The 128,807-nt window shown below is 30.4% G+C and overlaps 17 protein-coding genes and 5 non-coding genes across 26 annotated transcripts; 8 read left to right on the top strand and 14 right to left on the bottom strand.

Moving 5' to 3' along the window:
• Positions 1-14,985: 14,985 nt before the first annotated feature.
• On the top strand, positions 14,986-15,583 carry LOC124915656 (probable calcium-binding protein CML41). Its single transcript, XM_047456416.1, has one exon. It carries the CDS (start codon positions 14,993-14,995, stop codon positions 15,575-15,577), a length of 585 nt encoding a protein of 194 aa, XP_047312372.1. The 5' UTR covers positions 14,986-14,992; the 3' UTR covers positions 15,578-15,583.
• A 2,129-nt stretch (positions 15,584-17,712) lies between these two features.
• LOC124916568 (lysM domain receptor-like kinase 4) lies at positions 17,713-19,793 on the top strand. The gene has a single exon (XM_047457299.1). The coding sequence runs from the start codon at positions 17,755-17,757 to the stop codon at positions 19,633-19,635; it is 1,881 nt and encodes a 626-aa protein (XP_047313255.1). The 5' UTR covers positions 17,713-17,754; the 3' UTR covers positions 19,636-19,793.
• Positions 19,794-20,809: 1,016 nt separating this feature from the next.
• Positions 20,810-23,244, bottom strand: LOC124915044 (serine/threonine receptor-like kinase NFP). Its single transcript, XM_047455692.1, has one exon. It carries the CDS (start codon positions 22,705-22,707, stop codon positions 20,938-20,940), a length of 1,770 nt encoding a protein of 589 aa, XP_047311648.1. The 5' UTR covers positions 22,708-23,244; the 3' UTR covers positions 20,810-20,937.
• On the bottom strand, positions 21,844-26,223 carry LOC124915043 (pentatricopeptide repeat-containing protein At5g66631). 2 transcript variants are annotated; one of them, XM_047455691.1, is made up of 3 exons: positions 26,095-26,223; positions 23,639-25,683; positions 21,844-21,974 (listed from the first exon to the last, which is right to left on the bottom strand). In XM_047455691.1, exon 2 carries the CDS (start codon positions 25,581-25,583, stop codon positions 23,652-23,654), a length of 1,932 nt encoding a protein of 643 aa, XP_047311647.1. In that variant the 5' UTR covers positions 25,584-25,683; positions 26,095-26,223; the 3' UTR covers positions 21,844-21,974; positions 23,639-23,651. The 2 variants fall into 2 exon arrangements, with proteins under 2 accessions (XP_047311647.1, XP_047311646.1); XM_047455690.1 differs by lacking the exon at positions 21,844-21,974 and adding an exon at positions 23,383-23,521.
• Positions 26,224-27,236: 1,013 nt separating this feature from the next.
• Positions 27,237-31,605, bottom strand: LOC124914615 (protein DA1-related 1-like). 3 transcript variants are annotated; one of them, XM_047455203.1, is made up of 12 exons: positions 31,358-31,605; positions 30,468-30,613; positions 30,294-30,387; positions 29,921-30,206; positions 29,708-29,828; positions 29,527-29,610; positions 29,180-29,299; positions 28,877-29,089; positions 28,421-28,483; positions 28,221-28,336; positions 28,084-28,142; positions 27,237-27,932 (listed from the first exon to the last, which is right to left on the bottom strand). In XM_047455203.1, exons 2-12 carry the CDS (start codon positions 30,594-30,596, stop codon positions 27,550-27,552), a joined length of 1,668 nt encoding a protein of 555 aa, XP_047311159.1. In that variant the 5' UTR covers positions 30,597-30,613; positions 31,358-31,605; the 3' UTR covers positions 27,237-27,549. The 3 variants fall into 3 exon arrangements, with proteins under 3 accessions (XP_047311159.1, XP_047311160.1, XP_047311163.1); XM_047455204.1 differs by having other exon boundaries at positions 31,362-31,605; XM_047455207.1 differs by lacking the exon at positions 31,358-31,605 and adding an exon at positions 31,011-31,326.
• Positions 31,606-50,166: 18,561 nt separating this feature from the next.
• LOC124913695 (BEL1-like homeodomain protein 2) lies at positions 50,167-56,079 on the top strand. The gene is made up of 4 exons (XM_047454109.1): positions 50,167-51,309; positions 51,831-52,213; positions 52,641-52,701; positions 55,389-56,079. Exons 1-4 carry the CDS (start codon positions 50,329-50,331, stop codon positions 55,875-55,877), a joined length of 1,914 nt encoding a protein of 637 aa, XP_047310065.1. The 5' UTR covers positions 50,167-50,328; the 3' UTR covers positions 55,878-56,079.
• A 7,200-nt stretch (positions 56,080-63,279) lies between these two features.
• Positions 63,280-65,583, bottom strand: LOC124913696 (BTB/POZ domain-containing protein At3g50780). Its single transcript, XM_047454110.1, has 2 exons — positions 64,524-65,583; positions 63,280-64,359 (listed from the first exon to the last, which is right to left on the bottom strand). The coding sequence occupies exons 1-2, from the start codon at positions 65,154-65,156 to the stop codon at positions 63,475-63,477; spliced, it is 1,518 nt and encodes a 505-aa protein (XP_047310066.1). The 5' UTR covers positions 65,157-65,583; the 3' UTR covers positions 63,280-63,474.
• Positions 65,584-67,493: 1,910 nt separating this feature from the next.
• LOC124914222 (histone-lysine N-methyltransferase SUVR5) lies at positions 67,494-73,377 on the bottom strand. The gene is made up of 13 exons (XM_047454728.1): positions 73,230-73,377; positions 72,581-72,722; positions 72,376-72,452; positions 72,001-72,303; positions 71,811-71,921; positions 71,621-71,731; positions 68,984-71,515; positions 68,724-68,885; positions 68,491-68,607; positions 68,313-68,416; positions 68,103-68,237; positions 67,940-68,027; positions 67,494-67,849 (listed from the first exon to the last, which is right to left on the bottom strand). The coding sequence occupies exons 2-13, from the start codon at positions 72,717-72,719 to the stop codon at positions 67,742-67,744; spliced, it is 3,987 nt and encodes a 1,328-aa protein (XP_047310684.1). The 5' UTR covers positions 72,720-72,722; positions 73,230-73,377; the 3' UTR covers positions 67,494-67,741.
• Positions 73,378-75,710: 2,333 nt separating this feature from the next.
• TRNAK-CUU lies at positions 75,711-75,783 on the bottom strand. Its single transcript has one exon. It is a non-coding gene; the product is annotated as a tRNA-Lys (tRNA).
• A 118-nt stretch (positions 75,784-75,901) lies between these two features.
• TRNAK-CUU lies at positions 75,902-75,974 on the bottom strand. The gene has a single exon. It is a non-coding gene; the product is annotated as a tRNA-Lys (tRNA).
• A 2,693-nt stretch (positions 75,975-78,667) lies between these two features.
• On the top strand, positions 78,668-80,843 carry LOC124915413 (general transcription and DNA repair factor IIH subunit TFB5). 2 transcript variants are annotated; one of them, XM_047456125.1, is made up of 4 exons: positions 78,668-78,856; positions 80,174-80,240; positions 80,338-80,564; positions 80,685-80,843. In XM_047456125.1, exons 2-3 carry the CDS (start codon positions 80,206-80,208, stop codon positions 80,513-80,515), a joined length of 213 nt encoding a protein of 70 aa, XP_047312081.1. In that variant the 5' UTR covers positions 78,668-78,856; positions 80,174-80,205; the 3' UTR covers positions 80,516-80,564; positions 80,685-80,843. The 2 variants fall into 2 exon arrangements, with proteins under 2 accessions (XP_047312081.1, XP_047312080.1); XM_047456124.1 differs by having other exon boundaries at positions 78,669-78,856; positions 80,338-80,698.
• A 2,014-nt stretch (positions 80,844-82,857) lies between these two features.
• On the bottom strand, positions 82,858-82,930 carry TRNAK-CUU. The gene has a single exon. It is a non-coding gene; the product is annotated as a tRNA-Lys (tRNA).
• Positions 82,931-88,148: 5,218 nt separating this feature from the next.
• On the bottom strand, positions 88,149-88,221 carry TRNAK-CUU. Its single transcript has one exon. It is a non-coding gene; the product is annotated as a tRNA-Lys (tRNA).
• Positions 88,222-91,665: 3,444 nt separating this feature from the next.
• On the top strand, positions 91,666-91,738 carry TRNAK-CUU. The gene has a single exon. It is a non-coding gene; the product is annotated as a tRNA-Lys (tRNA).
• Positions 91,739-92,169: 431 nt separating this feature from the next.
• Positions 92,170-94,506, top strand: LOC124915434. The gene is made up of 3 exons (XM_047456146.1): positions 92,170-92,329; positions 92,468-93,536; positions 94,034-94,506. The coding sequence occupies exons 1-2, from the start codon at positions 92,311-92,313 to the stop codon at positions 93,403-93,405; spliced, it is 957 nt and encodes a 318-aa protein (XP_047312102.1). The 5' UTR covers positions 92,170-92,310; the 3' UTR covers positions 93,406-93,536; positions 94,034-94,506.
• A 5,891-nt stretch (positions 94,507-100,397) lies between these two features.
• On the bottom strand, positions 100,398-101,153 carry LOC124916635. Its single transcript, XM_047457377.1, has one exon. It carries the CDS (start codon positions 101,115-101,117, stop codon positions 100,659-100,661), a length of 459 nt encoding a protein of 152 aa, XP_047313333.1. The 5' UTR covers positions 101,118-101,153; the 3' UTR covers positions 100,398-100,658.
• Positions 101,154-105,571: 4,418 nt separating this feature from the next.
• On the bottom strand, positions 105,572-106,360 carry LOC124916696 (CASP-like protein 5C1). The gene is made up of 2 exons (XM_047457448.1): positions 106,120-106,360; positions 105,572-106,002 (listed from the first exon to the last, which is right to left on the bottom strand). The coding sequence occupies exons 1-2, from the start codon at positions 106,248-106,250 to the stop codon at positions 105,666-105,668; spliced, it is 468 nt and encodes a 155-aa protein (XP_047313404.1). The 5' UTR covers positions 106,251-106,360; the 3' UTR covers positions 105,572-105,665.
• A 1,016-nt stretch (positions 106,361-107,376) lies between these two features.
• LOC124914014 (pentatricopeptide repeat-containing protein At1g20230-like) lies at positions 107,377-109,688 on the top strand. Its single transcript, XM_047454471.1, has one exon. It carries the CDS (start codon positions 107,466-107,468, stop codon positions 109,533-109,535), a length of 2,070 nt encoding a protein of 689 aa, XP_047310427.1. The 5' UTR covers positions 107,377-107,465; the 3' UTR covers positions 109,536-109,688.
• Positions 109,689-110,175: 487 nt separating this feature from the next.
• LOC124914016 (cold-regulated 413 plasma membrane protein 2-like) lies at positions 110,176-111,519 on the bottom strand. Its single transcript, XM_047454473.1, has 4 exons — positions 111,219-111,519; positions 110,914-111,021; positions 110,749-110,819; positions 110,176-110,664 (listed from the first exon to the last, which is right to left on the bottom strand). Exons 1-4 carry the CDS (start codon positions 111,392-111,394, stop codon positions 110,411-110,413), a joined length of 609 nt encoding a protein of 202 aa, XP_047310429.1. The 5' UTR covers positions 111,395-111,519; the 3' UTR covers positions 110,176-110,410.
• A 2,124-nt stretch (positions 111,520-113,643) lies between these two features.
• LOC124914015 (BTB/POZ domain-containing protein At5g66560-like) lies at positions 113,644-116,032 on the bottom strand. The gene is made up of 4 exons (XM_047454472.1): positions 115,857-116,032; positions 115,715-115,784; positions 114,416-115,624; positions 113,644-114,324 (listed from the first exon to the last, which is right to left on the bottom strand). The coding sequence occupies exons 1-4, from the start codon at positions 115,892-115,894 to the stop codon at positions 113,836-113,838; spliced, it is 1,806 nt and encodes a 601-aa protein (XP_047310428.1). The 5' UTR covers positions 115,895-116,032; the 3' UTR covers positions 113,644-113,835.
• A 5,022-nt stretch (positions 116,033-121,054) lies between these two features.
• On the bottom strand, positions 121,055-123,926 carry LOC124915544 (protein HGV2). The gene is made up of 6 exons (XM_047456283.1): positions 123,561-123,926; positions 122,711-122,967; positions 122,163-122,360; positions 121,960-122,050; positions 121,583-121,802; positions 121,055-121,512 (listed from the first exon to the last, which is right to left on the bottom strand). The coding sequence occupies exons 1-6, from the start codon at positions 123,833-123,835 to the stop codon at positions 121,180-121,182; spliced, it is 1,374 nt and encodes a 457-aa protein (XP_047312239.1). The 5' UTR covers positions 123,836-123,926; the 3' UTR covers positions 121,055-121,179.
• Positions 123,927-127,480: 3,554 nt separating this feature from the next.
• Positions 127,481-128,205, top strand: LOC124914878. Its single transcript, XM_047455498.1, has one exon. It carries the CDS (start codon positions 127,551-127,553, stop codon positions 128,019-128,021), a length of 471 nt encoding a protein of 156 aa, XP_047311454.1. The 5' UTR covers positions 127,481-127,550; the 3' UTR covers positions 128,022-128,205.
• Positions 128,206-128,807: the final 602 nt, after the last annotated feature.

Raw genomic sequence — 128,807 nt, 5'->3', positions numbered from 1 at the left:
ATATTTCTTATGCTGTTCAGAACTTACTGTATTTATAAGAAATTGTTCAGACAGTAAGAACTTACTACTGTATTTATAAGAAATTGTTCAGACAGTAAATTCTTACTGTATTTATGAATTTACTGAATTTGTATTTCTTATTTTGTTTTTATAAAAACTTACTATATTTATAAAAACAAAATATTTATTACATTAAGCAAAGAAGGTTAAGTATTAATAAAAATAAAACATTCATTACATGCGATAAAATATTTTCTTATCATTAAACAAAAATAAAACAGAATTGAGTATTTATTATATTTATAACAATATTCACTATTCTCATTCTACTAAATAATATATATTATGATGAGATCGGGATCGACGAAGGAGACGGGGTCTCGCAACATTTAATGCTTACACACACACCATTCGATAATAACCCTGTTAGAGGTTGATTATCTCGTCTCCACTCTACACAAGCCATCATAAACTCTTGACAAAGTCAAGTGCGGAACTGTTTGTTTGGGCTTGAAGAAACAGATGATCAATATGAATGATGAGATAATAAAGAACACACAACACAAGACAAGAATTTTATGGATGTTCGGAGATAAAGCTCCTACGTCACTCATTCTTTTCAAACCTTTGAGAATGATATTCAGTACAATATTCAGTTTGTTTACAACACGTACACAAACTCAGTCGAACAACCAGGGCTTAATTACTGTCTATTTTAGACATTCCAATACACTCACTCTGTTGAACAGAAACGAATTATGTCAACGTACAATGCTCACCGCTCACACATAATATGTAGTATTATAATACACTTTTAGAATTTTAACACACTTGAAAGACTTATAGAACTTTGAAAGCTTGAAATATTTGATAGCAAAGGGATTGTTCTAAAAGTTAACACCAGGTCGAAAGGTGAAAAGGTTAAGGTGCTGAAGCAGATTGACTTCTGTCTTCTTAAGTATGCAGATGTTAAATGGATATATTTGCTGCTCAATGGTTATATCTGCTTCATAAGACCATTGTCTTGATTTTGATTGGTTGAAGTCCAGAATTGTACATCGTATGAGATATTCTTTGATCTTGTCTGTAATTTGAATAATAGTAAGCCAAATTCTCATTAATGCGATTTCAATCTCCAAGGAATGTATGATTCAGACTGTTTCACATTGATTCAATTTATTAATAAGTATTTATTAATTAAAATTATGAGTGTACCATGAGAATGTTGAGTTGATAAAAGATCTTCAACTTTTGAATTATCATCTGTTTACATGATATACTGATCAATAGCAACAAGATATACTATCGTTATTAGCTAAATCACCATCGTTAAATGTCAATAGCCACGGTTAACATGTCCGTCGCCAACCGACGCTATTGTTTCTATAGCTAAAATATGGCTACAGGACCAAGTACCGTCGCTATTAAGTGGCTACGATGATATATTACAGTGACTAAATTGCCTTCTGGATTTAATTATCATCGCTAAAGGGTAGTTATATTAATTTATAATCATTACTAATTATTTTTTATATGTTTCATAATTTAATATGAATAAAAAGTTTTCAGATATCAAAAATATAAGATTTTTATTATTGATCAAACTTAAATAATATTTCTATTAAATTCAAACATTATTTCTTAATCTTATAATTAACTAAAATAAAATATATGTTCTCCATTTGTTTATGAAAATCCAATAGTCCATAGTCATCAAATTAGTTGGTTTGTCAAAGATCTGTCAAAAATCAAACAATGAATGTGAAGATTTCATCATCACCCTATCATCTAGTAATATTATAATTTACTCATATAATCATAATCATGTTCAATCATATCAATCACAATTAAGTCAAATTTATTTAAAACACAAATAAAATGAAAGTTAAAAGAGCTTAAGTCTAATGCATATTAAAATCTAATTTTGTGTTCACAAATACTTTTGATCTCTCAATGAGGTCATTTTATAATTAAATCTATCACTAATTGAGAACAATAGTAATGTGGGTGGTCAAGTAAGTAAGAGGAAGTAAGGAGTCATTAAAGTTCAAGAAACATAAAGGTATAATCTCCTTAATCCCATAAAAAGATAGACAACTTTATTAAGTACCAAAAATCACATGTTTTTCCCATCTCTTGTATTAAACTAAATAATTGAATCTATAATTAGTAAATATACATATTATATATATAAAAGATTCATAAATTAATTACATCCATATACTCGAAATCTGATGACAGAAGAACATAGATAACATCGGTTTTATTGATGAAATGCTTCAATCCTGAAATATTCATGAGAAAATTAATGAATATTTAACTAAAAAATAAATATATAATCATTATCATTTACATCAATTGAAAAAAATTAAAAAAATGAGATGCATGCCTTTATAAGATACAAGTATGCATAATTTATTCGTTTGCTTTTTTAGAGGAAATATTCGAGACATTTTTGATAAAAATAACAATGTAAATAAGATAAGAAAGTATTGAAAAATATGATTTATGAAAAAGATCAATAAATAAATATTAATTAATCTCTTATGTAAAATTCTTTTCATTTGAACTATAGTAAGTTAGTCTTTGAATGCCTTGTGAATATTTTGTACAGAATCCTAAATGAGAAGAATGTCAATTTTGTTTATAAAGTCGCAAAATTCTATTTTTGTATATAAAGTTGTCAAAATGTGTCAAAAATAAATAAAATAACGGCAGTCATCTAACGTGGTTAAATTTGTATCCACGTGGCATCCACATATTTATTATATATATATATATTTGTTTAAAACGAATTTCAGGTCAGTAAATAAATCAATAAATTTCCTTCATTTTTTTACAGACATAATTTACTCAATTCCTCTCCATTCTTCTTCATTCCTCACAGCCTCCTCGCCCATTCCTCATTAGTCGCCGTCATCGACCTCTGCACCAGCAACCGCCGTCCGTCGACCTCTTCACCAACAACCGCCGTGGCCCCTCTTCACCAACAGTCCCTGTTGCCGCCCTCTTCACCAGCAGTCCTCGTTGTCGCCCTCTTCACCAGCAATCCCCTTTGCCTCCCTCTTCACAACAACAATCGTAAACATTCTCTGCCGCAACCCTAATATGGGCAAATTGAAGACTAAAGTGAAGGAACTTAAGATGGAGATTCAAATAGAAAACTGTGAATCACTTCTTAAAGATGAATTATCATTTTATTTTGTATTGTAAGAATTGATTATCTATTATGAAAACCTATATTGAAGTATTATGTTAGTATTGTCTGTTTATCCTCATTTCAGAAAAATTAATTGAAATGTCAAGTCCTAAAAATGAGAGCTTTTGAATTCTAAGAGAACGTTTCCTTCTTCATTTAATGAATCAGTAAACATGAACAGTGAAAAGAAAATTAGCAAAAGAAGAAATCTTTGTTTGGCCATTCCTGAGAGAATGTAGCTAGAATGGCAGAATAATGTTCGATAAACTAAACCCAATTCAAGAGAAGCTCACAACGAATTGTCTGTTTATCTGTTGAAAATGTCTTTAAGCATTTCAAAAAACACCCCTTTCATGTCTTAAAAACTTTACAGAATCAAATCGAGTCTAATCATTTTATCATTTTCATGTGCTGCTTTATTTTTAACATAAATATCTTTATTTTATCATGTGTTGCTTTTTAATCAAGTTGGTTGTTGAATATCTTTAGTGTTGTGATTCTAATATTATAAAAGCTATTAGGTGCAACTTTATTTTATCATGTCCTGCTTTTTGTAACCTATAATTTCCTTGACTTAAAGTTCATTTATGCATCTTAGTTTCTAACCTAATATCTAAACCTGAAATGAAATATGTTATTCCACAATTGAGAAATCTGAACCTAAAATTAAAACACCAAAATAGTATAACCAAGAAATATCAAATTCAAACAAAACTATCAATATAACCAAGAAATACTAAATTCAAACAAAACTATCAAAATAGTATAACCAAGAAATACCAAATTCAAACAAAACTACCAAAATAAGCTTCTCGGAAGCTGAGTTCTTAATAAGATTTTTTTTAACCAAGATAAGACCAACAATACTAAAAGATAGAGCAGAACTTTAGTATCACCAAAAATACATAATGCTTACAAAAGAACCTATTATAACAGTAATTTATGGTAATTTGTTTTCAACTTCAATCGGTTCTTCTTCTTCAACTTGTTCTTTTTTTGTTTCAGTTTCAACTCGTTCCTTTACTTGTTCTCCTTCTAAATATAAGATTGGACCCTTCTCAATAGACAATGGCTGCTCAAGTTCATTCACTAGGTAAACATAAACATGTTTATGCTTGACTAAATAGAAAGATATTTTCAAAATTTCTTTGTCTCCACTGATAGAGATAAGACCAATAGGTAATCCAAGACCAGGAATACAGTAATATAATTTATTACTATCGACATTTGTATACCCTAAATTCCTAATCATCTCTAGAATATCCCAGTATGAAAAAAAGTCCAAATCATCTATAATTATTGGGTGTTCCGATCCATTGACATATTGGGTCGCTTCATCAGGACACATGTAAAATATTCCTCCATGATTTATAGACAATATATTCTTGCAAACTGAAAAAGAAAATAAGAGAAAAGTTAGTGTACATATAAAAATGAAACAAATTTAATTGACTACAAATTAAAATTTTCAAAAGACATAAACATGTTGAATAACTACAAATGCAGCTATTGAAAAATAAAACAATGGAAAACTGTTTTTTATAACTAGTTTCTAAGCATGGATTATTTCTGTAACTAATTCCATCTATTTTTGTATACATATGTAACTAATCCTAAACATGTTATTCTAAAATAGAAGAAGAAAACATACATTCACTTTTTGTTTTCTTTTACATGTTACATTTTTCAGTACTCGTATGAACTGCTTAAATTTAATGGTCAAAGATTCATAAAAAGAAAGAAATTCGTCAATATAAAAACAACAACAACAAACATCAAAAGGACAACTACAAGTGTCGTGGCCAGACTTAATAACAAACAAATTCAGGTTTAAGAACAACAACAAAAAATAAACACCAAAAAGAACATTACAAGAGGAACAAATGCAAAAGTTTAAGAAAAAATTTGAATCTTGGCAGAGAACAGAAAGATTAAAAAGAACAATTCCTGAACAAAAATTACTTGCCCAAGAGACCCTCAAATGTAAGATTCAGGTTTAAGAACAACAACAAACACAAAAAGAACATTTCAAGAGGAACAAATGCAAAATCTTATGAAAAAATTCGAATCTTGGCAGCCAATAGAAAGATTAAAAAGAACGATTCCTGAACAAAAATTGGTTGTCCAAGAAACCTATAATGTGAAGATTCAGGTTTATGTAACTAATTTTTTCTAAACATAATAGGTTTATGTAACTAATTTGTACATTCATCAAGAGAAATTAGGGAGGATAAAAGTAATATTTCTTCTCGTTCGTCTATATTAGGGTTGCCGCGAAGAGGGTTACGATGACGGTTGCTTGTAAGGAGGGTGAAGAGGGTTGCTGAAGAGATTGACGATGGCGGCTACTGGTGAACTGATTTTTGACTACTTACTCTATAACCTTCGAGGTCACGACTGGAATTCTTAGTAGAATACCAATCACCTCTTTTGTCTCCTATCAAAGACCACATTATTCCCCAAGATAGGATACCTCCAAGAAGCAAGGATACATAAGCAAGGATACATTGACTAGGTGTGGGCAAATCATTCCAACACACATATTTGAGAAGTCGAATTAAAACTTGTCAAAATAAGAAATTAATTAAAAGGAACTGGAATTAGTTAAGCTCAAGTATTTAATCACTTTTTTGATAGACTTTGAGACAAAATATATGAATAGATTCAAAGTCACAATCAATTTCCTACAATAGAGAACCAGAACCACTAAAAGAAGCTCCACAAGAAACTTAAGGAGAAGAACTTGCCAAGAGTTTTCACTTGTTTTCAGCATATAAAATAAATATTAGGATCATCAGATTAGATTAAAACAAAAATGACTAATAATTTCTAACTAGCCATGGGGATTGAGGAGGATGGGTCAGTTGTTACAATTCTCACTTTGCTTGATGATAAAATATAATGATGAACCCTCAAAATTTGGGAAGTAAAACACAACAAAATTCATCCTGCTAGTGAGAGTTTGCAAAGGAGTTCTCACAGGAAAGAGACGATGATTGAGCATCATAAGGAAGTAGTAGCATTGTAGAGAGAATAACAAGTAGTGTTGATCCAGAGGAAGAAGTAGAACCTGAGCTTTCTTCTCCTAGAGGTAGTTGGGTTAACCTCGTTTGTCCTTGAGGCTCAACACCAATCAATGATGTTGATGGTTCAAGAGAACTATCAGGAGCCAAGGTTGTGCAAATACAAATGCAATTCAACAAAGATCATCAATTAATTCATTAAAATTTACAACACGATAACATCTAACAGCATACCTGGAGAAAGAACGCCAATACTCAACGCAAACAATTTGAAGAGAAATGTAATTTTAAAATTACAAACCATACAATGCAATACAATCGATAGAAATTAAACGTTACTAGTGGTAATGTCGAAGTATGATACTGGAATCTACTCTAGTTATAGAAAGAATAGTGGAAACAATTGTAATATCATCTTCCTGACGCTGTTGAATATCTGCCTTCTTCAACACACTAAAATTCTTCTAAAATTTGAAAAATGCATACATAATCGTTGATTTCCAGAAGGCATAAAGCGCATAAACATTCGTTGATTAAATTTTAAGGCCAAAGTTAAGATCAATTTTCAAAACAGTCGGATAGATCAAATTGAAACAACAAAGAAGTCGTGTTTGTTAGCTTGATCATTTCATATAATTTTACCAGTTGACGACTAGTTATGATGTCATCCGCGTCATCTGGGTCTTGGTCTATGAACTGGTAATCGTCGTCATCGCAGTCACTGCAGTCCGCCATTTCATCGTGGTTGTAATCATTGGAAGACTCAACATCGTGCATATCATCCTCTTATTTCATTGCCAACAATTAGAACCTTGCAATGTTTCCTGGAACTTGGAAGGTCCGAATAGCCCCCCAAGTGATACGATTAGGGCTACGATCTAGGGGAGAAAGCTTGGCGTGAAGTAGATTGTAATATGAAATCTTGATTGAAATTGAGAATGATAATTTAGGTTTGGGTTTGGTTTATAGGAAGATATATATTCGCTTCTGAAATAGTCCGGAAGTAAAAATCAACAATCGAGGAATCTGATCACAAAGTGAGGGAGACACGAGAAGTGATTTAGGTTTTCAATATTTAGTATTCATTCGTAATGTTATCCGTAATATTGCCAGGTTAAAAGAAATATAAGTGAACCATTATTTAAGGGTTGATTGGACTTATCTAATGATGGGTTAAAAAAAATTTAAAAAATATTAGGCCTACAGGAATATATTATTCAATTGATTCCTAATATTATTCAAAAGAATATGCCCATAGCCACAATGTTTTTATACGGTTGTCAATGATGAATAAATAATGTGTTTTGAATTTTGTATTGATCATTAGCGACAAAAATATTTTACCGTCGCTAATTTCATCGTTGTTGACCCAATTTTTACTAGTGAATTTTATATGATTTTTAAATTTAAAAAGATAAATAAATTCAAATATACAACATATTGAAAAAAATGATGATACCTTGTCAATTGTTGAAGTTTGATTGGTTTGTCTCGATGCCTTCTTTTTCTGTGAAATCTTTATTATGCCACGTTTTAACCTTCTACCTGCAAATGTTATCTTCCTTGTTTTAATTTCTTTCACTCCAAGAGGTTTACCTTCACCAACTTGTAAAATTTTTCATTTAAAACATTGGTGTCGTCTATCTCAAGAGCTTAGAGCTTCCAATCTATCAATTTTAACATATCCAAAATACCATCTTTAACAACTTTATAAGTGTCTTCCCTCTCAGCTGATTTGGTAACCAATTGAACATACAACCCACATAGTTCTTTATATTGAATATTTTGATGTACTTTTGGATCCAAACTAGCTTTGTTAGCATTTGATTCATTAACTTCAAAATATCCAACCTTAGCTTCTCGCGTCTACCTTTTTAGTATGTACTCTTTTGGGATACTCATGATATTGGTCACCGTAAATATTCTCAAAATATGAGAACACAAAATCCCACCAAATTCAAATTTTCTATAATTACATTCAAATTTTTCACATGATGAATCAACTGTAACTATATGATAATATCTTTTCAGGTGAGAAGTAACTTTATATTTTTGAAGTGATTCAACATCCTCACAAATTTCAACAATAAAATTATGAGATTTGACCATTCCATTTCAAAACACTTGTATGCTTCAGGAGTATAGATACTACTTGCTTGCTTTAAAATCATAATTGGATACAATAGAATTGGAACACTTGTATTTGCCCGAAAATCTTCTTTTAACTCCTAACATCGACGATCATCGAGTAGTCTTTCAAAATGATTGAAGAAGTCTAATAATTTGTGTTTATAATTGACGTACATTTTTACAAGATTGTTCATATTCTCACCTCTTTGAGTTGTAGTCATATATGCGCAAAACATGTGTCGTCCATATACTAAAGCCCATTTTTCCTTTATTTGAAACAGACGCATCAACCAATCATTGTCTTCTAATGCATACTTGGTCAGCATCAGATTCTATGCTGAAATAAAATCGTCCTCTTCATCAAAATCATATACACAAGACGCAAAATCTTTGGAAAACTCTTTGAATTGAGAAAAAAACTCCACTCAAATGTATGACGACATTCTGATAAATATGCCAAATGCACAACCGATGATGCGTTTCAGGCCATCTTGAAGTTAAAGCCTTTGTCATTGCTTCATCTTGATCTGTCAGAATAGTTGTTGCTTTTTTCCCACCCATATCTTTGGTAAATATATCAATCAGCCATTCAAACGTCAATAAAGTTTCATCATATAATAAAGCTTATGATGATTAACACTGAAAAACAACGCAATTGGACGTCCTTTATTGTTCTTCCTATAGGTTGTGTCAAAAGAAATAACGTCTCCGAAATTGGCATAATCAACTCTCATCTTAGCATCAGACCAAAAAATATTAGTTATCAAGTCATCTTCATCAACTTGAATAGAATAAAAAAACTATAATCATTAAACTGCATTTTTTGCAAGTATTCCAATACACCTCTAGTATCTCCCACCATCATATTTCGTGTTCTTTTGAAACGTAAATAATTTTTGTAATCTTCAGGAATAAACCCTAAAAACTTTCTCCCACCCATTTGTATCGCCAAAAGATCATGAGATACCTTTGGTCGAATTCCAACAGCATTTGCCATCTCAATCTGTATCGAATCAGGAGAAGATATCTTTCTATGACATCTATGGAGGTGTGTTTTGTTTGGACAAGAAAGGTAATGATTATGATTCTTTACAATTTGAATCACACTAAACTTGCCATTTCTTTGACTACAAACCTTCATTTTAGCCTCACAATCAAGTCTTGTTTCAGGACGACTATTTTTCACATTAAGCTCCCGTCGTTTATCTTTTTCCCTTTTACCTTGAACAGAACAACAAAAAATTCTATCCAATATTTTACCACATTTATCGATGTGACTTTTATATCATCTTATGTCAAACTCAATCCTTTTAGCATACGACAAATAAAATTGGTAAGCAGCTTCTTCAGTCTCAAATTCCAAGCCAATATGTGGTTCATCTTCTATAATAAATGAATCAGTATTCCCCAAATCTTCTCGATAATCTTCATTTGTTTCAAAAATTAACTAATGACAAGTTATAGATTCACCTTCCATTGTTTTATATCGATCCTAAAAATAAACCAACAACAACAAAATGGTTTGAAATGTGTGTATATATAGATAAATAAATAATTAATTAAAGAGACAGTTAAACAAAACAACAATAATAACAACAACAATAACAACATGGTATGAAATGGAAAGTCAAATTAAACATTTAAGAGACAGTCCAATTAAGCATTTAATTCCAAATTTCACTTTAATATCAAATTACAGTAACAAAACTTTATATCAAATTAAACATTTAATTCAAAATCTCACTTTCATATCAAATTACAGTAACAAAATATTCATATTAAGCTTCATATCAAATTATAGTAACAAAAGCTTCATATCAAATTACAATAGCCAAAGATTCATATCAAACTTATAATGTTCACTCTCAACTTTCCCTAATATCACTAACAGTATAAACCCTAATTTAATGTCAAGTCAAACTAAGAAAAATGTTTTCAAACCTAGATTACTAATATATCAACTATCGTCGAATGAATGTAACAAGGAGGGAAGAAAATTTAAGATGAACCTTAATTTGAAAAGGTCATTCGAATAAAATAAGTAGCAACTCGGGGAAGGAAGGTAACCATGGATAAGCAGTCAACTGTCGCCAGATGATTAAGTGTTCGGTGAACGATGGACGATGGTCGGTGGATGGCGACAACGGTCGGTGGACAGTGACAGCAGCGACGGAACCGTTGTAGACAGTTTTGGAACTGAAGTCGGGCTATAATTTGAAAAGGTCATTCGAATGAAATAAGTAGTAACTCGTGGAAGGAAGGTAACCATGGAAAAGTAGTCGACAGTCGCCAGATGATTGAGCGTTCGGTAAACGGTGGACGGTGGTCGGTGGATGGCGACGACGGTCGGTGGACGGTGACGGCGTCGACGGAACAGTAGTGGACAACTTTGGAACTGAAGTCGGGCACTCTGAAATTGGACTGTAATTTGAAAAGGTCATTCGAATGAAATGAGTAGCAACTTGTGGAGGGAAGGTAACCATGGATGAGTAGTCGTTAGATGATTGAGTGTTCGGTGAACGGTGGACGACGACGTTGGTTAGTGGACGGTGACGGCGTCGACGGAATAGCAATGGACAACTTTGGAACTGAAGTTGGTAACTCTTAAGTCGGGTTGTAATTTGAAAAGGTAATTTGAATGAAATAAGTAGCAAATAATAGAAGGAAGGTAGCCATGGATGAGTAGTCGACAGTCGCCAGATGATTGAGCATTTAGTGAACGGTGGTCGGTGGACGGTGACGACGGCGACAGAACAGTAGTGGGCAACTTTGGAACTGAAGTCGGGAACTCTGAAGTCGGGCTGTAATTTGAAAAAGTCATTCGAATAAAATAAGTAGCAACTCGTTGAAGGAATATAACCATGGATTAACACTTGATAATCGCCAGATGATTGAGCGTTTGGTGAACGATGGATGGTGGTCGATAGACGGAGACGGCGGCGACAGAACAACAGTGGGCAACTTTGGAACTAAAGTCAGGAACTTTGATGGCGGGCTGTAATTTAAAAGGGTCATTCGAATGAAATAAGTAGCAACTCGTGGAAGGAGGATAACCATGGATGAGCAGTCGAAAGTCACCAGATGATTGAGCATTCGGTAAACGATGGACAGTGGTCGGTGGACGGAGACGGCGGTCAATGGACGGAGACGGCGGTTAGTGGACGGTGACGGTGGCGACGGAACAGTAGTGGGCAGCTTTGGAACTGAAGTCAGGAACTCTAAAGTCGGGCTGTAATTTAAAAAGGTCATTCGAATGAAATAAGTAGCAACTCGTGGAAGGAAGGTAACCATGGATGAGCAGTCGACAGTCGTCAGATGATTGAGCGTTCGGTGAACGGTGGATGGTGGTCGGTGGACAATGACGGCGGCGACAAAACAGTAGTGGGCAGCTTTGGAGTAGAACTCGGCCATTCTAAAGTCGAGCTGTAATTTCAAAAGGTCATTCGAATGAAATAAGTAGCAACTCGCTGAAAAAGGTAACCATGGATGAGCAGTCGACAGTCGCTAGATGATTGAGCGTTTGGTGAACAGTGGACGGTGGTCGGCGACGGCAGTCGGTGGATGGTGACGGCGGCGACGGAACAGTAGTGGGCAGCTTTGGAACTGAAGTCGGGCTGTAATTTGAAAAGGTTATTCGAATGAAATAAGTAGCAACTCGTGGAAGAAAAGTAACCATGGATGAGCAGTCGACAATTGTCAGATGATTGAGCGTTCGGTGAATGGTGGACGGTGGACGGCGACAGTGGTCGGTGGACAGGGACGGCAGCGATAGAACAACATTGGGCAACTTTAGAACTGAAGTCAGACTGTAAAGAAGTCGAGCTGTAAAAAAGTAAAGAAAAGAACTGATGTAGAGAAGTCGAGCTGTAAAAAAGTAAAGAAAAGAACTGATTTTAAAAAATTTAATAAAAATAAAATATAATAATATAATTTATTTATTTCTCTTATTTATAAAAAAACGAGCATTCGATAAATGAGACAATAAAAGGATAGTTGATCCCAACTCCTATTTTTTCATGAACTTCCTTACCTATCTATATATATATAATGATGTTTAATTTTTAAAGTGTCCGGATTGCCGGGTCGAGAGTTGTGGTTAATTTGAATACTTGGGTCGGATATTGGGTTGACCCGTTTTTAAATTTAAAACGGTTAAAAATAAAATTAAAAATGCTAGAGGTATGTTTCGAACTTGCAACCTAACAAAACAAGTACAACCCTTTAACCAACTAGGCTACAAAGACTTTATATTTTAAATTCAGCATCAAATTTGATAAACGCGAGACATTTTAATATTAATATAAGTTCAACTTTTTAACTAACTAATCTATATATATATAATGATGATTAATTTTTAAAGTGTCCGGATTGCCGGGTCGAGAGCTGTGGTTAATTTGGATACTTGGGTCGGATTGTGGGTTGACCCGTTTTTAAATTTAAAACGGTTAAAAATAAAATTAAAAATGCTAGAGGTATGTTTCGAACTTGTAACCTAATAAAACAAGTACAACTTTTTAACCAACTAGGCTACAAAGACTTTATTTTAAATTCAACACAAAATTTGATAAACGCGGGACGTTTTAATATTAATATAAGTTCAACTTTTTAACTAACTAATCTATATATATATATAATGATGCTTAATTTTTAAAGTGTCTAGATTGCCGGGTCGAGAGCTGTGGTTAATTTGGATACTTGGGTCGGATTGTGGGTTGACCCGTTTTTAAATTTAAAACGGTTAAAAATAAAATTAAAAATGCTAGAGGTATATTTCAAACTTGTAACCTAACAAAAACAAGTACAACTCTTTAACCAATTAGACTACAAAGACTTTATATTTTAAATTCAACACCAAATTTGATAAACGTGGGACTTTTTAATATCAATATAAGTTCAACTTTTTAACTAACTAATCTATATATATAATGATGTTGAGTAAATGGATATTTGGGTCGGATTGTGGGTTGACCCCCATAAAAACTTAAAACGGTTAAAAATAAAATTAAAAATGTTATTCGTAATTTTTTTCACGGTTTTTTATATTATTACTCGTGCAAATGCATGGGCTAAATGCTAGTTATATAAAATATGCCTGCAAATAATTATTGTGATAGTACATCCAACATTTTACCATATGTATAAAAATAAAATGATAACATCGATCATTTTACTCATTGTATTTTTAAGTACATATATCACTTTACCTTATGAAGAAACAACAAATAAATACATACATAATTTAATTCTATGACAAACAAAAATAAGTACATATATCATTTTATCTTATAAACAAATATCAAATAATAATTAAGATAATAAATACATTTAAAATTTTATCCAATAGACAAACAACAATAAATTTATACATCATTTTATCTTATGAAATAAAACAATAATTGAGATTTTACCTTATAAAAACACACAAAAATTCATATATCTTTTATAAATATATTCTTATAATTTTGACACACAAATCATAAACATATATCTTCTTTGTTGGTTTATTTATTTAATTAGGTCTCATTCTTAATTATTATTATGTATGTTGTTTTACAAAATTAGATTAGATGATCATTTTAGATGAAATTAATACGAGTACTATCTAATAATAATTTTATAAATTATTTATTCGCAATATTTATTGAACGAGCAAGTTCAATGTTTATCTAAAAAAAATTTCACTCGTAAGTGCGAAAATTATACAAATCTTAATAAATAATGATAATTCATGCGACTAAGACTTTTGTACACTAGGTTTTCCTACTTCGTTATAAAATGATACATATTTTGGATGGGCAGGTGTATTCTCTGATAATAATTATAATAAATACTAAATTAAATATTAAAAGAATAATTTAATTATTTTAAATGATTTAATTTATGATAAGATAATTATTAAAATTTGACTTTAGATTAATTAAATAAATAAATATAAAACTACGGAACACGGAAAGCAAAATACTAGGTCTGTGTGTCCATAGAATTAGGTACGTGTCTTGTCAGGAAGGTTAAGTTAATGAGATAATTTGTAATTATTTCTAGGCAATTTAACAATCACAAGTACACAATACATAAATTTGTCACTCTAAATTTAATAATCAAATATTGATTTGATCTAAGAAAATATTTATATATATACTAATTTAAATAAGAACAAACAAAGTGGCCCCCTAGGAAATTACCATGCAGCTTCCATAATGTCAGGGTCTCTCTTTTAGAAACTTCACAGAAACCCTCCTCTCCCTTGCCTTTATTCACACTCCATTTATTATTATTATTATTATTATTATTATTATTATTATTATTATTATTATTATTATTATTATTATTATTATTATGTTCTGGTATACTTTAAATTCTTTCCATTATTAAAATTTTAGTGTAATAGTAAAAATACCCACTCATATATTATAAAGTTGTCTGGACCCCATGAATAAATATGAGTAAAAAAAAGTTATACCATGATCATAATAAGTTTGATGTTTTGTGAGGTGTACCTAACATGTGATAACTTAATTATGTTAAAAACTATTAATTCATAATAAATTAGTGACATTATGAATTAATGACGTCATATATACTACTATAAATAAGCCCTATATAGAGAAGGCGATAAGGTCCTCATCAGTCCTAAGTAAATATGAAAGCATCTGTAGTTCCAAAATCATCATTTGGATGTTTTCCAATAAGTCTAAAATTCCTTATCAAACCTAATAATAATTCCAAGTCTCAAACATCGACAAAACTTCCACCGGCCGTGGCCACATGGCGGCGCGAGGAGCTGAGGGAGGTGTTCGGTCTGTTCGACATAGACAAGGATGGAAAGATCTCTGCTTCAGAGCTGAGGAAATATTTTGAGTCGGTCGGAGAGATAATGACCGATAAAGAGGCGGAAGAGGTGGTGGAAGAGGCGGATACGGATGGGGATAACTTGATCGATTTTACAGATTTTGTAGGGTTCATGAAAAATGGATCATCATCATCTGGGATTAATAGTAACAATATTAATAATGAGGATGATGATGATGAATTGAAGACGGCTTTTGAGGCATTTGAGTTTGAAAGAGGGTCGGGTCGGATAACACCCAAGGGATTGCAAAGGGTACTGAGTCGACTCGGTGATGATAAGTCCTATGATGAGTGTGTTGCCATGATAAGGGTGTTTGATATGGATGGAGATGGGGAACTCGATTTTTATGAATTTCATCAAATGATGGCACCTTAATTAATTCATTGTATGCATGATGGGTTGTGTTAGTTTGTAAAGTATGAATATGTAATTATTTGTGTGCATAAATGTTTGTATTACATTAAATAAGGAGAAGAGCATTCAATCCTAGATTAATTAGCACAATACTTTAACTTGTAGTCCTACAATTATAATCTCGAATCACCAGTGAAAATGTGATCTTTATCGATATCAATCGATATAAGAATTTTTCTCTAACAGGTTTTTAAATCTTTCGATATTGAGTTATATAGACAGATATATTCTATATCGATACCGGTAATGACAATTTTTTCACTAGTGAATATTAAGCCTTAATATCTTATATACAATTCTTAAAAAAAAAAATTAAAAATTAAAGACTCACAAGGGCATTTGGGCTGGCTAAATAGATCCCATAACATCTCTTGTGGCCATTTACAAAGACTATGAGCTGACCCATAGAGTAAACAAGGAACTTTGAGGCCTGATATTTCATTTTTTTTATTCTCTACAATAAATTTATAATAAAAAAATTTAGATATTTTAATATTTTAATTGATTAGTTGAGTTATTAATAGTAAAAGGAAATAAAATCTGTAATTATTGTTTTTGTTGATAAAAATCACAAAAATATGTCTTTTAAACAGTACTCCAATTCACATATTTATTTAGTGTGAGTATCATTCATTCATCCATTAATAGATGATAATATTGTAAGTTTATTTGTTTTAATTGATTAGTTATTCACTTTGTTAGTATAAAGAAAAGAAAAAAAATGTTTATTGTTCACGCTACATACATGACTTTTCATAGAGTATATATGCAATTTGCTGAAGACAATGGAAATATATATAATTTAGTTGTGGGACATATAAAAGAAAATTCAATATAACTATTTTCATCTTAGACTATTATTACTTCTAATAAAATTCCTCTCTCTCCATTTTATTTGAAAATAAAGTATAACCATTGTTTGGAAAATTCAATATATATCTATATATAGCTTACTATTAATTTCATCTTAGACTATTATTATTTCTATTACATCTCGATTTTATTTGAAAATAAAAAGTATACCATTGTTTGGATTCAATCATTCAACGAGATATATTCATTATTAATACCTTGGAAATTCACATTAATATACATTAGAAGAAAAAATAAATTAATTAAAAATAAATGAATATAGACCATATTTTGGGGTGCTATTTTTATATTTTAAAATTCTAGGTCAAAGCTAATATTATGTTCCGTCTCAATCATTCTCTCATTTTTTCCGGCGACAGCCGCAACCGCCATCGCCTATTCTGACCTGGTCAAATTTCTCCATGTTCAACAGTCCACCTAACTAATATTTTTTTTTTTATTTGATAAAACATAAATTATTTGAATTAAAATATTTTTTTTGGTTTAATAAAGTGATTCAATGACGATATAAGCATAATATATATATATATAAAATGATGTAATTTTTAAAGTGTCCGAAATATCGGGTCGAGATTTATGATTAATTTGAATATATACGTGAGAATAAATTGATATTTGGGTCAGATTGTGGGTTGACCCGCCTATAAATTTAAAACGATTAAAAATAAAAATAAAATTTTATATTTTAAATTCAAAACAAAATTTAAAGAACGCTAATCATTTTAACGATATAAGTTCAATTTTTTAACTAATTAATCTATATATATAATAATGTTTAATTTTCAAAGTGTCCGGATTGTCGAATCGAGAGTTGTGGTTAATTTGGACATATATGTGAGAGTAAATTGATACTTGAGTCGGATTATGAGTTGACCCGGTCATAAACTTAAAACGGGTAAAATGAAAAGTGTCTGAAGTGTCGGGTCGAGAGTTATGGTTAATTTGGATATATATATATATATATATATATGAGTAAATTAATACTTGGGTCAGATTGTAAATTGACCCGCCGTAAACTTAAAACATGTAAAAACAAAATTAAAAATATATCACATTTTAATTAATTTTTTTTATAATGATACTTCTCCACATTTGGGTATTATAAAAAGAAGAAAATTTGTATATAAGATAAAACAAATATTCAAGTCATTAACGTGTTTCGGTTGTTGGGAGAATTGACATGAGTTATCCATCTTTATTTAAGTTCTACATCTCTCTGTTTTAGTGCTCATTTTTTTTTCAATCTCTCCACTCAAACGCCATTAATGGAGGATCCAGTCTTCTTCCCAATACTCCTTTCCATCTTCACCATCTTCTTCATCGTCGGAGTTCATGCCCAGCAGCCATACATTGGAGTGAAGACAACCCTCTGCAATTTCACAGATCCCACTTCCCCTGCTTTTGGTTATTCCTGCAATGGCGTAAACACAACCTGTCAATCCTATCTCACCTTTAGATCTCAACCTCCATTCAACTCTGTTTCTTCAATATCCACCCTTCTTTCTTCAAACCCATCTGATCTAGCCAATCTCAACTCCGTCACAATCAATTCAACCTTCGAAACAAACACCCTAGTCCTGATTCCCGTCACATGTTCTTGTTCAGGTCAGTATTATCAATTCAACACAACATACATTATTCAACAAGAAAACATGGGTTTTTTTACCATAGCAAATAACACTTTCCAAGGTCTCTCTGTCTGCGACGCAATCTCAGCTCAAAATCCAGTTTTATCAGCTGGGAGTTTAGCAGTTGGTAATCGAGTTAGGGTTCCCCTTAGATGTGCTTGTCCAACCAAGAATCAAACTGATTCGGGTTTCAATTATTTGTTGAGTTATTTGGTCACATCTGGAGATTTCATCTTTAAAATTAGTTCCATGTTTGGAGTGACTTCTGAATCTATTTTCCAAGCAAATGGACTTTCTCTTAGTAATTCAGACATTTTCCCCTTCACTACTCTTCTTGTCCCTCTTCAAGACCCACCAATAATTTCTTCAATAATATCTCCTCCACCGCCGCCGGCGACTCCTCCACCCCCTTTTACCGGCATCTCCACAACAAACAGTCCAAATAACAACAACAACCATACATGGGTATACGCTGTTGTTGGATCTGTCGGAGGAATTTTGCTTATATTGGGTTCAATCTGGTTATTCATCTTCATCAATAAGAAGAAAACAAAGAAGAAAATGAATGATCCTTTCAGCACCATCACCACGTCGGAGAGTTTTGAAGCGGTTGAGAAATCCGACAGTGTTCTCTTAGAGGGTATATCGACAATAGCCCAATCATTAAACGTGTATTCTTTTGATGAACTGAAAACCGCAACTTCCAATTTCAGTCCTACCTGTTTAATCAAAGGGTCTGTTTATCGCGGAAGAATAAACGGCGATCTTGCTGCGATCAAGAGAATGGATGGAGATGTTTCCAAGGAAATAGAATTAATGAACAAGATCAGCCATTTCAATCTCCTACGTTTATCCGGCGTTTGTTTCAACGGCGAGAATTGGTATTTGGTTCATGAATACGCTTCCAATGGATCTCTAAGCGATTGGATTTACAATACTAGCGATGGTGAAAACGCTCTGAATTGGATACAGAGGATTCAAATTGCGTTTGACGTTGCTTCAGGGCTTAATTACATTCATAATTACACATCTCCATCGTGTATCCATGGCGATGTTAAAAGCAGCAACATTTTACTTGATGGGGAGTTTAGAGGCAAGATCGCGAATTTCACACTTTCGCGATCTGCATTGGGAGAAGATGGTTCTTTTAAGTTGACTAAACATATAGTTGGAACACAAGGATATATGGCTCCTGAATATTTAGAGAACGGTTTGATATCCACTAAGATTGATGTTTATGCGTTTGGGATTCTGTTGATGGAGATTGTTTCAGGGAATGAGGCTGGTGGTTTGTCTGATGTTGTTGATTCTGTTATTGATGATGAAAATGGATTGAAGGCGATTATGGATCCTCGTTTGGAAGGGAAGTATCCCGAGGATTTGGCGATTATGGTTATGAGAATCGCGAATGGTTGTGTAAAGAGAGAGCCATCGCGTCGCATGGGAATGGATGAGGTGGTGCAATCTTTGTCTAGGATTATGAACGGTTCTTTGGCTTGGGAGTCATCGCGTTCTTGAAAATAAAGATTTGTATTTGTATAGAGAATAATGTTTGTATTGAAATAACTTACTCAATAATTTTGTTGGGTGTCACTCAGTTTTTGTTTTTAATTTTCATTAGTGGGTTATATTTGTATAGTTGTATTTAAGGAATAATATTTGTATTCAATTTTGAATCTTGGCTTCAACCATGTTTTTTTATTAATTACTTAAATTCAACTATAAAAACGAAATAGTAATTTGATTAGGAAGTCACTTTAAAAACCAGTAAAGATGAATTCATTTGATGATCATAAAAATAGTAAAAATGAATTAATTTGAGTTTTTTAAATGATTGAAATAAAGCAAATCAATTGAACAAATTATACGGTGACAAAAAATCTCTATAAAATATTTGAAGTCTGTAAAATAATAATCTATAATAAATAAATATATAAAAGAAATAGTGAAAAACTCGTACAAATAATGAAATAGTGAAAAACTCGTACAAATAATGAGAAAATATTTAGGGTTTAGAGAAATTTCAATTTTTTTTATTAAGAACAATGAAAAATAACTCTAAATTTGACTCGATAATTGATCATCAAATAGATTCATTAAACAAGTGATGAAAAAAAACTAATAATGAAAAAAGTTATAACTGTGGTGTCTGTGTTTAATAATACAAAATCTCTACTATACAAACTAATATATATGTACTTTAATTATATATAAATTTAATAAAAAAAAAATTCAAACCCAATATCCACCCCAAAGAAATTCAGGAATCCTAAATGAGAGTAGGTTATGAAAATTCAACAATACAATTTTCTTAATTATTTAAAAGAATTGATTAATATAATTTTTGCTTTTAAAATTAGTTAGACAATTCTACCTTTCCAAATTCCAAGTCCTATTAAAAGTTTTTTATTATTATTTTACAACGTTGATTGATTAACGCGTTAGGTCCCTTTGAAGTCAACTCTCATACATGGGTTATTATTATATTCGAAACAGTTATGAACATTCTATTTCCAATCAAACTTATATATATATATATATTTTAAATGGTTCAGTAAATAATAATAATAATAAATTATTTAAACAATATGTCAAATCAAAATATCAAGCAAGTTGGAGATCGTCCAATAAAGCGTCCTACTACTTAAAAAAATAGTCTAATTTACATATATTACATAATTGTTTAGTTTTTATTAACAAAATTAAAATTTCAAAACATACTAATGCATAGAACAATATATTATTTTTACACATGAAAAGAGTGAATGGCCTATAAGTTGGAAGAAACATATACAAATTTTAGTGACTTGAAAAGCAATATCAACGAGGTAAAACCGGACTCATTATTCGAATAGGCTCATCGGTTTCCCCTACAGACGCACACGACGTCTCCAATTGTGTCCTCAACAAGACCGAGAGGTTAAACACAACTTCACCCATACTCGGCCTCACCCATGGCTTCTCCGAAGTGCACGCCTTGGCTAAGCCAGCCAATCGCAACGCTAAATCAATGGGCGGGTAAAACCTCTCTAGAACCGGATCCATCCATTTCCTCATTTTCTCCTCACGATTTTCCTTGTCTTCCCAAAACGCCCTGACTTCCTTCCATAACATCACAACCTCCCCGTTTTCTCTCGTTTCCATGCCCTTCTTTCCCGATAACAGCTCCAACAGAACGATCCCGAATGCAAACACGTCGATCTTCAACATGGCTGACGTGGCAGCACGTCTAGCTTTGGAGAAATTTCCGACTTTAGCCTTGAAGTTGGAATCGAGGAGGATATTGCTTGTCCTGATATCTCTATGAACAATGCTCGGTTCATTATGCTCGTGCATGTACTGCAAACCACTTGCTACGTCTAACATTACGTTTAGCCTCTGACTCCAAGAAAGGAAACCCGCGGTTTTGTATAGCCATTCGTTTAAAGATCCCTTTTCAGCATATTCGTGAACCAAGAAACAAAGACCTGAATTGCTTGATGAGATTCCCATCAGCTTCACCAAATTCGAATGATTTAGTCTCTGCAGAATTATAAACTCTTCAGAGACGTCTTTAGCTTTCTTAACCGCAAACGTCTTACCATCGATTACTGCCCGATAGATCGATCGACCAATCCTGCAACTTTTATCCAGATTCATGGTTGCCTCCATTATCACCTTCAAATCAAAGACTATTGGTTTCCCCAGATAACCTGAAACTCCCGGAAGCAAATATTCCTGAACTGACTTCTTCTCTAAGCTCGTTTGAATGATGTCGGGGGTTTCCAAACAAGAGTCGAATCGGCAGATAACCTTCTTCTTCTTTGATCGAATACGAACGTAAACCAGCAAGATTCCAAACAGGAAAACAGATATCACTGCAAAAATAAGAACCAACTTGTGACTTGGTTTGTGTCTTCCACCAAAGGACGGAGACCAAGAAAAAACAGGTAACCTTGAAACTGGAATCAACATAGGAAGACAAATGGAAGCAGTTAAGTTTCTGTAGTTATTAACCGAAACAATACGGTCTGGAGTTGTATTAAACATAGCGCTGACTGGGAAGATATCATCGTCGGGCTGCCATACATAAGTTATGAGATAACTGACACCTGTATATTCCATCTGAGACTTTGTTGGGCATTGACATAGCAAAGGAAATATGGCTTCTGCACCAACAGACAAGTTGGTAGGATTCAACGACGGATTCATGTCTTGTACAGTATGAAAATCTGTCAGGTTCTCGAAATTCGAGATGGAGACCTTGAAGAAACTATCACCTTCCTGTATTTTATACGATACGTTGTGGAAATAGTATGAACCATTGCAGTTACAGGTGATGGGTATCAACAAGAGTTGTTGAGGGAATATCTGTAATCCTAGAGAGTACAGGTTACTGGCGTTGGCAATTTCTGAAACATCAATTCCAAACAGAGCAGATATGGTTTGTAAATTCAGATACCTGGGGCCTCTAGCACGATAAGTCACATAGGTATTGCATGAAGGACGGGACTTTGAGCTACATGAGAAAGCATTTAAAGTATCTGAAGATTGACTAGTGACACAAGGAGAAAGAACAAAGAGGAATGCAAAGAAAACAAAGGGAGACATTCACTTAAAAAGCTTTTCACAAAGAAATATATGTCCTTAGCTTTAAGATCAAGGGAAGAAGAAGCTGGATAGCATTTCTATTCCTTTCAATTATCATTAAACAATAACACAATAATTCAAATGTAACTGTCAACAACAGTGCCAAGTTAATAAATATTGCAATGATGAGAATGACAACTTAATAAAATAGCTTATTTCACATATTACAAACTATGTTATAATAAGGACAAACAAAATAAGCTCAAGATATGTCTTATACACATTGTTCCCTGTAACTCTATTAGAAGTTTTTCATTAGATACTTTGTTGGACCTATTAGGCTTTTAAGCTGCTCCTCTGTCATCTTGTTAGATTTTTCATGTAGAATTTAAAGTAGGGGACTCTTGTCGTGTTAAGTTGGGCATCTTTATTTATCGCTTCATCTAAATGATTAAATGTTTATTTGAATTAACTTCATTTTATATATATTACGTCGTTACGAGGAAAAAATGAAAAGCTATAAAATATGGCTCAGTAATCTAGTAACATTGTCCAAAAGACAACTTTAACCCTAAAAATCAATGAATTTCCGTCATTATAAGGAAAAAATAGTCTTAATCAACATTTTATCAAATTAACTACATATCAAGTACTTAAAATTTAGAATTTTTCATTTGATTTATTCTTAATTTATTTTTCAGGTACTTTACTATTTCGACACTTAAAATTCAGTATTTAACATCAAAGACTTCAATTCAATTGAAAACTTAGTCCTTGTACTGATTTCAGCTGCAACTCATGACAAAAGATTCCAAGAGTTGACTTTCATTTCTTCCTAACAAGAGAAAAACAAATTAAAGATTTATTTTCCCTAACAAACCAAGTTACAATTCGACTTTCCTTATTTGCTTGGTTTATAATAATTTGAGGAATGAAGTTATAAAGATCGTACCTTTTGACAATATCTATTCAGCATCCTCCGAATTTGTTCTCATAAAGGCACTGGAATATATATCATACACTGTTTTAAGATGCAAAAACTTTGTTTTAAACAAGGAACTGCGGGAAACCAAGGAAGGGTCATTGTTCATCCCTTGTGTTTTATCTTCCACGAAAGCTGCTTCTCTAAATTTGCTTTCCTTCCAAAGACTCTTCACAAGCAACTGTTTTGTAGCAAAGTCAGGCATCATTAAATTATCATCATTCCTCATCTCCTCGAATACTCTGAATGCAAGAATAGCTCTATTAGACTTGCAGTAGAAAGAAATAAGCAGCTTGAGCATATAAGCATCAGGCTCCACACCACTCTGCTTAGCCATGCTGAAGATTCTTTGAACTGCTCTAATATCTCCCTGATGAGCAAAACAATGCATCAGTCCAGAGAAAGTCTCGATCTTAGGAATTATTCCAGACAGAATCATGTCATCCAGTACATCCAAGGCATCACTAGTCATCTTGGACTTAGCCAGTGTGAGCAAGAGAGTGCTATATAAAAGCGATAAATAATTCTTGGGAACAGGACCACATAGCTTGTTAACATCGTGAAATACCTTTAAAGCGGCTTCACCATTACGAGACACGCTGTAGTAGTTAATTATCGTTCTCACTTGACCAAAAGGAAGTTTAATCCCTTCACTCTTAACTTTAGATAGGAGCTCAGAGACTAAGTCAGTATGCCCATGGCGAGCTAAAATGGTGACCATTTTTGAAATCGTGCAAGAATTGTGAGAAAAACCTGGTTGCTGAGAAACCCAGCAAAAGAACTTCCAAGCAGTTTCAATCGGATGTAGATTCCTGATCATCTTGCAAACCAATCTACTTGTCCAAATAACTTTAGCATCTTCCAGTTTTGAAACCTCTTCTGGCCCCCAATAACGCAAGGCATTTGCCAATGCAGCAGGATCCAGCCATGGTTTAAGCATAACTTCATTATCATCATCATCATCATCCTCAAGAAGACTTATATTCTTTATCCTATCATCTGGCAGCATTTCCTGAACAAAATTAGCTGTCTCCATGAAAAACCCAGCTTCTTGCATTTGGTGTAGTGATTCTCGAATAGATACACTTGGCACCATTCCATCCATTTGCATATTACTGAGTAGACTCTTGACTGTGTCAAATTGATTAGCAGATGTGAATGCCCCTATCAATAATGAATACTGCAGTAAAGTACGGTTAACATGCATCTCAGGCAATAGTGAAAAAATATTCATCGCCAATTCTAATTTCCCATTGCTGATAAGTTGCTCAATCATGACGGTGTATGTTCTTGAGTTCGGAACAACTCCTTCACCAATCATCATGTGGAGGATCTCCACTGCCTCACAATTCATACCTCTCTGCGCATAAATGCGCATTACAATGTTATAAGCTTCAAGAGAGGGTTGTTTTCTTGAATATCTCATCTCGTCCCAAGTAGCAAGAAAGGAGTCAAAATCTCCAGCAGTGGAATACCATCTCAACAGATCCATATAACTGATAGGTGCCACTTTTGGGAATTTTCCAGAATTGATGCCATTGATGAGTGCCTTAAGCTTTGCAGTTTGTTTAAACTTTGCAAGAACTTTGGCCAGTACATAAAGCGTGTGTTGAGTATGAGAGAACTGAGGTATAGACTTCAGTGATTCAACGAAGGACGTAACAGAAGTTATAGAAGGAGCAGAAACAAGTGCATTAGATACCACAAATGAATCTAGAGAAGGATCATTCAAGAGAGACGTAAAAGAACTTGATGTTTCACTGGACCTGAGAGCAAGCCGAATTGAATCAATGAGCTTTGCTCTTCTAAAGTAAATGGAAATTTTATTGTTGTCTGACTGACTGGCAAAGTGACGAACCGGAAACTTCAGGCAGTTAAAAATGTTTCTAGCACGAAACAGCTTGTTGAGGTACATGGGAACGTTCCTTTGATGAAACAGTTTATAGTTGTAGAATAATATCCCATGAAAGGATAATCAAGTCCAATAGTGAAATGACAATGCTGACATGTATTCTCTGCAATAAAACAATGAGAAAAATGGAATGGAGACATCAGGTAGAGCATATATATAGTTGAGAATTCATTATTTTAATCTAGGCATCATGACCAAATAAGACTACGAAAAAGACCATATTGATTGTCAATGTTATTATCTCATCCTCGGTTGAGAAACATATAAAATTAACATGTCAGAGACATAATATCAAACACTTGGCGTGCAGAATTGAGATGGAACTGACACGACCAAGCTAGGACTTCCACTAAGTACAAGTGGCAACAAAATGTCAGCTTAAAGCAACCATTAGACCAGAATTAGACGGTTTAAGGTGATACAATATTCTTCCGTCAAGAGAAAAGGAACCAACATCTCAAATATATTTTGAGACGGAGAAAGAGTGCCGGAATGAGAGAGATAGAAACGAGACCTGGAGAGTGGATATAGCTGCGGGGAATTGGTTGCCTGCTTGCTGATGACGCCGCCGTTCCGCCGTTACCGCCGCCGCTCAACTGAGACTGGTTATTTGTTATACATTGAAATATTACTATACGTTAAATTATTTTGTTTCGGTTCAATATTTTATTTTTGAAATTTTTTATTTAATTTTTATATTTCAAATAATATTATAATGTGTCATCTATATATATATATAATTATATAAATATAATTATACTTAATTTTTAAAGTTCTGAACTACCGGGGTTGAGAGCTATAGTTAATTTAGATATATATGTGAGAGTAAATGGATACTTGGGTCGGATTATGGGTTGACTCGCCCATAAACTTAAAACGGTTAAAAATAAAATTAAAAATACTATAGGTATGGTTCAATTTTGCAACCTAACAAAAACAAGTATAATCTTTTAACCAATTAGACTAATAACACTTTATATTTTTAACAATATAAGTTGAACTTTTTAACTAATTAATATATATATATATATAATGATGCTTAATTTTTAAAATGTTCGGATTGCTGGGTCGAGAGTTGTAGTTAATTTGGATACATATGTGAGAGTAAATGAATGCGAATTATGGGTTGACTCGCCCATAAACATTTTTACCGTAATATTTTTTTACGGTTTTTTATATTATTACTCGTGCAAATGCAAAAAAAATAAAAAAAAATAATCTAATTTAAAATTAATTTTTAAATTTTAATAAAGAGTTATTTGAATTGATATTTAATATGAACTCTTATATATATCCTCACATTATTTGTATGTATTTTTCATTGTCGACTAAATAGTTAATTATTATTTGATATAATTTTTTTTCGATGTTTTATAAAAAGTTTTCGATATCATTTTATTGGTTCGTCCTGGAATCTTTATCGTACAACTCAAATTGAATCTGAACAAATATCATGTTGATTTGAATTTTTTTTTTCAATTGTTTATTTTAATTTGTGATGTTATTGTATACTATTTAATAATTAATTATATATATAAAACTCTTAATTGAATTTAATAAAAATAAGATTTTTAAAAAAAAACAAAGAGACTACATTTTTATCTAATCTTATTAACTGTTCATATTAAAATAAAAACAATTAACTATAAAATTGTGAAGTTAAAATACAATGCTTATAGCTTTTATTCTTGAAACATGATACTATTCTTTTATATCTCCCCTTTTGGTTCCCAATACAAATTAAAAATATCCAACAGTATATTCACTCATCCTCCAATATATTATTGGTGTAAAAGTAAAATAATTACATAATAACATACACCCCAAATACTAAATATTGAATGCTGTAGCCGTGCCAATATACTTTTATTTGATTTTTCTAATGGTTTTTTTATTAAATTTCTTGTGTATAAATTGGTTTCGTTTTTATGAATTTATCACTCAAGTCGAAGAATGGCTATTGACGAAATCACAGGGGGAAACTCGCGGTCAACTGAATGTGATCCAGTGTTCGTCTGAGACCATATTTAAGAACAGCCTGGTTGCCTGATCTAAATCCATCTCCATAAGCTTCTGATGTATCTGCTTCAATTTGATGTTTGAAAAATTCACCAAGTTTCCTCTCGAATTGGGAACGTTTTCCCTTCTTCGAAGACATTGTATCAGATGAAGACGTCGACGCCAAACTTGTTGATAAAGACGATGAACTTGAAGCAGTACTAGTACTCGTGCTAGTACTAGCACTACCTGAAGAACCAGAGCCAGAACCAGCCAAGATTTCAGAGTCCAACCACATATGAGCCAAGACTTGACAGATTCCTTCCTCAATATCAGGTGTCAGATTTTGGAATCCTGCAAAATACCCAAAAATAAATAAATACTTAATTTGAAGAATGATTAGGACTTTGTCTGATATGGGTTATTTGAAATTAATCAATCATATCAGTCAAATCATCAACTTTATTTTGAAACAAGGTGAAGTAGCGATTTTTCAGAGAAGCACCTTTGAGTCGCAGCCATGCATGCATCATCTCGTGAGCGAGGATTGATCCAGTCAAGAGTCTGGAATTAGACACGGGATTTTCATGTCATGCATTAAAATAAGACGAAAGAAACAGGAAATAGTAGATTGTTTAATACCTAGGGAGTCCATACAAAACGAGGATAGCAGTTACTTCACATCTACGAGTTAACCTATATGGTTCTGTAAACATGTCTATGATCTTGTAACCCCCAATCTTTGGCCGCTTCGATATCTGTCAAGAAGAGATAAAACCATTTTTTTAGATTAGCATGCAAATTTCAAACTACTCATTTGTGAACATGAAAGGTTCACTTACAGTGCTGACAACTTGTTCTTCTGACAAACATAGTCCTCTTGTCTCGGGCAAGTGATGATGACCCTGTTTATCCAAGATAAGAATAATTAGCTGGTTTGAATGTTATTTCTTTGAACCTTGTTTAATTTGGGGTTTTTTAATCAATCAAGTAGTTATTTTCAAATAATCTTGTTTAATGTAGGTTTGAAAATCAGGTTATTTAGAGTTATTTGACATTAGAGGTATAACTATATAATTAAAGAAAAAATAGAGGGTATTTGGTATTTGATTTGAATGAGTTGATTGTTAGATGGATAGTAGCTCACATCAAACAAGGCCATCGGCCAACTAATCTCGCAAATGTTGATTAAATATAAATTATTTACTAAGAAGAGCAAATTGGGAACAAATTAACTATGATGTTGTTTCTAAACGAAAAAATATGATTCTAGTGCTAGGTAAGAGCAGTTAAGTCACCTTTTTCTCGCCTTCCATGGCTTCATTGAGCGCTTGCCTCTCAACCAATAACATCGGAACTTGTTGCTCCACTTTCATGTTCAAACCTTCATAAAATTCTTGTATTTCAAGATAAAGAGGTTGGCATTCGTGGGTGTCCATTATTGAAGAATCCAGGCATTCCAGGCACAATTTTCTACCGTCATCAAGCACTAGATATCTTGTGTCGATTGGCTTCACACAATGTAGAGTTTTTTTTTTATTATTGTAAGTCAAAAGAAAGATACATAATAATAAGACGCCCTTATGGATGGAATAACTGACCTCCATTCGTTCACAACTACAGCATCGAGGTGTCCCATCGTGTTCGTGAGAAGGACAGTATTTCTGTAGCCAGAAAGGATGTGCTCTATACTCTATTAAACCGGCTGCATTTGTTGGGATCTAAACTAAGAAGAAAACAAATGAATGCCAAAACAATCACTATCTTAAAACCAACATCAAACTTCTGTCAACTACTCCCAATATTAAGAAAATAATTACTTTTTTAGTGATTTAACCAATTACCCTTCTGTCAATTAATCCCAATTTTATTCTAAAATCATGTATCAATCAATGCCAAAGAGGAAAAAGTTGTTTCTGCTTCAAACACATAAAAAAATGGCACTTACAAAGTTGTTACAGACATCACATTTCGGGTGGTGCTTCTCCTTGTAGCAGGATTTGTGGTAGGGATGATTCTCCGACATAGAAAACTGAACAAAATTTGCAGTCTGTTATTTGGGGATACGCACAAAAGATTCATGAATTTTAAAGGATAGTCAACTGCTTAGCATCCTTAATAAAGTGAACCTCATAATCTGAAATAGGTTGACTGCAACCATGGCATCGAAAACATTCAGGATGCCAAACACCTCCCATGCAACTTAGAAAGCGTCCATGGCCAATCTCAGCCCGACACCCAGCACAGATCCTACAAAAACGTTTGTAAACTAAATTTAGTCAGATTCAGATCCAAATACACATTCAGAAACAATGATCATATCATCTAGTAAGATACTTTACCTGTATTCGGAAGGATTAAAATATGGAAAAGGTGGAAAATGATTCCCATGATCATAACTAGGTGGAGAAGATTCCATATTCAAACTTTCTTGAATTGCCTTAGCAAGTTGTTCATCTTCTTCTATATGCCAATGAGATTGACTACTACTCTTTGGAGTTTCATCTTCCTCAACATGTGTATGAGATTCACTTTCCCCACGAGGTTCATCTTCCTCAACATGTGTATGAGATTGATCTTCCTCAACGTGCAGGTGAGATTCAAGTTCCTCTTCAGATTCTTCATCATCTAAGAAAATAAGAACACTCACTAAGAACAACAAAACATTTTTTTTTTCTCTTATGTTTAAACAAATACAATAGAAAATTCACACACCTATCATAACCTTTTTGCCTTTCTGATCTTCTTCAACGAGAGAGATTGCTATAGCACATTCAATTTCTTCCTTGTCAAAATCGGACAAAACATCCTACAATTCCAAAAAAGCACAAGATTAACACCGAAAACATAATCATGGAAACGAGTGGTATCAGAAGAAACAAAACTCACCCCGGAAGCAGAATGACCCTCCCAAACGTTGTCATCGCCATACCTGCCATGATAATGTCCTTTATGATGGCTGGAACCTTTAAAGATTTTGCTTATCCAACCCATAATGCAATTGTCTTTGTTGCTCATGGGTTGGCACGGTTATCCTATTCATTAATGAAAAGAAAGTGAAGAGAAACGAAATGAATAGAAGGATTGTGTTTAAGAACAAACAGTTAAAAATGGAAGAAAAAAAAAACTTGCAGCAGCATAGATGATCCAATTTGAGTTTACAAGTAGATGAATCTAGACATCCAAATCAAAATCCCAGAGTATATATGTACAAAGACAGAATCTTTTTATAACAGATGAACAACTTTTCATCAATTTTATCATGATCAACAGAAAAAAGATTGATAGAAACAGATCTGCGATGGATTTAGAATCTAGATTTTGCATCCATACTCAGATAAAATCAAGAACAGATTAATCAAACAACTGAAGCAGAGTAGAATTGGGTTGGGTTTCTCTGCAATTTCCCAAATTAGAATTGATCCGTACCTCCGTTTTCGAATTGGATAATACCCAGAATCAATAATAATCCCTGGGGGAAAAGAGAGAGATTCTGATGATTGTTTAAAGGGGGGGTTTGAACACTAAACACAGCAGCACCAATTTCAGTTGAAAGCACAACCCATGATTTCAGATGTAAAACAGCTAACGGGTTATCAATAATCCGGTCAAAGATGGAAGAGAACGAGAGAGACGAAGATAAAAGAAAATGAAGACTTGAAGTATACGCAAACAGAAGTAATAAAAAGAGGAAGAGAGACGCAAAAGGAAAGAATAGGAAAAACTAAAAATTGAAAGTTGTAGTACTATAAGAAGGACAGGAATTTAAGAATCTTAACCTGCCTTAAAGCATAGATGATGCCTGATGAAGATGGGAAAAAAAACTAGAAACCCAGTTGGGTACCTCAAGAAACTCACTCAACAACCTCTCTTTTTACACACCTCTTTTGCTCAAAGTGGTGGGACCTTTTTAGAATGGACCAGTGAGAGCAACGGCCGAATAAGTTCAAAATCACAGGAAGAAGAAAGAAGATGAAGATGAAGAAGAAGATTACAGTGTATTTCACTACCTGCAAGCAAGCAAGCAAACAAGTAAAATTACTTAAAACAAACGTTAATCCTTACACCTCAGCGAGAGGCCTATAAACAATACAGCTGACGCTGATCCTCTTTCTCTCTCTTTGAAGCAATATAGCTGACTTATAGATAGGGATCCGTCGGCGTCATCCGTCCCACACCGGCCACCGGCCAACCCCCAAACCCCTTTATTTATCTCAAAAGTTACCCGCGAATTGAGAATATATATTATTAACGGAAAATTTGGTATAATAAATTATATTAGTAAGTAAGAAGATTTAAAAAATATTAAATGTATAATTCAAATTAATAAGGTCAGTTAAAAGTTCTAAATAAATGGAATGAATGTGCAATTTAATTGAGTTAGATTTTTCACCAAAAGATAATGAAAAAATCTAACATTTTGAAAGAAAACATAGATACATAAACATATAATTAACACTAGAATAATACCATTAATTAGTATTTAGTAGTATGATTCATAGAGTTATTATATTAGGTTTCCTAATTTTTAATATATTCAGATCATAAATGTTCACTTTGACTATTTTTTTTTATCTAATAATATGGAGATTTATATGTTTGATTTGACTAGCCTAATCTCACTGTTTATAACAAATATATATTGAACATGTTTATTTGACTAACATGAAAATGGGAAAAGTAATTTGTCATTATTTTTGAAGAATTTGAGATTTATTTTTAAATAAAAAAATATATTGTATTGATATATATAAATAAAATATATTTTAGTATTTGAGTAAATGAATTGAATTATTTGATAAATGAGTGGTTATTTTTTTTTTGTTATTTAAATAATTCAAAATTGTAAGTATCATAAAATTATTTAAACATTTTAAATTTATTTTAATAGAGTTGTCATATTTATATTGCACAATCTGGCACATTAAAATTCAAACAAAGATTGGATTCATGTTCCTTACAGTTATGGGCAAAATAGTAATTTATTTATTTATTTAACATTTTTTTAATAATTATTTTGAATCCAGTAATAGAGAATCATATCCCATATTTTTCATATACTCTACCACTAATACTAACAAATTTAAATTTTACTGGTTGATGTTATATATAAATATTTATCAGTCTTCATTTAATTTATTAACAGTTGGTGTTCATCTTAAATATATTACATAATTAAATATTAATTAATTTGAGTTTTCCCTTATTCAAAATCCACTTGATTAATTGGATGATTAATTAGGTAGGGATAATATATTAATATACTCTATTAACTCTATTCACTAAATGACATTTAGAAATTGGTATTATAGACTATGTCGGTTTATGAATGGATGTTTTCAAATAATTCAATTTTAATACAATAATTGTTTGTATCACACCGTAAATAAAACAACTTTAAAATTGTGTTCAACCACTCCTATATCTTTAACCATTGAATTTAAAATGTATATATTAAACTTATTTCATCATCATTTCGAGGTGGATCCTGTTGTTAATCTTTTTTATTTTTAAAGTTTTCTTTTTGTTTTGAATTTAAGGTGACATTTGAGCTATAACATAAAATGTCCCTCATTCTAATTATAAGAGTATTTTTATTTAACAAATATCTTGTTAGTCAAATGAGAAAAGTTGTCATCTTTGACAATTACACTTAAAGTAGCTTTATATTCCAATAAAGTTATAAAGTAAATTTAAAAGTTTAATGTAATTATAATACACTAAATATTTATTTGTGTTTCTAATTTATAACCATTGAAGTGTGAATAATAATTATTAATATTATATATATATAATTTTAAAATATATTTATTAATTTATAATTTATATAATTTTAAATTAGAATTTACAAAATTTAATAATCAGTAAAAAATATTATATTAATATATATGAAATAATTTTAAAATATATAATTTATGTAATTTTTTTAATTTCAAATATATATATATACTTGTTTAATTTATATTTTTTTAGTTAGCGTAAATTCGATGTTAATTAGTCACATGTATCTTTTATTTATTTTTATTTATGTATTTATAAATGTCATTTATACTATAAATTAATAGTGATTAAAATCGTTAAGACAAAATCTATTTTTTATAACCATAAATATCATCAATTTTACAATTTAACCATAGTCATTTAAGACTTTTTTCGAATACACAAAATGTCTATTATGTTATTTTAACGTAATATTTTCGTTCTTCTAATTAATTTTTTATATTTTAAAATAAAATGATATTTGAAAACGTTTTAGACACATTTTTTTTAAAAAGAAAATGAGTATTAATTTTGGGATTTCGCATTCCAATATTCCAATTTTGTTGAATTGATTAGGATGACTAAAAATTGAGTAATCTAAAAAAGATTTGAGAAAAATTGAATAGAGATAGATTTTTATTTATTTTTAAAATAACTTCATAACGATGTAACTTTGTGTACTGTTTACCGATTTGGATATATTTGTATTGTAAAATTGAGTATTTCTTTTAGAGATATACGCGTTAAAAATTGTCGAACACAATTTGAATAATTTGAAAATATGTTACGCGTATAAATAATTGAAAAAATCGAAAAATAAAATAATTATTATTTTAATTTTACAAATATGATAAATTAATTTAAAAATATAAAATACTATGTTAAAAGGAATAGAACTGACATTCATTCGTTTGTAATTTTTTTTAAATAATTAAAATTATGATAATTACACTCATATAGAATAATTCAAATTCGAGTTAAATTTGATAAAAACGACACAAGTTCGAACTCAAATACCATTTTTAAATATATATATATATATATATATATTATTTAAATTCACATAAGGTAAAGTCTTAACTAATTTATCTATTAAAATATTTTATAATACTGAATAAAATAATATTTAAAAAATATGTTTTTTTTAATTTAAATAATTAACCATGTCTTTGATATTATTTATGATTTTTACTAGTTTACACTTCTGAAAAACAAAATAGTTTGCAGTTTTTTGTTCTTATATATTATAATATATAATCTAAAATAGGAAGAAAAAAAAAAGAAGTAATAATTTGTCATGAATATTAATGAGATTATAGGACGAAAATGGAATTTGTCAATGTTTTTATGTTCCATCACTTACATGTAATAAATACTCTGTATTTTTCTAAATAATTAAATGTCCCTAATTAATTCCAAGACAAACAAATCGATCCTTCCATTGTATTCCATTCCAACCCTCTTTTTGAGTAAAGGGTGATCAAAACAGATATTGATCTTTCTAGATTGAATATATATAAGGATCACAGTAAGAAATTGATTTTAAAAAGTGACTCTCGTTTAAAACGATTTATATGTAATTGGAGAAGAGTTGTATAAGATTTATGATCGAGAATTAAAAAAATTCTTTGAAATTATTATTTAAAAGAGGTAAATTAAGAAATTTGGAAGGTAAAAAAAATCCAATATAAACACAAATCAATGAAATTCTATTGGGAAACAAATATCTCCATTTCACTATAATCATAAATCAAAAGGAAATAATCTTTATCACTAAGTTTGACAGCATATATATATTTTTTTACAAACTGAAAACTCTTGGAAAGAGAAGTAAAAACAAAATGATTGAAAAAATACAAAAAAAAATCAAATAAAATTAAACTTTTTTCTTAATAATTCTTAAAAAAAAAATGATTTGAACTACATTAATATTAAAAAAATATCACTTTCATTTGCATGTAACTTCCAATAATTTGTATTTTATTCAAATAATATCAACCCATACACATATTTAAAACAATATAACAAATAATTTTTTTTAAAATAATTTCATTTCATTCAAAGAAAGTCCTTTGTGTAAAGCTACAAAGTTGAGAAAGAAAAAAAGATTAAAAAAAAAACATAACACCAACACAAACAAGACAACAAGAACTTGAACAAACATGATAACCAAAAAGAGAAATAAAGACCATAAAAAATAAATGACATAAAATATTAACTCTTCAGTCAATTCAATGTCCACACATTATTTCTTCGGAAAATTGTTCAAGAAATTAACGATGCACACCGCTGAAACAGTCGTTTTGCCACTCTGAATCTTCGTCAAGGTGGTGATAAAAAAACTTAAAAAAAATCTCACTAGACAAGTTTTATTATTGAATATTATTTGATTTCTCTCTATTCATACCATCCACCAAATAATAACAAACAAAAAAAAAAAAAATCTATTTTTGTCAAATGACAAAAAGCTACACAATATGATAAATTATTATAACAAAGAATTATATAAGACTACTAAAGCAAACTAACAATAAATTAACTATAGAAGCAATCTCTTCAAAGAAGTCTAACTTGAAATTAACACAATGAAGTTAACAAACCTCAAGGCTCAAGCTATAATTTTTTACAAATAATAAAAAATAGAAAAAGATAAATAAAAGAAAAAAAGAATGAGCTATTTATAGGAAGAAGATTTGGGAATTGTGATGGCGATGGTTAAACGAACCACATATAAATATTTTGTCGTGACTTTAGGAGCGTTAGTTTTCTTGTCCACTCATTACTCCCACTAGGCCAGGCCAGAAGACAGACTTATCATTTAAGCCATTGACGACTATTCATTTTCTAATTTCTACTTCTCCTTATATAAAGAATTCGACTTAGGTTGACTTAAAAAAATAAAATTAAGTGGTTTAAAAAAGAACGAAAAATTATATATAAAATCAGAGTAGATAAAGGTAATTTTTTTTTAAAATTAGATACAAAAATAATGTATTAAATTAAAAAATAAATTAAAAAATGGAGGGACACTGAATATTCTTAGTATGAAATCGAGTTATATGAAATCTTAGTATGAAATATATATATATATATATATATATACTTTAATTTAAAACTTGAAAGTTTTGTTTTTTTTAATAAGATTTTTCTAATTAAATTATTCTATTCGTATAAAAAAAAGTTGATTACAAAAGTAAAACGTTAATTATTATATTAATTGAACTAAAAAATTTAATATTTTTTATTTATTTTTATTTTTGTTGCAATGTAGAAAGTTAGCCCATGACATCCACGTCTTAAAATTAAAAATTAATATTTTGAATAATTAGTTATACTTTAACTTTTTAGTAGTGAAAATAAAACTACTATTTGATCAATTATACTTTACCTATTCCACTAAAACCTAAAGTAACTTTAATATCTTTCTTTATAAAAATATTTAAAATATTCAAGTATTAAGTCATTCTTTAAACTACCTGAAAATATAAAATCATCAAGCTCTACGAGTAAATTCAATTTGATTTTACATTTGTTATTTTGTTGATCTATTATTTAACTCTATTATTTCAATTTTGTTAACGGTTCTCTACTTCTATTACAAATTATTGAGGTGAAAATATTATTTATTTATTTTTATAAATAATTTATTACTCCAAATTAATTGCTTAAATATATGATATGACAATTAATGTAATGTGGTTGCCGACATTCACGAGTAAACCATCCTATTGGTTCATATTAATTTGCTTTGACTCACAAACATTATACCTAGGCTCCGTTTGACTATATTTTAATCAAAGCTACATAATTATATGATTTAATTTAATTTCAATAATATTGAATTCTTAAAGATATCATACTCTAAAATAAAATACTCTGAGGGAATTTGGTGAGGGAATTTGGTGAGGGAATGATGTGGCATAATCTTATTCGCTGAAAAATCAAATAATTTCTCTCTTTTCTCTCTTTCCTCTCACTTTTACATTTTTCAACCAATGAAGGTGATGCCACGTCATTCCCTCACCAAATTCCCTCACTAAATTCCCTTACTCTATCACTCCTCTTATATAAAATACGGTTGCATACTCTATTTTAAAGATAATCCTTATTATAAAGACCTGTTCTCAACACCTTAAAATAAGTTATTAGAAATCTCACCAAGATGACCACATAAGCAATATTTATAATTGTTTTCTTATTTCTTGATCGTATTTAAATGACTTTCATTTTTCATAATAAATATTCTCATTTTTGTTTAAGGTAATTCTCTAGAAAATTAATGAGATTTCAGGGTTATGTCTTATTATTATTATTATAAGTCCTAACCGAGATCTGTCATGGATGCAGAATTGGAATCAGGTTTAGGGTTAGCTTCTTTTTTGGTGGGTTGATTAATTAAGTTAGATATTTGGTGGGTTCATCATGTTTGGGGGTTGCTTGTTTAGTTTTGCTTAGTTTTTTGAAATGTATAATACGATGTTAGGTCCAATTTATGTTAAAATATTGAGGTGAATGTCAAAATAGAACATATATACAAGTTCATTTGCAAGATAATTTGCCTCATTTTTTCTCAATAAATTCAGAATTGAGCCTTAAGTTTACAAAATAATGGCCTTCAACAAAAATATTTTTAAAATCCTTCAAGTTTAATTCTTATTACAAACGTGAAAGGTCCTAAGTTAAAGCCGAGAGTTAATCTGACTTTTTTTTTAATTAAGAATCAAATTTAAGAGTTTTAGTTTCATAAAAAAAAAAATCATTCACACTTATCTCTCATATTTTGATTTACATAAGTATTTTACATTTACGATAAAATTTATGAAAGATACAATCACACACAGTGTCATTCAAGGACTTTCATGCAGAAGGAAATGATGTACGGTTTGTATATATACAATATGAAGTAAAAAAGTCAAAATTGCTGATAAATGAAAATTTTATGGATAAAACTATTGCACTTCAACATATTTTGGGGATAACTAGACCATATTTATAGCAGTTATATCCATTTTACTAAGTTATTTAGTAATTCTTTTTAACTATAGTCGGTGATTGGTGCACAGGACGAATCTAAAACGAAAGTTTCTGAAAAAGATCAAGACGAGCTCTGAGACATTTGTACACAATTGGGAGTGTGGACATTTAATCATAAAGAGAAAACTTATAAATCTCTTGATTCTTGAATGCCTAGTTAATCTTTGCTGCAACAGAATGTTATTCCTCTTTTGATAGAAACTAACTCTTAGTGTGAGTGTCATTTCACCCATAACCACACAATCAGTAACATATATATAAGATTTAGAGTTAGGTGTGCTTCAATTTAATGTAATAAATTATATATATATATATATATATATATAAAGTTTAAATAAATTGATCTCTACGATAACTTACCACATAAATTCATCTATAATAAAATTTATATTTATATCTTTAGTTAAATTTCGTTCAATATAAAAGGTTAAATAGTCTGAAAAAAAAAATCATCACCTTTGTCATTACTAAACATATCCGCTCACTTGTAGCGGTAAAAACATTTAATATGTAAGGTTAAAAACAAAATTAATCAATCTAGTCAACCTAACCTAAATTTTTGATCGCTTACTTTCGGTCAATTGTTTACCCAATTTAACAAGCGTTCAAATTTTGGGAATTAAAAAAAATAATATATGCAGATTTTGATAAAAAGCAATTAGGGAATAGAAAAGAATAATTAGTTTATATAAAAGAATGTTTATATATATATACATATATGTTCAGTTTAAAAGAAAAATTGAATTAAATAAAAAACAATTCAAGGAGTGGGCTTAAGCTTACCTAAGCCCATAGGTAGGTGAATTCGTCATGACCATAGGTCCATAACTCATTTGCTAATTCTTCAACTTATTTTCATCCCTATTCATGGATAGATCACCTAGAACTATTTTAGTAGAGCTCTTCAACTCTTATCACAATCTTTAACAATATCTGAGTTATTTTTTTCTTAAAATGGTAAAATACATGTTTCTAAATAGTAAAATAAATGTCAGGAAACAATATTTTGTCTGCTCATAAAATTGTCCGAATCTCCAAAACCTGTTGTTATAAAGGGTTAAAATAATTTTTAAAAGTGATATTTGCTGGTTTATGATAAAATATCAATTTTCAAAAATATTAACTATAAAAGTAATTAGGTCAATAAACTTCAATGTGACGGGGCTGATTACTTGAGGCCCAAAAAAACATAATCTTAGGAAGAAAGAATTGTAAAAGCTTAGAAATGGGCTTAATAGTTATTTAAGATAGGAAACTTTGGACAAGGCCCATCAAAATATATATTTTTGGGTAATCAATGAATTAAATGAAACTTGTTAGCAAAAAATAATAATATGTTTGTATCTGACAAACGGGTAAATTCTTAAATTATAATTAAAATATTCTAATGAATGTTTTAATACAAGAAAATAAAGAGAGATTACTTGTTTATTTAACACTCTCTAAAAAAACTTTAATAATCTATTAAAAAAATTAAAATAGAGAAGAAAGTATTGAAGATGTAATTTTCTTTTGTAAATTGAAAATGTAATTTGTTATATAGGTAGATCTAACTGAGTATACATTTTTAAGAGTTTACATTTCATGGAGAACTTTTGTAATATTGTTATGTTAGTACTATTTGTATAAAAATTTATTTATTTTTTTAAAAGTATTTTTATTAGAATATTTATTTAAATTGAATAATATTATGAAATATATTTTAATTATATTTATTAACACATTTAAATATTTAATAACATTTTATTGTATGTCAGAAATTATAATCTCTTGCACAATAAACATACACATTAAGTAATGAGTTACATACCTTAATTATAATTTGCAATTTTCTTTATAAGTTACAACAATTTTTTTTTTATTAGTCAGAGATCTTTTTTGAAAATTGTAGAATTTTTCATTAATCAATAAGTTGTGAAATATGTGACTTCATAAAGAACCAAAATAAGTCTAGACTCTAATTCACCATCTTATCAAGCAGAATTTCTTATTTATTATTCCATCTAGACCGAGTCTCATTCTTTTTTTTTCTTCTATTTAAATTTTAATTAGATACATAATTATTTATATCAAAATGGTCTTTAAACAAAAGATGAATAAAATATACAAATGTTCCAAATGCTTGAATCGACAATTTTTGTTTCATATGATGACTCCGAAATAAAGTGAAGCAATATTGAATTAAGTGTCCAAGAAATTACACCGCAGAAGTTTGTATTCAAAGAGTCTTAGTTACATCGAGATTCATAAAACCTATAACCAAGTATTGTTGATATATGAATAATCGGATGTGAATCTAGGTTAGGGTAACAAAAAAAAATGACATAAATTCCAATTTTTTAAATTTAGTTCAAAAATAGATTTTAATCAACCTTTTCATTCATAATTTTTTCAAACAAAATTTAAGTCAAGTCCCCTAACTTCAATTACTGAATAATTTGTTTAGAAACATTTTCTTGCTGAAAAGTCTCAATTTACTTGGGCAATCTCGGGTGTACTTTCTTTTGGATATTAGCTAGGTTAATTAATTGCCTTTAATTACGTTAGGGTTTACAGTTTTGATCATATATATGTAGTTAATTAATTCACTCCTCTAATTAGTCTTGATATCATTATATATATATATATATATAAAGTATCGATCTACTTATCTCTGATTTGTTGATTTCGAATATATATATTTGTATCTAGGGTTTTATGATTCAAGATTATAATCCCCTCGATCTCCTCTTTCTTTCTTTCTCCTACCCATTTTTTTTTTTATCATAATATTATAACTCAATAGAAATTTCCCATGAACATAATTAATCTTGACCCGATCATCTTCTTCATCTTGATATTTCTTATTTTCTTGGCCTTGATCAATATATAGCTTATAAACTCCCATGGCTACCTAGCTAGCAAGCTTATTATAACTTTGGCATGCCACACATGACCAGGCTGTCACAGGACACCTCATGACCCACCTGGACCACAACACCCACGTGGCCACGGCCATCCTTTGCCGGCACTGCCACCTGGATACCTCCATGCATGTAGAGGACCACCTTATATATAATAAGAGATATATATTTCAATGCAGCACCATATATATACATATATATATAAAATTTGCATGTTATTGTTTGAATGGGAGGGGGGGACTTCATTTGCTTTTGAACAATAATTTCAGGTCGTTTTCGTTCATGGGGCCGGCCATCTCTTTATAAAGTTGCCTAGCTAAATTAAAGATATATATCACACCCCCATGCCATTTTTCTCTTTTCTTTTCTTTTTTTTTTTAATTTAATTTTCCTTTTCCTTTTAATTAATTGGTTACTGGTTGCAGCCGTTTAATTAATGATTAGTTTTACTTTTGTCTCCAATTATATATTTTTTATCCATGTTCTTTTTGTCCGTGAACAGCAATAATATCCTCAATTAGTGTGTTTTTGCATCATATATATATGTATACATTAATACATGATTAATTAATTAAAAAAAAATCTTTTTTTTTTTTTTTTAACGTTTAGTTACCTTACCTTTTAAAAAAATGACACCAGTTCTATTTCCATTACTATGCATCTATGGTGTTCTGACCTTGCAGCAAACACATTATTTATTTTGGCTGCGACAATTTAGAGTTACAAATAATTCAAGCCAAATGAATATATATAATATATGTTATATATAACTTGTTTTGAAATTCAGAATTCAAGAGCTAGTTATCTAAAATATGCCAAATTGATTATACAACTTGATGAGACAAACTCAATGACATGATGAGAATCACCGTAGCTAGCCCGATGTTAGTCTCACGTTAAATTTCAATCCTAACAAAATATATATGGACAACATGACGACTTTCTGCTTAATCTTGTCTCTTTAATAATCTTTTGATGAGATTTTGGTTCTGAACCATGATTCAAATATAAAATATAAAAAATATATATATAAATAAATATGCACGAAAATTAATTAGCAAAGTGTCGAAAGCAATTGCGACGACTATCAGGGGAAGCCATAGCGACAACATGCAATCGATAGGTCCCACTTGACCTTTAGTAACGGTAATTTGAGGATAGCCACAATTTTCCATCGCTTTTTCTTCCTTGTTCTGATTAATTCATTTTGTTTGGGTCTAATAGCGAGGAGTAGTACGCTATGCTAATGTGTCTTAGATGATCCGCATCAGTAGAATAATTCAACTGTCAGCTAACTCTGTAATTATTAGCCCATGTTATATTAGTGAGTTTGTGTTTTACTACCGACAATTAAACTATAATCTATATATTCATGTCCATTTACCTTCTTTGAGTAAACATGTTCAAGACATTAAAAATTCCCCTTATTTAAATATTATTTATAACATCAATATAAAAATTTATGTTGTAAATTTATTTAATTTTGGGAAAAATGTTGTAAAATTTACTTTTACATGCATATAATTTGACAGAATTAACCTTAAGTTTAAATTTTGGGTGAATTTGTCCAAACTTTCAAATATAATTGGACAATTAAATATCTAATTGTTGCAATAGATCTAGATGATCAAATTATGCATCAAAATTGGGTAATTTTTCAAAATGACATCATTTACATGAAAATTCACATATATAAGTTTTAAGTTATTTTAGGGGTCGTTTCTCCTTTCCAGTTTTAATAATACTAATAGTCCACTTTTTCTCCTTTTTATAAATATATGATAATTTCTTATAGCGATTTGTGCATTTTAAATTACTTAGACGATTTGATTATTCTTTTGTTTATTTGAAATGGGGTGTAATTTTATACGTAATAAAGTTGATCGAGGCTATTTTTTAGCACCAATAAAATCCTATAAATAATTTTCATAATTAATGTCATCTACATGTAACAATTTATATGATAAATATATATATATATATATATATATATTTATTTATATATATTTCTCCCACTAGATCATATTAAAATTTGTTATATAAATATTGTAAGACAATTTTCAACATGTCTATCTCAACTGCTTTATTTTATCTTTTCTATAAATAAACACGCAATCCATTAATTTGTTGAGCATATAAGTTAATGTCCTTAAGGTCGTAGTTTTGAATTTTCATTGCTGACAATTTAAAAAATAAAAACTACGTTGTTACCTAAAATTTACAACTTGTATGCTATTATTCAGATATTTAATATATTATCAACATTTGAAATGAACATAGAGCAAATTCTCTAAGACAATGTTGTGGTGTATAAACGTCGCTATATAAGCACTGGAAACAATTTAACGGCTCATAAACCACTTTTTTCGACCTGCATGTTTTATGCTCAGGAGATTACAGTGACACTTTTATTATGCACCGGATTACTATTTAGGCGCTATGCATAAATACACTTTTAGACCTTTAGAGAATCAGAAATTTTACAATCAGGAAAATTGATGAACAAATTATAGTATTTCAAAAGTGCAATTACCATTAGTATAAAAGTATGAAGGGGTAAAGGAAAAAGAAATAAAGGTAAAGATGAAATTGATGAGCATGATAGTTGCAACTCTACAATAAATTATAGCAACAATAAGTAACTACATAAAGGAAAAAAAGAAGGCTATCCATATTTTCCTATATAAATATTAAATAAGATACAATTTCTTTTATGTAAATGAATTTAAAACCCTCCAATTATTAATAGGAAGAATTTTGATGAGTTTTTTTTGTCAGGTTAACTGATTGAACGATTCTAACATGAAGCTGATCTGTTTAGTAATTCGGGTCAAAATCTCTAACATGAATCTAATCTATTTATTTGTGATTGACCCGAACCTAAACCGTTTGACCTAATTTATCTAACTTAACTCGAACCAAATTCGATGTAATTAATTTATATATATCTATTTCAAATTAAAATGACATTAATACAAAACAAAAATATTGAAGTTGAATCACAAATCTAATTATAAAAAAATTACAAAAGAAAATGAGTGAGTGAATAGGAAAAATTAACACAAAAAAACTTGTAAACGGGTTATCGAGTCTAATTTGGGTCATGTTAGGTCGATCCGATTTTGACCTGTTTATTAACTAGATTAAACAGGTCGACCTGATTTTGATCCGACAAAAAAAATACATGCCTTAACCTAATTTTTTCGAGTTCGGTTTGGATCATATTTTCGTGTCGGATCCAAAATTGTTGACCCTAAATACATGTCTTATAATTTTATACGTTAATTGTCAAAAATATTAAAATGATTAGCATATCGGGTTAATTCAATATTTGGTTAGACCTTATATCCAATCATACTAATGGTTTATACATGACCATCATATTTAAATTAAACTAATTACTAGACATATATAATAATGTTTTATGAAATTGTCAATCAATATACTATTACATTCCACTTTTTCAAATAAAACTTATATAATTTCAAATGAAAATTACATTTTAATTTATGCACTCATAGGTTATTTGAATAGAATAAAGTACAATATGTGAAAGGATAAATATATCGACTTTTCAACATCCCATCGTTGTTGGTTTCAAATATATTTTGAAAGGAGAAAAGTCTTTTAATTCAGGGAATCTTAATTTTGTAATTTTTGTGTTATCTTGTATATGAATGTGAATATGATTGACAAAGCCACATCAGTCATCGAGTAAAAAAAAAAAACTAATCACATATATAACCTTCTCAATCACGTGCATGGACCACTTTGAAAGTGGACTACAGGACCAGTACTGTTTTTATAATTTAAATTTCATATCAAGAATTTAGTTTAAATTTAAGAAAAATAAAATACAAATAGTGTACATTGTGTGAAAGACACCTTGAAAAAGAATTGTTTTATTTTATTATATTTTTTTGTTACGAAAAGAAAGTGAAATGAAATATAAGAATATTAAAAAAAATATGGTTACATGGTTAAATACAAAATTTGTTGCCTAACGGGCTCGAACTCACGACTTCTTAAAGAAAGATGAGAATATCCACATATTATTGTCGCTAGACTAGAGGAGAAAATAAATATAAAAATATTAATTAGTAGGATCACGGACTATATTTGAAATGTTAAAGAAAACAAAATAAAATTATTATAACGATAAAAAAATATATTTTAATGTTTTTTAAAATTAAAAATAGATAAAACTAAATTCAAACGTACAATATATATATAAAAAAAAAATTGTGAAAATTAAAACTGCTCCACATAAATTTGAATACCTGTTTACCAATTCAACTGTAAATTTTTTAATCAATATTTTTTTTCCTAAACAAGGAGAAGTTAGAATACTTTTTTAATCAATATATTTATTTTTTGGTTTTTTAATTTTTCTAGTATTTATAATGATTAAATTATGCATTAGTTTCTACCTCAACTCATTATTTGCGTCAATGATATCTATTATGTTTTTTTTATGGAGAAAATGAGTGAGACAGAGGATTCCTTCACTTAGGTATACTTCTTACCTATTTGTCCTCATCATGAAATTGTAAATAAATAATCAACTATACATATACCACTCATTCGGTAAGGAGGATGAGATTACACATATATGTTTTTTTGTTGACAATTAGTTTATAGTGGCACACGTTGATATTGAATCCATTAAAACGTACAATTAAGAAAGCATTAATTATATTTTCTAGTGTTACATGTCTTTATATCACTGAAAAAAAAAGTCCTGCATTATATGGTGGAGTTAAGGAAAACAAATGAGGCAATCTTCAAGATCATGGGCATTAAGGAAGACACATCACCGATGAGGTATTTGAGGATAAAGTTAAGAACTCAATGATGGAATGGACTACAAAAGAAGTTGTCATATGTTGGTCGAATAGAGTTGGTAAAGAAAGTCATTAGGATTATCGATTATTAGTCACAAAAAATGATTATCCCAAAGAAGATTATGAAGGAGCTAGATTACACTAGTAGAAAAAGGGGCATCAGTAAAGGCTAAAATCGTTACAGAAGACCCAATACACTGTTGCAAATAACTTTCAGTAACGACTTATAATATTGTTACCATTCGTTACCGAAACAAACATTACTGATGTAGTATCTGGTAAAAAAAAACGCTTTGAATAAAAATAAGAGGGTCACAACGTTTTTTAATACTTATTTTAAAATAAATTTGTGAACAAATTCCTAAATTCATTGAAAATGACATTTTTATGTTTTAATTTTTAATACTTTTTAACTTTTTTTTTAATAAATCACAAACCCTTGAAAATCACATATAATATGGGTTAACATAGTCAACAATTACAAATCAAATTGAGCGAATGCGGCGTCATCTAACGGAATCGGACCGTTGTAAGATCTGTTTTAGCCAACCTGAAACTGTGCTACATGTGCTAAGAGATTGCCCATCGACTCTCGGAAATTAAGAATTGTTTTCCCCTACTTGATGCGTCAAAGACCACAAATTCAAAATAAATTAAACTACAAAGAAAATATTCTTCATGAAATTTTCAAAACAAGACACTAGACTTGATGTTGATCATATTTTTCTTAGTGTTCAAATATGAAACTTTCTCATTTTTGTTGAGATCATTGTTCTCATCAATGTATTTATCAAGCATTTTGATTAGAGTAGTAGTCTTTTTCTAAGTATGCGATTAATTTACTCATTATGTGTACTCTCACCTTCATGAACCTTTAGAACAATAACATATAAAAGTGATGAATCAAAAGTAAACCAAAGTACACCAACAAAAGATTTCACATGTGCTTTTTCCATTTTTCTCTAAAATTTGAGCTATTGTAGTTGCATATCAAAGGTATTAGATGGTTGTTGAAAATTTTCGATTGAGATTTTTTTTATTTTTTTTACTGATTGTAGATATTATTTCTATTTTTTTTAGTGACTATCTAACTCGAACTTGATTTTCATATCATGTTTGATAATTCTTCTTAATCGATTGATCATTTCATGAATTGAATGGAACTTTTTTTTAAAATATAGTATTTGTATAGAAGAGTGATGTTGAATCTATTTAATAGTCTCATTATCTACCACTTTAATTTAATATATATTTTTTAAGTGAAAATTTAACATGAAAAATTAACATTAGACACTTGATCTCTTGAATAAAACTCTCCTAACAATTGAGTTCTTATTGAGGTGGTCTTATAAATTTTATTTTGAAAAAATAATTAAGTGTAATAGTTTGTTTTTGTGTTAATGCGAAAATGATGAATTATTGCAAAACAATAATTTATTTCTTTTATAAAAAATAAAAATTGTAAGAGACGGACACTTGCAAATTAATTGATCAATAAATGTCGATCATGACTACAAATGAGTGGTACAATTGATGGAAATATTGAAGAGTGAAGAAGAATATAAGATTTTTAGGTAAATGAGATTATGATTAATATATAATAATAATAATAAAAAAGTAAAAAAGTAAAAAAAAAATCATTTGTTTGATGACGGAGCTTGTTTGATGTTGGTTATGTATAAAGAAAGAATTTTTGATAAAAAAAATATTTCAAATAATTCATTCTTACACAAATATCAAATAATTCAATTTTTGATGTCATAATGAAGAAAATAATATTTACTCCATAAAAAATTATTTTTTTTATAGAGAAATGATTGAGAGAGAGAATTTGGTGAAAGAATAAGAGAGGGAATGACATAGCGGTCAATTGGCTACAAAAATTAAATAAATTCTCTCTCTTTCCTCTTACTTTATCATTTTTCCAACCAACAAGGTGATGTCAAGTCATTTCCTCTCTCATTCCCTCACTCAAATCCCCTCCCTATCACTCCTATTTTTTATATTTAAAAAAAAGATAAATATTTATTAAACAAATTGTTTAAGCACAACAATAAAACATTACATGAAAAAAAGAAAAGAAAAAAACATCGTAATAGTATATATTAGCTTTCTAGATCGAATCTCAAACATTATTATAACAATAGTATTATGATGATAATACTCGAACGTCTACTATTATTGAAAGTTTAATAAAAAAATTTCAACCGATAGTTTATAAAACAATAATTTAGATGGTAATACAAATATATAGTCCTGTCATATTAGCTGTCATATCAACTGTCATATCAGCTGTATCAATCCAAATTTTTCAATAACTATCCAAAAACTCGGATATCACCTGTTGACAAAAAAAAAAAAAAAAAAAAAAAAGTGACTTGCTAATTCAAACTAGTTGTGACATATACGAGATAATTAAAACATTTTTTTATACACATATCATTCATTAAAATTTCACAATTAATAATTTACTTTTATTAAAAAAAAAATTAATTAATAGATGTAGATTTTTTTGAGGAAATTAAGAGCCAACAACGACCTCTTCTCTAACTCTCTATCTTCTCCCTACCACCGTTCTTTGAGAGAAAGTAAGAGACAAGGATTACATATATATTTTATAGATAAATAGTATGATTAATAAAGTTAATTAAGATCTCTTTTAAAAAAATAATCGATAATTTTTTATATTCTATAATTTTGTCTGCTCATGAGTCATCTTCTTTTAAGTACACTGAGTTGCAGAAAGAGGGGAGGCAAAGAGGAAGAAGAAGAAGAAATGATGATGATGATGTTGATGATGAAGAAGCTTTCAAATTTCAATCAACAGAAGAAGGAAAGCTCGAAAATGATGTTTGAGACCTTTGCTCCCTTTACTGCAGGCCATTTTTTTTCTTTTTTTTTAATCCGACCGACCTGCAAAGCTGCAAAACTATATATATGTGTGCACACAATAATAATATTCAATATTAATTACCCAACAAATATTATATTCATTTTTCTCATTTCTAATACTTTCTAGAATAAATTTGGAACAGTAAAGACATTATTTGTTACAACTTAATTTAATTAATGGCATATATATCACAAATTATGGTATGATTAGTCATTTAACTTATTTAACGTGGAGGCATTTGCTCGGTAAAAGTTATTTAAATAATTATATCATTCCATTCATTACTGAAATACTAAAATACAATTTATTTTAAATTATTATTATTTTTTAAGTTTTTTTTACCAAAAATCCATCATTTGAATTATACATTATATACGAATAAGGCCAAAATTAAAGGAACCAGAACACTTACAGTAGTATTATTTGAACATTTTAGTTATGAAATTTCTAAGAACTTATTCGGTAGTGGGTTATTTAAATAATCAATGAATTATTTAAAAACTATGATGGGTGATCTTTAGAAAGTGGATTTTTTTAAGAATAAAATTTAAAAAGGTATTAATATATAAAATAATTTATTTATTTTTTAAGTATAAAATATTTTAATATTTTAATAAATAAAGTATGTAATTTGAAAGTAAAACAATGTTTCAATATGTTTCTCAACTAAAAAAACCCTACGAAATATCATCTCATCTTAGTTTATTGGTTTTGTGTTTTCTTTTTACGATTCTTTCTTTCCCAATATAAGTTTAATTAATTGTTTCTTTGAATTGTTATCATTTTTGTTTGTCTATCTGTTCGTTTTCGTATTAATGCGACCTCTTCAATTATAGTTAACTTCGATGTGTATTCTCCATTCTCCCCTGCCCACCATATTTTTTTCAATGTTTTCCTTTGCATCAACATTAGGTTTTATGCTTATAGTAACAAAAAAAAAATAATGTCTACAAGTTTGACACTCTATGTAGATATGTGACATGCACCCATTTTATTGTACTTCCTTTACAAAACAGATAGTGACCTCTATATAATTGAAGGACTTATTTAACAATATCTTCAAGTTAAGAACCCAATTATTATTATTATATATGAAATAAAAAAAATGAAAAAAAGAAAAAGACAGAAATATTTGAGCTAAGAAGAAAAGAAAGTAGCTAAGTAGTAACTAGAATAGGTAGTGGAGGTTCGAGAATCAGAGAGAGAAAGTAGAAGAAGATATGATAATAGCCTAATACCATCGCCGGACGTCACTATCGGAGTTAAATAATTCACCGGAAAAGGAGGTTCAGAAGCCGAATTCCGGCGACAATTCTATGTCCCAAGATTTCCACCACCACCAAAACCATCAAGGTGTATTCAATACTTTCTCGAATAATGACTTCGAGAAAGTACACGTCTCTCATCAGATCCGAAGAGACAAGCTTCGTCTACAAGGTTTCGACATGGCCCCACCACTTTCCGACCAGATTCCCGCCGGAATTCACCCTTACGACTCCTCCTCCGCCGGAATGCTCTCAGAGATGTTCAATTACTCCTTATCCGCCGCCGCAGCAGGACCTACAACCGCCACCGACTTACTCGAGAATCAGATTTCTCATAATTATGGTTCCTCTGATTGGTACACTAACCCGAGACACAACCGTCAGATTCCAAATACAATTAATGGTGCGGATTCCATGCAACTTTTTCTCATGAACCCTAATCCCAGATCTCCTTCTCCATCTCCACCTTCTTCTAATTCTTCAACTCTCCATATGCTTCTTCCAAACCCTACTTCCTTTCACAATCCCATTTCTCCGGTTCAGATTCCGTGGGTCCCCGCCGGAGAAACCAGAGGAACTCATGTCGTCGAAGGACAGGGACTTTCTCTTTCCCTCTCCTCCTCTTTACAACGTTTGGAGGCCGCCAAAGCTGCCGCCGACGAATTTAGGATGAGAGATGGAAATATGATCTTCTTTAACCAAATAGGCGGTGGGTCTCAATCGTTCGGTTCTCCCCGGGTCGGTTTCTCTGGATCGAATACAGTTAACATGTTGAGGAATTCCAAATATACAAAAGCGGCTCAAGAACTTCTAGATGAATTTTGCAGCGTGGGGAGGGGTCAATTCATTAAGAAGAACAAATTTGCTAAACCAAATAATAGTAATAATAATAATCAAGACTCCTCCGCCGCCGGAGGTAGTGGCGGCGGCGGCGCCGGTGCTGGGTCGTCGTCGAAGGATCTTCTTCCGTCAACGGCAGATAGAATTGAGCATCAAAGGAGAAAGGTCAAACTGTTGGCCATGCTTGATGAGGCAAGTTATCTTCTTCCCGTTTACCTTGTCCATAATATATATCTTTTATTATTTTGTCAAGAATTAGAATTAATTAATTAATTACAATCCATGAATGGTTTACGAGTTTGTTGATTGAGTATGATTGCCCACCAAATTATTTATATATTATTTTCCACTGATTCACATAAATAGTTGATTTGACTTCATCCTTTATTTCAAGATTCTTGTCTCATTGATATTCTTGATCTTGCGTGATCACATGAATGTTCTTGTTTTTTCTTTGTCTTTCATTTTCCATACACAATCTATCTATTCAACTTTTTAGATTGAGATGTTAAACTGTTTCTATTAGAAATTTCATGTCATTAATTACTACATATAAGTTATCAATATTAAATTTTCTCGTTTTCCGCTAAAATAGAGTGTCAGGCTTACTTTTTACAGTGTAAAGAAAAAAAACTGTAATGCATAATATATAAAAGTACAATAATAATAAATGATGCATGATTTTATGGTCATGATGGATTGTATCAATGCAGATGGATAGGCGTTACAACCATTATTGCGAGCAGATGCAAATGGTGGTGAATTCATTTGAAATGGTAATGGGATTCGGTTCAGCTCTTCCATACACAGCCCTAGCTCAAAAGGCAATGTCTAGGCACTTTAGGTGTCTAAAGGATGCAATAACTGCACAATTAAAGCTGAGTTGCGAGTTATTGGGAGAAAAGGATTTGGGCACCTCGGGTATAACAAAAGGGGAAACCCCTAGGTTAAAATTGTTGGAACAAAGCTTGAGACAACAAAGAGCCTTTCATCAAATGGGCATGATGGATCAAGAAGCTTGGCGCCCTCAAAGAGGTCTACCTGACCGCTCGGTCAATATTCTTAGGGCTTGGCTTTTCGAACATTTTCTTCACCCGTAAGTAGTATAAATTTCATTTTATTTATCTATAATGCCTTCTTCATCAATTGAGATTATTTAAATAATATTAATATTGGAGGAGTTGGGAACAGTGATGCAGTGTCCTTGAGGGATGTCTGAGAAAAGAAAAGATAAGAAAAAAAAAAAGCTGAAAAGAAACAGTTGTCTTATATGATCTGTTTTTCTATTAGATCTATGCATAATGTAAAAAAGATAGATCTGCAAGTGATATGTAAAAGAATCTAGGGCAAGGCTACATTATGATCAGAAGCAGCTGCAGAACAATCTTTTTACTTTCTTTCTTTCTTGAGAGAGAAAGAGAGTCCAATTGTGGGGAGATAAAGCAAGGAGTTTGTTTGCATGAATCGGGTAATAAGAGAATTCTGCTGACTCTGTGACCTGTTTTCTGTGGTCTTTTTCTCAGGTATCCAAGCGATGCTGATAAACATCTCTTGGCTCGACAGACCGGTCTCTCAAGAAACCAGGTTCTCTCTCCTCTTTCTCTCTCTCTCTCTTTTTATCACTACTCTCTCTCACACACACACATGCACACAAATTAAGACACTGATATAGGGTTCTGTAAGTTGCATTAGAATCCAAAATATTTTTAAGTACAAAGATTGGGACATCAGATAAACTAACTGGGTTAATTTAAGTGTAAAAGTTTTTTTTACCTGACATAGACCTAGAGAGTAATCAAGATATTAATTACTTACAATTATGAAGAAGAAACCCTTAAAATTAGTAACCGCATGCTTTTTAGGTTTTGAATTTTCTGGGTCCACTTCCTTTTCTTTCTCTTCTTACATCTCAGTGTCTCAGTCTCAGTCACACAGAGAGGAGGATCGATACAAAGTTATTATTCTTATTTTTCTCAAAAAGAAAAAAGAATTAGCTAGAAAGGTTATTCTTGTAACTTTTTTTTTTCTTGTAGTTCTTCAACACCGTGATTTTGATTTTACTTTTACTGATGCTTCTTTTAACAAGAAGTAAAATTGGGTTACTGTGGGGGAAAACTCTCTTTATGAGTAGAAAGTACAAGAGAATAAGAATTAGAATTTGTAGCTCTCTACTATCTCCTTAAGAATTGTGTACTCAATTTGAAAAAATAAATAATTTATGAGTTTAGGTATAAGTTTAGACTAGAGAATATGAGAATAAATTTATAAGTATTTCTTTAATTAAGTTATATTTTAATAGTATTTAAATAATGAAATTGATCAATTACCTAGATTTAAACTGCAGGTGTCTTCATATAGGTTTTTTTTGTAAGTTTGTATTTTATTTTCAAGAAAAATATATTAAGTGTTTTTGAAACTATATATGAGAATATCAAAGTGAAATATTCAAAATAAGATAAGGGTAATTAAGTGCATCCAAATCTATGTTGATCTAAACTCCTTAAATATCTAGACTATTAGTCTTATTAGTTAGTTACCTCTTAATGTGTTTTTTTTAGTGTTAGTTAGGTATTACTTACAAAAGTTTATTCACAACTTGATTTCTGTTTATTTATTGATCCACGAAAAACAATCTTTTGTAAAAAAAAATTTTGTATCAATGTGTGCCTGGATCATCTTTTCGACATCTCGACTAATTATATAAGAATACTATAAGTAGGAAATTATCGGGCATGACTGCCTATTTCAATCTCATTGTTTTCAAGTTAGGATTAAGCACATTAACCCTATAGGATTGAGAATAATATATCCCAAGATAACATAATTAAGACATAACTGTGTGATGTTTATAAAACATGAGTGATGTCTATATTAGGAAATAATTGATAATTCAAATAAATATGAGGTTATGAGTTATAGTTATCTTACTAGGTATTCTTTTAAAAATATCAATTTGGATATAACCAACAACTCCAATAATTAAATAGGACAACAACAACAAAAAAGAGAAATAAAAATTCTCAAAATAACCTGAATGGAGATTGATTAGACTGACCCATTAACATCGTATGGGTAAAGCTAAATTAATAATTAAGTAATATACTTAAAAAAAACAAATCATATTATAAGTAGGTCCCAATTAATTTATAGGGAGAGTATTGAAACAGTAAAGATTAGAAAAAATGGATTAATTCGTCAAGTAACCTTCAATTTGAATGCCACCAACCTCAATGAGTCCATGCTGTATTGTGTACCATGAATAAAACAAAACCTAAATTTCATCTGTTCCAATCACTTCCATTTTTTCTCTCTCTACTGTTCTTATTTAATCTGTCGACTGCTAAATTGTGCTTTGGACCACAAATGTTTGAATGGCCCATCTCATCAGAATCCTTCAAAGCATCTAATGTTTTTTGTTCGGATGATCATTCATTTATATTATTATTTTTTATAAATATTGATTCTTGATAAAATTAAAAAACCATTTAATTTGTCATCACACTCTTTACAAAAATACAATATATTTCATTTTTAATAATTGTAATGTATCTTTAACATTTAGACCAACTTCCTAACCTAAACCTGTACAATTCTTACCTTTTCTAAGGAGGTGTTTTAGAATCAATCTCATTTGAGCTATCTCACTACTCAATCTTAGTGTTGTGTTTCCTAAATGGAATCTATTTAATCAATCAATTTCATTTTTCAATAATTCTATTGCACTAGCTAGCTCTTAGAGCATCCATCTTTGAAGAGTGGGCACATTTGAGCAATTGAAATCACTTTTGTATTAGCTTTTATCGTCTTTTTCAAATCATTTCTTTCGTTCTCAACACATTGTCATTTTTCGATCAACATGTACATATGAGCGAATCTACTAATAAGGTTACCTGAGTCATAGTCTAGGTGGCCCAAAATATTTTGTATATATCTAACTAAGTGACCTAAGTTAATTTTGTTTTGTTGCTTGATATTATTTTCATTGTAGCCTGGATAATTTTTGTGAAAAAAATTTAGTTCTGATAGATTTCAAATTCTAACATTGTTTTGCATATACAGTACATGAAAGGGGGAGCAAACCATTTGCAAACTAAGTTGTGGGCGGCCACAAATTTTATCAAATTAAATATAAAAAAAAAATATGCATCAATGAAAAGAACATGCATGTCATTAATGCTAGGGTCAGATTGTATATAATCATGATATATCTGAAATTGCATTGGAATAGAGTGATTAACAGTAAATGGTTGGTATTTATAATTAATTTGCAGGTATCAAACTGGTTCATTAATGCTAGGGTCAGATTGTGGAAACCCATGGTGGAAGACATGTATCAACAAGAGGTAATAGAAGATGGAGAAGAGAGAGAAACAAACCCTAATTCTCCTCAAATTTCTTCATCTTCTGCGACTGCTACTGTCACCCCTTTGGCCACAGCATCTATTGCTGCTACAGCCAAAATCAATGCACTTGATAGTGACCCATCACTAATAGCAATCAATAATCGAAGAAATTGCTTCTCGGAAAACCAAGCAAACCAACCACAACAACAACAACAGCAACCTAATATTATTGTCGCTAATAATTCCTACTCCATTCCAAACCAAGCTTTGTTATCTGCCGATCAAATCATGGGTAATTCAACCCTTATTAGGTTTGGAGCTTCTTCCGGCGACGTCTCTCTCACTCTAGGGCTAAGGCACGTCGGAAACCTACCGGAGAAGAACCCTTTCTCCGTCACGGATTTTGGCGCTTGTTGATCATCTCTTGTGAAACAAACTAGCTACGATCCAAACGGAGTTTATTTGATTATTTAAAGAATGGACATGGATACGTTTATATATAATTATGATGATTATGTGTAAGGCGGGGAGAGATTAAAAGAGTATTATACGTTTATGGAATGTTGTTATAATTGTATAGCACATTAAAATTAAATTATTAGTCTCGTATTGTTGCACTTTTTTTGTTGGATTATTATCATTATTATTATAAGTGTAATAAGTAACATATGGAGGATGATGCATGATACCGTTAATTAATTAATTAATCAACTTGTTTAATGAAATAATATATATTCATCAACTTGTCACTTTTTATGTATTTTTTTTTGTTTTAAAGTCAATATATCTGTTTTTTATGTACAATTTTATTTTATTTTGGATTTTGATGTTGACCATGTAAATTTATGTTTTTTTTATTTATTTATTTAATTTGTTAAGAAGTAATTAAGTAGGAGTTTATCTTGATTTAAAAATACTTTACAAAAATGTGAATAGTAGCAACAATCAAATATTTTACTATCAAAGTTTTCTAATATATCTAATTATGATTGAGAAACAAAGATAATGAATAGTTACTAACATTGTTTTTATATATATTTTTGTTTCATTATTGCTATGTTGTTGTGTTTAAACTATTTTTTCATTTTTAATATAAATAATTTTTTTTTTTTAAAAAAGAAGAAGAAGTTGTATTTCCTTTCTAAAATAAATAAAAATATAAAGAATTGTCAATTAACTAAAAATAATATTTTGATGAGCTGAGTAATTTTGTTTAATTATTATTTTAATTATTTAATCACTTAAATTTATAATCTCATTTATAATTTTCAAAAAAAAAATCAATCAAAATATACTTCACTAAAATTTAAATTAAAATAAATTATAATAATTCAACTAATTAAAATTTTCAATTATTTTTTTAAAAATAACTCTAAGGCCTTGTTTGGTTATGCGTTTTTTAAAACTAAGAGAGAGAAAAATGGATGATGGTGATGATTTTGAAGAGGTAATGATTAATTTTGATAAAAAAAACTTAAAAGGTATTAATATATATAAATAAAATATAAAATAATAATTTAAACTAAAGGATATTTTAGTATTTTGGTTAATAAAATGAATGATGTGATCTGTGAGAATTGATTAATTGAAAAATTAATTTGATAAAAATTAAAATAAAAACTTATAGAGAACAAGTCTAACAAACCAACCATTTAAGAATTAGGTATTACTATATTAATTAAAAACACTAGTATGCAGCTATGGTAACAGTAGCCTATCATAAAAATCTCAGGTGATTGTGATTTATTTATACATGTATATATAAATAGGTCATTTTCTATAGTATACCTATAAGTCTTCTCCTGTAAATTTAGTTACTTCACTCCTTTCCCTTTCATAGGTTACTGTTTCTTTTTCTCCTTCACTTTACAATTCATTAATATCTTTGTTATTTCTTTTTCTAATCAGAAAAATAGAAATTTAAACAATTTTTATTATGTTTTAGTTGTGAATATTCTAATCAAATGGTGAAACCCTCAGATTAGAGCTAAGTTTTATACTGGGTTTTATAGATTTTTATTAAAAATTTCAAATATCAAATTTTTAATCACTTAATTCAAAAACACTATATTAATTTAACCGATTAAAAATACAAATAACAGAGACCAATTTTATTTTAAGAAAAAACCCAATAAAATCCCTAAAATAACCCAACATGAAACAATCTAGCTCTTTACATTCTGATTCCCGGTTGGTACAGTTATGGAGAAAATATATGATTTGATGAAGGAAATGAATGATATATATAAATAATTAATTAGATTTCTCGATCGGTTCTTATATATATATATATTGATTAGTGGGCTACAGGACCGATCCAGTCTATGTCCTTTGTTCTGTCCCCATCATCCCGTTGGTTGTTTGGTTACCACATTAATTACATATTTACACGGTTAAGGAAATTTGAACATTTTTTTATATACTTTAAAATTATTAATCAAACACATCTTCCATCATCTTATACAAATGTAAATTATGATATATTTTTATTTATTTATTCAACATATTTCATTTATAATGAAAATGATGAATATTCAAATTACCAACCTAAACTCATTTCAACTCAAGCCATGTAACTACTTTTCTCTTCTGCTGTCTATTTTAAACCAACAACAACGGATACGACAAGAGCAGCAAGAAGAAAGACAACTAACCAGACGGAGCAGGAGAAACAAACGAAACAACTTCTATAGGAAATTGATTGAGTGTGATAATTAATCTTTAGAAAAAGAATTAGATGCAATATAGTTAGACTTTTATGTCGATCCAAATGAATCGTCGAATCTTTTCTTGACACCGAAAATACATATTTTTATTTAAGTAAAACGACACAAATATTACATTAAAGTAAAAGAAATCACAAAACATGAAAATAATAATAAGAAAAAAACACGTTGTCTAAAAAACTATTCAACTCGTAAACCTCTAGAAAGACAATTAGCTCATTGAACTTATCATTATAATTCTACAGTTTAGTTTCTTTTCAGTAAGAGTTATAAAAAATAAATAAAAATGATCAAATTAATTAGGTATATCATAATACTCACTGGTAAAGTCATTTAGGCGGTCGATTTAAGGCTCCCTCCAATGGGAGGCATTCAAAATCAGAAAAAATAAATAAAATAAAGTATATCCCTATGTCACTATATATTTTAACTTACTAACTATTGAACTAAAAAATAAGAATAAATTAAAATTTTCGATTAAGACACTCTAATCTTCGTTACAAGTATTGGTCATACTCATTCAAAACACTCAATAACATGCATCACTAAATGCATCTAAAATGAATGAAATGTTAATATCCAACTTTAGCTTGTGCAAGTTGACCGTTATTGAAAGACTAAATGATCCAATTAATTGTTACCCTAAAACTTTCCCTTTAGATGTTTCAAGGTTTTATCTAATGAATTAATTTAAAGGTAATATTTGTATATATTGAAATTAAGAGGTTATAAATGTTACAATATCCTGGTTGGATGGTCTTGTCTGTCCATTGCTTTATAACATTGTCTGTACTCTGTACTGTGTGTGTGTGTGTGAGAGAGAGAGAGGAGGGTCAGCTTCAAGGCTGGACTGCATTCATAATCATAAGAGTGAAAACACTGCAGAATGGTTTCTTTGTCTTTCTCTTCCTCAAACGACAAACCCCACCTGACCTTATAATTTATGTACATAAAATATTGAAATATGTATTTTTTTTTTTTACAATTATATATGATAATAATATGAACTTAATTCATAAATTCTATTAAAAAAAAATAGAAGTACATAATTCGTAAACAACACGCGTCAGACACAGAATACGCAAAATTTGTCGCATGACAAACTTGAATCAAGAATATCTGACGAGCTCGAAACCAGGACCTCTCAAGAAAGTTGAGATATCCATATCTTGTTTCCGCTAAACTAAATGAGAGATTATATTTATAATATAAACCATATTAATTGATTTGTCACCTTATATATATATATATATGCTAATTAATAATTATAAGGTAGTTTAGGGTTTCATTTAATTGGAATTGAAATGAATTAAATTGGAGGAATCATTTTGTTTTGGTGTAAGAGGAGATATTTGTATGGACCACGGACCGTCGTTATCAGAAAACTGAGACCACATACTACTATTATTGTAGATAGACGACCACTCTAAACTTTTATTTTTTTTATTTAAAAAACCTATCTGTCTAAATTCAAATGATTCCCTGCCTTCATTTTTGTGGCATATTTCAATAGTAGTCAACTATAAAATACTATTTTAATATTATATATGGTAAATTGAACTAAAAGAACACTTAAGTACTTCAGTAAAATATCAAGTGTTATAAAATATCAATTAATTGATATAAAATTTGATTTTTTTTTACATTTTTTTGATCAGATATAGTTTTTTCTTGAAATATCATTTTATTATATAGTTCAAATGTTTCGATAACACAATTGATTTTATTATCAAATTAATTTATATAAATGTGGAACCATGCATGAAACACAAGGGTGATCGAGAAACCATAATGAACCAATTTCTTGCCTGAATTAACCATTAAGAACCTCAATCCCCTCCAAAATAAAGCTTAACTAAAATTAAATTTTAATATTTTACTGGAATGAAACAAAGAAGGTAACATATATAATATGAAAAAGGAGAAAGCAAGAAACAAACAAAGCAACGAAAATGATAACAAATAACAATAACTACAACACAATCGATTCACAACGAAAAACAATTGTGTAAACGTTAAAAAAAAGAAAAAAAAAAGGTTATGTGCCTGGATGGGCGAATAGTTAATGCTGCGAGAGGTTTGGGTGGATTTTTAAAAGCATACATATATTGTAAGTAAAACTCAAATCTAGATTCTCACAATTCAAAAAACAATCGAATTTGTCAAATATTTTGTCTGAAACAAGGGTCTATAACAGTTGAAAATTGGGTAGGAAAGAGTGCCGCAATATATGCTGGAAAATTCTTTGCAAAATTAAACAGTAGTAGGAAACAAAGAATAATTGCAAAATCCACTAAAACTTATGTAAAAATATAGTGAAACGTATAGCATAGAAGATATTTTCTCTAAAAAGTCTTAAAGTCGGTTTGGATTTATGAGAATAAACATGGTTTATTTAAAAAATGTATTAATATATATAGTGATAAAATAAATTTTAATTTTTCAAATAGAAAGATATTTTAATAGTTTGATTGATTATTTGAGTGATGTGATTGATGAAAGAGACGATGAAATGATATTTGATTATGAATGGATTGAAAAAAATCAACTGAACAAGTTCTTAGTTATTGAAAAATGGAGTGTTATTTGTTAGAGAACAAATTGAAATTCAACATTGTAAATACACTTTTAAAAAATATCGTAAAGTTTTGAATTCATAATTCTTACCGATTTTATCTTAAACTTTATCACAAAAGAGTTTAATACACTATAGTGACGAAGGCTCAAGGTTAGGTTGGTGACGAAATTATTACTATTTCTAGTTAATTTCACGAGCACTCCAAGGACGGATCGACCTAGTTATAGGCGCCACGACACACCTCTTAAATCTCAAACGGGTTCCAAGATTATCCCCTACAGAATTGTTTTGAAAAGATAGAGTTTATTAATAACAAGGGTAGAAAATGATTTATTTTTTAAATTATTTTATTAGAAGACAACGCACAAAAGGGCAAAGGAGCTACATGTGTTCAAAAGAAACCAAAGTGACAATAAAAAATGAGAGATAAAAAATGACAAATGAAAATTAAGAATTAAAGTGCAATGAAATCTGTGGTGAGGGTAACCTTTCTCGTAAGCGATATTCAAATTTGACAGATTAACCAATTTTTCTTGCCTGTGGGAATACGCCTCCACGTTCGGATGAGAGAGTTGCCGTCGGGGATAATATTGTTTCAGACTGTATCTGCATTGTTGCAGACTCCTAATAAGGTTCTAGCGTTCTTCGCCATCTAAATGTGATAAACAATATTGGCAAAAAAACACTTGAAGGTATTGGAGTTGTTGCCCTTGGTTTTTGTGATGGCGAGGTCCTTGATGTCGGTCCATTCGTTTGGAAAGCTAAGGAGACTCATTAATGCAGAGAATCTGCGTCAAAGTAAAGAGGCGAAAGGACAGTTCCCAAGGAGGTGTTCAAGGGACTCCTCATTTCCCAAGCAAATGAGACAATTAGGGTCAGGAATGCTCTTGTACTTTTTGATCCGACCAGGTATAGAAAATGTTTATAATATCTATTAATTCATTAACATCATTGAACCACTGATATTTACAAGATTTTGTAAGTTTTTTCAAATTTAGTAGTTCAAATCACTTTTCATACTAACCTAACAACTTATATTTTTTATTTTATTTTTACTTACCTATTTAATTAGGTGCAGAACTTGGCCCATGACAGACTTAAACTCAAGACTTTAAAGAGGATGAAGATATATACTAACTTGTACTTAGTTTAATTCATTGTATAATTTTGATGACTTCATTCAGAATGAATTCAATCAAAGTTTGATTTCATCCATTCTTATGTATAAAATCTCAAAGATTCAATTCAATCTTCATTTTAGGTAAATATAATTATAATCATGAATATTAAAATATAAGTCCAATTATTTCAATAAATGTCATTATAATAATATTTGTAAGGGATATGTAATTAATATGTTATATGTCATTATATTAATATTCAACTTATTTTCAATTTTTAATATTTAAATTTTGGCCCATTTTGTTTTACCCACTTTTAAGTTAGTTGGGCCAGAGTCCAGACTAAGATGGCCAGCAGGCCCAGCACCACAAAAAAAAAATCATTTTCCTAATTTTATAAGCCTCCCCAATAAATAATTATGCATAAAGATATATTTTTTTCTCATCACATTGTAGATGAGATTTTAAATATTATGCCTTTGAATATTTGATTGTATATTAATTTTGTTAGTGGCTATTTATTATTATTTCATAGTAAACAAGGAAAATACAACCAATTTAGTTGACTTTGTAAGATAGTAATATAATATAAAAAAATAAAAATGGAATACAAAACTCAAATTACTTATTAACATCACAGATAATAATAATAATAATTTTGTGTTTAATGATAAAATTGGAGAACTTTGGAAATTAATACATAAACAAGAAAAAGAAAAATACTTTCATTCCTATTTTACATTTTATTAATTATCTCATTTAATTGACTTTAATTTTTAAATATTTATATGTTTTAAGTAAAGATCAACTTAATTGTATAAGATCAACTTGATTAGATTATTTTAATTTAAAATATTTCTCCAAAATTAATTCTTTATTAAATCATCTGAGTTCTGACTTTTCTGACCCAATAAGATGGATCAAAACTGCAAATTGCTCATTGACTTAAATAATATAATCATTTATTTATTAACATATTTTATTGAACTTTAATTCAACAGAAATATGACAGATAGGCCAATAAATTAAAATCAATTTAAAGTGTAATATATAATTGACCTAAAAGAAAGTATATAAAAAAACAAATTAGACAAAAAGCATATCCGCCTCTGAAATATTACATTTAGAGAAAATATACCCATGAACTTTTATTATATTTCATATTACTCTTAAACATTCAAATTTGGAGCAAATTGACCCAAAGTTGATGTCTTCTAATTTACAGATCTGAATAAGATAGGTGCCCATAGATATTTAGATTGGCTATTTCCAACCAAAATTTATTTAAATTTACTTTATTTAAATTTACTTTTCAATCTAGAATTAAATATATAAATAACCAAAATAATACATTTTTATAATTAAATATTATAACTAGTTTCTTAATACAAATATGAGGCCAATAAATCAACTCCTTTTTTTTTAAACCTTAAAAATCAGTGCTTGTTAAATATTATTCCTAGTACATAACATTAGATTAAACATCCAAACTTTCTTAAGTGAGAAAACAACAGAAATCACAACAATCTCGCCCCGATCGTGCGAGAATCGTAATCGCTTCTCGCACGATCGAGTAATCGCAAGTAAAGTTAAGCGTATGGTTTAACGAAAGTCCTTCTCCACCACACCTCGAACGCCTTCTGAAGATTCGGGCAGTTATCTCCTGCCTTAAGAAAACTTCCCAACCAAGCCAGCAAAATGCTCTGCTGATCCTCCAAAGGCAATGTAAGGATCGTCCTACCTATCCCTTCCTCAACCGCCTTCCTATCGAACGATCTGCATCCATGTTGCAACCAGCTATAATCATCGATCAACGGCTGCAGCCATCTTTCCAGCAATAGATGCCTGATTTCTTTAGCAGGCAGCATTTCTCCTCGTCCAATCCCAACAAAAACTCTAGCAGTTATGCAGCTCACTCGGTTACGAGTCACAACCGGTGTTTGATCGTGAAGTAACGCTAGCTCATCTTGGTTAGCCCACATTATAGCAAACTCATCAGCCGCTTGTCTGTCAGCCAATATCTCGAGTAGCCAAGTGAGATTATCCACATCTAGACCTATCTGTTTCTTGTCTGCATCCGCTTGCTTGAATTGGTTCAGTAACGAACTTAAGCAGCTCTTACAAGAGGAATAGATTGTTTGAATGTATACTTCGGATAAACCCGAAGAAGAACTTGTAGAAGCATTGTTGTTTTCTCGTAAGAGCTTCAAAACTATAGCTTTCATCTCCCTTCTTCCTCGTTCTTCGCTGCTGTTGAGAACTAAGTCAATTATGTGAGCAATTGTGTCCTTTGGAGGATCGGTGTTTTCTGAGGCAATCCGTTTAAGGATTGGGGTTACCCCAATACCTTCTTCGCGAAGACGAAGAACTGAAGAGACCACTCTCTCTTCTTCCTCGTCTCCTACCCATGGTACAGCTTCTAAGTATTCCAAACACGAGTTTATGCAGGTGTTGAATCGAAGCAATTCCGCCACCTAAGAAATTAAAAACCCATTCAACAATTAAGGAAAGACACAATTTTTGTGCACTGATCTGAGTTTTGAACAAGAACTTTCTCATCAAAATTCAAAACCCATATCAGAAGATTCAAACTATATAGGTAATTTTGAAGTAATTGACCGATAGGATTGATTATTACCTTGAGTATTCTTAGGACCCGTGAAACGTTTTGTTTCATCAACTGTTGTCTCAAGTCTTTGCAATACATCAGTCCAACTGTTTCAACGTAAATCTCAATATCCTCACAATCATCAATTTCAAGAGAAGACGAACTTGTTTGATGCTGCTGCTGCTCCGACAGTTTGTCAAGGAAGAAACCGCTCTTCTCTAAAAGAACGTTCTTGTGAACGCAGAGCTTAACAGCGAAAGTCTGTTTTCCAAACAGAATGACCTTAAGATCACTTGTCCCAGGTTCACCCAATTCAATCGAGACCTTTCTGGGTGCATTTTCAACCTTAGATCGGTTTGTTCTATCACTACTAGCTTGTGCAGGATTATTATTAGTAACGGACGGCGTGGGATCTTCTGTTTTGTCATTTGAAGAAGAAACCGGAACTGGAACTGGAACTAGAGGCGGTTTTCTCTGAGGAGGAGGGATCTGTTTCTTGGAGACAGGAGGATGTTGTTTGGGTAATTTGTTATGGGTTTTGGTTGATTTTTGGAAAACAACAGGAGAAGGACAACACCAAAATCCTTCAGGGGTTACAGCAATTGGAACATTTCTAATCCTAGTTTGACCTTGTTCTATCCTCGTCAATCTAATCTCAGCCATAACAAAAACAAAAAAAAACGATTTTCAAACCTAACAACTAATCTAGCTAGCTCATTTATTCTAAACTCCAAATTAAGATGAGATGGGTGATTTCAGCTTATCCAAAATAGGAAAAAGAACTTACCAATTACAAATGGCTATATATGTCTTTCTTCTTTCTTCTTCTTTCTTCTTTCTTCTTCTTTCTTGTTCTTGTTATGTTAGAAATCTGTAATGGTGAAATGAATAAATGGAGCTCCGGTGTCAAGCATGAAGGGAACCAGCGAACAAAGAGATTTACAGGGTGGAATGATGAGTGTTTCTCATCTCATTCCTTCATTTCCTTTCCTTTGTAAAAAAAGATTATAAATTTGCTTGTGGGTACCGCATCTTTACTTTTAACATTATCTATCTCTGCAAATGCTTTTCATATTTCCTGTGGGTCTGCAAATCGCATGTCTTGGCATCTGTGACCTCCAAAGAACTCTCCTTCAAAAAATAAATAAATAAATAAAGGTTATAAATTAATCCCCATTATTTAAACATTATACTAATAAACTATACTGTTTTGGAAAAATATTTTTAAGTATTAAATATTTGTCTTCTCACATACACATTACAAGAAATTAATAAAGTTTTTTGGGAAATGGAGTTGAAATGATTAAAAGGAAAAGGCACGCCTGGGCCTGGGCCTGAGCTTTCAATAGATATAGATAGATAGATGAACCCAATAATGTTTCATTCTTTCTTAGACACTAAAGTTCTCTATCGCTTTCATTAATGTTCTTATATATAAAAGGACAAAATTGCCCTCCATCCAAAATAGATAAGGCTAAAGTGATTGTTTTCAATTTGTAATTAAAATATCAAAAAATGGCTTTACTCAATATTAACAATGAAAATGACATGTTCTGATTGAGATTGTATACCAAAATGAAGGTTTTGTAGTAATTTTAAGTATTAACCATTTTGAAGTAAAGGAAGGAAGCTAAATTGACATTAGGGTCACATTTGAGTCTCTGACAATATTTTTTTTAAAAAAATTATATGAACTAGAATGATACATCACAACTATGGTCCTATTTCAACTCAAAACGTTTCTAAATGGAATTAAACCCGTAACATTTTGGTGTTTTAAATCGACTATTACCATTAGACTACCTTGATAGGTTTTGACAAATAAAAATTCTTATTAATACTATTTTTGTTTTAAATTTTTAATAACCTAATAAGTGAAATTAAGTATTTAAATTTTTTAATGTATGATGTTCAAATTCACGAAACGTTATATTTTAATTTAATTTTTATTCAAAAAAAATTATAGTATATTAAATTCAAAATAAAAAAGAACATAAAATAACTGTCACACTAAGATATTCAAATCAATATTTTTTCTATTTTAAATTGGGATTTATTTCAAAAGGTTGACTAATTATAAATTTAATGATTAATTAGCCTGTACATAAATCAACAATAAATTTGACTCGTAACTGTAAATGGAAAATCCAGAAAAAAGCCTATATATAATTTGGTATTTGTGCAAGTGAATTGTTTCCATAAGTGATGATTGGGTCAAATAAATAGTTAATAAATAAAAGAAACGCATTTTAAAAATACAAGACATGAAAAATTATTAGTTACCTTTCTCAAATAAAATATAAAAAAGAAAAACTCAATTATTGAATCAACATTTTAGAAGAATGGTCTCCTCATTAAAGGCAAAATAATAAATTCTCATTTACTAATTTTATTTCATAATTCACTTCACACTAATTATACCATTTTTTTTCCTTAAAATTTTCTCTTCCTTTCAACTCTTTAAACATACTCTTGTGTTTTGTGTCATTTTTTTTTTTAAATTCAAACTCTAAACGAATATCAAATCTTTCTTGAGTGGTAAATTAAATAAAACTAAATGACACCATAGGCTACCCACGTAAAATAAAAGCGTTTTTAGATGTAAACAAACTCGTCACATTTTAATCTCTTAAACCGACTCAAATTTAGGTTTTATATATATATATATATATATATATATATATATATATTAAAAAAAAAAAAACTTAAATCCTACTCCACAAATCCATCATCTTCATCAACCCATGCATGCATGTTACCTTATCATAAAGTGCACTAAAGCAAGAACATTCCTCTCTCTAATCATTAATTTGATCAATTTTTTTGAAACAAACAATTTGGGACGACATAGAGATCAGTAATCTGAAATCAACAGCACGACATGGCTTGTGTATGGGTTCGATTATGGGCTGTTTGTCTGTCTGTCTGACCTATGTCTTCCAGAGATGAAATATTTTTAAATTGTTCATAAGCCATCATTCATCATCATCATCAATCAAACATGTAAACAAATTGTATTGTAAGAATTAAATAATAAACCCAATGAAGCAATACAAATTCAATAAAGAAATTCACCAAATTTGCGAAAGAATTAATTCTTAACTAAGCAAAATGTCACAAAATATGTATACCACATCATCTATTCATTCCTTTCATATCCATGCAAAATTAATTAGTCAATTATCTAATTAGGAATTTTTGAAGCTCCACTTAAGGGCTGATGGATGTTCTTTCCAAACTTTCAAAACTCAGTATAACCTGCCCCGACAATTTGGAGCTTCACACTGACATGGAATTCCATCTCCAGGAACTAATTTGTATCGATAATCATATGTCAGCTCTTCACTTTTAGCAATCTGCAATTTTTTAAGGCATAACACTCTAGGTTAACATATAGAAAAGTTTGTATGATCTTGAGATTCTGAAAGGTATTCGAGAATACTTACATCTCGACTAGCATATAAACCTATGTGCGTAAGATGACTATCCATACTTTCAACCAGAACCTGGTAACTCACTAGATTGGGCGAGCAGCTACAATACACAACTCGTGTCATATTATACAGCTAGTACTAAATAAAGATGGATAAGATGAAGAAAATCAAGTACCTGTGATTTATAAACCGCGACACATTTCCATAATTTTTTGAATCGATCATGTAAGGAGTTTGATCTTCTTCCATCAACCGGCTTATATAATCAACTTGATCATCAATTTCTTGGATATAACCCCAATCATCAATTCTGTTATAAATATATTATAGAGTAAGAACACATACACAAAAATTTAATTTTAAAAAAAAATTGCCATTTTCATACCTTTCGCAATTCTCACTTGGTTTCATGTGCTTTATAATCCTTCCTACACATTCACATATGAATGTACCTTTCATTATCGGCTCGCCTGCTCTAACTCCCCAACCCTACAAACGAAAATACATTATGGGTACAATCTAAGGACCTGAAAAATAAAATAAAAAGTAGGGCCAAGCTATACCTTTTTCTCAGTTCTAAACACCTCGAGATTAGCTTTTACGCCATTTTGCAAGACCCTATTCTTACAAGAGCTGTTGCAGCCACATCTTTGATTACACTCGTATACAAGGTAACCTTCCTGTTACATAGTCACAAAAATCAAATCAAATCAAATCATCAAATATGGTAAATGTTAACCATGGCGGACAGCACAAAAATAAAAACTAATCAAATTGTTATTTTTATTATTATTACCGCCAAAATAATCCTTCCATTCTCGTCATATGGAAACCTTCCAACCATTGACTTTCCATTTACGTCCTTCGCATCTTCATAGTCATTGTCGAAAAGATACACATGATCACAAACACTAGGAGAACATGTTGACTCTTTACAATGACATCCCAATTGGAAACTCTGCAAGCACAGTAAAACTTGTTTCTATATCACCAACAAACAAAAAAAGTAAAAAAACAAAAAAAGTAAAAAAACAAAATGTACCTTAAAAAACTTACCGTTGGTTCTTCTAAGCATACTGAAGGATCGATCAATGATTTCCTCCCATAATTAAAACTCTCCCATGGCATAAATGAGGGATCAAGTGAACCCTTTCCCCCATAAACGCAAACTGCAGGCAGTAAGTTTTCGTCGGCTATACAGATAACAGGGACAGTTTCCTGTCCAAAGCTTATATCACTACATAACATAAACGTTCTCCTCATTGGATTAGGTTTCAAATCCTTCAAATCGATAACATAATGCGATTCATCCCTTTCCCAATCGTTATTTGCGCTACAATCAACTCTCACTACTGATCTTGATCTCGTTTCCTCATTTCCAACCTGCTGATCCAGTACTGGTATGCATCCTCTAGGACAAACATACCCGTCAATATGCCACCTAACTGCTATATTTTGCTCGCTGCAGAGCTTAACTGCTTTCAGGTATAACCGCTTGGGCAGCAATCCTCCGTATCTTTGCTCCAAAATATTCTGTAGCCATACTTTACAGCAGGCGGAACGACACATAGCCAAAAGATCATTGTTGGTCGGACGAGGGCTGGTACTTTGAATCTTGGACAACAATATATTCAAAACATCCAAGAATTGAGTATCATCCGAACTAATGAGCATAGTGGCCTCATTTACCCTATTTTGAACATTCGTTTCTACGGTTCCATTCGAATTCGATAACTGAATTCGTCTCGTTATACCAGTGGCGGTTCCTCTATTTCTAATCCGATATGGTCCTCTCAGAACTTTCTTAAATCTTGGACGCCTTATTTTATTAGTTTTCAGTTTATAGGCTCGTTTGGTAGGGCGGGAGTCGACTGCAGCACTTGTCGTCCCTTTGTGAACAGCTCGGTGATGACGGCCAAGATCAGGCAGCAAATCGAACCTCATACTGCAGTATTTGCACGTGAACCTTCTGTTATCTTGAGAAATTGAATTCGGCAAAGATTCTTGATCAATTTCGGGTAGAGGAGATGATCCCGACAGCTTAAAAAGGGAAGGATGTACGGAGAGCACATGCGCCCATAACTGTTCGGTACTTCCAAAGTTTCCTCCACAAGGAATGCACTGGAAAAGCATGCAAGATTCGAAAAATTGCGTGTGGTGTCTCTCTTTAAAATGAGTTTCTAAAACATTTTTGTTCTTGTAAGAATCCAAACATATCGCGCACATGTAGCCTTTGAACAATGATTTTGCTTCCTTTTTATGACACGCCATCCAGTGTGTCCCGATCTCTTTGTCATCCAAGAAATTCATAGAACAAATTTTACACACAATATTATTACGTGTTGATTCTTCTACCTGTTTCTCCTTGTCTGAGTCGAATCCCCATAGCCTCCTAAGTGTCTCTATCTCGCATGAAACCAATTTAGTAAGCCACGATCCCACATTACTGTCTTTAGAAGCTTCGGTTATTGCCCACTGAAGTTGCACTTCCTCAGGAACCGGATTCCTCATTGATAATATACTCTTAAACAGCCTGTAGAAAAGCTCGCATGCTTGATGCAAGTGTAGCTTCTGTTCTCGGGTGGAACAGTCGTTAAGAAGTTCCACAAACACTTCCTTCGAAACAATCCTGCTTTTCCCATTCCTAGCGCGTTTAAGCCAGCTCGGCAAATGATCTTCACAGTATAATAGATACCTCTTTGGATCGTGGAGACAAAGATGATTTCCTTCGGGCGAGAAACCGCCGAGGCATCTAGATGCCTCATCGCTTGAACGCTGACGCGGAACGTCTACGCTCCTTTCAACCGATATAACTGAAAACGGTGGTGGCGTAGTCGTGATTTCTCTGCTCTCCGATATCATAACAGAAATGGGGGTGGCAGGTACTTCGTGATTTCTTGTAACATGAATATTATTATCTAACGGGATTAAAGCCATTTCAATACCTTTTCGGGGTCGATGTTTCTTACAAGAAGTGGTGCCTTGAAGAGCACGGTGTTTGCACTTGTTGCCATGAATGGTGGTTCCGTCGCACATTGGAGAATCGATCGGGGAAGGTTTCTCTTGAGGAGTGCCGATAGAGAAACGCGAAGTTAAATGGACGCAACAATATACATCGCCGTCGTTCGCCCATCTGACACATTGCCTTCCCTTAGCTTCGATAAAGGCGATACACCTACGGTTCTTGCTACTATTACTACTACTAGCCACTGTCGTTTCGTTTGCTTTCGCTTCAGAACTATCGGGTTGAACGACAATCTCAGCCCATTTTTCTTGTCCCCTATCATAGAAGAATCCGGCATCAATTTCAATGGTGTTAACATTCTCTGCAGCTTGGGGGGGATGAGCCTCGGCTCGACGGACTTCAAGCTTCGGCCTTTTCCTGCATGCCTGAAGAAGATCCACATCCACATCCACAGGCCTGGGCCTGGGGCTTTCACTTATCTTGCTTTCGGCATCAGGATTCGATGCGGAAAAAATTCTTATAACTTCTTGCTTCAACACCTTCCACTCCATACCCAACTCCGATTGTTCTGCTACATCGGAAAGTGAATTGACTTCACCCCATCTGATTGAACTCATTAATTCCTGATACAAACATGAAACGCGTGTATATGGATTTTGTTTTTCTCAAACGGATTTCTGCATATGGATATACATAAACAAGTGTTTCCAAATGGGGAAAATATTTACCTCTTTTAGCATTTCAACAGATTCAGCTGTGCAGGCATCTTGACATTGTTGCACCCATGATTCGAAAGAAGCCGTTATCCAATCTGAACTTACACAGCTTTGGACAATCATCTGCAAAATAAAACAAACATGTTTTTTATAACCAAACAAAACTGAAACATTTCAGCATATGAAAGAAATGAGCAGTTACACTCTGAAGCTTCACAAGCATTCTTCCAAGGTGAGAATAGTCTTTGCAGCGAGCAGCCTCCATTCCGAATTCTCTCCACACGGTCACACTTCGAGCAGACTCTATAAAAGCCTAGATGAGATTGAACACCAACTGTTAATAGTGGGAAAAAAGGGAATCAATTGAATAAATTAGCTAAAAAAATAAAAACCTTCATATGTAATTCGTCAATTATATCCAGCATGTTCCTGGCCAACTTTTGCATTATGAACCGACGAGCAACAGTTAAATCCTTCACAATTTTCAACCCAACTTTGTGTGTCCGATGTGCAATGGGCTCCGGAAACTGATCAATCGGACGCACAAGAAGCACATCTGCCCACGAGTAATGTTTTTTACGAGGAAAGAATATCACAATGTATTCCTTCCTATCGTGTGTAGGCTTTGCTTTCAAAGTTGGCAGTGGCCAATCAGCTCGAGCACACTTGATTCCAGCTTGCCACTTACCCCTCCACTACATATATAGTAATTACATTAATATACATTCGTTAAACTAATTCTTCAAATTGAATTTTCGCTATATTACCTTGACCCACACAGCTAAAGCTTCATCCTCGGCTACAGAAACTTTGCTATCTTCAGGCAATCCAGTTTCATCTGTATCTATAGTTAAATGGGAAGTATCAGATTCCAAATAATATTCTGTACAAATGAATTGAAGTTCTTGTCATCATAGGAATCATGACCAGCTGAATTAGGCAAATCAGACCGTTCAAATTCCTGTTTCGTACCTGTATCTTGTTCTATTTCGACTTCTTTCCCATCTCCCGTCAAATTTGAATCTCTTTCGTCCATAGAAACAACAACACCAACTGTTCCAGACTCTTCCCCTTGATGATTGCAATCAGATTCTCCATTGTTGTTCATCATTTCCTTAAAAGAAAGAAAGACAATCTGAATAACATATTAACAATCAATATATACCTTCTGAAATGCAAAATAAACAATTTTAATACAGAATCAGCAGATATCTGACTTATAATTCTCCATAAAAGGACATTACTACACAACCAATAAATATATGTAATTTCAGAATTCTCTCAAGATTATTACACTATTACTCTACATTTGGAATGCATTTTCAATGTTACCATCATCAAATCTACAAAGAGACAGATGAACACAATCTATCTGAATCAAACCCTAGAAAACCTAAAATAACTTAATCGGACAAGAAAATCAAAAGATTCAAGAAGTAAATGATTGTAGAAACATGAACAATTGATAATCATTAAAAACATATAGAAAAACCCTTTTAAACTAAGAAAACCCTGTTTCTTGTTTCTGTCTAAAGGACCTAAAGTCTCCTCAGATATACATATATATGTGTAGATATAACAATGGGTACCAAAATAATAAAAAAGAAGAAAAAGAAATTACAGATAGATAAATGTTGTATCAGATGAAGAAGATCTGCCCGTTCCCTTTTGTTTCCATTAACGTTGGTCACGAAGGAAGTTATCAAATTGTTTTGGTAGTGGAGAATGTTGTGTTATTTTCTCTCTCACTCACTATATAGAAAGATACAGACAGCCCTAATTTTGAAATGTATAAAAATTGTGACTAACCCGATTTTGTGTCTCCAAAGGATGTAGATGAAATGGGGCATAAATTTCTATTACCCAAATGGGTACACAGATAAAGTGCCCTGCCCTGCCCTGACCTGCCCCTGGTGAATGATAAAAAGACAAACCAAAAAAAATAGATAGAGAAAACCTAATTAGAAGATACAGAATAGAATGGAGAAGATGATATATATATATATTATATATATATATTATATATATATATTTATATATATATAAATATATATATATATATATATAGTAGTGCTGCTACCCTAGCGTGGTGTGCCTGGTGACTTATGTGTACGTACATTTTTTATTTTATTTTTTTCCGTTTTTTTGGGCCTTTTCCTTTTTTATAAATTTAATTTACAATATTTTAAACTATACTACATTAATATTATTTCTTAATCTAGTTTCTAATCTACACTAGTATGTAAATTTGTTACTAAATTTGCAGTTATTATCTAATGTTCAAATTTAAATTCAAATTTAAATTCAAATTAGATGTAGATTTGCATGAATTGATGGTGCAAATTAACTTCATAAACATTAATTAAAGAAGGTTAACTAACTGTAATTAATAAAATTTTAATATAATTTTTTTAGTTTGAAATATAATTAAAACTAATTATAATATGAAGATTATTTCAAACAAATATTGTGTGTGTAAAATTATGAGTTTGAAAATTTATATTAATTAATATAGAAGTCAGATTAAATTTATTAAAAAAATGTTAAAGATGTTAATATATAATAATAAATTTATTTGTTTATAAATATAGAATATTTTAATATTATAAGTTATAATATTTTATATAAATAGGAGAATTATAATATATTTTATTTTAGATTAAAATAAAATAAAATCCTACAATATTATTAGAGAATTAAATTTGAGATTTTAACTTAATGTTTGTCACATCTTATTAATGAGAAAATATACATTTTTATTTATTTATTAAAAAGTATTTTTTAAGTATGATACAAAAAAAAATTGTTAATAATTTTTTTTTCATTTAATCATGTAAAAATTGCATATAAATTGAATACCTATTTAGTCATATGTTTTCATACTAGTAGGGTAATCATTTAATTAATTAATCCAAAATTCAATCAGATTCGAATTTCGGATTCGAATTCAAAATTCTAATTCGAATTAGATATTTCGATTTGGATTTAGATCGGATCAGATTGAGTTCGGGTCGGATTGAGTTCAGATCAGATTAGGATTATTCAAATTATTTCGAATAAAAATATTTTTTCAATTTATTTTTCTTTAAATTATATTTCACCTCAATATAATATATTTTAACTCAAATTTGGTAGGATGTTGAACCCAACAAAACACAACAACTCAAATTTAATGGTGAAAAGAGAAACGATGTACCCTCTTATACTAGAAAAAAGTCATAGAGATCATCTTCATGATAACTTTTAACATTTTTAGAATTTTTTGTAGGAAGAAAAAAGAGTGTGTAGTAAATATTTAATCAAATCAAGTGAAATTAAATATATATATAAGTTGTAGTTGCAAGAAAACATGATCACAATGTTAAAAAGCTTTAAAAAAATGATCGTTAAAGGTTTGAACTCTCAACTTTTTATGCAATTTCTTATAATAATAATAATAATTGGGTCGTTACATGTGTGAACAAATAAAACAAACATGAATAAGTTCGCGAATCTAAAACTATAAAAACATCAACTTGACAACTTTAATTTTAAGCAATTTCTTATAATAATAAGAATTGAGAGGTCACATTTTACAAGAATAAAAACAAGTTTCTATAAATTTTAGTTATAGGAGAATCTAAAACCACAAAAATGGACGCCCACTAATGAACTCAAATCTTCAATCACAAGATTAAGAGTCTTGTACTTTACCAAATAAGCTAGACGACTTTGTTTTTATGCTATTTATTATTATAATAACAACTAAGTCGTCACATGTTTAAACGAATAAAAAACAAACTTTTATAAGTTTTAGTTGTGGGAAAATCTAAAAAAAAAAAAAAAATTAACGCCTACCTAGGGGTCGGACACTTAATCACAAGGCTAAGAGCATTGCGCTCTACCAATTGAGCTAAACGAGCTTTGTTTTTATGCAATTATGAATAAAAATAAACTTCTATAAATTTTAGTTGCGGACCATAAAATGGACGCCCATTGAGGGGCTAGAAACCTTAACCACAAGGTTAAGAGAATTGCACTATAACAACTGAGCTAGACGGACTCTGATTTTATGCAATTTTATAAGTTTTAGCTGCGGAAGAATCTAAAACCACAAAATGAACGCCCACCGAGGGGCTCGAACCCTCGACCACAAGGTTAAGAGCCTTGCGCTCTACCAACTGAGCTAGACGGGCTTTGTTTTTATGCAATTTCTTATAATAATAATAAAAACTTGTGGTCACATGTTTAAACGAATAAAAACAAACTTCTATAAGTTTAAGTTGCCGACGAATCTAAAACTACAAAAATGAGCGCCCACCAAGGGGCTCAAACCCTTGACCACAAGGTTAAGAGTCTTGCGCTCTACCAATTAAACTAGACGGGCTTTGCTTTTATACAATTTCTTATAATAATAAAAACTTGTGGTCACATGTTTAAACGAATAAAAACAAAATTTATAAGAGTGTATTGCGTTATTTGCATAAACCAAATTCTAACTAATTACAATGTGGTCAAGAACTGGGTGAGATATTGCTCAATATATCTCGAGCATGAGAGTTACTGACACATCCACTTCTTCCAATTTGGTTAGAATGTTCCCTTCATTAATGGGCTCCTATCAGATAGACAAAAATCAGGCAAGAGGGGAGGACCATACATTTGTTACATTTTATTTAACTTGTCGTGATTTGATTTTGTACATTAACATAGTGTTCTTACAAATTACAATATTTTCTTGATAGCGTTGGGCAAGCGTTTGGTGTCATCTGGAAGGAGATTTCAATCTATAGGACAATATGGTCAAGGTGAACTACAAAAGGTAACAGCATTAATTATGAATATTTAAAATGAGGAAATTTATATTGTTTAGACTTGCACCTGAGATTTCTAAGGATCTTTACCATCTGATTAAGAAGGCTGTGGCCATTAGGAAGCATCTAGAAAGGAACAGGAAAGACAAGAACTCTAAGTTCAGGCTGATTCTCGTTGAGACCAGGATTCATCGTCTCGCCCGTTGTTACAAGAAGACCAAGAAGTTTCCCCAGTAAGGCTTCTGTTCCTCCTGTTCATTACAAATTTTATTATGCATCTTCTATTCAAATAAGTTGAATCTATAGCAAGAGTTTCATATACCATGTTGCTGTATTATTCAGATAAATGATCTGTGTGTAGAAATTGGCCTTATAGCAAGGATTATTTGGTGCTCTAAGACTATGTTATTTTTAATCCGGCCATTTTCAATATTCATATTTCAACTAATTGCCCATTTTTGGATTGAGATGGAATACCCTGATCACAAAAAAGCTTCTATGTTTTCGACTGTTCATTAGTAACATTACTACGTATCTTCAATTCAAATAAGTTGAATCAATAGCAAGAGTTCTTGACTATCAAGAATTTCAATTATGTTGAAGGCTTTTGTATATTAATATGAGTTGGGACAAGAATGAACTTTATTTATTTGCACCACTATCAGCACTCTTGTTGCTTAAGAGGTGAAGTCAGGATGAAGTTAGAGGCAAGCAGACAGTACATTTTGTTCCAAAAGATGATTTAAAATTATTTTTTTTAGTTTATTTGTACAACTATTGTATGTATTTGTTTCCATCTGAATTATGATTTTGTACCGTCTATTGGCAAAAGTCTATTGGCAAAGAAGAATTTAGGTATGCAATTATAGATGTATTATTAAAATGTAAGTTTAATATCTTTCTACAAGAACACAATTATAATTAAAATAATTTTTTTAAATTCTATATATACATTTTGGTTTAAATACCGATCGGTGTTACCCTATACCGACTGGTTAAAATACCGATCGGTATTACCCTATGCCGATTGGTGGCGATTGGATTATAACCAATCGGTATAGAGTAATACCGATTAGTAATTAAGGTAGTACTAGTAGGTTTACTGATCGGTATAGACCTTTTTTTACTAGTGTTGGTTATTTGGTCAAAGTTAAGTTGTGTTCTTCAAATTAAGTTTATAAAATATATTTCTGGCGATTGGATTATAACCAATCGGTATTACTCTATACCGATTAGTAATTAAGGTAGTACTAGTAGGTTACTGATCGGTATAGAATTTTTTTACTAGTGTTGGTTATTTGGTCAAAGTTAAGTTGTATTCTTCAAATTAAGTTTATAAAATGTATTTCTATAACTCTGCCTAACAAAGTAAAGAGTTCTCAACTTTGTTAACTATGTTAAATAAATTAATTATTTTTATGTGAGTGATATAATCATATATTAAAAAAATGCAAAGTATTAACTAACTAAGATAATTTAAATAATAAAAATATTTTTTAAGAGATTAAAAGTTAGTAATTTGATTCTTACCTTCAACATTTTAAATTAAATTTTGAAGTCATTGTTATAAATTTAATTATATATGTGGAGTCACATGATATAAAAAAAAAAAAAAATGTATAACCACAAAATTAAAAAACAAACAAGTTACATTTATAAATTTCAATTGCATTGTAATCAAGGGACGAACCCAAATTCAGACCTAGAGGTCAGAACATGTTTAAAAGAGTTAAATGGTTTGAAAAGAATTGGAGATGGATTTACAAAAATTAACGAGAAAAATTTAGATAAAACCAATAAATAAATAAAAGTTTTATCATTTTTTTAATAATTAAATAAACAAAATGAGAACTATATTAAAAAAATTAAAAAAATAATGAGATAATATCACATTTTTATCCTAATTCTTTTTAGGAATGGACTGGAACCCATACATAGATCCGTCCCTGTTGTAATATAAAACCACCAAAATAACGCCTTAGTGACTTTGAAGTTAGTCTTGAACTACCCTTACTTAGTTATTCTAATTCCAAAAAAAAAACAAATAAGCAAAGACATGTATACTAACAATTTCATACAATAAAATAAATAAAATCATTTCTTAAACTAACCCTAACCTTATTGTTTTGCAGCCCACAATCAAACACGGCCTTTAAGATTTCAAGGTCTTAATTAAATGAAGGAAAGATAGAGGGTTAATGAGAAAATAGGAGGAAAGATGGGGGCAAAATTAGAAGATAAAAGGAAAGGAAGAATATCTCAAAGGCCGGCATTTTCGAGATCAAGAAATGAAGAACCCTTGAATGAGTAGAAAAAGGCTTCATTTTTATCTACTAGCTTTGCTCTTCAACCTACGGCCGCCACCATCGGAGTAGAAAGGAAGAAGATCTCCATCCGTAAAGCTTTACCAACCAATTCTCCCAAAAAAACTGCTCCAATTCCGCCTAACTTACAGGTTCTCTACTGATTATGTATCTGCACATGATATAATAGAAAAAATAGCTGTTCTTTGCAAGTAATGGCATAGATTATATGTTGGGTAAAGTTGTTTGATATTGATTGTGTTTGTTGTGACAATGATTACTTGATACTGGTGATTAGATGAAGTTTAGATTGAATGAGATAGAATATGTGTTGACATTGAAATTTTAAATCTGCACAATGGGTTGTTGTTGAGTAGTCAAGATTATAATGAGTTTTTCTAATTCCAATGTTTGATTGACTTTTGATTCGGTTATAATAAACAGTTTGTGAGCATGATAGGCAAGTTCTAGTTGGTTTAGGTTGCAGTGATTTGAGTTATAATGATCTAAGGAGACAAATCAGGTTCAGAAAATCAATTGATTAGAAGTTTTATCACAACTTAAATCTTACATGTTATGATGAGCTGAAGATGTGCCAAGTTGGAGTTCAATATTTCGACAAGCATTGTGTAAACCCAATTGCACAAGACCTAATCGAATTCAAAACTCCAATTTGATGAGATTTAAGAAAGTGACAGCGCAGAATTTCAGAACTGTTTGCAGCTATAAAGGGAGATTTTCGCCTAGATGAACTGAAACAGTGATATCCTATTGTGAGGTGTTTTCAAAGACCTTATCTTCTAAACAATTTTCGCGTTTTGAGTTATTGCATTTGAACTGATCTTCAAGCTCAAATCAGTCAATTTCAGAAAAAAACACAAGTCTGGAATTCTGACAACCTTGCTGTTCAATTTTGTTAATTCTTTTGAGATGTATTGTAAATGTCTTTGACCATGATATTAGTTCTCAATTCTATGTAATGGAGTTGAGAATTAATTATGTGACTCAAACTTTTTAACTTGAAGAATTAAAGTTCATAAATAAATTTGCAAGTTTGTTGCCTAAAATTTCCAGATTTGTGTACTTGTTCATATTGGGGTTATTTGTAGATAACCTTGTTTGGAAGATATTTTTTAAAAAGTGAGTTCTTTTGGGTAAAAAAACTTGAAGGGTATTCATATATAATAGAAAATATTGTTTTTAAGAAAGAAAAAAAATGATATTTAGTATTTTGGTTGGTGAACTTAGTTATGTGATTGATTGGGGGATAGATGAAAAGGTGAATATCCCATTTTACAATAAAACCATTTAGGACTGTAAAAATTGAAGTTTATACTGTGGTAAGAAATTGGACAAAGAAGGGAGAGATTAATTAAACTGATTTGGGAGTTGAGAGTTGAGAGTTGGGACTGTCTATGCTTTTATCAGTTTATCTTATTCATTTTGTGTTTTGTTGTTATATTTTGCAGTTGGGACCTTTGAACCCTAAACAAAACACAATATGGTTAATGCAATCAAAGGACTGTTCATATCATGGTAAAGTTTATAATTTACATGGTTCATGAAAAAAAATACAGTTTTACGATATCAATTTTGTTATTCACGCTTCTAATTGTCTTTTTTGTTGTTGCAGCGACATACCAATGGCGCAATTCATTATCAATATGAACAATTCTCTGCCATCCTCACAGAAGTTCATAATACACGTATTGGACAACACTCACCTGTTTGTGCAACCTCATATGACTGAAATGATTAAAAGCGCCATTTCAGAGTTCAGGGAACAAAATTCCTACGAGAAGCCTGGATAATTTTATTTTTTTCATTCCCTCTGTTGTGTTAGGTGATCTGATCATCCCGGTAAACTATATTTTCATTCCTATCTTATAGTATGTTTTCAGTTTTCAAGATGTAAGCAATTCGATATCAACTGAGAACTATATATTTTAGAGAATTGTTACATAAATGATTGAACTACAGGTAATTCAAAGCTACTTGTGGGTAGAGGTGAAAATGGTTAAATCGATTTGTTTTATCCTATTCATATTAAATTTAAATTATATTTATCCATAATTTGTAATCTAAAACTATTATTATATATTGATTAATATAAATTTGTTTAGAATTGTTTGAATAATTTAATTTAACATTTTTTTTATCTTTATTTATTTTTATTTTGTTAATTTAATGTTTAGTTCGTTTTTTTTATAAATCATTTAATTTAAAAAGAAAAAAATATTATTAATATATATATTTAATAATACATTTTTTTTATCTATAATAATATTTGCTATGTTCAATTTGAAATTTAATTTTTTTATATATTTTTTTAAAATTTCTCTAATTTGTTAATACAATTAACTAGGTATGTTTTTAAATAAAAAAATTAAATTAATAAAAAAAATCATAGTATAAATTATCCTATAATTATAACATTTCTTGAAGGTAAATCTAAGACGAACTCATGCGAGTTCTATAACAATGATTCCTCGACGAGGGCAAACGAACAAGTAATAAATAGATATTGAAAGATTTTTTTATTCAAAATTTTGAGACAGTACAATTTGTCTTTATCGATTGGTAATTAATGTCGGAAAAATTCTGTAAAATGATAATTTACCATTTTACAAATATAGTCAAAATAACGAGAAACACATCAATCGTTAAGAATACATGTAAAAGAGTCTCTAGATTAAGATAAATTCCAAAAACATTTTATTACGAAAATGAAAATAACTATAGATCTGATAACATCATATTCTTTGTTGAAAAAAAGGAGATGAACACGGACTCAAAAAATGATCACCAACACGATTGGAGAGTGTAAATGACTTAGAAAAAATTGAAAATATTATTTGAATTACAAAAATCTGAAACGGAAAATCTAATTTACCTAATTAGAATGTTTTTATCAAACAAAACATAATACCAACTCAAATCTGAGTGACATTTCAATGCTAAAAAATTCTTTAAAAAGATAATGAAGATAATGTCTTTTCAACTTCTCTAAAAACATTTCTAGAGAGAAAAGAATGCATAGTCTAATATTCAATAAATGAAATTAATATATATATATATATATATATATATATATATATATATATATATATATAAGTTGTAGTTGCACAAAAACATGATCACACTGTTAAGAAGCCAGAACCATAAGGTTAAGAGTTTTGTAATCTACCACCTAAATAAAACGACTATCCCAAGAATATTTAGTTCGTGAGTGAGATGGTTAAATGACAAAAAATTGTATAAGTTTTAGTTGCGGGTGAATCTATAACCATAAGAAATGACACCTACTAAGGGACTCAAACCCTTGATCGCAAAGTTAAGAGCCCTGCGCTTTACCAAATGAGTTAGACAAACTTTGCTCTTATGCCATTACTATAATAATAATTGGGTCGTCAAATTTTGAACGAATAAAAACAAACATACATAAGTTTTAGTTGCGAGTGAATATAAAACCACAAAAAATGACACCCATCAAGAGACTCAAATCCTTGATCGCAAGGTTAAGAACCCTATGCTCTACCAATTGAGTTAGACAGGCTTTTTTAAATGCAATTTCCTATAACAACAACAATTGGTTTGTCACGTGTTTGAATGAATAAAAACAAACTTTTATAAAATTTACTTGCGTAAAATCTAAAATCAAATGAATTAGACAGACTTTGCTTTTATGTCATTACTAAAATAATAATAGGGTCGTCAAATTTTGAAGGAATAAAAGCAAACATGCATAAGTTTTAGTTGCAGGTGAATCTAAAACCACAAAAAATGACATCCACCGAGAGACTCAAATCCTTGATCGCAAGGTTAAGAGCCCTACGCTCTACCAATTGAATTAGACGGGCTATGTTTAAATGCAATTTCCTATAACAGCAATAATTGGTTTGTCACATGTTTTAATGAATAAAAACAAACTTTTATAAATTTAGTTCTGTCAAATCTAAAACCACAAAAATAGACACCCGTAAAGGGGCTCATAACCTCAAACACAAGGTTAAGAGCCTTGCGCTCTACCAAATGAGCTTGATAGATATTGTTTGTATGCAATTTCATAAATAATAATAACAATTGGGTCGTCACATTTAAAAAAATAACTTCTATAAGTATTAGTTGCGTCGAATCTAACCACAAAAATAAACGCCCACCGAGGGGCTCGAACCCTCGACCACAAGGTTAAGAGCCTTGCGCTCTACCAACTGAGCTAGACGGGCTTTGTTTTTTCTTGCAATAATTGGGTCGTCACATCTTTAAAAGAATAAAAATAAACTACTAAATCACAAAAATGGATGCCCACCACAGGGCTCAAACTCTTGACCACAAGGTTAAAAGCCTTGTGCTCTACCAACTTAGCTAAACGAGTTTTGTTAGGTCCCTAACATAAATCATGATTTTGAAGATCATAAGATGATCAATTTCAAAACACTATTTCTAGGTCAAATTTTGGGACATTTTAAATTAGGCCATTTTAAGGTCTGATTTTTGTTCAATTAGCTTTGAAATGATGAATATAGTTAATTCATACCAAAACAAGAACATCATTACATCATTAAAATGGTTTTTAAAGATTGAATCAAAATCTAACTTTTTTCAAAAACTAAATTTGATCAAACTTGATCAAAAGGGTGAAACAGTCACTTGAGATTCATCCCTACATGTTAAGAATCATGTATAGCTATTAATTGAATAAACAAATCCAACTTAGAAGCAAGAACACAAAATTTCAAAAATTTAATTTTTTAAATTTTTTTTCAAAATTTCAATTTGATCAAACATGATCAAAGCATGATTACAGTTACATAAAAATTATCCTAACATGTTTATAAACTTGCAATACAACTAATTGAACCAACAAAATCAGATTAAAAGCAAACACACAGAATTTTCAAAATCCAAAATTTGAATTTTTTTTCTCAAATTTCAGTTTGATCAAACATGATCAAAACTTGATTACATTTGTATGAAAATCATTCATACATGTATACAAACATGTATAGCAACTTCTTGAACCAAAAAAAAATCTAGTTTAACCCAAGAACACAGGATTTTAAAAAATTCAATTTTCAAGTTAATTTTTTGAAATTTTTGATTCATGGAGATTTGATCTATCTTTTTTCAACAGAAAACATTTTTGATTCATGGAGAAAGTTTTACAGAAAACTGTTATTGACCGGAAATTGCAGGTCTTCGATCGGGGCGATTGTTAGAAATTTTGTCTTGAAAAATAACAGAAAAAATATATATATATATACATACGATGTTACAAATAAATAAAAATAAAATAAGATATACGAAGAACAATATCACCGTATTTGATGGTTGATTCGAGGCATGTGTTAAACACATTTCCCTTAAAACAGTTTCACCGTCTCCCCGTGTGCTAGAGCTTATCACAGATGGCTGTCTCCCAGGGTACAACGAATCTAGTAGTGATTCAGCACCGGAATCACTACACAACGAGCTTGATAAAGTACCTGAACTATCACCGGGTTTCAATGGAAAATATCGAGCGAAGAACTCGAAGAACACTCACAAAACAAGAAGAAGACTTTTGAAATTCTAGAGTGAGAAAGAATGAAAATGATGAAGTGATGTGGTTTTTTGGTCCATCGAATGGTGTGGGATAAAATGCTTATTTAGATTGTTGAAATAATAAACTGTTAATTAAATCATCCATTGATCCAACGGTTGGCATTGCTTGCCTCTTCATTTGCCTGAATGTTTCTTCTTAATGAAGGATAATTATTTGCCAAAATTAATGAAGACATTTATTTTGCAATACTCACGTTACATGGTTTTTTAATCTGTTAATAATAATATTAAATTATCATAACAATTAATAATAATAACAAACTCATGTAAGTCGCACTAGAAATTAACAACATTTTGTTAATTGGTCATCAAGGCATTTTGATTAATTAATTTAAATTAATTAATTCAAACATTTGGATCAAATTTCACTCTATAATTCACATTTGAATTTCACATGAAATTGATTTAATTTTATTACCCATATTCTAATTTCCATTCATTAATAGAATTTATAAAATTAGTTTAAAAATTCCAACAACGATTTGATGTGTAATTTGCAATTATTGTTTGATGGTTTAGTAGTAGAGGGGTAGAGGCTATTTATAGTGCTGGAAGGTCGGATGTAGAAAGCCAATTTGGCTCATCTTTGATCGTTGGCGTTCTTATCCCTAATTCGTGGCAGTCTTATCCTGGGGAAGATAAGGCTTCTAGATAAAGGGAAAACGTAGGCACTGACGAGGGGATCATGTGGGCTAAAAAATCAACGAATTTGATCGCTTGTGGACGAAGCTAGAGCTTCTAGAAGAAATGCGTCGGCGATGTCGCAATTCCGGCGACCCCTGCATCCCAGCAAAGAAGACGAACAAAACAACATTGTTTTGAGTAACGGAACGCCGAGTTCTGTCTGGTTCCGTCAGCGGTCAGCCTGGTTGACTAACAGGGTTAGTTTGTCCAGTTAGCAAGGTTTTGAAAACCGTTTCGGTCATCAACCCGGTTTTTGTGATGTACTTCGGTCCGACCGGTTCAACCGGTTAAATCACTGGTTGAACCGGATTTTTAAAAAAAATAAATTTAAATATATTAATCAGTCAACAATACCTAAATTAAAAACCAGTTTACCCACATCCAACAATCAGTCAACAAATTCAATACCAATAATTAAATTGAAGCAATCAACAGTCAGCAAATCCATTAAACAATAAACAAATTAATAAACCCACACATCACATTGAAGAACCTTAATTACAATACCTAATTTAAAAAACCCTAATTGAAGAATCCTAATTCTTAACACTTATTCTCTTCTAAACCCTAATTAAACAATGAATCCTAATTGCATATTCATTGTTTGGTGTTCATCAATGATAAACCAACATATTATCGGAAATACTAAAAAAATTCATACTTACCGAAGATCTGAAGAACAACCTAAATTTGACAAACAAACGTAGAAGAACAGCCGAAGATCTAAAATCTAAAGTAGATAGTCGTGAGAAGAAAAGTCGTCTTTCTTCTATCGTCTTCAACCTTTCTCCTTCGTCTTCAACCTTTCTCCTTCGTCGTCTTCAACATATTTCTTCTTTCTTTCTTTGTTTCTGTTTACTTTGATAACTAAACAAAAACAAAAGTCTAAAGCAAAAGTAAAAACAAAAAAAACAAAAAGTAATAGTACAGGCTCAGAGCTCATTAATAGGTTTAATAGTATAGTACTGAGTACTGACAAAGAAATAATTAAATATTATTATAATAATATTATAATAATAATTATATAAACTTTATATAATTTACCTTTTCAACCGGAAAAAAACGGTTTATTTTTCAGGTTAAGCCGAACGGTCGGACCGGATTTTGACCGGTTCGAAAGGTGACCGTTTTGAAGACAAAACCCGGACCGCTCATCAAACCGTTTCGCGGTCGGACCAGTTGGACCGCCGGTTGGACCGCGTATTTTAAAACCTTGCCCGTTAGTTGATCTGGTGGGGGCGCACGCGCGTGGTTACGCTACAGCTGGGTGTTTGGCGCGCTCTGGACTGTCGGATGAGATCTGGGCGCTCATCTGATGGTCCAGGATTCTACTACAAAGTTTTAAACATAAAATCAGCCACATATGATTATACAATTTTAAATTTTATTTAAAAGGTTATTAAAAATCGAGTTTAATTCTTTTTAAATCCATTTTTTCACCAAAAATTTAATAAAAATTATTTTTAGAATCATAATAACAATTATGATCATGTTTTATTTTTTGGGGAATTTTGAGGTATTTTATTTAATTGGTTTAAGTAATGAATTAAACATAAATCATGAATAAATCCTAATTAAATATTTTTTAACTCCTTTCTCGGTCTAATTTGGGTAAAATATATACAAATATTTTATCCTCAATTTACTTTTGGAATTTTGGAAAGTTTACTTAATTAAGGTTTAATTATGACAATAATTAATCATTAATTAGGTTTTAATTCATTTTTTTGAAGTTATTTTGAATATAAAAATCCAAAATACTATTTTAATATTATTAAATATAATAATATTATTTTTCAAATAGGGTAAGTCAAATTTTCATGCTTACATGTATAAAGAGAAATGAGTCGCATTTTAATGCTATAAAATTCATTAGAAAAATAACGAAGAGAATGTATTTTCAACTTCTCTAAAAAATTCTAAAGAGAGAAAAGGAGACGCAATAAAATGAAATTAAAACATATAAATGTATAAGTTGTAGTTGTATAAAAATATGATGACAATGTTATAAAGCCTTGTAAAAAAATGATGCCTATACTTAGGGGTATGAACCCACAACCACAAGGTTAAGAGTTTTACAATTTACCAACTAAGTTAGACGGTTATCATAAGAATATTTGGGTCATGAGTGAAAATGCATAAGTTTTAGTTGCGGATAAATATAAACCACAAAAAATTACACCCACTAGGGACTCAAATCCTTGATTGCAAGGTTAAGAGGCATGTGCCCTTGATTGCAAGGTTAAGAGGCATGTGCTCTACCTATTGAGTTAGACAAATTGTGTTTTTATGCAATTTACCATAATAATAATAATTTGGTCGTCGCATTTAAACGAATAAAAACAAAAATGCATAAGTTTTAGTTGCAGACGAATCTAAAACAAAAAAAAATAGCGCCCACTAAGAGGCCCCAAAACCCTCGACCACAAGGTTAAGAGCATTGCGCTCTACCAATTGAGCTAGACAAACTTTGTTCTATATCTTTTAGTTACAAGTGAATCTAAAACAGTTGGAATTGACACCCACCGAGGGGTCCGAACCCTCAACCACATTGTTGAGAGCCTTACGCTCTACCAATTGAGCTAAACGGGATTTATTTTTATGCAATTTCTTATAATAATAATAACAGATGTGTTGTCACATGTTTAAACGAATAAAAACAAACTTTTTAAGTTGTAGTTGTGGGTGAATCTAAAACCACAAGAATGAACACACAATGAGGCCTCAAACCCTCAACCACAAGGTTAAGAGCTTTGCGCTCTACCAACTGAGTTAGACGGACTTTGTTTTTATGCAATTTCTTATAATAATATAAAAAAACTAAGTCGTCACATGTTTAATTGAATAAAAACAAAGTTTTATAAGTTTTAGTTGCGGGTGAATCTAAACCATAAAAATGGACGTGCACCGAGGGGTTCAAACCCTCGACCACAATATTAAGAGTCTGGGTCGTCACATGTTTTTAAACGCATAAAAACAAATTACTATAAATTTTAGTTGCGTCGAATCTAAAAAAAAAAAAAACACCCACCAAGGGGCTCAAATCGTCGACCACAATATTAAGAGCCTTGCACTCTACCAACTGAACTAGATGGGTTTACTTTTTTTTCAATTTCTTATAATCATAACAAATGGGTCAAACGTCATAAAAATGAACGCCCACCGAGGGGCTCGAACCCTCGACCACAAGGTTAAGAGCCTTGCGCTCTACCAACTGAGCTAGACGGGCTTTGTTTTTTTGCAATTTCTCATAATAATAACAACCGAGTTATCAAATGTGTAAACGAATAAAAACACTCTGTAAGTTTTAGTTGCGGGTGAATCTAAACCCACAAAAATAACATCCACCGAAGGGCTCAAACCCTCGACTACAAGATTAAAAGTCTTGTGCTCTACCAACTAAGTTAGACGAGCTTTATTTTTGTGCAATTTCTTATGATAATAATAAAAACTGAGTTATCACATGTTTAAACGAATAAAAATAATTTTTTAAGCTTTAATTGCGGGTGAATATAAACCAAAAAAACGGACGTGCACTGAGGGGGGTTCAAACCATCGACCACAAATTTAAGAGTCTGGACTGTCACATGTTTAAACGCATAAAAACACACACATATATATATATATATATATATATATATATATATATATATATTAATGCTTAATTTTTAAAGTGTCCAGATTGCCGGGTCGAGAGCTGTGGTTAATTTGGATATGTATGTGAGAGTAAATGGATAATTAGGTCGGGTCATGGGTTGACCCGCCCACCCATAAACTTGAAAAATTAAATAAAAAATGTGATAAACATCACAATATAAATTTAACATTTTGGTCAACTAGGCTAATATCATTTTATATTTTAAAATCAACTTCAAAATTGATGAACGTATGACATTTCTAATAATATAACTTTAATATTTTAAATAACTAAACTAATAATATTTTAAATTTGTTTATATAATTTATTATATATATATATATATAACATTCTAATATTATATATATTTATACAGAAAAATCAACAATCTTAAGTGGTATAATGGTTAAGTGTTCATTCTATATAATATTGTTGTTTGTCGGAAATGAATTGATAAAGCTTGGTAAAGAGAAGATGGTCGGGTAATATAAAATATGTTAGCTAACGAAAGTGACTTGATAAGTGAGTTAAAATAAGATTGTTGGTTGACTAATAAGATGTTTGAAGAGATGATTACGAAAGTGACTCGAAAGTGAATTGATACATGAATTGATAACGAAAGTGACTCGAAAGCTCGGTAAAGAAGAGATGATTAGCTAATAAGGAATATGTTGTTTGATTGACGAAAATGAGTCGATAAATAGGTGAGGATAAAATTGTTATTTTGTTTTTCACCGGAAACCTCTCTAGTTATTATAAATTTTAGTTGCGTCGAATCTAAACCACAAAAATATACGACCACAAGATTATTTTGTATTTTGCAATTTCTTATAACAAAATCAACTGGGTCGGCACATGTTTAAATGAATAAAAACAAAATGTATAAGGTTTAATTGGGAGCGAATCTAAAACACCCACATAGGAACTCAAACCCTCAACCAGAAGGTTAATTGTCTTCTCCCTACTAATTGAGCTAGACTTGAGTTGATTTTATTACATTCCCATAAAAATAACAGTTTAGGTCGTTCGGTCAAGGTTTGCTCTTCAAATTTTGTTTATATTTTGTACCTAGGGGCTAGAAGCCTAACCAAGTTAAGAGCCCAGTACTCTAATAAACTAATTATTGTTAAATTATTTCCTAGAAAGTTAAGAGTCCTACGATATGCTATTGACCTAGACGGAATTTAATATAATTATAATAGTATGAGTTTAATTGAAATGACACAATCATATGTTAAAAAATGCAAAGTATGATCAATGCGTTACATTTTAAATTAGGGAACTTATATAATTATTTATTATTAACTCGTTAAGGTATTTTAAGTAATAAGAGTAATTCACAATATAATAAAAATTATAGGTGCGATTTCTATTTTAAATATTTTAAATTTTCGAAATTGAAGAAATGAATATGGAGATCATTCAAATTTTCTACATTATAAAAACAAAATTTAAAGAAACTAAATATTAATTGTTGGGAAGTTACATGTTAAAAGTAAAATAAGAAAATATGTATATTTATAGTTGGGGGACACAAATTACTAGATATTAATCACAAAATTAAGAGGATTGCCAAACAAACAAGTTACATTTATAAATTTCTAGAAAATAATACCCATTAGTGACTAATCAAATCACTCTGTTCATTGTATTGGTATTTCTAACTACCATTAATTAATCTAATTCTAATCATATTAGTTTAGTTATAGAAATCCTATCACGTGAGAAGAAAAACAAACAAATAAGAAATACATGTATACTAACAATTTCATACAATAAAATCACATCTTAAACAATAAAATACATGTTATAAACAGTTTGTGAGCATGATAAGCAAGTTCTAGATTGTTGGTTTATGTTGCAGTGATTTGAGAATGATTTAAGTTGAAATGATCTAAGGAGCCAAATCAGGTTTAAAAAAATCAATTGATTAGCAGTTTTATCATAACTTAAATCTTTCATGTTATGATAAGTTGAAAAGGGTTGTGTAAACCCAATTGCACCAGACCTAATCGAATTCAACTCCAATTTGATGAGATTTGAGAAAGTGATAATAATGTAAATGTAGTTTTTGGCCTAGATGAACTGAAACAGTGATATCGGTATTTTCAAATACCTTGTCTTTTAAATAGTTTTTGCGTTTTTGCATTTGAAATGATCTTCGAGCTCAAATCAACCAATAGTATGTTTTCAAGAGGTAAGAAATATATATATATATATATATATTAGAAATTTTAAAGTGGATCCAATATGTAAATTTTAAATAGGATTAAAAATAATAATACTGCATATTTTGAATAAAAAATTACAAAATAAAACCATGTAACAAAAGTTTCATGTTTTAGTTTTGGATTCGACACAACTAAAAAATAAAAATATTTTTTAGAGTAACAAAGCTCAGTTGGTAGAGCGTAAGACTCTTAACCTTGTGGTTGTTTTTTTTTTTAGATTCCACACAACAGAAATTATAAAAGTTTGTTTTTATTCGTTTAAACATATGACTATCAAATTATTATAGTAAATTGCATAGTAACAAAACTCATTTATCTCAGTTGGTAGAGCGGAAGACTCTTAATCTTGTGGTCAGTCGTTTTTTTTTTATTATTCAACTAAAACTTATAAAGCTTGTTTTTATTCGTTGAAACATGTACCTACCAAATTATTATAGAAAAATTGTATAGGAACAAAACGTGTTTAGCTCATTTGGTAGAGTGCAAAGCTCTTAACTTTGTGATCGAGGATTTAAACCTTCGGTGGGTGTTCTTTTTTTTAGATTCGACTGAACTAAAATTTATATAAGTTTGTTTTTATTCGTTTAAACATGAAAATACGAGATTTTTCTTATAAGAAATTGCATAAAACAAAGCTTGTCTAGCTTAGTTGGTAGAGCGTAAGGCTCTTAACCTTGTGGTTGAAGGTTTGAGCCACTCGGTAGCCGTTTTTTGGATTCGATGCAACTCAAGCTTCTACTTATTTTTATTCGTTTAAACATGTTCCTACCATATTTTTATTATAGAAAACTACAATTGAAACAAAACCCGTCTAGCTCAGTTGGTAGAGCGCAAGGCTCTTAACCTTGTGGTCGAGGGTTCGAGCCCCTCGGTGGGCGTTTTTATTTTTAGATTCGACACAACGAAAACTTATACAATGAATATCAAATTATTATAGAAAATTGCATAGGAACCGAGCCTATCTAGTTCAGTTAGTAGAGCAAGGCTCTTAACCTTGTGGTCGAAAGTTCGAGCCCTTTGATGGTCTAGCTTAGTTGATAAAGCGCGAGAGGCTCTTAACCTCGTAGTCTTTAAGTCTCTCGGTGGGCATTTTTTTTTTTTTTTTTTTTTTTGTGTGATTTCATTTTATTTTTAACTATTTGGATCGGGTCTTTTAACTAACCCGAAAAAGCTCATAAGCCCAATGAACAGTTATATGGGCTTTTAAATGGATGGTAAAGACCTAGCCCGTTATTAAAATGACATATATTTTTTTAGTAACTCTTTCTCTTTTATTTAATTTTTGTTCTCACGCAGAGACATAAACCCTATTGCCATTTGCAAAACCCTTCTTCCTCATATATGAAGCAAAAACAATCGAAATCAGAAATGACGAAACTTACCTCCATTTCTGTTGCTACTCAACCCAGGAAGCTTTAAGCTCATCATCCAGATTTCTTCAACTTTATGCATGCTGCTTAGGAATAATGGTGAGCACATTTCTTTAACCATCTATGGATTCGATTCATATAACTGTCTTTGAAATCAGATATATTTGAACTGTCAGTATTGAACCCTTATTTTTGTTTTTCTTGATCTGTCTCTAACACCATCTTTTGTTTGAACAGAGTGCAAATTGAATTTGCTCTCGGCCTTAATTGGTCAGCTTTTGAAACGCCACTCTTTTAACAGAAGAACCGCTTCATTTCATCATGCATCTACATTGCTAAGAACTGAAAACCCACTTGCTGGTAGTGATGTTTTAGTTAATCATCAACCTGAACTCGAAAATGAAAATGAAATTCATCCCTTTCTTCAATCAAGTGTGTTACAGCATTGGTTCAAAAATTGGCAGGAAAAGAGGCGGCATAAGCTGACAGCTAGTACATTTGCTGGTGCTATAGGTTTCTTTCCTCAAAGGAGGGTTCATTTATGGAAGGAGAAAGTCGGTTTAATCAAGCCGTTTAGTGGTAACTTGGCTACTTGTTGGAGCAACATAAAAGAAGAAGAAGCTCTTGGAAGATATAAGTGTCTAACTGATAACCATCTGATATTTCCTGAATTTCAGGTATATGGGAAGGAAAAACCCAATGATGATTGGATCGCAGCATCGCCTGATGGAGTTGTATATGGCTTGCCATCTAGAGGTGTTCTTGAGATAAAATGTCCATTCTTTAATGGTGATATGAGTCAGGCTTCTCCATGGAAGAGACTTCCCTTATATTGTATTCCACAAGCCCAAGGCTTGATGGAGATCATGGATTGTGATTGGATGGATTTTTATGTTTGGACTATTCACGGAAGCAGTCTGTTTAGGATACACAGGGATGAACAGTATTGGGAAATGTTGAAAGTGGCATTGTCTGATTTCTGGTGGAATCACGTACAGCCAGCTAGTGAGTTTTACAAAAGAAATGAGATTAGCAATGGATTGATTGAATTAGAAATGTGGAAACCGCAGCCTCGGCATGAGTCTTGGAGTACCATTGTCAAAGAAAGCAGACGCGTAGTTAATGATTCTGAACTATTGATTCGCGAGATCAATGGGAAATTGCAATATTATTAGTTCTACAGTGTCTGCTTGAATTTTGGAATTGAAAGATGAAAGTTATGTTATCCACTTTTAAATTGGATAAACTAAAGTCAGTCAGCTGGTAAAGCAATAATTTTGACCAAAGCCATTGCACAATAAGACAGGTACCTCTACCCTTTACAGAGATTATTCAATTCCTATTTGGTTTGTTGTGTTTTTGCTATATCGGATTTCGCTTGTTTGGGTTTAAAGATTAGTGTAATCCCAAATTATGTCAGATTGCAATGAAAGAGTCTCAAGAGTTTATGATAATTTTATCTTTAATTAGAGTATCTAGATGGTTTATTCTATAGTAAATAGAATTGTTTTTATCATTCTAGGTTAAGGATTCATAATTTACTTATCTATCAAAACTTGAATAGAAAATAAGAAGAATTATTTTCCTGTTTGTAGTGCCTGCATTAATTGTTGTATTCTTTAAGAAGAAAACTTTGATGGAGATAATGGCCAAGCATATGCAGTCACAGCCATATTGAACCAGTTCTGCAATTTTCTGTATGTTTGTTTGGTAGCCATTCTATTCTCTCTAATGAAAAATACATTTTATGTCTTTCCTAAAAGAAAAAGACCTTTATTTTTTATTTTCCATGTTTATTGACAGGAAGATGAGGATCTCAGATAAGTGAAACTGAAAAAGAGGACATTCTCTTCCTTTTGCTGAAAACCAACTTTGCCAAAGATTCAAAGCTTGAGAAGTGAGCAGAAAGGAAGGAAAGCACAATGGGTGGGTCAATTTCATTTGACCCGCAGCCTCGATACAGTTTTGTGGTTAAGCTGATGTAGGAATTTTCAAGTGCAAGAAGGAATTTTAGTATAGAAATAGGAAATTTGAAGAGGATAACAATCCCTTCACTTCACTTGAGAATCATGTTACTGACATAGCTAGATTTTATTTTTAGTTTTAGTTTTCTGAAGTTAGGACTAACTCATAGTCAATGACCCTGGTATTCGGATATTCTTAGTGGGAATCGAGTATTCGAATATGCAAGACTCTTATACCTTAAGCCTTGAGCGATTATAGTTCTTTTTCTATCTTTTTTTTCATTTACATGTAAATGATTTTGGTTGATTCTTTGAATTCCTTTGTTTTCCTCATGTAGTCATGATAGGCAATCAATTAACATATATCCAATCATTTATCTTCCAATATAAAATATCTAAATTAATAATAAAACATAAACAAATATATTTTTCAATATCTTTAGGGAAAGCAATAGTAAATTTCAAATGGAGCTACAACTTTTATGATGTCTTTCTTGCCAAAACGGGCGGCTAAGAGAAAAACAAACCACAACCAACACTAGTACCATATCCACCATGACAAAAGTAACCCATTTGGATTTTAACAATTAATTATGATAAATATCATTCAAATGAATGTGCATGAATGTGCTTTGATAAGATTATTATAATTTGATTTTTTTTTGAAAAAAAAATTAAAAAGCTTTTGCTATCTCACATTTTTAGTGAAAATTTATCTGATGACTTTTAGTTTTTTATACCTTATTTATTCTTGTCACTTAAATTACAAGTTTTTATAAATAGTGTTATTTTAAACACAAACACGAAAAAATGTGTTATTATAAGTGCTTAAATGTATAGTCCTAACTATGAGTAGGGTTGACAATTCGGGTGAGGTTCAGGTTGACGGGTTTGGGTTGTCAAGTTAATGGGTTGAGCGATATTAACATGAACATGTTTAGTATTTCGAGTTAAAATCACTAATCTGAACCTGACATGTTTATTTGTAATTGACTCGAATACGACTCCTTTACCCAACTCGAATACAACCCGATTTAACTCGATGTAACTAATTAACATCTCTATTTCAAATTAAATGACATCAACACAAAATAAAAATGAAGTTAAATCATAAATCCATTTTAAAAAAATCATATTAATAAAAATAAGTGAATAAGAAAATAAGTAGGAAAGAAAAATACAAAACTCAATAAAAGAAAATTATAAACGGGTTAGCGGGTCTACTTTGAGTCATTTCAAGTTGACTTAATTTTGACATGTTTATTAATCAGGTTAAACGTGTCGATCTAACTCAAAAATACATTACCATAACCTGATTTTTTTTATCAGATCGAATCGTGTTTTTGTGTCGGGTCCAAAATTGTTGACCCCTCAACCATTTTAAGTTAAAAGAATTATGCCCTTTAATTTAATTAGCTTAGAGAATAAATTTGATCCACAAGAAAAGAAAATATATATATAATTATATGTTCCATTACATTTATCATATGTTCCCTTATCTTGTTGGGCTCATATTTGTCTAATAACTTATATTTAGTGAAATGTTTAATTTAAAACATAAAAAATCAAATATAGAAGAAAAAATCAAATAAAAATATTAAATAACAAAAATGAGGAAAATAACTCTATATATGCTTAGGTGAAAGATGAACTTTTAAAAAACTAAAAATGATGAGTATTATAGAACAATATAGAAAAACATGAAAAAAATTGTGCACAATAAACTTTTAATTATACGGTTAAAAGTAGGAATTTGATATGTATTCTATTTCATTTTATTAGTAATTATAATGACCCTAGTATATTTCTTTTAATTAAAAGTTGTTTGAGATGGGCATCACGTTCTTAAATTGCAAAACGCATTACTTTTTATTAACTATTTAATTAACTCAAGTAGTTAGTGGGTATATATATATATATATATATATATATATATATATATATATATATATATATATATATATTAATTTAAAGACATGAATTAAATGAGATAAATTCACATTACAATGAATTAATTAGGTTAAGATGAAAATATTTGAAATAAACAATAATAATTCAAAGGCATTATCATACAAAGGATGACTATCCATCAACACTAGCTAAAGGATATGTTCTAAGAATATTATGAATTTTAATCCATTTCACATATGCTTTATATATAGGATCAAGACCAATCTTAGTACCATATTACATCACGTCAACAACTATGTTGTCTAAGTGTCGACACCATCATACATATCTCCTTCACAAAAATGCTTTCGTGTAAACTTTTAACATAAGAAGTGCTTGACCCGACAAACAATCACAATCACCACATTAACATGTTATATAACCTCATCTCGATGTTAGCCACATTGGGAACAACCATAGGTAGTTATTACAACGAAACCAAAGACACAAACATGCTAACTCTTAATCTTTTCCAACTATATTTCAGTCCACACCGAATAGACCACATGAGATAACTAATTAAGTTTATTCTATAAACACTTTTAGTTAAATCTTATCGTGATATTACTTTTGAACGGATACATCTTGTTTTTTCAACAAAATTTTTGTACGAGATAACTACCAAGATTATTCTACACCAACCAACTAAAATAATTAATTCAGCATTAGGGTTGTAGATTGAGGAGTGGGCACTTTGAATGGACAAGAGTGGTGCAAGTTGCAAAGCAACTTTCAAGGGAATCATAAAAATGTCAATATTACTAGTTTCTAGCTAGAGTATAGTTTATAGTAATTAATATTATGATTGGTTGACGCATACAATTTTGTTCCTCGTGGTCCATACACAATAATACCATTCTTTGTTAGGTACTTAAAATTAGTTGTACATGATGTTGATAATCCTAAGCAAAATTAATAATTATTTTTTTAAGAAACGCATCTACTAATTAGTTTTAGACGAATCTACGTAAGAGTTGTACTAGTCTTAAGTCCGTTTAAACAAATTATTATCTACTAAACTTGTATTTATCCAAAAAAAATTAAATTTATAATAATCTAGTTAGTATAAAAAAATTTAAGATAAACAAATTATATATATATATATGGAAAAACTATTTAATCTTAATTTTAATTCACCCATAATAAAAATTGATGTCAAAATCAAAATGATGACAGATAGGTTTGCCTAGTTAAAAAATATTATTTGATAATTTAAATTTAACAAAATTACACAAGAATGATTTAATTATTAGTGTGAATATTAAGTAGTGGTTGGGACTTTATAAGAATGTTTTATTCTTATCTTCAATTTTTTCCAAGTAGATATGTGTTTTAAAATAAAGCAAAAACAATTAAAGGACTTTTAACATTTTTCTTCTAAACTTCTATTAAAAGACACTCTTCACAATTTTGATGGAAGATCCAAAAATTGAAAAACGAAAAAGACAATAATTTTTAACATTTTTTCTTTTAAACTTCGATTAAAACACGCTTTTCACAATTTTTATGGAAAGATCCAAATTTTGGAAAACGAAAAAACAATAACTTTTAACACTTTTTTCTTCTAAACTTCTATTAAAACACATTTTTTACAATTTGTATTGAAGATCCAAAAATTGAAAACGCTATCGAATCCTCAAAAAAGTCTTCCTCTCTTGGTCGAAATCTTCTAATCTTCACCAAAAGCTAGATGATTTTGGCTTGGTTGTTTTTGATTATTTAAAAAGAAACTAATAATTCACCGTCCCCATCATCATTATCTTATCAATATATTAATATATTTTTATCATAAAATATATTTTTTTATTATATATTTCCTCCCCATTTAAGAATTTGTTTAGATTTTTTTTTCAAATTAACTATTATCTCATAATTTAGTATTTATTTCAATCAAATTAAAATATTTCATAATTTTAAGGATATTTAGTGGATGGCCTAAATTATTAAAATAACCATAAATATCAACAAGACTCCATAACTCCATGGTATAACATATGAACTCATGTCATCCATCTGATTTTCAAATAAAATGTACTAATTTGAAGATAATCATGACCTTAGGTTGGGTAATTTTCTAAGTTAAATAATAATAATAATAATAAATATTGAAATAACCATTCATCAAATAAGGCCTAATTAGGCGGAAGTGTCCTTTTGATATTATTTAATTAAAATGTTTTGTGATTTTGATAGGATTTTGTGCAGATGATAAGGTTAGGGTTAAGGCTAGGCTAGCTAGGTTCTGTTTGTGGCTATAAACACTTTACCCAGTCGGTGTTTCTACCGTTGGTTTCATTTAGTACAATTTCAATGTTTCCATTAAACTGAATCAAACAGGTCTTAATGTTTACAAATAAACTGAAGCATATTATCAAATAATTTTATCACACTTAAGTTAATTTTTATTTTTATTTTGGCTTGTTTGATCTCAATCTATGAGTTAGGGTTTTAATTAGAGAACATATGTATGAATTATTATGTTAGTATAAATTTTAAATGAAGTAACTAATGAATGTATTCAAAACTTATATTATTAATTGCCTTTAATTTAAAACAATTACATATATGGCAGAATATATTTAAAAATAATTATTTAAAATAATTACATTTTTTTTCTATAAAATTAATTAAATGTATCTAGTCAATTCATTTTGTTATGGATTTAGTCCTTACAAAAGAAAAGCTTGAACCTATTATGTTATGTCAAAACCAAGTCAATAGTAATTTATAGTTATTTCAGCCCCTGAAAAAATACATTCATAACAAATTAAGACAAAAATTTGAGATCTTTTTTTTATAAATGTGATTCTTTCTTTTGAAAACAAAATCATCATTTTATTAAAAAAAAAAATTAAGTAATAAAAAAAACTAAATGTATCTAGAAACTTTAAATGTCATTCTAAAATATAAAAGAATTGTTATTATTATTTTTCATTTCTAAGATTAAAAGTTAGGAGGACTACATAAACTATTTCTTTCCCATTAGTATTCTAAATAAAAATCGAACATATACATTTACTCTCATGAAACCACTCTTTCCTTTTGAAAATAAAAATTAATTGTTAAATAAGAGTAAATAAAATTTAATCTTAATTATTTGTAAGACATTAAATAAAGATAAATATTAACAAATTTCATAAATAAAAGTGAAACTTAAGTGTATGTATGATTGAGCTCTTTACAAAATTAAAAATAAATAAATAAAATTTATTAAAATCTTATTGAACATAAAAAAAATATAGTGCAAAATTAAATTAAAAGGTATAAAACCATTTAATGCAACTATTTAAATAATTTTTTAGTCAATCTTATCATTAATTAAAATATTATTTATTTTTACTTTAAAAAATATATTTTTGTTATATTTTTAAAGAAGGTCTAAAGAAAAAACAATAATATTAATTCATAAATTTATTATTTACGAAAAGCATTTATTTACATTAAATTATTAAATTATTTGTATATTTTAATTTTATAAAATTAAAATAACTTGAGTTATATAAATGGTTAAATTTCATTCTCTATAGTCTTCACAATTCTTCAATTTTGTACATTGTGTATAAACTATGAAGATAGAAAAGAAGAAAAGGAAGCAAGAGTGTGTAATTAATGATAATATATATTCAATTTTTTTTATTCAATATTAAAATAACAAGATTCTGAATATAAATTTTATTATAAAATATTAATATTTTAGTCATTAAACTATTAATAGATAATTCACATATATAATTTTATATATAAACATTTATTTTAACATGAATTAAACTATGAATATAACAAATTTAATCCTTTAATATCAAAGTAAACATGACATCAATTATAACGTCTGAAAATTATAAAGTGTGAAAGTAATGTTATGCAAATAATTAAATAATTAATTAATCTTAAAGTTTGTTTGGATTTGAGTTATTTTAATAATTTAAAGAGAAAATTACTCAAATTATACAAAAATCAATTATTGAAAAAGTAATAATTATTTATTTTTATTTTTAAAAAGATTTAAATAGTATTTTTATATGTAAATAAAATAATAATTTAAAATAAAAAATATTTTAATATTTTAAATAATAAATTAAGTAATATAATTAATGAGAGATAAATTTTTAAAAAATCTTATACAAATTAAACATCATTTTACTCTTTCTTATTAATTTATTATTTTTTATTTTATTTATATACATTAATAACTTTTTCTCTATAAAAAAAAGTTTTATTTGGAGTTAAATTTATAATTATTAATTCTATTATAATTTAAAACTATTAAAATTGCATTACCAAAAATGGTAATTTCGAAATTATTGGTAACAAAAAGGGTAAAATTGTAATAAACCGTCCTTGATGGATAAAATAGGAAAGGGTAAACTGGGAAACTGTATCCTCCCGCGCTAGCCGCTAAAACTATAAACAATAATAATAATAAAACCCTAAACTAATACCCTTTTCCATTTGTCTTATTTACACAAATACCATCAATCACATTTGGACAAAAACTTCTTTCACACTATACCTCCCTATTCAGGTATAGCAGTCAAAATCGCCGTAAATCTCCCCCTACGATCGCGACCGCTCCTCCCCCTTCTACTCCCTAACTCAGACGCCGCACGACCACCGCCGTTTTCCACCACCTTCATATTACTAACCATTTTCCGGCAACAACCGCTCTTTATAAACGCCGAATTAGCTTTCACAGCCAATGCCGCCATCTCCTCCGCCTGTATCGGCCGCTGTAATCGACTCAAAGGTATCGCGAAATATAACTGACCCGGCTGAAGTTCTTCATCGGCGTTAATGGCGGATAATACATCGTTAAATTCCATCTCATCGGAATTACAAATAAAACACGTCGGATCTTTCTGCATTAAGAATGAAGCTTTAACTGGGTATGAGAATTCTTGCAATCTTCCATCATGCATTATCAGTTTTGCGGTAGCGACGCCGGTGTTAACCTCGCACGAGCTACAAATCCCCATCTCCGGCGACCGGAAAGTTATTTCTTGGTTCAGGATTTATCCCGGCCGACGATGAACAATATATATAGAGAGAGAGAGGGAGGGGGGAGAGGATTGTAATTATACACGAGGGGCTAGAAAACTGTACAGGCATGACACGTCAGATAAAATGAAATATAAAATAATAAAAAAGAAATAGTTTCTTGAGAAGTAGGGTTGACAGGCTGGAAATTGGTGGATGACAGGTTGTAATTCCAGGGATTTGTGTACTTTTTATTAGTGGGACCCACTTTTTATGCCCAAAGTTACGGAGTTGGGACTGTTACATTTCTTTTATTACCTTTTTACCATACAATGACGTCACTACTTCAACTAATAAAATATCTTCTTGTTTTATTTTTTTATTTTTTTAATTAAATATCAATATTTCTTTTTATAGAATTTTGTTTGGATTCATTTCTTTATTAATTTTATTTATATTACTAACAAACTAGATGTTGATTTGTCAAGGGACTTGTTTGAACTATTCATTTTATCCATTGTTCTATTAATTAATAATAATTGTAAGCTTAATTATTTTGTATTTAATCAATTATAGCTGATTTTTTAAAAAATAAAATAAAATTTGAGTGAGTATACTTTAGAATTTACTTGAAAATAGTTTATTTAAATAAATGGAAAGCTGGAAAATATTTTCTTTTGTATTTATATAGGGGATGCTATTATTATGATTGATTCGGTTTTCTGATCGATGTGGATACAGTTCAGACCATATAAGAAATTGGTTTTTCTTTTATTGTTCATATTTCCAATAAAAATAACTAGTTTTGTTTTTTTAAATTGCAACAAATATTTAAATATAAATCTCATACCCTCATTATTAATACTATTTTTTATATTTTTAACTCTTTAAAATAATTTAATTATTAATTTTTTTTTGTTTATGACATTGAATGTGACTTAATATTTTATATTAAAAATATAGAGTTTGAAGATAAAATTGTCGGTTGAGACAAAATGTATATAGTGGAAATCGCGAAAGTACGTGTAAGGATGGAAAATCACAAATTAAAAAATTAATTTCAATTTTATTTAAATATCTTTTCATTTACATATGAGACAATCTAATTAGAAATAAAAAGTCACTACAAAAGATGAATGTTCAGTTTATTTATGACTAAACATTCGAACAACTACCATCATAATTCAAACAATGTATTAAACAATTCAAAGTTACATTATCAACTTCAATTAATAAATTTTAATGAATGTTGGTACGTTTACGACAAACATCGAACGACTCCAATAGTAATAATTCAAATATAATTATACACAATTCAAAGATACATTATGAATGGTATGTTTTGAATGTTTCGTGCCTTTAAGACAAAACATCGAACAACTCCAATAGTAATAATTCAAACACAATATTACACTATTCAAAGTTACATTATGAACAATGACAAAATTACAAACTTCAAATAATAAATGAGACATTAATTATTTTATAAATGCTTTTTTTTGGTACATTAACCACAAAAAATTGAACAACTACGATAGTAATAATTCAAACACTCTATCACACAATTCAAAGTTACATTATGAACATAAATGATAAAATTGCAAACTTAAAATAGTAAACAAGACATTAATTATTTTTTATTGTTCAAAATTTCCAATGAAACTTGCAATAAATACTCCAAATTTTAAATTTGACTCAATTATTATTCTTGGTCATTTTTTTTTTTGTAAATTTAAAAAGTTAATGGATTTCAAACTAAGCTAGTAGTGTTGTTGTATATAACATGCAAAATATATATATATATATATATATATATATATATATATATATATATATATATATATATATATATATATATATATATATATATATATATAATTGATGAATTTATAATTAGATAAATAGGAAATAATGAATAATAGAAATTAATTGTGAATAGAATAAACACATGTGCATGCACGCACGCCCTCATTAATTAAGCATTGCGGTCTTAGGACTCATCATGCATAAACAGCGAATAAAATTCAATTATATACATTATTCTATATGTCTTATCATTTATTTAATCTATTAAAAAAATATTCATTCATAATTAATTACCTCTATTATTGATTCATCATGCATGACTGCTTGTTTAATGGACAATTTTCATGTAATTTGTCAGAAATTAAATAGATATATTCTACTTTTATATCAAATGAAAACTTTAAATATTAATGCTAGAAATAAAAAAAAAGATTTTTTTATCTAATCATGTATATATAAAGTCTGAAGTTTATTTTATTTTTTATTTTTTTGCCAATCCATAGTTGATCAACATATATGCAGATATGAAACTAATGGTTAAGGAATGATTGTTTGTACCTAGCTATAAACAAATGATTAATAGTGATACAAATATTGAATAATAATGAAACAGGGGTTTAATAAAAATTAAGAAAATAAGTGAATAAAAACATGATGTTCCCTACCAAATATATATAGTTGGGAAATCTAACATTTGAATTATATTTGATCTCACTAGCTATATAGCTAACTAGGTTTTTAATCCATTTGATAATTTGGATATGTCCCCCTAACATGTCCAAGACCATCCATCCATCCATCCTTATATAATATATAAAAAATAATATTGTCACATTATTGTTGTGTTTTTTTTTAAAATGGACTGCTTGTCGTTAATGATAATGAAGGATAGCTTTTTCTGAATTGAATGATTGCTTGATGGATCAATGTATATATATATATATATATATATATATATATATATATATAATTATTGAGTGATATGATAACGAAGATTTGGACCGAATCCAACCCTCTTTGAAGCTTCCTCCCACTACACAGGAAACTTCTTCCACAAATTTTATATATTTCTTAATACAAATAAAATCTTAATTAGCCGCCTTCACCATTTTTTAAAAATTTGTTTTCAAGACACTACCAGCTCAGCCTTGATACAAGATTTTTTTTTTTTTTTTTTTTTAATTTGTGAGACTATAGGTATATTGAGTTGTGTTACATTAGTTTGATTAATATTTCGGTTGAGTTTGAGTTCACTTTGTTTGGAGTAACATACTGAGATGAGTTAATTTGAGAAGTTATGGAATAGTACATTTATGTATATACTTTAAATATATAAGTTTTTTTACAAATATATTCCATCCATGGAGAGTATTGACGGATGATAAATACATAAAAATAAATTGGTTAATTAGGATGACTAATTGGAGACAATAATCTTGCATTAAGAGTGACATCAATATGAATTTTACTTTGAAACAAGATAGGTATTTCGTGTGTGATGTCGAAAACAATTGGCAGCGGTAGGGAAATTTGGGTTGAGACTAGCTATGACAATGGTATCCGAAAATCCGATACCCAAGGATATTTGATAGTCGGGTCAGTATGGGTAATTGTGATTGTGATCGTGATCGTGATCGGGATCGGGGTGAAGACGGTTGGAGATAGCCTATGATTATAATCGAACTCGCCTAAAAGATAAATAATATTTATATATCTTATCTCTTTTAACATTTCCCTATCATCTATTGTCTATACAATTTCGATTAACATTTCTCTCACATTTTCTTTTCAAATTTTATTCTCAATCAATTTTATTTTTTCACATTTATATATCTTTCACACATCAAGTTCATATTATTTCTCATCTTAATTTTAAAATTTTAAAATTCATATATATCTTAATAAATTTCAAATATATTATGTGTCACAACAATTACACTTTGTCGACCATCTTCTTCACCAATGTTATTTTCTGTGTCATAACTCGTTTCTAATAGAAATTAAAAAATGTTATTGTGGATGTGTGAATTTTTAACTAGTTAGCAATCGATTTTGGGTATATGTCGGTTTCGGTTACCCACAAGTTCAGGGATGGGATGAGCTAATATATCCCATCGGATCAGTTTGTGGACGGGTAGTTAAGTGCCACCACGTTGCCATGCCATCCTTACTTGAGACCACATGTTCAGTTCATGTTCATGTACCGGTTATTTTTAGTATCACCAAAATTTAGTGATTATATTTGACCGATGCGTTTACTTCAAACAACGATTGAGAAGATTTACTCGGGAAAATCGATGGATGCGGTCAAGAAACTCATTAATCTTCTTGAGGATTTGCGGCCTTCATTAATGATAGTATTTTTTGGTTGCTCGTTGATGAACATTTTAATTTCGTTATTGTTTTCTCAAATGGTTATACATTGAAAAGTATAAGATTACCAATACTTGTTGGATCTTGGGATTCATTTCGGGTTCATAGGCATCTTCATATGTTGAAAAACATTACAGCAGGTCTATTGTTGAAAACAGAGCATCTTGGAATTTCAGATCATGTCTAATTGCAACCTCATCATGTCAAAATTGATAAGAACTCTCAAAAAAACCAAAACCAAAACCAAAACCAGTGACAAATTGATACGAACATAAAACATGTTATTCAGCATATCCAGCTAGCTATTATATATAAAGTTATAAACCAAACCTATAAAAAGAAAGATCTCTCTTCTTGATATGAATTAGTTACATAGAAGCAATAAACCAAAGATTGAGAAGACAAGAAGCTAAGGAAAGAGACCAAGACAAGAATGTCATAGCCACAGAAAGCTTATATCTACCGCACAAATTGAATTCTCCATGACAGAATCGAGAATTACTCATGATCAAGAAATCTGTCAAACTAGCTACAGATCCTGCTGCAGCAAGAGTAAGCATAGATAATATCCAATCTCCAATCACAATCACAAACATTAATCCAGCTTGACGAGAATTCAATTTGATGATACATATCGAATATAAATCCACCAAAGCAAATGTCATACTCCATGGTAACACCAATCCCATGATCGTCACCAAGAAACTACAATAACATTCAATTTTCATCACAAACCTTAATAACCTAACCAATCCAATCAAATAAAACAGACAATTTACCAACAAATGAAACAAACTACACTAAAAGGATGAGAATATTTACCAAAATGGAGGAAGGTTGTTGAATTGAACATTGTAACACATGAAAAGTAGGGATGAGACAGAGAATATGGCTTGGCCTAATCGCAACGCCAAGCTTGCGGTGGTACCTAAAGAACCCGGAAGTTCGTTCATCCTGGCGGCGACTCGGACGACGTCGTTTCTATCTTCTTCTTCTCATTCTCCTCCATAGATGAACTTAGTAGAGATAAAAGTATGACAAAAGAGTTCTCCTGGAATGGCAAATGGCAATGTAACAAAAAGATTTTCTTTTCCAACAAGATTGCAATTACTACAAATAATAATAAAATAATAATAAAACTATGACCATTTACTTCACTATCATAAATGCTACTTGTATTTTATTTATTTCTTATTTTTAAAATATAATTTATTATATTTGAAATTAAATTATTCTAAAGAGAGAGAATACATGCAAAGTTGAGGACTATTTATTCTGGCCTCTCATAGTGCACACGCCACCATGAAAGGACTTCATTTATTAGGCTTGTTTGAGAAAGTGGTTGTTCTTTTATTTATTTTTATACTAAATTTAATGTATCACATTAACTATTTAATTAATTTTTTTATTTATTAAAATTATTTTTTACGTTTTTAATTTTAATTAATTATTAAATAAAAATGTAGAGAAAAGGGTAATTTGGTAAATAAAAATCACTTTTTTTTTTTAATTATAATCAAACCATGTCCAAACAAAACCTATTCTTCAAACGAGGCCTTCTTCGTCATTTTTTTTTTATGATTTTTGAAATTTTATTAAAAAAGTAAATAAATAAGTTATTTAAGTTTAATTTGTTAAATTATTATATTTAGTTATGTATCTAAATTTTTAAAAATTGAATAAAATTAAAAAAATCAAATAGTTTCTTAGGACTAATTTCAAATTTTGTCTAAAATAAATTTGTATGATTAAAAAATAAGTTATTTAGATTTTTAATTTGTTAAATTAATATATATATATATATATATATTTTTTTTTTTAAATAAAATAAAAATATTTTAATAATTTAAAAAAAAAATCAATATTTTAATATTTTATAAATCAAGTGGTTGGATTAGAATAAGAGCGACATAATATAAAAAAAAATTTAAAAAATGGATAAATTTCCAAAATGAATTTCATAAAACCAAAATCAAACAAGCTCTTAGGTTAAAGTAGAAATTTTATTTTATATTTTCCAATTCGACTCATTAAAATGTCGACTTTCTTTTAATTTGATAATTTGAATGCGAAGGACATCATTCTTTTTTTCTTTTCTTTAAACAATCTTATGATCCATCTTCGTGAGATTTATCATTTTTTTTTGTTGGGTTTTGTCCATTTAACATATGAATTTAAAGGTATGGACTGAATTCCCATCACGGGTGAATCTTAGTATCTTCAAGAAATGTTTAAATTCAGGGGATCTTGTTCATGCCCGCCAACTGTTTGATAAAATGTCTGAACCAAATGTGAGGTCTTCAACTGTATTAATAGATGGGTATACGAAACATGGCTATCCAAGAGAAGGGATTAAGCTTTATAGGGAGTTGCAGAGGAAGAACATCATTCAACCAGATAAGTTATTACTTCTATCAGTTATCAAAGCATGTGCTGCTTTAGCCAATCTTGATAGAGCAAAAGAGATTCATACTGATGCAATCAAATACGGGTTTGATTCTGATCTTCTACTTGGAAATGCTTTAATTGACATGTATGGTAGATGTAAATGTGCTGAATTTGCACGACATGTTTTTGGTGGGCTGATTGTTAAGGATGTGATCTCATGGACATCTATTGCTTCTTGTTTTATACTCAATGGTATGTCAATGGAAGCTCTTCAATTTTTCCGTGAAATGGGGTTTAATCGAGTTAGACCCAATTCGATAACATTGTCATCCATCCTCAGGGCATGTTCTGATTTGAAACACTTACGTTTTGGGAGAGAAATCCATGGTTTCGTTATCAGAAACGAACCGGATGAGAATGTGTTTGTTACTGGTGGATTAATAAACATGTATGGTCATTGTTCTAGTATTGATCAAGCTGAGACAGTATTCAATAATACATCTAAACACGACACTGTTTCATGGAATGTCATGTTAACTGCATTCTTTGCCAACGAAGAGCCAGAGAAAGCTCTTTGTGTATACAGTCAAATGATCGATAAACGGGTGAAATTCGATTACGCGTCGTGGAATGTTGTCATCGGAGGGTGTCTACGAAATGATCGAACAATCGAAGCGTTTCAGATTCTCCGTGACATGCAGAAACTCGGTTTCAAACCTAATCAGATCACGATCACAACCCTCTTGACAGCTTTCGCTACGTTTGAAAACTTAAGAGGCGGGAAGGAAACACACGGATACATATTTCGAAACTTTCTTGACGATATAACTTCAACGAATACCGCGTTACTCTTCGCATACGCTAAATGCGGAGAATTGGAAGCTTCATGTCGAGTGTTCGACATGATGAAGAAAAAGGATAAAACGGCGTGGACCACAATGATCGTTACATTTTCGCTCCACGGAGATGGGAAACGAGCGTTATCGCATTTTCAAAAAATGTTAAACTCAGGTTTTAAACCCGACGCCATAGCTTTCACCGGGGTATTGTCCGGTTGCAGCCATTCGTGTTTGGTCGACGAGGCTCGCGAGGTTTTCAAATCAATGAAACGCGACTACTCAGTTGAACCTGATGCCGAGCATTATTCGTGCATGATCGACGTTCTGGGTCGCGCAGGTCATTTAGACGAGGCGTATCGGTTGATCCAAACTATGCCTATGGAACCAACAGTAGGGGCTTGGGGAGCCTTGCTGGGCGCATGTAGAACGTATAAGAACGTTGATTTGGGTCGTGTGGTGGCGGAAGAGCTGTTCGCGATTGAACCAAAGAACGCAGGGAATTACGCGCTTCTGACAAATATATTTTCGAATGCGAAACTATGGGAGGATGCTGCGGAAACGAGGAAGTTGATGAGAGAACGAGGAATAAGGAAGGAAGCGGGTTGCAGTTGGATTCGGGTGAAGAACAAGGTGTACAGTTTTGTTGCGGGTGAGAAAAGAGACTATTTTCAGGCAGATGAAATTTACAAGTTTTTGGAGGAAATTGGGGAAAAGATAAGGTTAGTTGGGTATAAGCCGAAAACCGAATTTGTTTTGCAAGATATAGAGGGGGTCGAAGAGAAGGAAGATATGTTGTGCAATCATAGCGAGAAGTTGGCGGTTGCGTTTGGAATACTTAACTTGAATGGTTCGTCTTCGGTTAGTGTGTTTAAGAACCTGAGGATTTGCGGGGATTGTCATAGTGCTATTAAATGTATAGCAAAGGTTGTCGGGGTTCGAATTGTCGTGAGAGATTGCCAAAGGTTTCATCATTTCAGCGACGGGGTTTGCTCTTGTGGAGATTTTTGGTGATTGCCCATGTTTTGTTGTGTTGTTTCTCCTACCCCAAGTGTAACTAGTAAATGATTTGATAACAAAGCTTCAAAATTGAAAGTATAAATACTTCGACTAGTAGGTTGTTTTATCAAGTGACAAAGGTTTTACAATGTGAACTCACCATGATAGCTCTTAATAAAAGCTCGGATTTAAAAATGGTAGTAGTTATGCTAACCATGATAGCTCTTAATAAAAGCTCGGGTTTAAAGAGGGTAGGGGTTATGCTAACCATGATAGCTTTTACTAAAAGCTCGGGTTTAAAGAGGGTAGGTGTTAACCATGATAGCTCTTACTAAAAGCTCGGGTTTAAAGAGGGTAAGGTTATGCTAACCATGATAGCTCTTACTAAAAGGTCGGGTTTAAAGAGGATAGGAGTTATGCTAACCACTTCCCAAAATAAACTCGGGTTAAAAAAATTCTTCATGTAAGTGTATATCACAAAGATCACTTGAATGGAAGTGTTCCTAAGAGATCATATCTCAATTATTTGAAAAAAAATAAAAATCTACCTTTTCATCCACTTAGCCATCTATCTCAATTGAAAAAAAGTGAACAATTCCAACCCTTTGTCCCCTTCTTAGAGGGTTACAAAGAATCAACTCAATAGAAAAGGTCAAAATATGTAAAACAGAATATCAGTATACATTGCACCATGCTCTAACAATTAGCATAGTACAAGAGTTCTTCAAATTACACTCATTTTGAGTTAATGATGATCACTCGGATTTGAATAAACCCAAACAATTATCAAAATCAGACCAATCTTATTCAAGAAAATTTCAGCATAAAACACAAAGGAGGAGACCAACAACAACAGCAACACCAAGATAACTTAAGGCAGAAAAAACGCTTTAAACAAAAGAGACAACCAATACCCAGACAGGATAGACAAGCAAGAGTACAATGCCAAGCGTATTCGATATCCCATGGCTACGAGTTAATGCATTCCTAAACCCACCAGAAGCCTTGATGTGCTCTTGCAAAAGATAGCACCCAATAATAAGGCAAATTACAATGCTTCCAATGCTATACCTGAGGGTGTATGAGAACAAGTTTGGAGCAACAACTAGAAGAAGAACTAATGATCCTGGTATTTCCAGCCAATCTGCAATTCAAAATCCCAATTCAAAAACATTGAAATAAAAAAAAATGTCATTCTTCTAAAAAACCATAATAGAACAATGGATACCTGGAAAATGTCTAGGAAAGAACATCCTCAACACCACAGCTATGAATGCAACCCATTTTCCAAAATCCCCACTAGACCATAAATACATAAATAAATAAACAATCAAGATACTGAAATAAAGAGTAGATTAGAGAAATTGCAACATATAATAACATTAATGATTACCTAAAGTAGTTGAATAATACCACTGGAAGACTTAGAAATATATAAGGGACCAAAAGTGAAGTCAGCATATTTGTTCTCCAGTTTGTCCGATCCAATATTAGCAAGTATCTGTAAGTAAACATGATCAAAACCTAACGGATCGATACAAATGTTTGAAGATCAAAACATCTTAGGTCGAACATTGACATAAATGAAGACAATTAACAATTATACTCTACTCTGTTCGGCTATCAGGATTCAGAAATAAGATCTTTTCCATAATGGGTATTAAAATTCAATGTGAAATTAGAGTAAATTGAACTTACATGGCAGCGAAGGAGGCAATCCATTCTAGAGAAGTAGATGTGTCGACGTACCCTAGGTTACCAAGTTCGATAGCGTGGTTCAGTAGACGCTTAGAAACGATGATAAGTTCATTAATGTCGGAATGAATCAATTGAGGATCGGATTTCATTGCCAAATAGTCCATTTCCCTGACCATTTTCTCTGAATGTAAAGAGATGTAAACCAGAAAATTGATGAAGAAGAGGAAGGAGGCTTTACATTTACATTTACAGGAAACAGGAAGAGAGAGTGAAGGAGAAGATGAAGATCGTCGTGGCGCGGGTTTTTTGCTGATGGAGGAGCTAGTGATTCGCTACTACGCGTATGTATCGTGAGTTTGGACGCGTGGACGATTTAAACTTGTAGATGGAAATACCTTGGAAATTAAGAAGAAATAAATAATTGCATTATAGATATTTGAATGCTTTTAATAAATTTATCTAGGAAAATCTCTAATAAATATTATAAAAATTGTCCTTATCCGAGGAGGAAAGATGACAAACTATGAAAATTGAACTGAATTTTCCGGTTAAGGGCGGTTTTTTTGGTTGGACTTATATTTGATCGAGTATGGAATAGTGATAGTATTTATGTCACGATCAACCGATTTTGTCCTGAACACTATAAACACAACTATAAATATAAAATTACTAATATATTTATTTATTCAGTATATTTTATAAGAATTTTAAATTTATTTTTTATAATAATATAAATTTTCAATATATTCTCTTATATTTGTTTATATAATTTTATTATATATATATATATATATATTTTAGAGAATATAGTACAAACGATGCCCCGCGGAGATTTCTCGAAATCAAACGGGACGAGGATAATGATAGTAAAATAAAATTTTGAAATAAAACGGGGCGGTGATGTTAATGCATTTTCCGCCCCAAATCGTCCCATTATCATACATATCAAGGGTTGATAAGCAACACCAAAAAAAATTCTAACAAATGATAGCTAATCATCTACATATATGTTAAAAAAATAGAAACCCAACAAAATAATATGAACACACGTGGAAGTAGAGATGACAACGAGGCGGGGATGCATTTATCATCCCCGTCTCATTCTAGTTTGGAGATTTTTTTTATTATCATTCCCGCTCTATTCAATTTCTGGAATCCCCGCGTGGCACTGTTATACCATATTTTTTTTAAAAAAAAGTAAAAAAATTATATTGAATTATATTGAATTTTTAAAATATTATATATATTAAAATATATTACAAAATTATATTATTATAAAGAAATAAACTTAAAAAAATATTAAAATAAAAAAATAAGTAAATATATTAGTGGTATTATATATTTAATTATGTTCATTAGTGTTTGGGTGAGATTGGAGTGGGAAATATAAATATCATTCCAATCAAATATCGGTTAAATCAGGGAAAAGTCACTCATAACGGGGAAATTTAGATCGAAAACCACGGGGCGGATTATAATTGTCATCCCTACTTGTAAGAAGACTTTAAACTGAAAAATCCGTTTCAGTGACTCTTTATTGAAAAATGAAAAATAATTCAAGATCCGATAATTTTATCTTCTTTGTTGATAAAAAGAGAATGAATAGAGACTCGAGAAATTATCACCAAGACAATCAGAATGAATAAGCCGTAAACGACCCACTAACTACTGAGAATATATTATTCGTATTATAAAAAATTGTAATGAAAAATTATATCTAACTAAACAAGATACTTTATTGAACAAAAAAATATAATACCTAATCACTAATCAAATATGAATGATGAAAAAAAACCGAGAAACCCATGTATTCTACATAAATTATTAGAGGGGTTAAAAAAATAACTTTTCTATTTTTTTTATTAATTTAACTTGTTGATTTGAATAATAAGATTACAAGACAATTTGTGTGTGTGTGTGTGAGAGATACAACTTTATTTTATATATAAGAGTTCAATTCGAGGTAATATTATTATTGATTAACTGCGTAATTGCATAGAATCCAGCAGTAAAACTACATAAAGTCAATAACTTTATGCAAACATGTGTGCAATGATTTTGTCATAATTGAACTTTCCAATAGACTAGTATTGTGAGAAAAAAGTTTACTCATTTATACATTAAATTATTATTTTAAAAAGATTCAATTAATTAAGCTAATTTAATTGAGATTATTATTTGTTTTATAAAACTTATTTGCTTCATTTTTATCATTTTTTTCATTCTAATTTATCTAGAATTTATATGTATTTTATTGTATTTATCACAATAAATTAAATATGAATCAATGAACTCTATATAAATGGGTTAGAAATTGAAAAGTTTGTATCTATTGCTTGATTATGGTATAGAAGAAGGCTTCAATGTTAGTAGCTTCAACGACTTTCTAAATAAACATATTTAAGAGTTGACGTATTTACGAGTTAACAAGTCGAATAGGATTGTTAAGACTAACAAACGAGCACGAACAAGGTTTTACCATAGATTCAAAAAGATAGCAAACAGATGTTGATTTACATCCCTACTTAGAAATCTATACTAACAATATTGAAATAGCATAATAATAAAACTTGCATGCAAAGCAAAAGAATAAATAAAACCGCAAGGAGTAGGAGGTCTATCGTCGACGATGGCGGTTCCCTCCTTTCCCTCGAGTCTCAACAACCGTTGATTCATGTGAATCACAAACCTGCATCTTCAATCTACACCCAAATTTCTTTTCCAACGACTTCTTCCATCCTACACCCCCGCGCGAACCATCCTCGCCACCGTTCGCCACCGATTTGTCGATGCTCTTCTCTATCACCTCCTTCATCGAACAGCATTCTCTTTCAAGTTCCTGCACTCTCGACCTCATGCTCTCCATGTCTACCGACCGGAGATTACAGATTTGTGGAACATCTATCGAACCTGTATCTTCTGAAACCAGACTTCCAGCAATTGCCTCCCGTAGCTGGAGCTGTTCGAAGAACAATACCTGCACTACCGAACGAAGTGGCAGCCGCTCATTCTGCGCTGCATGTGTGCAGGCTTCCAGCGTTAGTTTCTGGCAGTTCATTACTCCACAGATCTTCTCGCGATCCGATTCTATCAACCATGGATGCGCCTAAGGTAGAAAACATATTAAGAATATACATCTACAAGACTACAAATCGCGCATTTGATCAATTGAATTATGGAATGAAACTCTTAATTACCTTCAGATATACATCTACTGATCGATATAGACCGTCATCGAATTGTCTTGCGTGATCTGGAAGGGCAACAGCAAGCTGATAGAATTTCTCTGGTTTCAGATTCGCATCTGAAGCAATTTCTGATAAGTAACCGTCGATCAATTTACCAACTAGCATTAGCCGTGATCCGTTGTGTTCATCTTCCCCCAAGAAGAACCTCAAGATCCTCTCCACACATTCAACGTCGTATAGCGTCTCGTTTAGATATGAATAGCTAGGTATTAGAAGATCGTCAAGCGTGGCATGATCCAGCTGCGAACCTATCTTCCTCTCCAATGCAGATTTGCAGGCTTCTGATTTCAATATGTTCGCCGTCCTCAGCAATCCGAAAAGGACTCTGGTCACGTTTTGTGATTTCGAGCCATTTTCTAAGGGGGGAAGATTCGTAACTATAGTCTCTAGGATCTCTCTCTGTTCATTCTCTGATGGTATTGATGATGATGATGATGATTGTTTTCGATTGATACCTGGAATATGTTTCTTTGCGTAATGAAGGAGACTGTTCTCTATAACCTCTGGACTCAGATCTCGCGATTTCATTGACAGTATTAGGCGTTTGAAAAATGGAAGACTGAGAAGGACTAATTCGCCGAACCAACTACTAGTGCCTACAGATTTACCGGTAGATTTCCGATGAACACCGGTTTCGTTCACCGGCCAACCAAATAGAGACGGATCAGAAGCAGAAGCTCTAATGGAAATAGATTCTATACATCTATGTACAACACCGAGATCCTCCGCCATTGGTAACATTCTTTCACATGATTTCAGTGCCTTAATCGATTCCTTGACACTCTTGAAGACAGATTGGGAAAGAAACTGTTCCGTTTTGGAAATGAGATTGTCCTCCGAGTATTCATCAGTCATTTCCAGGAATTCTCCAGCGCATCGTAGAAGAACGACGTTGGATGAAGAGAGATCGGTTTTGACGCCGTAACAGAACTTGATAGCAACCTCGAAGGCCTCTGAACCTCCAGGGAAATCCGGTAGCGTGATGTAACTGCAACGTTCTTCTTCATCTTCTTCTTCTGTGTCCTCATTATCATCATCATCATTGTCTTCTATTCCTCCGTTGTCCCCTGCGTGTTCGCATTTTTCTACCTTAGCGGAAATCGATTCTTGTTCAGATATAAGGTGATGTAGCTTTCTGCTCCTCGAAATGAGAGGAAACTGTGACAGAGCATTACTTTACTTAGTGATTAGGTATAGAAATTAGCTAGTAGTCTAGTAGAGGAAATGGAAAGAATAGATTGAAATTACCTTGTGAAGATGGAAGGTCATGTCGTCGAGTTGGATTACAATGTCACTCGGCAGACCTGTGGTGCAGAACCTGATCGATCCAAACAAAGAAGAAGAAGTTGAGATCGGAAAGAAAACAACAAAAGCAATGTTAATAACTTACCATGCTTCTCTCATGGAGATTTGCTTCTCAGCTTCCATATCTGTAATCTCTGTAGCAGCAGCGGCGGAAGGAGGATGATGTACTCTCTCTCTCTCTCTCTCTCTAATCTGCTGATGATACTGCTAATGTACGCTCTCTCTCTCTCTCCTTTTCAAATTTTGGGATAGTTTTATTTATTTTTTGTTTATCCCGTAGTATTTATTGCTTCTCTTTCTCCTCAAAAACAAACTTCTGAAATTCTCTTTTCACAAGAAAAAAAAGACCATCATTATACCATTTATGGACACGCATTACTTGCCAACCGGTTTCATTTTGCTTTTTTATTTAATACTCTATTTGGATTTACATTTCATCCCTAAATTATTTTACACTAAGCTTGTTCATTGAGCTTAATCTTGCCTACCATATTTTATTTACTTTTTTAACGTTGTTGGGTACGCTTCTATCTCAAAATGCACAGGTTAAACACCTACCCCGCAAATCTACTTAAACAGATGAGTGAAACTTGTCGTTTGACGGGTTCGAACTCAAGAACTTAGAAAGAATACTTTGTCGCTCATGTACCATTCTTATTTTAGCACTATTAGGTTTCCATGGTTTCCGGACTATGAGAGGACTTTTTTTTTTTTTTATATGACTAGGAATTCAATAAATAACTATGGTTAATCATATAAGACTTTTAGGAGCTTGTTTGATATTATTTTTATTTTTTGTTTTGTTTTAACTAGGTTTTGGATAAATTTTTTGTCTTATTTAATTTTTTTACAGTTGTTTTTTTTTTAAAGTTGAATGAACATTATATTTCCGGACTATGAGAGGACTTTTTTTTTTTTTTTATATGACTAGGAATTCAATAAATAACTATGGTTAATCATATAAGACTTTTAGGAGCTTGTTTGATATTATTTTTATTTTTTGTTTTGTTTTAACTAGGTTTTGGATAAATTTTTTGTCTTATTTAATTTTTTTACAGTTGTTTTTTTTTTAAAGTTGTTTTTTTTTTAAAGTTGAATGAACATTATATCCTCTAAATGGATAAGATAAACAGAAGAGAAAATATTAAATTTTGGATAAAAATTCAAAAAAATAAATCAGACTCAAAATCTCTTATAGTTGTATTTGTGCATGGGAAGATTAAGTGAAATTAAAATTTAAAAGAGATACTTTCAAGATTATATGGATACTAATTTATATGATAAGAGTGTTTTGAGTTTAGTCTTTGTTGATACTGTCTTTAAAAAATATTAAATTTAATGGTATATAAAGAATTATATAATTTATATTTATTATATTAAATTTATAAGAAAATTAAGGCCTTGTTTGGATTTGGGTTTTCCAAATAACCCAACAAAATCAGATATTACTTCACTCTCATCCATCTAATCAATTATTTCATTAACCAAAATACTTAAATATTTTTTATTTTATTTATATATATCAATACTTTTTAATCTTTTTTTTAAAAAAATATCATAATCTTCTTAAAATCATAATAAATAATCATATTTTTCTCTCCCAATGTTATTTAAATAAACTGAACAATACCTAGTATAATAATTTATTAATAATAATGATATTATTATACTATTATAATAATGTAATAATATTTTATAAATATATTTTTTATATGTTTGTCTTTTATTCATTTTATTTATTTACTTGTATTTTAATAAATAAAAAAATAGTTTGGTATTGATTTGATTATTACCTTTTATATATATGTGACATTTATAATAGGTAAATTAATGAAAAAATATCACTTTCAAATAAAAAGATTTACATAAATTATTAAATTTGAACACCAAAATTAATAAGATAAGTCCTATAAATGAAGATAGAAGAGGTAACATTTTGAGGTGTATAATATCAATTTATATATAGAATCATTAGAAATGTGATTGAGTTTATTATCCCTATTAGAAACATTTGATTTTATAGAGAATCAATTTAACATTACTTAAATTTTCTTCCATTCAATTTCCTTTTCATCACTTTAGTTATACTTAAATCTTATTTCTAACTATATTAATACAATAGTATGAAATTTAGTATAAAATAACCACTCTCTTAGTCTCTTATGACATTCACCAAATAAAATTGTGGGCTAACCTATAATTCATAAACCCTATTTTAACATATTATATATTTAAGTATTTTTTTTTTTTATCAAAAACACCACACTTTTTCAAAATTATACCTATAGTTAAAAAAATATTTTCAAAAACTTGGTCTTTTTAATATCATTGGTTGCCGCTTTGTCATCGCCGTGTATAGTATTTATTGCCAAGCGAGGATAAAAAAAATGTTATCTATTATAAAAAATATCTTATATTTTTTATAATTAATTTTTGTAACAACTTTTTGATAGTTATTTCTTATTGCACTTAAATAAACAAAAAATCTACCTCGTGGTCTGCACCCTTTCCTTGCATTAATTTATTGCAATGATATAAATACAAATTGATTTTGAGCATACAAAAGAATAAAAATAAAAATAATGTAAATGTGAATGAAGATAATGTAAATACACATTTATTCATTCTTTTTTACCCTATTTTAATAATATATATATTTTTAAATTGTAGAGAATTAGTCTGATATCCACGACTACAATCATGACCATCTGTTTTCATTCCAAACGTATTTGAACTCGCGACCAATCTTTTATTTTTTTTATTTAAATTTATAAAAATAAAATTAAGCCATTGTCTAATTTTCAAGTTTATATAATGAAAAGTGAATTATTTAGATAAAATATTTAAAATACAATACTATGTAATAGAAAAATATAGATTTTTGAAAATATAGATTATTTAAATAATTTTAAAATGTAATAATATTTTAATAGATAAGTTAACTTATTTGATAAATAGAAATACATGTGATATATATATTTTCAACAAAAATCCAAATAAGTGGAGATCTAACTATCTATATATATATTTCAACTAATCCATAACTATTTAAATGTGAAGATTATATATATTATTAACAAATTAAGGGTTGTGATTTCATTTGACCAATCAATCATTGGACAGAGTGTAGCTTGTGGGCAACCACACCCACTACAAAAGCATGAGACAGCTTTGTTTTTGTTCTTGTAGTGTAGGGCTTTGTCCATTATCAACAAGAGAATCATTTCCTAATCATCATCTCATTTTGCTCCCCAAAATATAAATTTTAAATAAAATAAACATAAGCATCACTATTTTAATTTGAGATATCAAGTTCCAATGTTACTGAAATTATTTAAGTTAAAATAAAATTTATAATTAGAGATTAAATTAGGTTTATTTCATCGACTCAAATTCAAAAAAACCTTATTTTATGTTTTTATTTTGTGATTTGTTGAAAAAATAACAAATTTTCTCTTAATTCTCTCTCCTCGCCCTTTTTTATTCTACACCACCGATCATTATTTTTCAAATAATCCAAGTTATTGAAATAACCTAAATCCAAACCGAACTAAAACTACCTTACAAACAAAATAAAGAAAATGAGAGATTAAACTACACTAAAAAAAATAACAAAATATACTAGGGATTAAGAAAAGAACTATTTTAACAATGTTACAAAATACAAACACAACTGAAACAAGGTGAAAACAAACAAATTGATGTACATTAATAAAAACATAAGGACACCATGCATTCTTATTCCATTTGAAAAAAAAAACCTATAAATCCAACCGGTCAATATTCATTGACCTAATTGATCCATTACATGGTCTGAGAAAGAAAGGGTCAAGGGTAATCTAAAATAGTCATTATATTTTTTTTTTGTCTGACTAATAAATATAATACCCTTCACCAACCTAGCCTTATTCAATCCATTTCTATTATTTAGGCCTATTTTATTATTGTTTATAGATTTGTGTATAGAAGAAAACTCTTATTTATCACTTTGCATCTGCAAAATAAAATAAGATTTAAAAAAAAGGATATTAATGAACTTAATTGATTTGCATAAGCATCCAAATAGTAAGGAAATTAAATTAGCCAAACCTTATTTTCCTAGAATTTATTTATGGGTTAGGAAGAACAATTTCAACGCCATGAACAAGCGGCAAGGTGGTGTCGGTTGCAGCTGCGGCAACCACCTCGGGTGGTGGCTGCAGTCCCGGCCAAGGGCGGCATGAGCAATGGTTGCCTTCTTCAATGCTGGCATAAAGGGTGGCGAGATGATTTCCACAACCCGACCACGAAAACTTGCCACATTTTTCGCATTCAACTTTGAAACACATCTTAATTTTATTATTAATATTATGATATAAGATATGTCTAAATAATGAACCTTTATAAACCTAGACCTATCTAGAGATGTAACATTGAAGTTATCTATATCTTAGTACCATGCATGAATCAACAACGTTGTTTAGAAGCATACTATACCCTTTTTCTAGGAATAATCGTTCAATATTATAACTAAATTTTTGTAGAGCATGCATATTTAATTAATAGATTCTCTACATCTCATGCCACAATATATATAATTTTTTGTTATATTTACAAGGTCTAAGCAACTTCTCTTCTTGTTAGTCAGGAAAAACAAATATTTTTTTCTTCTTAAACCAAAACCGTGATTGAAAAAAATGAACTCGACTAAGCTTGCTCTAACAAAATAAAATATAAGAGATGAAAAAAATTAAGTTAATACCCGAGATTTCTTTACAAAATTACAATATTTATTTATTTTTTAAAATACTCAATGTATTAATAACCTCTAACCCCTTGACTTAATTTTTAATCCTTGAAAGTTTTTAACACATTTATTGTATTTAGTTATTCTTAAATCTTAATTTCATAAACTAAATTTAGAGAAAAAATATAATTAATTGATTTTTTTACAAATAAAACTATACGTATTTGGTTAAATACATATTAAGTAAAATACCACTAATTTATTTTAACTTTGATAGGAGAAAAAAATGTTTATAATAATAATATTAAAAATCTTATTTTTAAATTTATAAAAATAAATTACTAAATTTTGTATCTTATAAACAAAACACTGGCATGATATCTTTTCAAAACCAGTACCAGCTTGGACAACAACCGAGTACCCAACCCAATTTCAAACCGAAAATTTCGGGTTTTAATGGGTACCATAGCATCCTGGTTTGGGGATTTTCTAATAGAGAATGTAAAATTCATGAGTAAAATAGAACAATTTTTTTTGTAATCTCATTCAACTAAAAGGAAAGGAAACAAGAGCCCTTAATTCATTAGCCCAAAAAACAGTTGAGACATAATATATAAGTTTTCAACTAGAAAGTACTACTTAATATGCCGCATCAACAATATAAAGTCTGTAGCAAAATGATTCACGAATCCTTACCTTCCTCGGTCTTGGTTTCCACTGCTTGCTTTTTTGCAGGATGTGATTCTGTCGAAACTGGGCTCAAATTAACCCTCTTGACCGACCTTCCCACCTTCCCAAGGTCTGTTACCGCAGCAGCAGCAGCAGCTCCATTTTTACTGGCAGTAAAAACAGAAGACGACTCTAGTTTTGCATTGCCCTCGACAGCCCCAACCTCTGAAGAGCTCATTAGTGCAGTAGCATTCTTTTCAGCTTCCTTTGACTTTCCAGATATTATAAGCAGTAAATCTTGAAGGATAGACTTAGGGTTAGCAACAAACTGCTGAAGATCTTCTAGCTGCAAAAGCGAAATATGATATAAAAGAAGGCATCAAAGCACTTTTGGGAAATATTTAGTAAGCACTTGCCTTCTTTTCCAGCTCAATGGAAAGGGCATTGAGAGTGTCGATTTCTGCCTCTTTATCAGAAAGCTGGATTGATTGTTCCGGTTCAGCAGCAGTTGATGCCTTTAGTTCGTTCGCAAGACTCTGCACCCTAGACTTGCACATTGATATAGCTTTCTCACAATAAGGAATTGCTTCCTCTGGTTTTGAAGCCATTTCCAGACACAAACAGATCCTGAAGTTGCTGAGTTTTACATAGTTAAGGGGAAAATCTAAATATATTATGTTTGTCATACGAAAATTACAATGATCTACAAAATGAAATTGAACTTTGGATTGTGACAAAATATCCGTTTCAAAATAGGCTCAATAAAAAACTAAATCTTCAATCTCAAGGATACAGTTCAGCCAAATGGCGACTGTTTGGTTCAACTAGATTCTCCAGAATGGATAATGCATTCAGATAATCTCTGAGTGAAGTTTCAACATCCTCTGCAGAAGGACAGGTTCAATATATGAGTGTTTGTGTATGAATGGTAATAACTTTGAGAGATTTTATCTGCGAGAATTATATTATTTAATTTAGAAAGATGCACGAGCAAACCTCTCTCAAGAGCAGTTTCAGCCAGGGCAGACAGAATATCCACTTTCTCCATTGAGTGACCTGGTTGTTTCTCAGAAATTACCCTAGCAACATCCAGCATTTTCCAGGCCAAATCTAGGTCAGATTCATCCTCATCTGCTTCAGCTGCATCATCAATATCACTTTCATCATCGCCTCCTTCCACTTTCTCCTCCAAACCTATCTCCACGTAAAGAAATCAGTATCTGCAATCTCTTGCATCGTTTATGCCCATCATATGTATCAAAAATATGTATAAAGCTAAATTGTAGGAGCAATACCAAGAGATTGTTTGATGTAGGGTTATTTAAAAATAATATGGAAAAATCTTTTGTGATGAAAAAATGGATTTATTTATAGGTTATTTGGGTTCATTGGCAATAATATCCTTTTCTTTTAATATTTTAATGTTATTAAATAAAGATGAGGGTATTTTAATGTTATTTGAATGATAATGGGGTAAGGGGTTACTTTATCAAATAAGGCCTAAGGTATTGGATAATAATCAAGCATTAGACTAGAACACTAACCCTTATCATCTGTTGCACATTCTTCAGTAACAGAGCTCTCTACATCTTCCACATTACTAGAAGCACCATTCTTAGAGGATTCACCGTTATTGGTCTTGGTGGAAGCTTCTTCTTTAGATACTAGATGAGATCCCTCCTCTTTCTTTGGCACTGAACCCAATGGATCAGACTCTTCTTGAGCCTTGTATAGCAATGCACATCCATACTTATAATATGCATTGAGACATTCTGGAGCAAGCTCTCCAAAATGAGCTACCCTGAAACAGGTGAGAAATAGAACAGAAAGGGGATAAGTTATGATTAAGATCACAAGTATTGAGGGAAGACCAGACAGTTACAGGAGAAAACAAAAATAAACGAATAGATGGGATTTGTAGCATCTATTAGAAAGCAATATGTATAGTCTTGGTGCTATAACGCGATCACTAGATAAATAAAGCTGCCAAAAACCCAATAACAAGTAGATGCACAAACCTGATTAATCGAGGCAAACTACAAAAAACATCATACTTCATTTCCATAGCATAAAATTCTTTTAATGGCATACAGCACCCACATCATTTGTACACATGTACTAAACACGATTCATTGAACAACTCAATCATCAAGGCACCTTGAATTGGTAAATCTAACTTTCTCCAATCATTCTCAACATGTTTTTTGCCCTAATATAAATCTAGTATCAGATTCATGGAATAATAAGGGTGTGTTAAAAATAAGTTATTTAGAACATCATGTAAATAGAGGATAATCTAACTTAGAATAACAATATAAATATTATATTTGAGCCTTCTGTTCAATAAGAACTCGTAAATCCCTAAATACGCGAGTGATTTAAATGAAACCAAACCTGATTTCTAGGGCGCGACTGTAGCATTCAGATGCTTCACCAAAATCGCCTTCTTTGGCTGCAACAGATCCTTTCTCCATAAACTTTTCTGCATCTGCTAGCGTGTTCTCCTCATTTGCATCGGACACTGCGGTGGAAGTCTCGGCAACGTTGCCGATGGAGGAAGTTTGAGCAGTTCCGTGAACAGTCGATCCATTTGCCTCTCCTCCGGTGGAAGGTTGGAGTTCTTTCACTTGCGGCGCCGCCATGGAGTTGTCCTGAACTTCGTTAGCCATTGTTGTGGAGTTTGAAAAGGGTGAATCAAACACGCGCGCAAATTTGGTCTTATAGCATTCGTCTCGCGGAATAAAATATCAAAACCCGTAAATAGAAGAAATAGAAACCCTTAGCGAAATAGACAAGCAAAAGAGGAGTGATTCCCTACATCTATGCCTATATTAACTAGCCTGCTTTTGCTTTTGTTTTAATTAATCCCTTTTTTTAGGGTCTCTCTCTACTCATGTGGCCCATATTGTTTTGGGCCTGTATTTGGCCAATTGTTTTTACTATTTTCTTATAAACACTGTTTGTATATATATTTAATAAACAATAAAGATTTAATATTATTTTGAAATCAATCTATTTTCTTTCTATTGGATTTGTTTTCTCCATTTTCTATAATAATACTCTTAATTTTTATAGATATTTACTATTCATATTTTCTCGAATTTATATTTATCAACTTCTTAACCGTAAAAGAATAAATGGTTAAATTTGAAGTTATTTTTAATTTGTTTAATAATGAGTTTTTTAACTCATTTTTATTTGGAAGTCCTCGTATATATATATATATTTGCAGTTAATTTTTTTGAATTATTATTTTATTATTTTAAAAACTTTTTCAGTCATAAGTTTTTTTTTTTTTTTTATTTCTGTCCAACCGGTTGAACGATGAACCAAGTTTTAAATTAATATATATATATATATATATATATATATATATATATATATATATATATATATTTCTCAACTTCTTTAATTTCAAAATCTAAACAACAAAATCAATTTCTATTCTTTCAAGATATTTTAAATCTTGCAGTTTTTTTCTTACATCTCACAAAAAAGGAATGAAATCTCTATCGATTAATGAAATTCCTTGATTGAAATTTACATCAATTCTTCCTCTTTTTCTTGCCAAAATTTCCTTTCTTGCTTAAACTCAATCTTAATCACTTTTCCTAACATGTTTATCATATTGTTGAAATCTCGATTTCCAATGGAAAATTCGAAAATCCAACTTCGTCTTCTATCCCAATATCCACAAATAATGATCCTAATATCACAATCATTCACCTTGCATTAAAACCCCCCACCCTCTTTACCTTCACCCTTTAATGGTATAAGAACATGAAACCCTCTCCCTCGTTTAAGCACCCCATTTAGCTCTCTCAAAAGTCAGATAACATATTCCACCGTTTATCGGTTGACCGCCTATTTTAAAACTAATTATTTGAATATATATATATGTAAATGGTAAATATCATTTGACAAAATATTTTTCGGAGTTAGGCAATGACAATTTTCACTCTCGCTTAAAAAATTTGGTAAAGATTTTTCAAATACAAGATTTGGTTTGTTTGATTTATTCTACTTATTCACGTATCATTATGAAATTCATAGCTAGAGTCACCCTAAAAGAATAAATGGTTAAATTTGAAGTTATTTTTAATTTGTTTAATAATGAGTTTTTTAACTCATTTTTATTTGGAAGTCCTCGTATATATATATATATTTGCAGTTAATTTTTATGAATTATTATTTTATTATTTTAAAAACTTTTTCAGTCATAAGTTTTTTTTTTTTTTTTTTATTTCTGTCCAACCGGTTGAACAATGAACCAAGTTTTAAATTAATATATATATATATATATATATATATATATATATATATATATATATATATATATATTTCTCAACTTCTTTAATTTCAAAATCTAAACAACAAAATCAATTTCTATTCTTTCAAGATATTTTAAATCTTGCAGTTTTTTTCTTACATCTCACAAAAAAGGAATGAAATCTCTATCGATTAATGAAATTCCTTGATTGAAATTTACATCAATTCTTCCTCTTTTTCTTGCCAAAATTTCCTTTCTTGCTTAAACTCAATCTTAATCACTTTTCCTAACATGTTTATCATATTGTTGAAATCTCGATTTCCAATGGAAAATTCGAAAATCCAACTTCGTCTTCTATCCCAATATCCACAAATAATGATCCTAATATCACAATCATTCACCTTGCATTAAAACCCCCCACCCTCTTTACCTTCACCCTTTAATGGTATAAGAACATGAAACCCTCTCCCTCGTTTAAGCACCCCATTTAGCTCTCTCAAAAGTCAGATAACATATTCCACCGTTTATCGGTTGACCGCCTATTTTAAAACTAATTATTTTGAATATATATATATGTAAATGGTAAATATCATTTGACAAAATATTTTTCGGAGTTAGGCAATGACAATTTTCACTCTCGCTTAAAAAATTTGGTAAAGATTTTTCAAATACAAGATTTGGTTTGTTTGATTTATTCTACTTATTCACGTATCATTATGAAATTCATAGCTAGAGTCACCCTAAAAGAATAAATGGTTAAATTTGAAGTTATTTTTAATTTGTTTAATAATGAGTTTTTTAACTCATTTTTATTTGGAAGTCCTCGTATATATATATATATTTGCAGTTAATTTTTATGAATTATTATTTTATTATTTTAAAAACTTTTTCAGTCATAAGTTTTTTTTTTTTTTTTTTATTTCTGTCCAACCGGTTGAACGATGAACCAAGTTTTAAATTAATATATATATATATATATATATATATATATATATATATATATATATATATATATATATATATATATATATATATATATATATATTTCTCAACTTCTTTAATTTCAAAATCTAAACAACAAAATCAATTTCTATTCTTTCAAGATATTTTAAATCTTGCAGTTTTTTTCTTACATCTCACAAAAAAGGAATGAAATCTCTATCGATTAATGAAATTCCTTGATTGAAATTTACATCAATTCTTCCTCTTTTTCTTGCCAAAATTTCCTTTCTTGCTTAAACTCAATCTTAATCACTTTTCCTAACATGTTTATCATATTGTTGAAATCTCGATTTCCAATGGAAAATTCGAAAATCCAACTTCGTCTTCTATCCCAATATCCACAAATAATGATCCTAATATCACAATCATTCACCTTGCATTAAAACCCCCCACCCTCTTTACCTTCACCCTTTAATGGTATAAGAACATGAAACCCTCTCCCTCGTTTAAGCACCCCATTTAGCTCTCTCAAAAGTCAGATAACATATTCCACCGTTTATCGGTTGACCGCCTATTTTAAAACTAATTATTTTGAATATATATATATGTAAATGGTAAATATCATTTGACAAAATATTTTTCGGAGTTAGGCAATGACAATTTTCACTCTCGCTTAAAAAATTTGGTAAAGATTTTTCAAATACAAGATTTGGTTTGTTTGATTTATTCTACTTATTCACGTATCATTATGAAATTCATAGCTAGAGTCACCCTAAAAAAAATTATAAAATTGTTGAATCCTCTCTAATTTTAAATTTTACAAATTTGATATAACATTTAATCCCGTTTTGATTTTTTTTAGATGTTATTTAGCATATTTAACTCAATTCCCTTTTTAATTAATAAGAATTATTTTTTAATAAAAAAATATTATTTTAAAAGTTGTTAAAGGTGTGACTTAAAAATATATTTATTTAAATGTGTAGAATTATATGAGAAAAAGTAAAATATATATTGAAAAATAGGAAAATATAAAAATATGTAGTGGTAGTTCTTCCACCTCTTCCAGATTAGAATCCTGGGCCCCTTTAGTTTTCTCCATCGCCACAAACATGAAATTGTGAAGATCATCTTCTTCGATTGCCCATAGAGAGAGAGAGAGAACGAGAGAGATGGTGATGGCTTCCATCTGCTCACAGTTGTTCCAGATTCATCCGACAATCCGTGTTCGGAGTGCTCCCTTGACAATCTCTTCCAAGGCATCAGAGCTGCCGAGCCGTCGCACCGTATCGCTCCCCAGCCGGAGGGAAGGGATCTTATTATTGTTGACGGGTGCGACGACATTGAAGGTTCTAGAGTATCCTGCCAAGGCAAGAGACATACCTTTGTTTGGGATACGTAAGAAGCTAGAGAAGGTTGAGGAGAAGGTGGAGGAGGTGATAAAGGAAGGAATTGAGACAGCTGAAGAAGGAATCGTGTCGGCTGAGAAAGGAATTGAAACAGCCGAGAAAGAGATCGAGTCTGAAGTGCGCATTAGTGGTCTGGCCCAGGCCGGGGCTGTGGCGGTCGCCGAGCTTTTTGCGGTGGTCGTTGCTACTTCAGTTGTGAATGGCATTTTGGGTCCTGAAGCTCAGAAATCATGAATGCTCCCACTTCCATATTTTCTTTAAAACCCGACCCGACCCGAATCCGGGGAAATAATGCTACAACTTGTTATGCTTTTAGATATTAAGAATTTCATTGATCAAAACATTTATCATATGTATTTATTTTAAATGCAGAATGTTTGTGTTAATTCATATATGAATATGTAAAAAATTGAGATCATTTTTTTTTATCAGGTTACAAAACAAAAATAATTGGACAATTAATATTGACTTCTTATTTAAAAAATTAAATACATATTTGAGAACGTCTTTATAAAATATGGTTTAAATAGTCAATTGTGTCATATGTTACTCGAATTATTATAATTTTAGTCAAGCGACACTTTCTCGAAACTTTTTTTTTTTGAAAAACGACAAAATCATTTCATTAAAAAAACTTAAAAAGGAAAAAACCTCTCTGAATTCATGAATTAAAGCAGCTTTATTTTAAAAAGGCGGAATTACAAACTAAACAAGTAAACACAAAATGAATTAAAATTGTATTCTTATTTCATGTTATTCTATTTTTCATAATTAATTTATTATATATAGAATAAAATAACAATTCTTTAACTTTCTTCCCAACTATTCTCATATATTAGCTATTTTTTAATTTATTAAAACTGCATTCGACAATTTAAAATGGTATATCTCAAAAAATACTAAATTCAAAATATAAATACGTTCAAATTGATAAACGTATATATACAATTATGTTCTTATGAAGTTATGTAAAAAATAAATATTAAAACTATCTCTTTTTAAATCTTCTCACATATTTTA

The sequence above is a fragment of the Impatiens glandulifera genome, chromosome 9 (assembly GCF_907164915.1).
Source record: "Impatiens glandulifera chromosome 9, dImpGla2.1, whole genome shotgun sequence".
Lineage (NCBI taxonomy): Eukaryota > Viridiplantae > Streptophyta > Magnoliopsida > Ericales > Balsaminaceae > Impatiens > Impatiens glandulifera.
This window is presented reverse-complemented; position numbering and strand designations above follow the sequence as displayed.

What these genes read in the sequence shown, in the direction of transcription:
- LOC124915544 (XM_047456283.1), bottom strand. Translation starts at nt 123,835, where the DNA reads ATGGCTAACGAAGTTCAGGACAACTCCATGGCGGCGCCGCAAGTGAAA. An exon ending in ATGTGCAACAGATGATAAGG is followed by an intron (nt 122,361 to 122,710) that starts GTTAGTGTTCTA and finishes ACGTGGAGATAG; the next exon opens with GTTTGGAGGAGAAAGTGGAA. An exon ending in CCATTGAGCTGGAAAAGAAG is followed by an intron (nt 121,513 to 121,582) that starts GCAAGTGCTTAC and finishes TCGCTTTTGCAG; the next exon opens with CTAGAAGATCTTCAGCAGTT.
- LOC124915413 (XM_047456125.1), top strand. Translation starts at nt 80,206, where the DNA reads ATGGTTAATGCAATCAAAGGACTGTTCATATCATG. An exon ending in AAAGGACTGTTCATATCATG is followed by an intron (nt 80,241 to 80,337) that starts GTAAAGTTTATA and finishes TTGTTGTTGCAG; the next exon opens with CGACATACCAATGGCGCAAT.
- LOC124915043 (XM_047455691.1), bottom strand. Translation starts at nt 25,583, where the DNA reads ATGTACCTCAACAAGCTGTTTCGTGCTAGAAACATTTTTAACTGCCTG.
- LOC124915044 (XM_047455692.1), bottom strand. Translation starts at nt 22,707, where the DNA reads ATGTCTCCCTTTGTTTTCTTTGCATTCCTCTTTGTTCTTTCTCCTTGT.
- LOC124914615 (XM_047455203.1), bottom strand. Translation starts at nt 30,596, where the DNA reads ATGAGCAACAAAGACAATTGCATTATGGGTTGGATAAGCAAAATCTTT. An exon ending in TTTAATCCTTCCGAATACAG is followed by an intron (nt 29,829 to 29,920) that starts GTAAAGTATCTT and finishes ACGTTTTTGTAG; the next exon opens with GATCTGTGCTGGGTGTCGGG. An exon ending in AAGAACAAGTTGTCAGCACT is followed by an intron (nt 28,337 to 28,420) that starts GTAAGTGAACCT and finishes TCTTCTTGACAG; the next exon opens with ATATCGAAGCGGCCAAAGAT.
- LOC124916568 (XM_047457299.1), top strand. Translation starts at nt 17,755, where the DNA reads ATGGAGGATCCAGTCTTCTTCCCAATACTCCTTTCCATCTTCACCATC.
- LOC124913695 (XM_047454109.1), top strand. Translation starts at nt 50,329, where the DNA reads ATGTCCCAAGATTTCCACCACCACCAAAACCATCAAGGTGTATTCAAT. An exon ending in TGTTGGCCATGCTTGATGAG is followed by an intron (nt 51,310 to 51,830) that starts GCAAGTTATCTT and finishes GTATCAATGCAG; the next exon opens with ATGGATAGGCGTTACAACCA. An exon ending in CCGGTCTCTCAAGAAACCAG is followed by an intron (nt 52,702 to 55,388) that starts GTTCTCTCTCCT and finishes ATTAATTTGCAG; the next exon opens with GTATCAAACTGGTTCATTAA.
- LOC124913696 (XM_047454110.1), bottom strand. Translation starts at nt 65,156, where the DNA reads ATGGCTGAGATTAGATTGACGAGGATAGAACAAGGTCAAACTAGGATT. An exon ending in GGGTCCTAAGAATACTCAAG is followed by an intron (nt 64,360 to 64,523) that starts GTAATAATCAAT and finishes TTAATTTCTTAG; the next exon opens with GTGGCGGAATTGCTTCGATT.
- LOC124914015 (XM_047454472.1), bottom strand. Translation starts at nt 115,894, where the DNA reads ATGGAAGCTGAGAAGCAAATCTCCATGAGAGAAGCATG. An exon ending in TGACCTTCCATCTTCACAAG is followed by an intron (nt 115,625 to 115,714) that starts GTAATTTCAATC and finishes GCTCTGTCACAG; the next exon opens with TTTCCTCTCATTTCGAGGAG. An exon ending in CAGTAGATGTATATCTGAAG is followed by an intron (nt 114,325 to 114,415) that starts GTAATTAAGAGT and finishes TTTCTACCTTAG; the next exon opens with GCGCATCCATGGTTGATAGA.
- LOC124914016 (XM_047454473.1), bottom strand. Translation starts at nt 111,394, where the DNA reads ATGGTCAGGGAAATGGACTATTTGGCAATGAAATCCGATCCTCAATTG. An exon ending in GTATTATTCAACTACTTTAG is followed by an intron (nt 110,820 to 110,913) that starts GTAATCATTAAT and finishes TTTATGGTCTAG; the next exon opens with TGGGGATTTTGGAAAATGGG. An exon ending in CTTTCCTAGACATTTTCCAG is followed by an intron (nt 110,665 to 110,748) that starts GTATCCATTGTT and finishes TTTGAATTGCAG; the next exon opens with ATTGGCTGGAAATACCAGGA.
- LOC124914878 (XM_047455498.1), top strand. Translation starts at nt 127,551, where the DNA reads ATGGTGATGGCTTCCATCTGCTCACAGTTGTTCCAGATTCATCCGACA.
- LOC124915656 (XM_047456416.1), top strand. Translation starts at nt 14,993, where the DNA reads ATGAAAGCATCTGTAGTTCCAAAATCATCATTTGGATGTTTTCCAATA.
- LOC124916635 (XM_047457377.1), bottom strand. Translation starts at nt 101,117, where the DNA reads ATGGGGATTTGTAGCTCGTGCGAGGTTAACACCGGCGTCGCTACCGCA.
- LOC124914222 (XM_047454728.1), bottom strand. Translation starts at nt 72,719, where the DNA reads ATGATGAACAACAATGGAGAATCTGATTGCAATCATCAAGGGGAAGAG. An exon ending in CTGTTGAAATGCTAAAAGAG is followed by an intron (nt 71,516 to 71,620) that starts GTAAATATTTTC and finishes TGTTTGTATCAG; the next exon opens with GAATTAATGAGTTCAATCAG. An exon ending in TGTTTAGAACTGAGAAAAAG is followed by an intron (nt 68,417 to 68,490) that starts GTATAGCTTGGC and finishes TTTCGTTTGTAG; the next exon opens with GGTTGGGGAGTTAGAGCAGG.
- LOC124914014 (XM_047454471.1), top strand. Translation starts at nt 107,466, where the DNA reads ATGAATTTAAAGGTATGGACTGAATTCCCATCACGGGTGAATCTTAGT.
- LOC124916696 (XM_047457448.1), bottom strand. Translation starts at nt 106,250, where the DNA reads ATGAACGAACTTCCGGGTTCTTTAGGTACCACCGCAAGCTTGGCGTTG. An exon ending in AACAACCTTCCTCCATTTTG is followed by an intron (nt 106,003 to 106,119) that starts GTAAATATTCTC and finishes ATGTTATTGTAG; the next exon opens with TTTCTTGGTGACGATCATGG.